Raw genomic sequence first — 132,538 nt, 5'->3', positions numbered from 1 at the left:
ATATAGTTTATGTAGTGTCTCTGACAATATATAGTTTATGTAGTGTCCATTAGGAGTGTCTCTGACAGTATGTAGTCTATGTAGTGTCCATTAGGAGTGTCTCTGACAGTATATAGCTTATGTAGTGTCCATTAGTGTCTCTGACAGTATATAGTTTATGTAGTGTCTCTGACAGTATGTAGTCTATGTAGTGTCCATTAGGAGTGTCTCTGACAGTATGTAGTCTATGTAGTGTCCAATTGGAGTGTCTCTGACAGTATATAGTTTATGTAGTGTCCATTAGGAGTGTCTCTGACAGTATGTAGTCTATGTAGTGTCCATTAGGAGTGTCTCTGACAGTATATAGTTTATGTAGTGTCTCTGACAGTATATAGTCTATGTAGTGTCCATTAGGAGTGTCTTTGACAGTATGTAGTTTATGTAGTGTCTCTGACAGTATATAGTTTATGTAGTGTCCATTAGGAGTGTCTCTGACAGTATATAGTTTATGTAGTGTCTCTGACAGTATATAGTTTATGTAGTGTCTTTGACAGTATGTAGTCTATGTAGTGTCCATTAGGAGTGTCTCTGACAGTATGTAGTCTATGTAGTGTCCATTAGGAGTGTCTCTGACAGTATATAGTTTATGTAGTGTCCATTAGGAGTGTCTCTGACATTATATAGTTTATGTAGTGTCTCTGACAGTATATAGTTTATGTAGTGTCTTTGACAGTATGTAGTCTATGTAGTGTCCATTAGGGGTGTCTCTGACAGTATATCGTTTATGTAGTGTCCATTATGAGTGTCTCTGAAAGTATATAGTTTATGTAGTGTCCATTAGGAGTGTCTCTGACAGTATATAGTTTATGTAGTGTCTCTGACAGTATATAGTTTATGTAGTGTCCATTAGGAGTGTCTCTGACAGTATGTAGTTTATGTAGTGTCTCTGACTGTATATAGTTTATGTAGTGTCTCTGACAGTATGTAGTTTATGTAGTGTCTCTGACAGTATGTAGTTTATGTAGTGTCTCTGACAGTATATAGTTTATGTAGTGTCTCTGACAGTATGTCGTTTATGTAGTGTCCATTGGGAGTGTCTCTGACAGTATATGGTTTATGTAGTGTCTCTGACAGTATATAGTTTATGTAGTGTCTCTGACAGTATATAGTTTATGTAGTGTCTCTGACAGTATATAGTTTATGTAGTGTCTCTGACAGTATGTAGTTTATGTAGTGTCCATTGGGAGTGTCTCTGACAGTATATAGTTTATGTTGTGTCCATTAGGAGTGTCTCTGACAGTATATAGATTATGTAGTGTCCATTGGGAGTGTCTCTGACAGTATGTAGTCTATGTAGTGTCCATTAGGAGTGTCTCTGACAGTATATAATTTATGTAGTGTCCATTAGGAGTGTCTCTGACAGTATGTAATCTATGTAGTGTCCATTAGGAGTGTCTCTGACAGTATATAGTTTATGTAGTGTCCATTAGGAGTGTCTCTGACAGTATATAGTTTATGTAGTGTCTCTGACATTATATAGTTTATGTAGTGTCTCTGACAGTATATAGTTTATGTAGTGTCTTTGACAGTATGTAGTCTATGTAGTGTCCATTAGGAGTGTCTCTGACAGTATGTAGTCTATGTAGTGTCCATTAGGAGTGTCTCTGACAGTATATAGTCTATGTAGTGTCCATTAGGAGTGTCTCTGACAGTATGTAGTTTATGTAGTGTCCATTAGGAGTGTCTCTGACAGTATATAGTTTATGTAGTGTCCATTAGGAGTGTCTCTGACAGTATGTAGTCTATGTAGTGTCTCTGACATTATATAGTTTATGTAGTGTCTCTGACATTATATAGTTTATGTAGTGTCTTTGACAGTATATAGTGTATGTAGTGTCTTTGACAGTATGTAGTCTATGTAGTGTCCATTAGGAGTGTCTCTGACAGTATATAGTTTATGTAGTGTCCATTAGGAGTGTCTCTGACAGTATGTAGTCTATGTAGTGTCTTTGACAGTATATAGTTTATGTAGTGTCCATTGGGAGTGTCTCTGACAGTATATCGTTTATGTAGTGTCCATTAGGAGTGTCTCTGACAGTATGTAGTCTATGTAGTGTCCATTAGGAGTGTCTCTGGCAGTATATAGTTTATGTCGTGTCTCTGACAGTATATAGTTTATGTAGTGTCTTTGACAGTATGTAGTCTATGTAGTGTCCATTAGGAGTGTCTCTGACAGTATATCGTTTATGTAGTGTCCATTAGGAGTGTCTCTGACAGTATATAGTTTATGTAGTGTCTCTGACAGCATATAGTTTAGGTAGTGTCTCTGACAGTATATAGTTTATGTAGTGTCCATTAGGAGTGTCTCTGACAGTATGTAGTTTATGTAGTGTCCATTAGGAGTGTCTCTGACAGTATGTAGTCTATGTAGTGTCTCTGACATTATATAGTTTATGTAGTGTCTCTGACATTATATAGTTTGTAGTGTCTTTGACAGTATATAGTGTATGTAGTGTCTTTGACAGTATGTAGTCTATGTAGTGTCCATTAGGAGTGTCTCTGACAGTATATAGTTTATGTAGTGTCCATTAGGAGTGTCTCTGACAGTATGTAGTCTATGTAGTGTCTTTGACAGTATATAGTTTATGTAGTGTCCATTAGGAGTGTCTCTGACAGTATATCGTTTATGTAGTGTCCATTAGGAGTGTCTCTGACAGTATATAGTTTATGTAGTGTCTTTGACAGTATATAGTTCATGTAGTGTCTCTGACAGTATATAGTTTATGTAGTGTCTCTGACAGTATATAGTTCATGTAGTGTCTCTGACAGTATATAGTTTATGTAGTGTCCATTAGGAGTGTCTCTGACAGTATGTAGTCTATGTAGTGTCTCTGACAGTATATAGTTTATGTAGAGTCTCTGACAGTATATCGTTTATGTAGTGTCTCTGACAGTATATAGTTTATGTAGTGTCCATTAGGAGTGTCTCTGACAGTATGTAGTCTATGTAGTGTCTTTGACAGTATATAGTTTATGTAGTGTCCATTGTGAGTGTCTCTGACAGTATATAGTTTATGTAGTGTCCATTAGGAGTGTCTCTGACAGTATATAGTTTATGTAATGTCCATTAGGAGTGTCTCTGACAGTATATACTTTATGTAGTGTCCATTAGGAGTGTCTCTGACAGTATGTAGTTTATGTAGTGTCCATTAGGAGTGTCTCTGACAGTATGTAGTCTATGTAGTGTCTCTGACAGTATATAGTTTATGTAGAGTCTCTGACAGTATATCCTTTATGTAGTGTCTCTGACAGTATATAGTTTATGTAGTGTCCATTAGGAGTGTCTCTGACAGTATGTAGTCTATGTTGTGTCTTTGACAGTATATAGTTTATGTAGTGTCCATTGTGAGTGTCTCTGACAGTGTATAGTTTATGTAGTGTCCATTAGGAGTGTCTCTGACAGTATATAGTTTATGTAATGTCCATTAGGAGTGTCTCTGACAGTATATACTTTATGTAGTGTCCATTAGGAGTGTCTCTGACAGTATATAGTTTATGTAGTGTCCATTAGGAGTGTATCTGACTGTATGAAGTTTATGTAGTGTCTCTGACAGTATATAGTTTATGTAGTGTCTCTGACAGTATATTGTTTATGTAGTGTCTCTGGCAGTATATAGTTTATGTAGTGTCCATTAGGAGTGTCTCTGACAGTATGTAGTTTATGTAGTGTCCATTAGGAGTGTCTCTGACAGCATATAGTCTATGTAGTGTCCATTAGGAGTGTCTCTGACAGTATATAGTTTATGTAGTGTCTCTGACAGCATATAGTTTAGGTAGTGTCTCTGACAGTATATAGTTTATGTAGTGTCCATTAGGAGTGTCTCTGACAGTATGTAGTTTATGTAGTGTCCATTAGGAGTGTCTCTGACAGTATGTAGTCTATGTAGTGTCTCTGACATTATATAGTTTATGTAGTGTCTCTGACATTATATAGTTTGTAGTGTCTTTGACAGTATATAGTGTATGTAGTGTCTTTGACAGTATGTAGTCTATGTAGTGTCCATTAGGAGTGTCTCTGACAGTATATAGTTTATGTAGTGTCCATTAGGAGTGTCTCTGACAGTATGTAGTCTATGTAGTGTCTTTGACAGTATATAGTTTATGTAGTGTCCATTGGGAGTGTCTCTGACAGTATATCGTTTATGTAGTGTCCATTAGGAGTGTCTCTGACAGTATATCGTTTATGTAGTGTCCATTAGGAGTGTCTCTGACAGTATATAGTTTATGTAGTGTCTTTGACAGTATATAGTTCATGTAGTGTCTCTGACAGTATATAGTTTATGTAGTGTCTCTGACAGTATATAGTTTATGTAGTGTCTTTGACAGTATGTAGTCTATGTAGTGTCCATTAGGAGTGTCTCTGACAGTATGTAGTCTATGTAGTGTCCATTAGGAGTGTCTCTGACAGTATATAGTTTATGTAGTGTCCATTAGGAGTGTCTCTGACATTATATAGTTTATGTAGTGTCTCTGACATTATATAGTTTATGTAGTGTCTTTGACAGTATGTAGTCTATGTAGTGTCCATTAGGGGTGTCTCTGACAGTATATCGTTTATGTAGTGTCCATTATGAGTGTCTCTGAAAGTATATAGTTTATGTAGTGTCCATTAGGAGTGTCTCTGACAGTATATAGTTTATGTAGTGTCTCTGACAGTATATAGTTTATGTAGTGTCCATTAGGAGTGTCTCTGACAGTATGTAGTTTATGTAGTGTCTCTGACTGTATATAGTTTATGTAGTGTCTCTGACAGTATGTAGTTTATGTAGTGTCTCTGACAGTATGTAGTTTATGTAGTGTCTCTGACAGTATATAGTTTATGTAGTGTCTCTGACAGTATGTCGTTTATGTAGTGTCCATTGGGAGTGTCTCTGACAGTATATGGTTTATGTAGTGTCTCTGACAGTATATAGTTTATGTAGTGTCTCTGACAGTATATAGTTTATGTAGTGTCTCTGACAGTATATAGTTTATGTAGTGTCTCTGACAGTATGTAGTTTATGTAGTGTCCATTGGGAGTGTCTCTGACAGTATATAGTTTATGTTGTGTCCATTAGGAGTGTCTCTGACAGTATATAGATTATGTAGTGTCCATTGGGAGTGTCTCTGACAGTATGTAGTCTATGTAGTGTCCATTAGGAGTGTCTCTGACAGTATATAATTTATGTAGTGTCCATTAGGAGTGTCTCTGACAGTATGTAATCTATGTAGTGTCCATTAGGAGTGTCTCTGACAGTATATAGTTTATGTAGTGTCCATTAGGAGTGTCTCTGACAGTATATAGTTTATGTAGTGTCTCTGACATTATATAGTTTATGTAGTGTCTCTGACAGTATATAGTTTATGTAGTGTCTTTGACAGTATGTAGTCTATGTAGTGTCCATTAGGAGTGTCTCTGACAGTATGTAGTCTATGTAGTGTCCATTAGGAGTGTCTCTGACAGTATATAGTCTATGTAGTGTCCATTAGGAGTGTCTCTGACAGTATGTAGTTTATGTAGTATCCATTAGGAGTGTCTCTGACAGTATATAGTTTATGTAGTGTCCATTAGGAGTGTCTCTGACAGTATGTAGTCTATGTAGTGTCTCTGACATTATATAGTTTATGTAGTGTCTCTGACATTATATAGTTTATGTAGTGTCTTTGACAGTATATAGTGTATGTAGTGTCTTTGACAGTATGTAGTCTATGTAGTGTCCATTAGGAGTGTCTCTGACAGTATATAGTTTATGTAGTGTCCATTAGGAGTGTCTCTGACAGTATGTAGTCTATGTAGTGTCTTTGACAGTATATAGTTTATGTAGTGTCCATTGGGAGTGTCTCTGACAGTATATCGTTTATGTAGTGTCCATTAGGAGTGTCTCTGACAGTATGTAGTCTATGTAGTGTCCATTAGGAGTGTCTCTGGCAGTATATAGTTTATGTCGTGTCTCTGACAGTATATAGTTTATGTAGTGTCTTTGACAGTATGTAGTCTATGTAGTGTCCATTAGGAGTGTCTCTGACAGTATATCGTTTATGTAGTGTCCATTAGGAGTGTCTCTGACAGTATATAGTTTATGTAGTGTCTCTGACAGCATATAGTTTAGGTAGTGTCTCTGACAGTATATAGTTTATGTAGTGTCCATTAGGAGTGTCTCTGACAGTATGTAGTTTATGTAGTGTCCATTAGGAGTGTCTCTGACAGTATGTAGTCTATGTAGTGTCTCTGACATTATATAGTTTATGTAGTGTCTCTGACATTATATAGTTTGTAGTGTCTTTGACAGTATATAGTGTATGTAGTGTCTTTGACAGTATGTAGTCTATGTAGTGTCCATTAGGAGTGTCTCTGACAGTATATAGTTTATGTAGTGTCCATTAGGAGTGTCTCTGACAGTATGTAGTCTATGTAGTGTCTTTGACAGTATATAGTTTATGTAGTGTCCATTGGGAGTGTCTCTGACAGTATATCGTTTATGTAGTGTCCATTAGGAGTGTCTCTGACAATATATCGTTTATGTAGTGTCCATTAGGAGTGTCTCTGACAGTATATAGTTTATGTAGTGTCTTTGACAGTATATAGTTCATGTAGTGTCTCTGACAGTATATAGTTTATGTAGTGTCTCTGACAGTATATAGTTCATGTAGTGTCTCTGACAGTATATAGTTTATGTAGTGTCCATTAGGAGTGTCTCTGACAGTATGTAGTCTATGTAGTGTCTCTGACAGTATATAGTTTATGTAGAGTCTCTGACAGTATATCGTTTATGTAGTGTCTCTGACAGTATATAGTTTATGTAGTGTCCATTAGGAGTGTCTCTGACAGTATGTAGTCTATGTAGTGTCTTTGACAGTATATAGTTTATGTAGTGTCCATTGTGAGTGTCTCTGACAGTATATAGTTTATGTAGTGTCCATTAGGAGTGTCTCTGACAGTATATAGTTTATGTAATGTCCATTAGGAGTGTCTCTGACAGTATATACTTTATGTAGTGTCCATTAGGAGTGTCTCTGACAGTATGTAGTTTATGTAGTGTCCATTAGGAGTGTCTCTGACAGTATGTAGTCTATGTAGTGTCTCTGACAGTATATAGTTTATGTAGAGTCTCTGACAGTATATCCTTTATGTAGTGTCTCTGACAGTATATAGTTTATGTAGTGTCCATTAGGAGTGTCTCTGACAGTATGTAGTCTATGTTGTGTCTTTGACAGTATATAGTTTATGTAGTGTCCATTGTGAGTGTCTCTGACAGTGTATAGTTTATGTAGTGTCCATTAGGAGTGTCTCTGACAGTATATAGTTTATGTAATGTCCATTAGGAGTGTCTCTGACAGTATATACTTTATGTAGTGTCCATTAGGAGTGTCTCTGACAGTATATAGTTTATGTAGTGTCCATTAGGAGTGTATCTGACTGTATGAAGTTTATGTAGTGTCTCTGACAGTATATAGTTTATGTAGTGTCTCTGACAGTATATTGTTTATGTAGTGTCTCTGGCAGTATATAGTTTATGTAGTGTCCATTAGGAGTGTCTCTGACAGTATGTAGTTTATGTAGTGTCCATTAGGAGTGTCTCTGACAGTATATAGTCTATGTAGTGTCCATTAGGAGTGTCTCTGACAGTATATAGTTTATGTAGTGTCTCTGACAGCATATAGTTTAGGTAGTGTCTCTGACAGTATATAGTTTATGTAGTGTCCATTAGGAGTGTCTCTGACAGTATGTAGTTTATGTAGTGTCCATTAGGAGTGTCTCTGACAGTATGTAGTCTATGTAGTGTCTCTGACATTATATAGTTTATGTAGTGTCTCTGACATTATATAATTTGTAGTGTCTTTGACAGTATATAGTGTATGTAGTGTCTTTGACAGTATGTAGTCTATGTAGTGTCCATTAGGAGTGTCTCTGACAGTATATAGTTTATGTAGTGTCCATTAGGAGTGTCTCTGACAGTATGTAGTCTATGTAGTGTCTTTGACAGTATATAGTTTATGTAGTGTCCATTGGGAGTGTCTCTGACAGTATATCGTTTATGTAGTGTCCATTAGGAGTGTCTCTGACAGTATATCGTTTATGTAGTGTCCATTAGGAGTGTCTCTGACAGTATATAGTTTATGTAGTGTCTTTGACAGTATATAGTTCATGTAGTGTCTCTGACAGTATATAGTTTATGTAGTGTCTCTGACAGTATATAGTTCATGTAGTGTCTCTGACAGTATATAGTTTATGTAGTGTCCATTAGGAGTGTCTCTGACAGTATGTAGTCTATGTAGTGTCTCTGACAGTATATAGTTTATGTAGAGTCTCTGACAGTATATCGTTTATGTAGTGTCTCTGACAGTATATAGTTTATGTAGTGTCCATTAGGAGTGTCTCTGACAGTATGTAGTCTATGTAGTGTCTTTGACAGTATATAGTTTATGTAGTGTCCATTGTGAGTGTCTCTGACAGTATATAGTTTATGTAGTGTCCATTAGGAGTGTCTCTGACAGTATATAGTTTATGTAATGTCCATTAGGAGTGTCTCTGACAGTATATACTTTATGTAGTGTCCATTAGGAGTGTCTCTGACAGTATGTAGTTTATGTAGTGTCCATTAGGAGTGTCTCTGACAGTATGTAGTCTATGTAGTGTCTCTGACAGTATATAGTTTATGTAGAGTCTCTGACAGTATATCCTTTATGTAGTGTCTCTGACAGTATATAGTTTATGTAGTGTCCATTAGGAGTGTCTCTGACAGTATGTAGTCTATGTTGTGTCTTTGACAGTATATAGTTTATGTAGTGTCCATTGTGAGTGTCTCTGACAGTGTATAGTTTATGTAGTGTCCATTAGGAGTGTCTCTGACAGTATATAGTTTATGTAATGTCCATTAGGAGTGTCTCTGACAGTATATACTTTATGTAGTGTCCATTAGGAGTGTCTCTGACAGTATATAGTTTATGTAGTGTCCATTAGGAGTGTATCTGACTGTATGAAGTTTATGTAGTGTCTCTGACAGTATATAGTTTATGTAGTGTCTCTGACAGTATATTGTTTATGTAGTGTCTCTGGCAGTATATAGTTTATGTAGTGTCCATTAGGAGTGTCTCTGACAGTATGTAGTTTATGTAGTGTACATTAGGAGTGTCTCTGACAGTATGTAGTTTATGTAGTGTCTCTGACAGTATATAGTTTATGTAGTGTCTCTGACAGTATGTAGTTTATGTAGAGTCTCTGACAGTATATCGTTTATGTAGTGTCTCTGACAGTATATAGTTTACGTAGTGTCTCTGACAGTATGTAGTCTATGTAGTGTCTTTGACAATATATAGTGTATGTAGTGTCTTTGAGAGTATGTAGTCTATGTAGTGTCCATTAGGAGTGTCTCTGACAGTATATAGTTTATGTAGTGTCCATTAGGAGTGTCTCTGACAGTACATAGTTTATGTAGTGTCCATTGGGAGTGTCTCTGACAGTATATAGTTTATGTAGTGTCCATTAGGAGTGTCTCTGACAGTATATAGTTTATGTAATGTCTCTGACAGTTTCTAGTTTATGTAGTGTCCATTAGGAGTGTCTCTGACAGTATTTAGTTTATGTAGTGTCCATTAGGAGTGTCTCTGACAGTATATAGTTTATGTAGTGTCCATTAGGAGTGTCTCTGACAGTATATAGTTTATGTAGTGTCTCTGAAAGTATATAGTTTATGTAGTGTCTCTGACAGTATATAGTTTATGTAGTGTCTCTGACAGTATGTAGTTTTTGTAGTGTCTCTGACAGTATATAGTCTATGTACTGTCTCTGACAGTATATAGTTTATGTAGTGTCCATTAGGACTGTCTCTGACAGTATATAGTTTATGTAGTGTCCATTAGGAGTGTCTCTGACAGTATATAGTTTATGTAGTGTCTCTGACAGTATATAGTTTATGTAGTGTCTCTGACAGTATATAGTTTATGTAGTGTCCATTGGGAGTGTCTCTGACAGTATATAGTTTACGTAGTGTCTCTGACAGTATATAGTTTATGTAGTGTCTCTGACAGTATATAGTTTATGTAGTGTCTCTGACAGTATATAGTTTATGTAGTGTCTCTGACAGTATATAGTTCATGTTGTGTCTCTGACAGTATATAGTTTATGTAGTGTCTCTGACAGTATATAGTTTATGTAGTGTCTCTGACATTATATAGTTTGTAGTGTCTTTGACAGTATATAGTGTATGTAGTGTCTTTGACAGTATGTAGTCTATGTAGTGTCCATTAGGAGTGTCTCTGACAGTATGTAGTCTATGTAGTGTCCATTAGGAGTGTCTCTTACAGTATATAGTCTATATAGTGTCCATTAGGAGTGTCTCTGACAGTATGTAGTTCATGTAGTGTCCATTAGGAGTGTCTCTGACAGTATATAGTTTATGTAGTGTCCATTAGGAGTGTCTCTGACTATGTAGTCTATGTAGTGTCTCTGACATTATATAGTTTATGTAGTGTCTCTGACATTATATAGTTTATGTAGTGTCTTTGACAGTATATAGTGTATGTAGTGTCTTTGACAGTATGTAGTCTATGTAGTGTCCATTAGGAGTGTCTCTGACAGTATATAGTTTATGTAGTGTCCATTAGGAGTGTCTCTGACAGTATGTAGTCTATGTAGTGTCTTTGACAGTATATAGTTTATGTAGTGTCCATTGGGAGTGTCTCTGACAGTATATCGTTTATGTAGTGTCCATTAGGAGTGTCTCTGACAGTATGTAGTCTATGTAGTGTCCATTAGGAGTGTCTCTGGCAGTATATAGTTTATGTAGTGTCTCTGACAGTATATAGTTTATGTAGTGTCTTTGACAGTATGTAGTCTATGTAGTGTCCATTAGGAGTGTCTCTGACAGTATATCGTTTATGTAGTGTCCATTAGGAGTGTCTCTGACAGTATATAGTTTATGTAGTGTCTCTGACAGTATATAGTTTAGGTAGTGTCTCTGACAGTATATAGTTTATGTAGTGTCCATTAGGAGTGTCTCTGACAGTATGTAGTTTATGTAGTGTCCATTAGGAGTGTCTCTGACAGTATGTAGTCTATGTAGTGTCTCTGACATTATATAGTTTATGTAGTGTCTCTGACATTATATAGTTTGTAGTGTCTTTGACAGTATATAGTGTATGTAGTGTCTTTGACAGTATGTAGTCTATGTAGTGTCCATTAGGAGTGTCTCTGACAGTATATAGTTTATGTAGTGTCCATTAGGAGTGTCTCTGATAGTATGTAGTCTATGTAGTGTCTTTGACAGTATATAGTTTATGTAGTGTCCATTGGGAGTGTCTCTGACAGTATATCGTTTATGTAGTGTCCATTAGGAGTGTCTCTGACAGTATGTAGTCTATGTAGTGTCCATTAGGAGTGTCTCTGGCAGTATATAGTTTATGTAGTGTCTCTGACAGTATATAGTTTATGTAGTGTCTTTGACAGTATGTAGTCTATGTAGTGTCCATTAGGAGTGTCTCTGACAGTATATCGTTTATGTAGTGTCCATTAGGAGTGTCTCTGACAGTATATAGTTTATGTAGTGTCTCTGACAGTATATAGTTTAGGTAGTGTCTCTGACAGTATATAGTTTATGTAGTGTCCATTAGGAGTGTCTCTGACAGTATGTAGTTTATGTAGTGTCCATTAGGAGTGTCTCTGACAGTATGTAGTCTATGTAGTGTCTCTGACATTATATAGTTCATGTAGTGTCTCTGACATTATATAGTTTGTAGTGTCTTTGACAGTATATAGTGTATGTAGTGTCTTTGACAGTATGTAGTCTATGTAGTGTCCATTAGGAGTGTCTCTGACAGTATGTAGTCTATGTAGTGTCTTTGACAGTATATAGTTTATGTAGTGTCCATTGGGAGTGTCTCTGACAGTATATCGTTTATGTAGTGTCCATTAGGAGTGTCTCTGACAGTATATCGTTTATGTAGTGTCCATTAGGAGTGTCTCTGACAGTATATAGTTTATGTAGTGTCTCTGACAGTATATAGTTCATGTAGTGTCTCTGACAGTATATAGTTTATGTAGTGTCCATTAGGAGTGTCTCTGACAGTATGTAGTTTATGTAGTGTCCATTAGGAGTGTCTCTGACAGTATGTAGTCTATGTAGTGTCTCTGACAGTATATAGTTTATGTAGAGTCTCTGACAGTATATCCTTTATGTAGTGTCTCTGACAGTATATAGTTTATGTAGTGTCCATTAGGAGTGTTTCTGACAGTATGTAGTCTATGTTGTGTCTTTGACAGTATATAGTTTATGTAGTGTCCATTGTGAGTGTCTCTGACAGTTTATAGTTTATGTAGTGTCCATTAGGAGTGTCTCTGACAGTATATACTTTATGTAATGTCCATTAGGAGTGTCTCTGACAGTATATACTTTATGTAGTGTCCATTAGGAGTGTCTCTGACAGTATATAGTTTATGTAGTGTCCATTAGGAGTGTCTCTGACTGTATGTAGTTTATGTAGTGTCTCTGACAGTATATAGTTTATGTAGTGTCTCTGACAGTATATTGTTTATGTAGTGTCTCTGACAGTATATAGTTTATGTAGTGTCCATTAGGAGTGTCTCTGACAGTATGTAATTTATGTAGTGTCCATTAGGAGTGTCTCTGACAGTATGTAGGTTATGTAGTGTCTCTGACAGTATATAGTTTATGTAGTGTCTCTGACAGTATGTAGTTTATGTAGAGTCTCTGACAGTATATCGTTTATGTAGTGTCTCTGACAGTATATAGTGTATGTAGTGTCTTTGAGAGTATGTAGTCTATGTAGTGTCCATTAGGAGTGTCTCTGACAGTATATAGTTTATGTAGTGTCCATTAGGAGTGTCTCTGACAGTACATAGTTTATGTAGTGTCCATTGGGAGTGTCTCTGACAGTATATAGTTTATGTAGTGTCCATTAGGAGTGTCTCTGACAGTATATAGTTTATGTAATGTCTCTGACAGTTTATAGTTTATGTAGTGTCCATTAGGAGTGTCTCTGACAGTATGTAGTTTATGTAGTGTCCATTAGGAGTGTCTCTGACAGTATGTAGGTTATGTAGTGTCTCTGACAGTATATAGTTTATGTAGTGTCTCTGACAGTATGTAGTTTATGTAGAGTCTCTGACAGTATATCGTTTATGTAGTGTCTCTGACAGTATATAGTTTATGTAGTGTCTCTGACAGTATGTAGTCTATGTAGTGTCTTTGACAATATATAGTGTATGTAGTGTCTTTGAGAGTATGTAGTCTATGTAGTGTCCATTGGGAGTGTCTCTGACAGTATATCGTTTATGTAGTGTCCATTAGGAGTGTCTCTGACAGTATGTAGTCTATGTAGTGTCCATTAGGAGTGTCTCTGGCAGTATATAGTTTATGTAGTGTCTCTGACAGTATATAGTTTATGTAGTGTCTTTGACAGTATGTAGTCTATGTAGTGTCCATTAGGAGTGTCTCTGACAGTATATCGTTTATGTAGTGTCCATTAGGAGTGTCTCTGACAGTATATAGTTTATGTAGTGTCTCTGACAGTATATAGTTTAGGTAGTGTCTCTGACAGTATATAGTTTATGTAGTGTCCATTAGGAGTGTCTCTGACAGTATGTAGTTTATGTAGTGTCCATTAGGAGTGTCTCTGACAGTATGTAGTCTATGTAGTGTCTCTGACATTATATAGTTTATGTAGTGTCTCTGACATTATATAGTTTGTAGTGTCTTTGACAGTATATAGTGTATGTAGTGTCTTTGACAGTATGTAGTCTATGTAGTGTCCATTAGGAGTGTCTCTGACAGTATATAGTTTATGTAGTGTCCATTAGGAGTGTCTCTGACAGTATGTAGTCTATGTAGTGTCTTTGACAGTATATAGTTTATGTAGTGTCCATTGGGAGTGTCTCTGACAGTATATCGTTTATGTAGTGTCCATTAGGAGTGTCTCTGACAGTATGTAGTCTATGTAGTGTCCATTAGGAGTGTCTCTGGCAGTATATAGTTTATGTAGTGTCTCTGACAGTATATAGTTTATGTAGTGTCTTTGACAGTATGTAGTCTATGTAGTGTCCATTAGGAGTGTCTCTGACAGTATATCGTTTATGTAGTGTCCATTAGGAGTGTCTCTGACAGTATATAGTTTATGTAGTGTCTCTGACAGTATATAGTTTAGGTAGTGTCTCTGACAGTATATAGTTTATGTAGTGTCCATTAGGAGTGTCTCTGACAGTATGTAGTTTATGTAGTGTCCATTAGGAGTGTCTCTGACAGTATGTAGTCTATGTAGTGTCTCTGACATTATATAGTTTATGTAGTGTCTCTGACATTATATAGTTTGTAGTGTCTTTGACAGTATATAGTGTATGTAGTGTCTTTGACAGTATGTAGTCTATGTAGTGTCCATTAGGAGTGTCTCTGACAGTATGTAGTCTATGTAGTGTCTTTGACAGTATATAGTTTATGTAGTGTCCATTGGGAGTGTCTCTGACAGTATATCGTTTATGTAGTGTCCATTAGGAGTGTCTCTGACAGTATATCATTTATGTAGTGTCCATTAGGAGTGTCTCTGACAGTATATAGTTTATGTAGTGTCTCTGACAGTATATAGTTCATGTAGTGTCTCTGACAGTATATAGTTTATGTAGTGTCCATTAGGAGTGTCTCTGACAGTATGTAGTTTATGTAGTGTCCATTAGGAGTGTCTCTGACAGTATGTAGTCTATGTAGTGTCTCTGACAGTATATAGTTTATGTAGAGTCTCTGACAGTATATCCTTTATGTAGTGTCTCTGACAGTATATAGTTTATGTAGTGTCCATTAGGAGTGTTTCTGACAGTATGTAGTCTATGTTGTGTCTTTGACAGTATATAGTTTATGTAGTGTCCATTGTGAGTGTCTCTGACAGTTTATAGTTTATGTAGTGTCCATTAGGAGTGTCTCTGACAGTATATAGTTTATGTAATGTCCATTAGGAGTGTCTCTGACAGTATATACTTTATGTAGTGTCCATTAGGAGTGTCTCTGACAGTATATAGTTTATGTAGTGTCCATTAGGAGTGTCTCTGACTGTATGTAGTTTATGTAGTGTCTCTGACAGTATATAGTTTATGTAGTGTCTCTGACAGTATATTGTTTATGTAGTGTCTCTGACAGTATATAGTTTATGTAGTGTCCATTAGGAGTGTCTCTGACAGTATGTAGTTTATGTAGTGTCCATTAGGAGTGTCTCTGACAGTATGTAGGTTATGTAGTGTCTCTGACAGTATATAGTTTATGTAGTGTCTCTGACAGTATGTAGTTTATGTAGAGTCTCTGACAGTATATCGTTTATGTAGTGTCTCTGACAGTATATAGTGTATGTAGTGTCTTTGAGAGTATGTAGTCTATGTAGTGTCCATTAGGAGTGTCTCTGACAGTATATAGTTTATGTAGTGTCCATTAGGAGTGTCTCTGACAGTACATAGTTTATGTAGTGTCCATTGGGAGTGTCTCTGACAGTATATAGTTTATGTAGTGTCCATTAGGAGTGTCTCTGACAGTATATAGTTTATGTAATGTCTCTGACAGTTTATAGTTTATGTAGTGTCCATTAGGAGTGTCTCTGACAGTATGTAGTTTATGTAGTGTCCATTAGGAGTGTCTCTGACAGTATGTAGGTTATGTAGTGTCTCTGACAGTATATAGTTTATGTAGTGTCTCTGACAGTATGTAGTTTATGTAGAGTCTCTGACAGTATATCGTTTATGTAGTGTCTCTGACATTATATAGTTTATGTAGTGTCTCTGACAGTATGTAGTCTATGTAGTGTCTTTGACAATATATAGTGTATGTAGTGTCTTTGAGAGTATGTAGTCTATGTAGTGTCCATTAGGAGTGTCTCTGACAGTATATAGTTTATGTAGTGTCCATTAGGAGTGTCTCTGACAGTACATAATTTATGTAGTGTCCATTGGGAGTGTCTCTGACAGTATATAGTTTATGTAGTGTCCATTAGGAGTGTCTCTGACAGTATATAGTTTATGTAATGTCTTTGACAGTTTATAGTTTATGTAGTGTCCATTAGGAGTGTCTCTGACAGTATATAGTTTATGTAGTGTCCATTAGGAGTGTCTCTGACAGTATATAGTTTATGTAGTGTCCATTAGGAGTGTCTCTGACAGTATATAGTTTATGTAGTGTCCATTAGGAGTGTCTCTGACAGTATATAGTTTATGTAGTGTCCATTATGAGTGTCTCTGACAGTATATAGTTTATGTAGTGTCTCTGACAGTATATAGTTTATGTAGTGTCTCTGACAGTATGTCGTTTTTGTAGTGTCTCTGACAGTATATAGTCTATGTAGTGTCTCTGACAGTATATAGTTTATGTAGTGTCCATTAGGAGTGTCTCTGACAGTATATAGTTTATGTAGTGTCCATTAGGAGTGTCTCTGACAGTATATAGTTTATGTAGTGTCTCTGACAGTATATAGTTTATGTAGTGTCTCTGACAGTATATAGTTTATGTAGTGTCCATTGGGAGTGTCTCTGACAGTATATAGTTTACGTAGTGTCTCTGACAGTATATAGTTTATGTAGTGTCTCTGACAGTATATAGTTTATGTAGTGTCTCTGACAGTATATAGTTTATGTAGTGTCTCTGACAGTATATAGTTTATGTAGTGTCCATTGGGAGTGTCTCTGACAGTATATAGTTTACGTAGTGTCTCTGACAGTATATAGTTTATGTAGTGTCTCTGACAGTATATAGTTTATGTAGTGTCTCTGACAGTATATAGTTTATGTAGTGTCTCTGACAGTATATAGTTCATGTTGTGTCTCTGACAGTATGTAGTTTATGTAGTGTCTCTGACAGTATATAGTTTATGTAGTGTCTCTGAAAGTATATAGTTTATGTAGTGTCTCTGACAGTATGTAGTTTATGTAGTGTCTCTGACAGTATATAGTTTATGTAGTGTCTCTGAAAGTATATAGTTTATGTAGTGTGTCTGACAGTATATAGTTTATGTAGTGTCTCTGACAGTATATAGTTTATGTAGTGTCCATTGGGAGTGTCTCTGACAGTATGTATTCTATGTAGAGTCCATTAGGAGTGTCTCTGACAGTATATAGTTCATGTATTGTCCATTAGGCGTGTCTCTGACAGTATGTAATCTATGTAGTGTCCATTAGGAGTGTCTCTGACAGTATATAGTTTATGTAGTGTCCATTAGGAGTGTCTCTGACAGTATATAGTTTATGTAGTGTCTCTGACAGTATATAGTTTATGTAGTGTCTTTGACAGTATGTAGTCTATGTAGTGTCCATTAGGAGTGTCTCTGACAGTATATCGTTTATGTAGTGTCCATTAGGAGTGTCTCTGACAGTATATAGTTTATGTAGTGTCTCTGACAGTATATAGTTTAGGTAGTGTCTCTGACAGTATATAGTTTATGTAGTGTCCATTAGGAGTGTCTCTGACAGTATGTAGTTTATGTAGTGTCCATTAGGAGTGTCTCTGACAGTATGTAGTCTATGTAGTGTCTCTGACATTATATAGTTTATGTAGTGTCTCTGACATTATATAGTTTGTAGTGTCTTTGACAGTATATAGTGTATGTAGTGTCTTTGACAGTATGTAGTCTATGTAGTGTCCATTAGGAGTGTCTCTGACAGTATATAGTTTATGTAGTGTCCATTAGGAGTGTCTCTGACAGTATGTAGTCTATGTAGTGTCTTTGACAGTATATAGTTTATGTAGTGTCCATTGGGAGTGTCTCTGACAGTATATCGTTTATGTAGTGTCCATTCGGAGTGTCTCTGACAGTATATCGTTTATGTAGTGTCCATTAGGAGTGTCTCTGACAGTATATAGTTTATGTAGTGTCTCTGACAGTATATAGTTCATGTAGTGTCTCTGACAGTATATAGTTTATGTAGTGTCCATTAGGAGTGTCTCTGACAGTATGTAGTTTATGTAGTGTCCATTAGGAGTGTCTCTGACAGTATGTAGTCTATGTAGTGTCTCTGACAGTATATAGTTTATGTAGAGTCTCTGACAGTATATCCTTTATGTAGTGTCTCTGACAGTATATAGTTTATGTAGTGTCCATTAGGAGTGTCTCTGACAGTATGTAGTCTATGTTGTGTCTTTGACAGTATATAGTTTATGTAGTGTCCATTGTGAGTGTCTCTGACAGTTTATAGTTTATGTAGTGTCCATTAGGAGTGTCTCTGACAGTATATAGTTTATGTAATGTCCATTAGGAGTGTCTCTGACAGTATATATTTTATGTAGTGTCCATTAGGAGTGTCTCTGACAGTATATAGTTTATGTAGTGTCCATTAGGAGTGTCTCTGACTGTATGTAGTTTATGAAGTGTCTCTGACAGTATATAGTTTATGTAGTGTCTCTGACAGTATATTGTTTATGTAGTGTCTCTGACAGTATATAGTTTATGTAGTGTCCATTAGGAGTGTCTCTGACAGTATGTAGTTTATGTAGTGTCCATTAGGAGTGTCTCTGACAGTATGTAGGTTATGTAGTGTCTCTGACAGTATATAGTTTATGTAGTGTCTCTGACAGTATGTAGTTTATGTAGAGTCTCTGACAGTATATAGTTTATGTAGTGTCTCTGACAGTATGTAGTCTATGTAGTGTCTTTGACAATATATAGTGTATGTAGTGTCTTTGAGAGTATGTAGTCTATGTAGTGTCCATTAGGAGTGTCTCTGACAGTATATAGTTTATGTAGTGTCCATTAGGAGTGTCTCTGACAGTACATAATTTATGTAGTGTCCATTAGGAGTGTCTCTGACAGTATATAATTTATGTAGTGTCCATTAGGAGTGTCTCTGACAGTATATAGTTTATGTAGTGTCCATTAGGAGTGTCTCTGACTGTATGTAGTTTATGTAGTGTCTCTGACAGTATATAGTTTATGTAGTGTCTCTGACAGTATATTGTTTATGTAGTGTCTCTGACAGTATATAGTTTATGTAGTGTCCATTAGGAGTGTCTCTGACAGTATGTAGTTTATGTAGTGTCCATTAGGAGTGTCTCTGACAGTATGTAGGTTATGTAGTGTCTCTGACAGTATATAGTTTATGTAGTGTCTCTGACAGTATGTAGTTTATGTAGAGTCTCTGACAGTATATCGTTTATGTAGTGTCTCTGACAGTATATAGTTTATGTAGTGTCTCTGACAGTATGTAGTCTATGTAGTGTCTTTGACAATATATAGTGTATGTAGTGTCTTTGAGAGTATGTAGTCTATGTAGTGTCCATTAGGAGTGTCTCTGACAGTATATAGTTTATGTAGTGTCCATTAGGAGTGTCTCTGACAGTACATAATTTATGTAGTGTCCATTGGGAGTGTCTCTGACAGTATATAGTTTATGTAGTGTCCATTAGGAGTGTCTCTGACAGTATATAGTTTATGTAATGTCTCTGACAGTTTATAGTTTATGTAGTGTCCATTAGGAGTGTCTCTGACAGTATATAGTTTATGTAGTGTCCATTAGGAGTGTCTCTGACAGTATATAGTTTATGTAGTGTCCATTAGGAGTGTCTCTGACAGTATATAGTTTATGTAGTGTCCATTAGGAGTGTCTCTGACAGTATATAGTTTATGTAGTGTCTCTGACAGTATATAGTTTATGTAGTGTCTCTGACAGTATGTCGTTTTTGTAGTGTCTCTGACAGTATATAGTCTATGTAGTGTCTCTGACAGTATATAGTTTATGTAGTCTCCATTAGGAGTGTCTCTGACAGTATATAGTTTATGTAGTGTCCATTAGGAGTGTCTCTGACAGTATATAGTTTATGTAGTGTCTCTGACAGTATATAGTTTATGTAGTGTCTCTGACAGTATATAGTTTATGTAGTGTCCATTGGGAGTGTCTCTGACAGTATATAGTTTACGTAGTGTCTCTGACAGTATATAGTTTATGTAGTGTCTCTGACAGTATATAGTTTATGTAGTGTCTCTGACAGTATATAGTTTATGTAGTGTCTCTGACAGTATATAGTTTATGTAGTGTCCATTGGGAGTGTCTCTGACAGTATATAGTTTACGTAGTGTCTCTGACAGTATATAGTTTATGTAGTGTCTCTGACAGTATATAGTTTATGTAGTGTCTCTGACAGTATATAGTTTATGTAGTGTCTCTGACAGTATATAGTTCATGTTGTGTCTCTGACAGTATGTAGTTTATGTAGTGTCTCTGACAGTATATAGTTTATGTAGTGTCTCTGAAAGTATATAGTTTATGTAGTGTCTCTGACAGTATGTAGTTTATGTAGTGTCTCTGACAGTATATAGTTTATGTAGTGTCTCTGAAAGTATATAGTTTATGTAGTGTGTCTGACAGTATATAGTTTATGTAGTGTCTCTGACAGTATATAGTTTATGTAGTGTCCATTGGGAGTGTCTCTGACAGTATGTATTCTATGTAGTGTCCATTAGGAGTGTCTCTGACAGTATATAGTTTATGTATTGTCCATTAGGCGTGTCTCTGACAGTATGTAATCTATGTAGTGTCCATTAGGAGTGTCTCTGACAGTATATAGTTTATGTAGTGTCCATTAGGAGTGTCTCTGACAGTATATAGTTTATGTAGTTTCTCTGACATTATATAGTTTATGTAGTGTCTCTGACAGTATATAGTTTATGTAGTGTCTTTGACAGTATGTAGTCTATGTAGTGTCCATTAGGAGTGTCTCTGACAGTATGTAGTCTATGTAGTGTCCATTAGGAGTGTCTCTGACAGTATATAGTTTATGTAGTGTCCATTAGGAGTGTCTCTGACAGTGTGTAGTTTATGTAGTGTCCATTAGGAGTGTCTCTGACAGTATATAGTTTATGTAGTGTCCATTAGGAGTGTCTCTGACAGTATGTAGTCTATGTAGTGTCTCTGATGTTATATAGTTTATGTAGTGTCTCTGACATTATATAGTTTATGTAGTGACTTTGACAGTATATAGTGTATGTAGTGTCTTTGACAGTATGTAGTCTATGTAGTGTCCATTAGGAGTGTCTCTGACAGTATATAGTTTATGTAGTGTCCATTAGGAGTGTCTCTGACAGTTTGTAGTCTATGTAGTGTCTTTGACAGTATATAGTTTATGTAGTGTCCATTGGGAGTGTCTCTGACAGTATATAGTTTATGTAGTGTCCATTAGGCGTGTCTCTGACAGTATATAGTTTATGTAGTGTCCATTAGGAGTGTCTCTGACAGTATATAGTTTATGTAGTGTCCATTAGGAGTGTCTCTGACAGTATGTAGTCTATGTAGTGTCTCTGACAGTATATAGTTTATGTAGTGTCTCTGAAAGTATATAGTTTATGTAGTGTCTCTGACAGTATGTAGTTTATGTAGTGTCTCTGACAGTATATAGTTTATGTAGTGTCTCTGAAAGTATATAGTTTATGTAGTGTGTCTGACAGTATATAGTTTATGTAGTGTCTCTGACAGTATATAGTTTATGTAGTGTCCATTGGGAGTGTATCTGACAGTATGTATTCTATGTAGTGTCCATTAGGAGTGTCTCTGACAGTATATAGTTTATGTATTGTCCATTAGGCGTGTCTCTGACAGTATGTAATCTATGTAGTGTCCATTAGGAGGGTCTCTGACAGTATATAGTTTATGTAGTGTCCATTAGGAGTGTCTCTGACAGTATATAGTTTATGTAGTTTCTCTGACATTATATAGTTTATGTAGTGTCTCTGACAGTATATAGTTTATGTAGTGTCTTTGACAGTATGTAGTCTATGTAGTGTCCATTAGGAGTGTCTCTGACAGTATGTAGTCTATGTAGTGTCCATTAGGAGTGTCTCTGACAGTATATAGTTTATGTAGTGTCCATTAGGAGTGTGTCTGACAGTGTGTAGTTTATGTAGTGTCCATTAGGAGTGTCTCTGACAGTATATAGTTTATGTAGTGTCCATTAGGAGTGTCTCTGACAGTATATAGTTTATGTAGTGTCTCTGACAGTATATAGTTCATGTAGTGTCTCTGACAGTATATAGTTTATGTAGTGTCCATTAGGAGTGTCTCTGACAGTATGTAGTTTATGTAGTGTCCATTAGGAGTGTCTCTGACAGTATGTAGTCTATGTAGTGTCTCTGACAGTATATAGTTTATGTAGAGTCTCTGACAGTATATCATTTATGTAGTGTCTCTGACAGTATATAGTTTATATAGTGTCCATTAGCAGTGTCTCTTACAGTATGTAGTCTATGTAGTGTCTTTGACAGTATATAGTTTATGTAGTGTCCATTGTGAGTGTCTCTGACAGTATATAGTTTATTTAGTGTCCATTAGGAGTGTCTCTGACAGTATATAGTTTATGTAGTGTCCATTAGGAGTGTCTCTGACAGTATATAGTTTATGTAGTGTCCGTTAGGAGTGTCTCTGACAGTATATAGTTTATGTAGTGTCCATTAGGAGTGTCTCTGACAGTATGTAGTCTATGTAGTGTCGCTGACAGTAAATAGTTTATGTAGTGTCTCTGACAGTATATAGTTTATGTAGTGTCTCTGACAGTATATAGTTTATGTAGTGTCCATTAGGAGTGTCTCTGACAGTATGTAGTTTATGTAGTGTCCATTAGGAGTGTCTCTGACAGTATGTAGTTTATGTAGTGTCTCTGACAGTGTATAGTGTATGTAGTGTCTCTGACAGTATGTAGTTTATGTAGTGTCTCTGACAGTATATAGTTTATGTAGAGTCTCTGACAGTATATCGTTTATGTAGTGTCTCTGACAGTATATAGTTTATGTAGTGTCTCTGACAGTATGTAGTCTATGTAGTGTCTTTGACAGTATATAGTGTATGTAGTGTCTTTGACAGTATGTGGTCTATGTAGTGTCCATTAGGAGTGTCTCTGACAGTATATAGTTTATGTAGTGTCCATTGGGAGTGTCTCTGACAGTATGTAGTTTATGTAGTGTCTCTGACAGTATATAGTTTATGTAGTGTCTCTGACAGTATATAGTTTATGTAGTGTCTCTGACAGTATGTAGTCTATGTAGTGTCCATTAGGAGTGTCTCTGACAGTATATAGTTTATGTAGTGTCCATTAGGAGTGTCTCTGACAGTATATAGTTTATGTAGTGTCCATTGGGAGTGTCTCTGACAGTATATAGTTTATGTAGTGTCCATTAGGAGTGTCTCTGACAGTATATAGTTTATGTAATGTCTCTGACAGTGTATAGTTTATGTAGTGTCCATTAAGAGTGTCTCTGACAGTATATAGTTGATGTAGTGTCCATTAGGAGTGTCTCTGACAGTATATAGTTTATGTAGTGTCCATTAGGAGTGTCTCTGACAGTATATAGTTTATGTAGTGTCCATTAGGAGTGTCTCTGACAGTATATCGTTTATGTAGTGTCTCTGACAGTATATAGTTTATGTAGTGTCTCTGACAGTATATAGTTTATGTAGTGTCTCTGACAGTATGTAGTTTATGTAGTGTCTCTGACAGTATATAGTCTATGTAGTGTCTCTGACAGTATATAGTTTATGTAGTGTCCATTAGGAGTGTCTCTGACAGTATATAGTTTATGTAGTGTCCATTAGGAGTGTCTCTGACAGTAAATAGTTTATGTAGTGTCCATTAGGAGTGTCTCTGACAGTATATAGTTTATGTAGTGTCTCTGACAGTATATAGTTTATGTAGTGTCTCTGACAGTATATAGTTTATGTAGTGTCTCTGACAGTATATTGTTTATGTAGTGTCTCTGACAGTATATAGTTTATGTAGTGTCTCTGACAGTATATAGTTAATGTAGTGTCTCTGACAGTGTGTAGTTTATGTAGTGTCTCTGACAGTATATAGTTTATGTAGTGTCTCTGACAGTATATAGTTTATGTAGTGTCTCTGACAGTATATAGTTTATGTAGTGTCTCTGACAGTATATAGTTTATGTAGTGTCTTTGACAGTATGTAGTTTATGTAGTGTCTCTGACAGTATATAGTTTATGTAGTGTCTCTGACAGTATATAGTTTATGTAGTGTCTCTGACAGTATGTAGTTTATGTAGTGTCTCTGACAGTATATAGTTTATGTAGTGTCTCTGACAGTATATAGTTTATGTAGTGTCTCTGACAGTATATAGTTTATGTAGTGTCCATTAGGAGTGTCTCTGACAGTATGTAGTTGATGTAGTGTCTCTGACAGTATATAGTTTATGTAGTGTCTCTGACAGTATGTAGTTTATGTAGTGTCTCTGACAGTATGTAGTTTATGTAGTGTCTCTGACAGTATGTATTTTATGTAGTGTCTCTGACAGTATGTAGTTTATGTAGTGTCTCTGACAGTATATCGTTTATGTAGTGTCTCTGACAGTATATAGTTTATGTAGTGTCCATTAGGAGTGTCTCTGACAGTATGTAGTTGATGTAGTGTCTCTGACAGTATATAGTTTATGTAGTGTCTCTGACAGTATGTAGTTTATGTAGTGTCTCTGACAGTATGTAGTTTATGTTGTGTCTCTGACAGTATATAGTTTATGTAGTGTCTCTGACAGTATGTAGTTTATGTAGTGTCTCTGACAGTATATAGTTTATGTAGTGTCTCTGACAGTATATAGTTTATGTAGTGTCTCTGACAGTATGTAGTTTATGTAGTGTCCATTAGGAGTGTCTCTGACAGTATGTAGTTTATGTAGTGTCTCTGACAGTATATAGTTTATGTGGTGTCCATTAGAAGTGTCTCTGACAGTATATAGTTTATGTAGTGTCCATTAGGAGTGTCTCTGACAGTATGTAGTTTATGTAGTGTCTCTGACAGTATATAGTTTATGTAGTGTCTCTGACAGTATGTAGTTTATGTAGTGTCTCTGACAGTATGTAGTCTATGTAGTGTCTCTGACAGTATATAGTTTATGTAGTGTCTCTGACAGTTTATAGTTTATGTAGTGTCCATTAGGAGTGTCTCTGACAGTATGTAGTTTATGTTGTGTCTCTGACAGTATATAGTTTATGTAGTGTCTCTGACAGTATGTAGTTTATGTAGTGTCTCTGACAGTATATAGTTTATGTAGTGTCTCTGACAGTATATAGTTTATGTAGTGTCTCTGACAGTATGTAGTTTATGTAGTGTCCATTAGGAGTGTCTCTGACAGTATGTAGTTTATGTAGTGTCTCTGACAGTATATAGTTTATGTGGTGTCCATTAGAAGTGTCTCTGACAGTATATAGTTTATGTGGTATCCATTAGTAGTGTCTCTGACAGTATGTAGTTTATGTAGTGTCTCTGACAGTATATAGTTTATGTAGTGTCTCTGACAGTATGTAGTTTATGTAGTGTCTCTGACAGTATGTAGTCTATATAGTGTCTCTGACAGTATATAGTTTATGTAGTGTCTCTGACAGTATATAGTTTATGTAGTGTCTCTGCCAGTATGTAGTTTATGTAGTGTCTCTGACAGTATATAGTTTATGTAGTGTCTCTGACAGTATATAGTTTATGTAGTGTCTCTGCCAGTATGTAATTTATGTAGTGTCTCTGACAGTATATAGTTTATGTAGTGTCTCTGACAGTATATAGTTTATGTAGTGTCTCTGACAGTATATAGTTTATGTAGTGTCTCTGACAGTATGTAGTTTATGTAGTGTCTCTGACAGTATATAGTCTATGTAGTGTCTCTGACAGTATGTAGTTTATGTAGTGTCTCTAACAGTATATAGTTTATGTAGTCTCTGACAGTATATAGTCTATGTAGTGTCTCTGACAGTATGTAGTTTATGTAGTGTCTCTGACAGTATATAGTCTATGTAGTGTCTCTGACAGTATGTAGTTTACGTAGTGTCTCTGACAGTATGTAGTTTATGTAGTGTCTCTGACAGTATATAGTTTATGTAGTGTCTCTGACAGTATATCGTTTATGTAGTGTCTCTGACAGTATGTAGTTTATGTAGTGTCTCTGACAGTATATAGTTTATGTAGTGTCTCTGACAGTATGTAGTTTATGTAGTGTCTCTGACAGTATGTAGTTTATGTAGTGTCTCTGACGGTATGAGGTTGTGTGTCCTGGTATAGGGGCAGTAGGAGCATCTTAAGTGGAATGAGAGAGTTGTTACTGAACTAACAAAATTATGCTCCATAAAACATCTGCTCTACATACCAGTTCAATCTACAGGTCATCATTAGGTCCATAAAACATCTGCTCTACCTGCCAGTTCAATCTACAGGTCATCATTAGGTCCATAAAACATCTGCTCTACATACCAGTTCAATCTACAGGTCATCATTAGGTCCATAAAACATCTGCTCTACATACCAGTTCAATCTACAGGTCATCATTAGGTCCATAAACATCTGCTCTACATACCAGTTCAATCTACAGGTCATCATTAGGTCCATAAAACATCTGCTCTACATACCAGTTCAATCTACAGGTCATCATTAGGTCCATAAAACATCTGCTCTACATACCAGTTCAATCTACAGGTCATAATTAGGTCCATAAAACATCTGCTCTACCTGCCAGTTCAATCTACAGGTCATCATTAGGTCCATAAAACATCTGCTCTACCTGCCAGTTCAATCTACAGGTCATCATTAGGTCCATAAAACATCTGCTATACATACCAGTTCAATCTACAGGTCATCATTAGGTCCATAAAACATCTGCTCTACATACCAGTTCAATCTACAGGTCATCATTAGGTCCATAAAACATCTGCTCTACCTGCCAGTTCAATCTACAGGTCATCATTAGGTCCATAAAACATCTGCTCTACATACCAGTTCAATCTACAGGTCATCATTAGGTCCATAAAACATCTGCTCTATCTGCCAGTTCAATCTACAGGTCATCATTAGGTCCATAAAACATCTGCTCTACATACCAGTTCAATCTACAGGTCATCATTAGGTCTTGGCCTACAGATGGAAATGTTACAACGTTCTATTCAGTATAGTATCAACACTGCTTGAATCAGAGGGTGTGACAGTCTTATCAATACCAAGGGAATACTTCCTCTCCTCTCCTCTCCTCTCCTCTCCTCTCCTCTCCTCTCCCTCTCCTCTCCTCTCCTCTCCTCTCCTCTCCTCTCCTCTCCTCTCCTCTCCTCTCCTCTCCTCTCCTCTCCTCCTCTCCACCCTGTTGACCACAGAGTCAGACATGGCAGTTGGAGTGGTGTGTCTGTGTGTTCCAGCCTAGTTCCAGCAGCTCATCCCTGCAGGCGTGACCGGCGAGAAGGCTGCATCCCAGATGGCACCCTATTCCATTTATAGTGCACTGCTTTTGACCAGGCCACATAGGGAATAGGGTGCTCCCTCCCTCTCAGTGATCAACCACAAACCCCTGTTTCCCCTCGAGACATTCTCTCATAATTGCGACCACCTCATTTGACACCATGTGATGAAAAATGCATAGATTACAGTGGGGTTTGGAGGAGTGGAATTCCCTCTGAGAGGAAAAGCTGTCTGCCCTGAACCACATGTCTTGGCTAGAGCCGTTTCCTCATAGATTTGTGTTTCCTCCAGTACTTTTAGCTCTTCATCAATATGAACCCAGTTGTGGAGTTGGCCCTCCTAATCTTTAAAGGGGAGGACAGAGCCCGGGGGCCTCTAAGCTTTAAAGGGGAGGAGAGAGGCCAGGGGCATCTAATCTTTAAAGGGGAAGTGGGAGGGAGCATCTTTTCTTTCCAGGGGCCTCTAATCTTTAAAGGGGAGGAGGCGGGGGAGCACATTTTCTTTCCAAGAGACTCTAATCTGTAGAAAGACATAATGTAGAAAGACACTGTTGGAGCTAGGAACACAAGCATTTCGCAATAACATCTGCTAAATATGTGTGTGACCAATACATTTTGATTTGATTTGATGAAACCCTAATCAGGGTACGACACGCTTGTTCTCTCTTCCGTACTCTTTTTTTTCTCTGTCTCCGTCTCACCCTCTCACCCTCTCTCCCTCCTTTACTCTCTCCCTCCTTCACTCTCTCCCTCTCTCTCTCCGTCTCACCCTCTCTCCCTCCTTCACTCTCTCCCTCCTTCACTCTCTCCCTCTCTCTCTCCGTCTCACCCTCTCTCCCTCCTTCACTCTCTCCCTCCTTCACTCTCTCCCTCTCTCTCTCTCTCCGTCTCAGCCTCTCTCCCTCCTTCACTCTCTCCCTCCTTCACTCTCTCCCTCTCTCTCTCTCTCCGTCTCACCCTCTCTCCCTCCTTCACCCTCTCCCTCCCGCTCTCCCTCTCTCTCTCTCTCTCTCTCTCTCCGTCTCAGCCTCTCTCCCTCTCTCTCTCTCTCTCTCTCTCTCTCTGTCTCACCCTCTCTCCCTCCTTCACTCTCTCCCTCTCTCTCTCCCTCCCTCTCTTCCTCTCTCCCTCCTTCACTCTTTCCCTCTCTCTCTCTCTCTCTCTCTCTCTCTCTCTCTCCCTCCTTCTATCTCACCCTCTCTCCCTCCTTCACTCTCTCCCTCTCAATTCAATTTTCAATTGCAATTTAAGGGCTTTATTGGCATGGGAAACATGTTTACATTGCCAAAGCAAATCCTTCTCTCCCTCTCTCTCTCTCTCCCTTCCTATCTCTCTCCCTCTCTCTCTCCCTCCCTATCTTCCTCTCTCTCTCCCTTCCTCTCTCCCTCTCTCTCCCTCCCTCTCTCCCTCTCTTGCTCTCTGCTCTCTCTCAATTCAATGTATGTTTGTATATGGACTCAATGTATATGGACTCTTTCTCTTTCTCGCTCTCTTAAAAGATTTTCTCTCTGGGGCCTGAGAAAGTGCTCTTCCCTCCTCTTCCCCCATCATCCATCCTGCTACATCAGTATAAATAGTACTGACAGGCATATTACTATAAGGGCTTATTGTTGACATATGGGTGAATGGAACCCCTTTATTTAGTGTGATTCACACTTCTGGACCAAGGAGGTTTACGTTGTTGGTGAGCAATGCTGTACCACAGATTATTCACAGGAACAATGACTGACCGACTGCTTTGCAAGGTTGGTTTTCATAATGACTGTTTTGGGAAATCCATGCAACTGATCTGTCAGCTATTGGAGAGCTGAGAGGCTTACAGCATGACGACGACCACATTCACACTGTTACTGGTCGTCTGGTTTTAGGATTTCACTTTCAGAGAAATGTTTCTCTGTCAAGAAGAGTTTGGATATTAGAGAAACATGTAATATTGTGGTTAGACTTCTTGTTAGTGTGTGTGTGTGTATGGAATATAGCATCTCAATGACATCATATTCCAAATTATTACATGGGATTCATTTAACCTTTATTTAACTAGGCAAGTCAGTTAAGAACAAATTCTTATTTAGAAATGACGGCCTACCCCGGCCAAACCCTAACCAGGACGACACTGGGCCAATTGTGCGCTGCCCTATGGAACCCCCAAATACGTCCGGTTGTGATACAGCCTGGAATCGAACCAGGGTCTGTAGTGACGCCTCTAGCACTGAGATGCAGTGTCTTAGACAGCTGCGACACTCGGGAGCTACAAATTCATTCCGTGAGTCCTGTAAACAAATGTTACCCTCTTTGTTTTTTATGCAGATGTTCCGGTGAGCTAAATGTCAATATCATCAAAGAGTAACCAGCTATTCAAATGAGCAGAGATAACATGTCTTTGTGGCTGTGTTGTCAATGGGTGGTGGTTACATGGCACTACTCTACTATGTCCATTAACCATGTATCATAAAGCTGTCATAAACATGACATAATAGATCCCAGCCAGTCATAACAGCTGATGTCAAGTTAGGACAATTTAGCTACTCCACACCATTATGACATGCTGTACCATGTCACGTGTACTGTTGGAGCTATGATGACTTGACTGCTTTTCAGCAGGGCTTGTTTTGGGCCGCTGAACATGCCACTGTGTTTTAATGACCAATGATATGGATCAAGAGGGATTCTGTGTGTTGTCTTTGCCCTGATTGTTAGACCAGCATTGTAGCTATTCTCAGTTATGTCAGTCTGATTGTTAGACCAGCATTGTAGCTATTCTCCGTTGTGTCAGTCTGATTGTTAGACCAGCATTGTAGCTATTCTCCGTTGTGTCAGTCTGATTGTTAGACCAGCATTGTAGCTATTCTCAGTTATGTCAGTCTGATTGTTAGACCAGCATTGTAGCTATTCTCAGTTGTGTCAGTCTGATTGTTAGACCAGCATTGTAGCTATCCTCAGGTGTGTCAGTCTGATTGTTAGACCAGCATTGTAGCTATCCTCAGGTGTGTCCGTCTGATTGTTAGAACAGCATTGTAGCTATCCTCAGTTGTGTCAGTCTGATTGTTAGACCAGCATTGTAGCTATCCTCAGGTGTGTCAGTCTGATTGTTAGACCAGCATTGTAGCTATCCTCAGGTGTGTCAGTCTGATTGTTAGACCAGCATTGTAGCTATCCTCAGGTGTATCAGTCTGATTGTTAGACCAGCATTGTAGCTATCCTCAGGTGTGTCAGTCTGATTGTTAGACCAGCATTGTAGCTATCCTCAGGTGTGTCAGTCTGATTGTTAGACCAGCATTGTAGCTATCCTCAGGTGTATCAGTCTGATTGTTAGACCAGCATTGTAGCTATCCTCAGGTGTGTCAGTCTGATTGTTAGACCAGCATTGTAGCTATCCTCAGGTGTGTCAGTCTGATTGTTAGACCAGCATTGTAGCTATCCTCAGGTGTGTCAGTCTGATTGTTAGACCAGTATTGTAGCTATCCTCAGTTGTGTCAGTCGGTTTGGAGCAAACGTCACTCCATTTTCCCTATATAGAGCACTACTTTTGAACAGAGTCCTATGGGTCCAGGTCAACAGTACTTTATAGGGACTAGGGTGCCATTTGGGATGCAGCCTTGCTGTGTGTCTAAATATAGGACTTCCTGTCCCAATTTGGTTATAATCTGATCTATCACCTCTCTGGACGTTGGTGTTGATGACATCACTGCTGAAACACGACTGTCTTTTTCCAGTCTCCACCAGAAACTCATATTCTGGGGAACAGTTTATACCAACTGTGATGTGTGGGGTATGTTGCTTCCTGTAGGTCTACCTCAGGTCTAGTCAACTGTGATGTGTGGGGTATGTTGCTTCCTGTAGGTCTACCTCAGGTCTAGTCAACTGTGATGTGTGGGGTATGTTGCTTCCTGTAGGTCTACCTCAGGTCTAGTCAACTGTGATGTGTGGGGTATGTTGCTTCCTGTAGGTCTACCTCAGGTCTAGTCAACTGTGATGTGTGGGGTATGTTGCTTCCTGTAGGTCTACCTCAGGTCTAGTCAACTGTGATGTGTGGGGTATGTTGCTTCCTGTAGGTCTACCTCAGGTCTAGTCAACTGTGATGTGTGGCTATATGTTGCTTCCTGTAGGTCTACCTCAGGTCTAGTCAACTGTGATGTGTGGGGTATGTTGCTTCCTGTAGGTCTACCTCAGGTCTAGTCAACTGTGATGTGTGGGGTATGTTGCTTCCTGTAGGTCTACCTCAGGTCTAGTCAACTGTGATGTGTGGGGTATGTTGCTTCCTGTAGGTCTACCTCAGGTCTAGTCAACTGTGATGTGTGGCTATATGTTGCTTCCTGTAGGTCTACCTCAGGTCTAGTCAACTGTGATGTGTGGCTATATGTTGCTTCCTGTAGGTCTACCTCAGGTCTAGTCAACTGTGATGTGTGGCTATATGTTGCTTCTTTACTCCAGATTTTCATATGGTGGCATTTGATCAAAATCTACATTGGAAAGTTTTGTTTGCCTCCAGTGACCTTCCATTGATATGCCCTGAATGACCAACTTGTAAACAGCTGAATGCCTTGTCATGTTGATCTTTGTAAGGCCAATTGGAAATCATTACAGCATCCTGTCCTGTGCTGTGCTGATACAATGACATATTTTGATACATAACCAAACTTCCCTCAAAGGCCCTTCCTGTCTCTCCTGACAGAAAAATTGAAGGTTTTCACTCCTGAAATGGACATAATGTCACATTCGTTTCAACTTATTAATATTCTATGCAGCTCATTGATTTCAGGCATAGTTATACAGTTGATCTGACTAGGGAAAGCTCAGAGCTGTGCGTTTCCCACATTATGGCCTTCGGAAGAACCGAGGAGGAAGATGGCAGGAGGCATTAGTACTCCATGGAAACTCAGACAGTCTGTCTGTCTCTCCCAGGCCTCACTGGACCATCCTCACAGCAGGACCTGGCAGTACAGAGCTCAGACTGAGACTCACTCAACCATCTGACAGCAACACTCAAAGGCTTTGACTGAGATATGCAAGCCTTTCACTCAGAAGCTGTGCAGTTGTTTGCTTGTAGCTGAGGTGAAATGAAGTGTTTTTGAATGTTTAGTCCTGTTTTAGGAGGACTAGGGTTAGGGTTTGACATAGCGGCACTCAATTGTTTCACTGAGAGGCTGTCCTTATACACTGGTATGCCAGCACTTACTACTTCACTATGCAAAGACTGGGTTATTAATCGTTTCTGTTGTTGCCAAAATCCTAAATTAAGCAATATAATAAAAAATGTAAAAAGGATTTCACTGACACAGAATGATTTTATTTGGAGATGTGGTAATATTTTCACTGGCCTCTGACACAGACAATATCTGATGATGTGCCAGTGTTAACTCCCAAGCTTTAGGATTTTAGGCTTGCCCACCATTAAGTCTTTTCCTCACTGTCGATGAAATGTGGGATTAGCAGAACTACTTCAGAAGCAACAGCCAAGCAATATGACTCAGGAGGGTGTCAAAAGCACAGATCTCTTCAAACGTCATGGTGAAGACTGAAGAGTAGGCCTGGTCTAGCTCTGTTTATCAGGACTCCACCTAAAACTCTCCGTTACGAAAACAAAGGTGTTTTTTCTGACAAAGCATTTATGTTCCTTCCAGTCAGACAATTTAGTTTTAGTGCAGTTATGGGCATGGTGGCCTTGATTTAGCAGTGTACGTAAGTGTGGTCCAAGGGAATTGACAAAGAACAGAGCATTTGCTAAAAATATATATATATAATGTTTTTGAGAGGCCTCTCGAGTGGCGTAGTGGTCTAAGGCACTGCATCGCAGTGTTGCGGCGTCACTACAGCCTGGGGTTTGATCCCAGGCTGTGTCACAACCGGCTGTGACCGGGAGTCCCATCCAGTGTTGTCCGGGTTATGGGAGGGTTTGGCCAGGTGGCTTTACTTGGCTCATTGCGTTCTAGCGACTCCTTGTTGCGGGCTGGGCGCCTACAGGCTGACTTTGGTCGTCAGTTGAACGGTGTTTCCTCCAACACATTGGTGCTTCTGGGTTAAGCGGGCAGGTCATTGGAGGACGCACGACTCGACCTTCGCCTCTCCCGAGCCCGTTGGGGAGTTGCAGTGATGAGACAAGATTGTAATCACGAAATTGGGGTGAAAAATAAATAAATACAAATATACAATTGTTTTCGCTTTGTCATTATGGGGTATTGTGTGTAGATTGATGAGGGGAAAGAACAATTTAATCAATTTTAGAATAAGGCTGTAATGTAACAAAATGTGGAAAAATTCAAAGGGTCTGAATACTTTCCGAAGGCACTATATCTGCTCTGTACAGTTTATTCTCTATTCCAGTCAAGCCATTTAGAGTGCAGTCATGTCGGCCTTGCTTAGTAGGACATATGTGTGGTCCAAAGGAATTGACTGAGAATAAAAGCCAGGGAGGGGAAACCTGTAATGGTCTTTTTACGAAGATCCGTCATCGTGACCAACCGAAATAAGCTAAAAAAAATCCCCACCTACCCTGGAACGCATTGTGAAACACCAGTTCTTCCCCGTATAGTTCCCGCTTCCCTCTGTTTCTGTCTGGCAGTTAAGGGCTGTTTGTAGCAAGCTGTGCCCATGGAGAGTGACTGCTACATTCCACCACGCACAGCCCATCAAGTTATTGAGTGGTAGGACTCTTGAAGCCGTCTGTGACCCAAATGGCACCCTAATCCCCATTTAGTGCACTACATTTGACCAAGGACCACATAGCTCTGGTCAAAAGTAGTAAACTAGGGTATAGGGAATAGGGTGACATTTGGGACACAAACCTAAGACTGAGGGCCTTTGACAGCAGGGGGTTAGATTTAGCGTGAAAGCAACATTAACGAATGAGTAGACGTCATTCACCCATTTTTTTGTCCAGGACTCACCTTTGTGTAAACTCACTGTAGAAAAACCCATCACAGTCAATGGCCGTATCCCAATACCCATACTTGCGTCCTAAATTGTAGGCCGTTTGAGTATGCGGGGAGAATTTATTTTTAATAGTATGCAACATTTTCTAAAACAACGAATAGCGGGAAACAACGCAACGCGCATGGCGCATTCTCATTGTGCCAAAATGGAATGTTTTATAGTGGGTGAATAAAAAAAATGGAGTATGGTTTAAATGCCAGGATGTTCTACTCATCTCAGCTCTTCATCTAGTAGAATTAGATGCACAGTCTTCAATGCATTGGAAGAGGTGCACAGGAGGTTGGTGACACCTTCATTGGGGACAACGGGCTTGTGGTACTGCCTGGAGCGAATTGGTGGAATGGTATGAAATCCATCATACACATGCTTTCCAGGTGTTTGATGTCATTCCGTTAGCTCCGTTCCGGGTGTTATTATGAGCCGTCCTCCCCTCAGCAGCCTCATGTGGCTGTGAGTGAATAAGCCCTAGTTCTCAAACAAACAACAAGACAAGGTTACTTCATTGGGAAGATGCCGAATAACAAAGCTTCTGCAGTGGTGTTCAAATGTAGGCTAAGTCGGGGGGGGGGGGGGGGGGGGGTTCTCCTTAAAACGAGTATTGTGTCTTAGAAAACAGTTGTCATTTAAAAAATATTTTACCCAAAAGTGGATTTCTGTTTTCTCATTGAAAAGTGTTTCTTGTTCTCGTGGCCTTCGTCACAGCTTTTAAACTAAATACTAAACCATTTTGGGGATTTCTGAATGTGTCGGCACAGGGGACTCAGGATGTGGCTTTGTTAATGATGTCATGTTAATCAGGCCTTTTGATTGGATTGATATGGATTGTTTTAGTTTTATAGGCTAGGCTACCTATTTCATTATTTCATTTATGGATCAAGCCTTAGCATTCATTCTGATAAGTAAGATAAGTATTTTGAGAGTGTTGAGAATCAGAGTTGTAATAAACATTAACTGATGTTATCGCAGGGTTCACTAAAATAGTTTTTGAAGAAAAAGGGTCTGAAGAAAAGTGGTTCTGAAAGTACTCGTCTGGTTGAATAACTGTTAAGAACGTTGCTTTAAGTCAAATATTCAAGACAGAGATTTGTACTTTCATGCTTTTGCCTAGAGGCATAAATCACACACAATATTTCATTTGTGGTTTTTGATTTATTAAATGACTACAGACTCTTGGAGCTGCTTTGATGGATTCAGACAGAAGTTGGAGATGCTAGTGTTGTTTTAGGCAAACTGGTCCAGAGTCAGGAAGAGCCTGACTTTATGAAACAAACTATATCTTGACTTGTGGTTTCATGACCTTTTATTAAACCCTACCTTGATGTGTGGTTTCAGGGCCTTTATTAAACCCTACCTTGATGTGTGGTTTCAGGGCCTTTATTAAACCATACCTTGATGTGTGGTTTCAGGGCCTTTATTAAACCATACCTTGATGAGTGGTTTCAGGGCCTTTATTAAACCATACCTTGATGTGTGGTTTCAGGGCCTTTATTAAACCCTACCTTGATGTGTGGTTTCAGGGCCTTTATTAAACCATACCTTGATGTGTGGTTTCAGGGCCTTTATTAAACCATACCTTGATGTGTGGTTTCAGGGCCTTTATTAAACCCTACCTTGATGTGTGGTTTCAGGGCCTTTATTAAACCCTACCTTGATGTGTGGTTTCAGGGCCTTTATTAAACCATACCTTGATGTGTGGTTTCAGGGCCTTTATTAAACCATACCTTGATGTGTGGTTTCAGGGCCTTTATTAAACCCTACCTTGATGTGTGGTTTCAGGGCCTTTATTAAACCCTACCTTGATGTGTGGTTTCAGGGCCTTTATTAAACCATACCTTGATATGTGGTTTCAGGGCCTTTATTAAACCCTACCTTGATATGTGGTTTCAGGGCCTTTATTAAACCCTACCTTGATGTGTTGTTTCAGGGCCTTTATTAAACCATACCTTGATGTGTGGTTTCAGGGACTTCATTAAACCATACCTTGATGTGTGGTTTCAGGGCCTTTATTAAACCCTACCTTGATGTGTGGTTTCAGGGACTTTATTAAACCCTACCTTGATGTGTGGTTTCAGGGCCTTTATTAAACCCTACCTTGATGTGTTGTTTCAGGGCCTTTATTAAACCCTACCTTGATGTGTGGTTTCAGGGCCTTTATTAAACCCTACCTTGATGTGTGGTTTCAGGGCCTTTATTAAACCATACCTTGATGTGTGGTTTCAGGGCCTTTATTAAACCATACCTTGATGAGTGGTTTCAGGGCCTTTATTAAACCATACCTTGATGTGTGGTTTCAGGGCCTTTATTAAACCCTACCTTGATATGTGGTTTCAGGGCCTTTATTAAACCCTACCTTGATGTGTTGTTTCAGGGCCTTTATTAAACCATACCTTGATGTGTGGTTTCAGGGCCTTTATTAAACCATACCTTGATGTGTGGTTTCAGGGACTTTATTAAACCCTACCTTGATGTGTGGTTTCAGGGCCTTTATTAAACCATACCTTGATGTGTGGTTTCAGGGCCTTTATTAAACCATACCTTGATGTGTGGTTTCAGGGCCTTTATTAAACCCTACCTTGATGTGTGGTTTCAGGGCCTTTATTAAACCATACCTTGATGTGTGGTTTCAGGGACTTTATTAAACCATACCTTGATGAGTGGTTTCAGGGCCTTTATTAAACCCTACCTTGATGTGTGGTTTCAGGGCCTTTATTAAACCCTACCTTGATGTGTGGTTTCAGGGCCTTTATTAAACCATACCTTGATGTGTGGTTTCAGGGCCTTTATTAAACCATAACTTGATGAGTGGTTTCAGGGCCTTTATTAAACCCTACCTTGATGTGTGGTTTCAGGGACTTTATTAAACCATACCTTGATATGTGGTTTCAGGGCCTTTATTAAACCCTACCTTGATGTGTGGTTTCAGGGCCTTTATTAAACCATACCTTGATGTGTGGTTTCAGGGCCTTTATTAAACCATACCTTGATGTGTGGTTTCAGGGCCTTTATTAAACCATACCTTGATGAGTGGTTTCAGGGCCTATATGAATATATGATTTCCAACCCGTAGTAGAACAAATTAATCTCCTAATCAATTCTCCTTCATATGTTAGATAGGTGGGAAAACGTTCCCAACCCGCAGTAGAACAAATTAATCTCCTAATCAATTCTCCTTCATATGTTAGATAGGTGGGAAAACATTTCCAACCCGTAGTAGAACAAATTAATCTCCTAATCAATTCTCCTTCATATGTTAGATAGGTGGGAAAACGTTCCCAACCCGCAGTAGAACAAATTAATCTCCTAATCAATTCTCCTTCATATGTTAGATAGGTGGGAAAACATTTCCAACCCGTATTAGAAAACATTCATCTCCTATACAGTTCTCCTTCATACAGTATGCTAGTTAGCTAGGAGGTAAAACTTTCTCCAAATTCTAAATTAAATAAATCAGTGTTAAACTGTGCCATATGGCTCTGGTTGTAACCTGATGCCTGAAAGAGTTGGCTGTCATGCTTGGAGATTAGAGATGAATGATCAGCCTATATGGATTGATTGCAGGGCGGAGAGCAGTAACAGCATACTGCTAACAGATTCCTACTAGGTGAAACCACAGCATCACATGATCTGGGTTACGTCCCAAATGGCACCCTATTCTCTTTATAGTGCACTACTTTTGACCAGGACCCATATATAGAGAATAGGGTGCCATTTGGGACAAACCCTTGGTGAATCGAACTCAACACCACAGCAGGTGATTGATAGGGATTTTGCAGCTATCGTAGAGGAGCGGTTGACTTCACTGGTTTGTGTCAAAACCATGTTGTGTCAAAACACGGTTGGTTTCCGTGCTGTCAACAAAGTCAGATCCCGGATGTTCTTCTCATGATTATATAAGTGCCGTAACATCATTGAACTTTAGGGATCTTTGCGTTTGCGCACTTCAGGGAAAGGAAAACACTGGTTACATCCCATTTAAAAACATGACAAAAATATGGTTGAAAGGATGTAGTTATAGGTGGAATATAACCATGGTAATCAGGCTTGGTTACAGATTCCTTCAGAAAGTATCCATACCTCTTGACTTATTCCAAATGTGTTGTGTTACCGCCTGAATACATTCTCACCCAATCTACACACACTACCCCATAATGACAAAGTGAAAACATGTTTTTAGAAATGTTTGCAAATGTATTGAAAATGAAATACAGAAATATCTAATTTACATAAGTGTTCACACCCCTGAGTCAATACTTTGCAGAAGCACTTTTGGTGGTGATTACAGCTTTGACTCGTCTTGCGTATGTCTATATCAGCTTTGGGGACTCTTTCTAAAAGATTTTCTTTGTATTTTGGTAATTTTTTTACCCCTTTTTTCTCCCAATTTGAAATACAATCTTGTCTCATCGCTGCAACTCCCAAATGGGCTCGTGAGAGGTGAAGGTCGAGTCATGCGTTCTCCAAAACATGACCTGCCAAACCGCGCTCCTTAACACCCGCCCACTTAACCCTGAAGTCAGCTGCACCAATGTGTCGGAGGAAACACTTCAACTGACGACCGAAATCAGCCTGCAGGCGCCCGGCCCGCCACAAGGAGTTGCTAGAGCGCGATGAGACAATTAAAGTCCCCCCCCGGCCAAACCCTCCCCTATCCCAGACAACGCTGGGCCAATTGTGCGCCACCCTATGGGACTCCCGGTCACGGCCAGTTGTGGGCCACTCAAAGACTTTTACATTCTTGTTCTGAAGATTCCAGCATTGCTTTGGCTGTATGCTTGGGGTCATTGTTCTGTTGGAAGGTAAATCTTCGTCCCCCCAGTCTAAGGTCGTTTGCACTCAGAAGCAGGTTTTCATCAAGGATTTGCCTGTATTTGGCTCCATTCAATGTTCCCTCTATCCTTACCAGTCTCCCTGTCCCTGCCACTGAAAAGCATCCCATAGCATGATGCTGCCACTACCATGCTTCACGGTAGGGATGGTGTTAGACGGGTGATGAGCTTTGCCTGGTTTTCTCCAGACATAGCGCTTTGCATACAGGCCAAAGAGTTACATTTTTGTAAAAAAAAGAATAATAATTTAAGTTGACATTTTCAGACCACAGAATCTTTTGCCTTATGCTCTCAGAGTATTTCACATGCCTTTTTGCAAACTCCAGGCGTGCTGTCATGTGCTTTTTTTCTCAGGAGTGGCTTCCGTCTGGCCACTCTCCCGTAAAGGCTAGATTGGTGAAGTGCTGTCAAGACTGTTGTTATTCTGGCAGGTTCCCCCAATCTCAGCTAAGGAACTCTGTAGCTCTGCCATATTGGTCATTGGGTTCTTGTGGTCACCTACCTCCCTGACCAAGGTTCTTCTTACCCGGTTGCTCAGTTAAGTTGGACGGCCAGCTCTAGGCAGAGTCTGGGGTAGTTAAATATTTTTTCAATTTTCAACTGTGCTCTTGGAAACGTCCAGCACTCTACAAATTGTTATATACCTTTCCCCAGATATGCTTTATCACAATTATATCTCTGAGCTCTATGGACAGTTCCTTGGACTTTATGGTATAGTTTTTGCTCTGACATCCACTGTCAACTGTGGGACCTTATATAGACAGGTGTGTTTCTTTATAAATCATGTCCAAACAATTCAATTGGCCACAGGTGGACTCCAATCAAGTTGTAGAAATATCTCAAGGATGATCAATGGAAACAGGATGCACCTGAGCTCAAGTTGGAGTATCATAGCAAAGGGATGTGAATACAAAAGTTTGGACACACTTACTCATTCAAGGGTTTTTATTTATTTTGACTATTTTCTACATTGTAGAAATAATCATGTAGTAACAAGAAAAAGTCTTAAAACAATCAAAATATATTTTGTATTTGAGATTCTTCAATGTAGCCACCCTTTGCCTTGATGACAGCTTTGCACACTCTTGGCATTCTCTCAACCAGCTTCATGAGGTAGTCACCTGTAATGCATTTCAATGAACAGGTGTGCCTGGAATTCCTTTCCTTCTTGATGCGTTTGAGCCAATCAGTTGTGTTGTGACAAGGTATGGGGGGTATACAGAAGATAGCCTTATTTGGTAAAAGACCAAGTCCATATTATGGCAAGAACAGCTCAAATAAGCAAAGTGAAATGACAGTCCATCATTACTTTAACCTTTCTGGCGCAGGCGTTCCGCTAGCGACCCACCTCGACAACATCCGGTGAAATTGCAGAGTGCCAAATTCAAAATACAGAAATAGTCATAATAAACATTCATACATTACGGCGAAAGCATACCATGCGATTATCAGAGGACAGCGCCCCGTAGAAGAGTCACAAAAGTCAGAAATAGCGATACAATTAATCACTTACCTTTGAAGATCTTCATCTGGTTGCAGTAACAAGAGTCCCAGCTACACAATAAATGTTTGTTTTGTTCGATAAAGTCCCTCTTTATATCCCAAAAACTCAATTTTGTTGGTGCGTTTTGTTCAGTAATCCACTGGCTCAAAGGTGGTCAAAACATGCAGACGAATACATCCTAATAGTACCGTTAAAGTTTGTCGAAACATGTGAAACAATGTTTATAATTAATCCTCAGGTTGTTAATTGTCTAAATAATCGATAATATTTCAACCGGACAATAGCGTATTCAATAGAAAGGAAAAACAACGAAGGGCGGCACTTGGTCACGCGCGCAAACCAGCACTGCATGATTCTACAGTCCACAGACAGAAAGGTCTCATTCTTCTTAATTTTTCAGAAAACAAGCCTGAAACAATGTCTAAAGACTGTTGACATCTAGTGTAAACCATAGGAACTGCAATCTGGGTCCTAACCCATTAGATACTCTATAGGCATTCATTTGCAAACTACCCACATCAAGAAAATCCCACTTCCTGGATGGATTTTCCTTAGGTTTTCGCCTGCCATATCAGTTCTGTTATACTCACAGACATTATTTTAACAGTTTTGGAAACTTTAGAGTGTTTTCTATCCACATCTACCAATTATATGCATATCCTAGCTTCTGGGCCTGAGTAACAGGCAGTTTACTTTGGGCACCTTATTCATCCAGACATCGAAATACTGCCCCCAAGCCATAAGAAGTTTTAAGACATGAAGGTCAGTCAATCTGGAACATTTCTAGAACTTTGTGCAGTCGCAAAAACCATCAAGCGCTATGATGAAACTGGCTCTCATGAGTACCGCCACAGGAAAGGAAGACCCAGAGTTACCTCTGCTGCAGAGGATAAGTTCATTAGAGTTACCAGCCTCAGAAATTGCAGCCCAAATAAATGCTTCACAGAGTTCAAGTGAATCAGGCCTTCATACATCTCCAACATCAACTGTTCAGAGGAGATTGCGTGAATCAGGCCTTCATGGTCGAATTGTACCTATAATTATGTGGTTATAGGTGAAATATAACCATTGCAATCAGATTCTAAATGATGTGGTTACAGGTGAAATATAACCATGGTAATCAGGTTGAAATGATGTAGTTACAGGTGAAATATAACCATGGTAATCAGGTTGAAATGATGTGGTTACAGTTGAAATATAACCATGGTAATCCGGTTGAAATGATGTAGTTACAGGTGAAATATAACCATGGTAATCAGGATCGTTTGTAATGTCCCAGGATGTTATTCTGTACGGGACCTCTTACACGCCCGTTAACATTGTCCAACAAGAAACAGATGATGTCATCCAAAGTTGCCTGCCAGTGAGTTCTTCATGTTTTATTCATTTAGGCTACATTTCATTGCTCAACAGAGCCGTTATTCATGTTGTTAGTTTGTTTAAGATTCAAGGTTCAGGGTCATTTAGATCATCACCATGGTAATGACAGCCCCCGCCTTGGAAGGCTTCATGTGGAGAGAGACACTCTGGCATCCAGACCTGAACAAAGACCAAAAGCTGTCGCTTTGGACAGAGTTGGTTCTATTCTGGTCTTGGCCATCTGTTGAGAGAACCAGACGTGATATTGGCACCAGGCAGCCCCAGTGTCTAGATTTGGACCACTGAAAAACATTGGTCGCCATGCAGAGTAGACCATAGGGTCAGACACGCTCTCTGAAGACTATTCCTCTTGACCCTAATGACAAACGGCCCTCTGCTTCAGAGAAGAAGTGTGCCTAATTCCAGTCGCTTTTGTGCATCCCAAATGGCACCCATATTGAATAGGGCTCTGGTCAAAGGTAGTGCACTACAGCCCACAGTTCCGGACTGTGGGCCGTCTCTGCAGGCTCCGGACTGTGGGCCGTCTCTGCAGGTTCCGGACTGTGGGCCGTCTCTGCAGGCTCCGGACTGTGGGCCGTCTCTGCCGGTTCCGGACTGTGGGCCGTCTCTGTCGGTTCCGGACTGTGGGCCGTCTCTGTCGGTTCTGGACTGTAGGACGTCGCCGGAAGCACTGGACGGGGCACTGTTGCCGGAAGCTCTAGACGGGGCACTGTCGCCGGAAGCTCTAGACGGGGCACTGTCGCCGGAAGCTCTAGACGGGGCACTGTCGCCGGAAGCTCTAGACGGGGCACTGTCCCCGGAAGCTCTAGACGGGGCACTGTCGCTGGAAGCTCTGGACGGGGAACTGTCTCCGGAAGCTCTGGACTGGACAGGCGCACTACAGGCCTGGTGCGTGGGGCTGGCTTTGGAGGCGCCAGACTGGTAACACGCACCTCAAGGCCAGTCCGAGGAGCAGGAGCAGGACGAACTGGACTGGGCTGACGCACTGGAGGCCTAGTGCGTGGGGCTGGTACTGGAGGTACCAGACTGGAGACACGCACCTCAAGGCTAGTGCGAGGAGCAGGAACAGGACGTACTGGACTGGGCTGACGCACTGGAGGCCTGGTGCGTGGTGCTGGTTTGAAGGCGCCAGACTAGAGACAAGCACCTCAGGGCTAGTGCGAGGAGCAGGAACTGGATACACCGGGCCATGAACAAGCACTGGAGGTCTGGAGCGCACAGCCTGCATAGACCGGCGCTCTCATGATCCGCTGCTCCCCATAATAAGCACGGGGAGTTGGCTTAGGTCTACCACCTGACCTAGCCAATCTTCCCGTGTGCCCCCCCAAAAAAATGTATTCAATCTGCGCGTATAATGCCTCGTAATGACGCCGCTCCACCTTGGCTGCCTCCAGCTCCTCCTTAGGTCGCCGGTACTCCCCAGCCTGGTGCCAAGGTCCTGCCCCGTCCAAAATTTCCTCCCATGTCCATGACTCTAGATAGCTCTGCTGCTCCTTCCTCCGCTGCTTGGTCCGTTGGTGGTGGGTAGTCCTGTCACATTCGTCGTGAAGATGGGACCAAGGCGCAGCGGGAATGTGTGAACTCATCTTCTTTTATTAATGAAGAAATACCAAAACAAACACTTAATCAAAACAACGACGAGAAAACAGTCCTGTGAGGCACACAGCTACACTTACGGAACAACTACACACAAAAACCCATAGAAAAAACACCCCTACTAAATAGGACCTTCAATTAGAGGCAACGAGGAACAGCTGCCTCCAATTGAAGGTCAACCCAACAAACTAAGCATAGAAATATAAAAACTAGACACAGACAAAGAAATAGACTAACATAGAACATTACCCCCCAAAAAACGAAACACATAAAACAAACACCCCCTGCCACGCCCTGACCAACCTACAATAACAAACAACCCCTTTTACTGGTCAGGACGGGACAGTATTGTTGTGAATTGTTAGATATTACTGCACTGTTGGAGCTAGGAGCACAAGCATTTCACTACACCCACAATAACATCTGCTAAATATGTGTATGTGACCAATAACAATTTGATTTGATTGTGATTGATTGTAAATTCACAGCTGTATATTTAGACTCAGAAGAACATATTGGAGTAATGATCTTTCAGGTCAAACTGACATAGCCACATTCAGTTGAATTCCAATTGATATTGAGTTACGTTCTTGTGTCTTGGGAGAAGCATGTGGTCAGAAGTTGTATGGCCTAAGTCAGAGGAGTTGATCTGTAGTACATGACACACAACAGAAAATATGTCCCTGACAAGAAAGGACATGGATGGTCCCCCTTAGAAAAGCTCCAACAATATAGTTAAAGTATATGCCTCATATTGACAAAAGCTTTACTTTCTGCTCAGAATATATCTAATAGCATTAGTCATGTTTCTATTTGGGTTTTACGAAACAGCAACTGGTCTTAATGCAACATGAGGCATTGACTGACCACACCCGCTGTGTAACGCATCACACCTGTTATGACCCCGATTAACATCTACACCCAGAGAAGTGAGTGATATTTTGCATTGAAGATAGATAAAAAGGGTGGGCAAACGTTAATGCAGACCCACAGTACACAAGTAAGCTATTCATCTGGTGCTGACTGTGGAAGCTCTGGAAACTCCCCAGTTACAGCCAGAGCTCAGGCTTGGCTTTGTGTTGCTGTCATAACTAACTGTCTAAAACGTGGAAAAACAGATGGACTGCTAAAGCACCCGTAACATTCCATATACTTAAAGAAATTCATAACAATAATAAATCTTGTCTATTTTCACTTCTCTTGGAAGACTTGGTCGGTCACTCAGCTCCATTTAATACTAGAGAGTTGTTTTCCCGCCCACTGTAATCATCAAAGCATGGATTTAGTTAACTAGCTTAACTAGATTGCACGATTTGTTTTTAGTCATCGATGGAATCATCCATGGGCGTGGTGGGCACCGTAAAACAGGATGTTGCTAAAAAAAATAAGTGAAGTGAAGTACTTTACCAAGGAGACCAGCAGTACAGTAGTGTTTGAATCTCAGATCCCAGTCCTTACCCTGGCGGCGTCACCTGCCTGACCCCCCCATCCTTCTCACATAGTTGACAGAACGTGTCACTACACTGCAGCTCCAGCTGTGCGTCTCCTCGGAGATGAATGGAGGAAGGTGAATGTTTCCTTGGCTCTGTTGCTTCTGGCTGGATAGGATTCCCCCCCAGTCACAGGAGGCTTCATCATTCATCATCGCTGATTTCAGGGGTTTTATTACCTCAGTAATTCCTCTCACTGATACTTTACACTTTCTATTTTATTATTATTTTGGGGGATTTATTATAATTTTTGGGGATTCCTGGATATCTGGCATATCCACACCTTGATGTGTGTCTGACGGACCTTCCTCCTCCGTTTAAATGCTCTCATTGAAGCATGGTATCACATTTCCTTCAATTTCCCATAAATGCCTGCCTCCATCCTTCCATGGAATATCTTCCAGTATGAACTAGCAATAGTGATTAAACTCAGACTTCAGACAGTTAATTTGGCAGCTCCTTGATGCAGAAGTAAAAAAAAAAGGGAAATTGGAACAATGTGTGACCACAGAACGGCCCATGGGTTTTAATCCAGAGCCATAGTAAAAAGGCAGAAAAACAATGGGCTGGGCAGCCACCACTTGATGAAGCATCTCTTTCACAATGGCCCAGGACAGCTGCAGGCTGGTGCAGGGTTGGGGTGTGTCTGTGGCTGCAGTGACATGAGCTCTCTCTGAACAAACCCATTCCTACGCTGGAGGAAGCCCTCTACAGCCTAACGGCTTCAGGCAGCTGGAGTTCTTGAAAGCAGGCGTCCTTTGGTTCAGAGGCAGCGGCCCCGGCCACACCAACACCAAGGCACATGCCTGGGTTTGGAAATGGGTGGTCCATTATGGGTGAAGATCATGAAAGCCCCGATGGCAATTCAGATGTCCTGTTGACTTGGTGAACTACACATATCTGAAGAGATGGAGTGGAAGGGGGGTTTCTTTTTGTGGATGGATTCCTACCAATGTTCTGTGTTTAAATCATTAAACCACACTGGTGGATGTGAAGGATAGGCAGTGATGTCCTCCTTACCATCCTCATCCTAGACCACTGTAGCAGCAGAGAGAACAGCCCTCATCCTAGACCACTGTAACAGCAGAGAGAACAGCCCTTGTCCTAGACCACTGTAGCAGCAGAGAGAATAGCCCTCATCCTAGACCACTGTAGCAGCAGAGAGGACAGCCCTCATCCTAGACCACTGTAGCAGCAGAGAGAACAGCCCTCATCCTAGACCACTGTAGCAGCGGAGAGAACAGCCCTCATCCTAGACCACTGTAGCAGCAGAGAGAACAGCCCTCATCCTAGACCACTGTAGCAGCAGAGAGGACAGCCCTCATCCTAGACCACTGTAGCAGCGGAGAGAACAGCCCTCATCCTAGACCACTGTAGCAGCAGAGAGAACAGCCCTCATCCTAGACCACTGTAGCAGCAGAGAGAACAGCCCTCATCCTAGACCACTGTAGCAGCAGAGAGAACAGCCCTCATCCTAGACCACTGTAGCAGCAGAGAGAACAGCCCTCATCCTAGACCACTGTAGCAGCAGAGAGAACAGCCCTCATCCTAGACCACTGTAGCAGCAGAGAGAACAGCCCTCATCCTAGACCACTGTAGCAGCGGAGAGAACAGCCCTCATCCTAGACCACTGTAGCAGCAGAGAGAACAGCCCTCATCCTAGACCACTGTAGCAGCAGAGAGAACAGCCCTCATCCTAGACCACTGTAGCAGCAGAGAGAACAGCCCTCATCCTAGACCACTGTAGCAGCAGAGAGAATAGCCCTCATCCTAGACCACTGTAGCAGCAGAGAGAACAGCCCTCATCCTAGACCACTGTAGCAGCAGAGAGAATAGCCCTCATCCTAGACCACTGTAGCAGCAGAGAGAACAGCCCTCATCCTATACCACTGTAGCAGCAGAGAGAACAGCCCTCATCCTAGACCACTGTAGCAGCAGAGAGAACAGCCCTCATCCTAGACCACTGTAGCAGCAGAGAGAACAGCCCTCATCCTAGACCACTGTAACAGCAGAGAGAATAGCCCTCATCCTAGACCACTGTAGCAGCAGAGAGAACAGCCCTCATCCTAGACCACTGTAGCAGCAGAGAGAACAGCCCTCATCCTAGACCACTGTAGCAGCAGAGAGAATAACCCTCATCCTAGACCACTGTAGCAGCAGAGAGAATAGCCATCATCCTAGACCACTGTAACAGCAGAGAGAATAGCCCTCATCCTAGACCACTGTAGCAGCAGAGAGAACAGCCCTCATCCTAGACCACTGTAGCAGCAGAGAGAACAGCCCTAAGACCTCAAAGGAACTAACGAATGATCCCAAACTCAGTTCATCCATTCACAAAATACAGCATGGTACAACCTTATAGAGAGGGACAGATTTGAAATGATGATGACTTAAACAGAGGTCAGTGCGCTTGGAAAGAAAATACCCTCTGGAGGATCATGGTCAGTCAGGACATTAAAGTCACGTTTTGGTAAGGACACTGGCTGAATGCATGGCATTAACTTTTGGAGACTGATGAGTTGTTTAGCAGAAACCAAATTGATATCAGGAAGTACTGTATAATTGTAAAGGACACTGAGATGAATATAGCCTGGACTAAGATCTGTTTAAGAGGAAAGGTCATGAAAAGAACAGGGAGGAGTCCTTCGTTACCACAGAGTTCTTTTCTTCTCCTTTGAAGAGATGAGAGGGACCAAAACGTACGCCATAGCGTTGCAAAGTTCAACAGGTCTGAGTTAGGATCAATATGGCAGGAATAACCTTGGCCTTATCTTGGTGACCTGATCACCATAGAGGAAGAACATTGTACATTATATATGTGTCTTCTCAAGTATTCAGTCTAACTAAGAGACCTTTTGAACCTGCCTTGTATCTCCTATGGCCGTACCCATATTATAAGCAGTTGGTAGGCCCACATCCATTCCTCGCGGACCACAGTTCTCAACAAATGGTAAAAAGACTGATGAAGCGGCATTCCCTCTAAACCTTTGGGAGTCTTTGAAACTCGGTAGGTTTAGAGAACCTTTCGAGTTCCATTCATGCTCTGGTTAGCCACGGCCAACCACACACTGAGCTCTGATGTTGCCTTCAAGGGCCAGATGTTGATCTCTCCGCTAGTCTTTGTAGTGTGGCAGGTTCCAATAACTGGGGGACTCTGTAAGGAACAACCAAAGAAATCGTTGATTTACTCCACTGCTATTTGGGCCTTGTTTTCATGATACAGTAAGGATATCCTGCCTCGATTCCTTTTCCCTGATAGCGGACCTTTTTTACTTCAGTTAGTTTTGTGAGTCTGAGTCATGTTTGTGGAAATACTTTTACTGTACAGTTCAAGACCGCTGAATCACACCCTTATAAAAGTAGAACTGTACCACACTGTACAGTAGCATTCACATGCCTACACCTCCAGGTTTCCAGATAAATATTAGCCCAGTACGTAACTCACCTTCTGCCTGCCGCAGCCCAGCCTACGATGCCCTCAGCCTTTTAGACAAACCAGGAGAACTTTTGACTCATCACACCGCACGATTCACTCAAGATCTACTGTACGACGCAACGCTCTGACAAGTGTGAATTTAAGACTTGCTGTGGTTTCTGGGTTCTCCTAGGGGTTTCTGCCAGCCCGCATTTACATGGAATAGCAGCAGTGGTGGTGTCATTGAGCTGCCTTCGACAGGGCAGACTGGAGCGCTGAAGCATGGGAGCGTAGAAGAGACAGATTTCAGAACCTATCCAAACCGACCTCCACCCCACTCCCCCGATGGGCCTACTGTACCACGGCACACCTCCATCCATCTGGCAAAGTCCCACCGACATCACGCCCTGCCTCAAACCCAGACTTTCACGACACATCTTGGCTGCCTCCGCCGACTCTACCAAGCCTTACACTGACCGACTGTGTTTCCAGTAGTTACATGATATTATGTTCTCTAATGCCCTCCATGTGGAAATAAATTGTTTCTGAACTGGAAGGAATTGCAACACTTTAGTTCAGTTCTTGATTTTCCACATCACCTGGGTTACTGGTTTTAGTCTCCTATAAACTGACTTCACACACGCAAGTCATTTGGTCATGCAAGGGTTTATGTACTTATATCCTGCGGTGTAACTGCACAATTAAAATGTTATTCGTTTTCAGAGGCTGATTCTTGCTACAGAGATGGTACCGCTGGATAGTTTGACAGACTGGTAGGATTAGTGGCTTAAAACCAGGAATGTTTGGATTGTCTTCCTTTTTTCGATTTGACTGAATGGAATAACTGTCAAATATCGCATGAATGAAGAAGATTTCATTTCAACAGTTTTACATATTGATTACATTTCAAACTGAAACAATAAAGCATATTCCGTAAAAAAATCCCACCAATCCAAGGCCATAGTTGTAGAACCAGACTGTAGTAAGTAACACCTGTTTAGTTGGCCCAGGTTCCGAGCTTCTGATAATTTCCTCTCTGTGAATCCCAAGAGAACTGTGGTCAATCCCAAATGGCATTTACATAGTGCATAACTTTTGATCAGAGTCAATAGGGTTTTGGTCAAAAGTAGTGCACTATATATATGAAACAGGGTGCAATTTAGAACACTGCCTTACTCTTACACCAAAACATTCCCCCCCTGATTTCCAGGAAACTCTCGTACTGGTTTCCATATAACCTCACTTGATGAAGAGGTCATTCATGCTAGTCTGCAGTGTCTGGGATGCCCAGGTTATCCCCCTATAGACGAGTCATCGTCATCGGAGCCCTTTTCAAACGGCGGGCAGAACACTTGGCTTCCCTGAAGTCATTCATGTGGTCATCTCGTGCTTCCAAGAAAGAAGAACTGGTCCATAATGCCGCCGCAGAGTGACCGTCAACGTACCACCACTGTGGTTTCAGGGCATGCGTCCCAAATGACCCCCTATTCCCTATATAGTGCACTACTTTTGACCAGAGCCCTATGAGCCCTGATCAGAAGTAGTGCACTATATAGGGAATAGGGTGGGTCATTTGGGACGCAGGCAGGGAGATCTCTCTGAACACTCCTCTGGAGGGAGCAGCTTAAGGAAATTCTCTTGACAACCCCTTAAACAAATATGGTTAAAAAACCAAGGAGCACATTGACTGATATTTCTTTCTTTCCCCTTCGGAACGAGATCTCTTTCTGAATGAGAGACTTATTTCCATTCTGCACCTATCAATTTCTACTGAAGGATTAAACAGTTTCTTCTGTTCTCTTTCCAGTCACCAAACCTCGGCAGATAAATATAGTTTTCAACGCCCTTTTACTGGCAATGAATTCATTTTATTTAGCTCTCCTTGTTTGGCATTTTACAGTAGTCAAAGCATCTGTCTGTCTGTCTGTCTGACCCGGAGTATGGAATAATCTGCATTCTGTGTATCCTATGGTTCATTGCAGTAAATTTTGCCCGGGCCTGAGAGTCATCAGAAAAACAAACATGGATAATTGAAAGAAAAGACCTTAAGAAGATTTATAGCTAATTACATTTCCTCTGGGGTGGCATCATGTCTATTTACGATGACTGGCCTGCAAAATGTATGAATAATGATCTATCTGCACCTGAATGTTTAGGGTGTATAAAGGTACAACATACGAGGGTTTAGGGTGTATAAAGGTACAATATACGACGGTTTAGGGTGTATAAAGGTACAATATACGTGGTTAGTACACACTGAATAGACAAAAAACTCACCGGTTTCGAGCAATACTGTATAGCCATTTCTGCTAATACTGTATAGCCATTTCTGCTAATACTGTATAGCCATTTCTGCTAATACTGTATAGCCATGTCTGCTAATACTGTATAGCCATTTCTGCTAATACTGTATAGCCATGTCTGCTAATACTGTATAGCCATGTCTGCTAATACTGTATAGCCATGTCTGCTAATACTGTATAGCCATTTCTGCTAATACTGTATAGCCATGTCTGCTAATACTGTATAGCCATTTCTGCTAATACTGTATAGCCATGTCTGCTAATACTGTATAGCCATTCATTGTAGAAAGTCAAGTACTTTTCCAGGAAGGTTTTATTTGAGTGAGTCATGACTGAGGACCATTCCCGGCTTGTTTGCTGCTGTGAATTCTTTGACATTATTACACCTCTTTTCCCATGAAAAGCTTGTCTTTATGATGGGTCTGTCTGACTATTGTAATAAGGCTGGGTGGTGTAATGATAGGAAACTGTCTGACCATTGTAATAAGGCTGGGTGGTGTAATGATAGGAAACTGTCTGACTATTGTAATAAGGCTGGGTGGTGTAATGATAGGAAACTGTTTGACTATTGTAATAAGGCTGGGTGGTGTAATGATAGGAAACTGTCTGACCATTGTAATAAGGCTGGGTGGTGTAATGATAGGAAACTGTCTGACCATTGTAATAAGGCTGGGTGGTGTAAGGATAGGAAACTGTCTGACCATTGTAATAAGGCTGGGTGGTGTAATGATAGGAAACTGTCTCACTATTGTAATAAGGCTGGGTGGTGTAATGATAGGAAACTGTCTGACCATTGTAATAAGGCTGGGTGGTGTAAGGATAGGAAACTGTCTGACCATTGTAATAAGAAGTCTGGCTGGAGTGATGATAGGAAATCTGAAACATGAATACTAAAAATCCTTTTGCCATGGAACAAAAATGGTGCAGAAAGGAAGGTCAATCAAAACTTAGTGAAAATAACAGTGAATGTGTCTACACTGAGACAAACAGTCTAATTTACTGTGGGAGAATATCATTAGCTATGTAGGTACGGTTACCCAGCCCCCTCATCCCACACAGCCCTCAGTAATGTCTCTCCTAGCTGTATCTAAAGCTGTTCATTGCACTGTGTTGACCTCATTCTCAAGGATCCTGAAACATAGACTAGGGTTGTGTCCCAAATGGCACCCTATTCCGTGTACAGTATAGTCCACTGCTGTTGACCAGAGCCCTATGGCACTACATGGAGAATGGGATGCTATTTGGGATGCACGCCTTGTCTTCAGGGACCCTTTGCTAGTCTTAGGAAAGCCCTTGGGGTATAAGTGACCCCCTGTTGACGTTGCTGGAAAACCCAGTCATTTATTAGACATCTACTCATAGACTGTTTGTCATGTTCTCCAAGGTAACCAGATAACTGTGGAGGTGTACTGTATGGAACATGCTTACACAGATAGTGTTGGGAAAAAACTAAATCAGGAAGACCCACATGTGGAAATGGAATACACCATTAGGCTTGATTTAGAGGTAGATAATGTTCTGTCTGTAAATGTTGGACCTCACTTTTATCGTATGAAGGGTAGTACACTGCCTCCAGCTTCACTAAAATATCAGATTATCACCTTTATCGTATGAAGGTGTCACGTCCTGACCAGTAAAGGGGTTATTTGTTATTGTAGTTTGGTCAGGACGTGGCAGGGCGGTGTTTGTTTAGAGTGTTTCGGGGTTTGTGGTTTATGTTCTATGTTAGTATATTTCTATGGTCTAGTCTAGTCTTTCTATTTCTATGTTTAGGGTTGTTGATTGGCCTTCAATTGGAGGCAGCTGTTCCTCGTTGCCTCTGATTGAAGGTCCTATGTATAGGGGTGTTTTGTTATGGGGATTTGTGGGTAGTTGTCTCCTGTTTAGTGTCTGAGCACCTGATAGGATTGTTAGTGTCGTTCGTTTGTTTTGTATACGTGATTTGTTTGTTTTTCCTTCTTCACATTAAAAAGAAGATGAGTTTACACGTTCCCGCTGCGTTTTGGTCAGATCCTTACGACACCCGTTACAGAACTACCCACCACCAACGGACCAAGCAGCGGAGGAAGGAGCAGCAGGTGGACTACAAGGAGTTTTGGACTTGGGAGCAAATATTAGCGGGAGAAGGACCATGGAGGAAGACTGGAGAGGTCCGGGAACGCTATACAGGAACACAGGGATTGGAGCACCGGGGTGAAGGATGGACATGGGAGGACAAACAAAGGAAGCTAGAGGAGACCAGGAGGCAGCGTCAAGAGAATTTTGGGAAGGAGCTCACGGGAAGGTCGGCGGAGCCGAGGGTGGAACCAGAGCCAGTCGGAGTGAAGTTGGAGGTGAGCGAAGGGAGCGAAGCATAGACAGTGAAGGAATTAATGGGGAAATTGGAGGAGAGAGCAATGAAAGAGCTGCTGTGTTGGTGCATGAGGCACGACATTCTCCCTACGGAACGTGTCCTCGAATTGTTGTCACCTGAGTTAGCTCTCCATACTTGTCCTGAGGTGCATGCTAGCCGTCTGGTGAAGACAGTACCAGCACCACGCAGCAGGCCTCCAGTGCGTCAGCCCAGTCCAGTATGTCCTGTTCCTACCCCTTGCACTAGCCCTGTGGTGCGTGTTGCTAGTGTGGTACCTCTGGTACCAGCCCCACGCAGCAGGCCTCCAGTGCTTCAGCCCAGTCCAGTATGTCCTGTTCCTTTCCCTCGCACTAGCCCTGTGGCGCGTGTTGCTAGTGTGGTACCTCTGGTACCAGCCCCATGCAGCAGGTCTCCAGTGCGTCAGCCCAGTCCAGTACATCCTGTTCCTGCTCCTCGCACTAGCCCTGGGGTGCGTGTCCCTAGTCTGGCGCCTCTAAAGCCAGCCCCACGCATCAGGCCTTCAGTGCGCAGTCCCCGTCCAGAGCTTCCGATGACAGTGCCTAGTCCAGAGTGTCCGGCAACAGTGCCTAGTCCAGAGTGTCCGGCAACAGTGCCCCGTCCAGAGTGTCCGGCAACAGTGCCCCGTCCAGAGTGTCCGGCAACAGTGCCCCGTCCAGAGTGTCCGGCAACAGTGCCCCGTCCAGAGTGTCCGGCAACTGTGCCCCGTCCAGAGTGTCCGGCAACAGTGCCCCGTCCAGAGTGTCCGGCAACAGTGCCCCGTCTAGAGTGTCCGGCAACAGTGCCCCGTCTAGAGTGTCCGGCAACAGTGCCCCGTCTAGAGTGTCCGGCAACAGTGCCCCGTCTAGAGTGTCCGGCAACAGTGCCCCGTCCAGAGTGTCCGGCGATAGGTTACAGTCCGCAACCGACAGAGACGGCCCACAGTCCGGAACCGAGAGAGACGGCCCATAGTCTGGAACCGAGAGCGACGCGCCTCGGCCCGAGGTGTCCAGCGACGCGCCTTTGCCCGAGGTGTCCAGCGAAGCGCTTCGCCCCGAGGTCTTCAGCGTCGCGCCTAGGTCCGAGGTCTCCAGCGACGCGCCTTAACCCTGAGTCTTCAGCGGGGGAGGACAGGTTAGGTTGGGGACTAAGACCGGGGCCTGAGCCACCTCCATTGTTGGAGGATTAGGGAGGGGGGGTGTAGCACGGGAGCCGTCGGTGACGGTAGCCACCCTCCTTTCCTTCCCTTTAGTTGGGGATTTATTTTTGTTTATTTTTTGGGGGGTTTTTGGATTAGGTTTTGTTTTGTTGTTTTAGGTGCATCCGGGGTCTGCACCTTTGGGGGGGGGTACTGTCACGTCCTGACCAGTAAAGGGGTTATTTGTTATTGTAGTTTGGTCAGGATGTGGCAGGGGGGTGTTTGTTTAGAGTGTTTTGGGGTTTTTGGTTTATGTTCTATGTTAGTATATTTCTATGGTCTAGTCTTTCTATTTCTATGTTTAGGGTTGTTGATTGGCCTTCAATTGGAGGCAGCTGTTCCTCGTTGCCTCTGATTGAAGGTCCTATGTATAGGGGTGTTTTGTTATGGGGGTTTGTGGGTAGTTGTCTCCTGTTTAGTGTCTGAGCACCTGATAGGACTGTTAGTGTCGTTCGTTTGTTTTGTATACGTGATTTGTTTGTTTTTCCTTCTTCACATTAAAAAGAAGAAGAGTTTACACGTTCCCGCTGCGTTTTGGTCTGATCCTTACGACACCCGTTACAGAAGGGTAGTACACTGCCTCCACTATCACTAAAATATCAGATTATCCCGGCTCAAAGATCCCAATTTATTTTAGTGACTCAGCGTTTCTTAGTGAGAAACCAAAATACTGGACACCTCCAAATGTGTGGCATCCTGGAGACTGAGGCAACGAGCTCCATTTCCGATGACTACATTTAGCTTTCAAAGTAATTATTTCATTAGTGAGGGCCTGCAGTGCCCAGGGGTGAAACCTTCCAGTACCCGTACAGTACGTTGCTTTTTATTTTAGTCCGACTCCACAGGAGATTGTGGCCCCAGTGAAGGAACTGCTCAACCAGACTCTAGTTTTGGATTGCAAACATTATGCACAAAACATACATTCATTTTGCTTCCCATCAAACCAATTAAACCAACAAACAACATGCAGTGGCCTTCGTTTGTTTACTTTCCTCAAACATCACTTTTACTCCTGGAGAGAAGCTCACTTACTTCCATTTCAAATTGGTTTGAAATACATATTGGCGAATTCCCGGCAAGAATTGTCTGTTAAACGGCTCATTCAGTCCTGTGTTAGACATATAATCCATGGTGTGGTGCAGATCACTGTGTTTATCATGGCTGATGACTCAGCTCAGGAGGACAATTTCTTATGCAAAACAATAAACTGATTGTCTCTACGGCAACTCATTCAGTCAGCCAGTATAGCATAGTCTTACTTAACCACAAGCTGGACCCTTGAAGCAGACCCGTTACTTCCTCTGACAAACTGATTTTATAGAACTAACACTGCCTATTAGATATGAAGCAGGGTGTGAGCTGGTTTTGATACGGCTGGAGGACATAGCAGGGTGTTAGCTGGTTTTGATATGGCTGGAGGACATAGCAGGATGTTAGCTGGTTTTGATATGGCTGGAGGACATAGCAGGGTGTTAGCTGGTTTTGATATGGCTGGAGGACATAGCAGGATGTTAGCTGGTTTTGATATGACTGGAGGACATAGCAGGATGTTAGCTGGTTTTGATATGGCTGGAGGACATAGCAGGATGTTAGCTGGTTTTGATATGGCTGGAGGACATAGCAGGATGTTAGCTGGTTTTGATATGGCTGGAGGACATAGCAGGATGTGAGCTGGTTTTGATATGGCTGGAGGACATAGCAGGATGTTAGCTGGTTTTGATATGGCTGGAGGACATAGCAGGATGTTAGCTGGTTTTGATATGGCTGGAGGACATAGCAGGATGTTAGCTGGTTTTGATATGACTGGAGGACATAGCAGGATGTTAGCTGGTTTTGATATGGCTGGAGGACATAGCAGGATGTTAGCTGGTTTTGATATGGCTGGAGGACATAGCAGGATGTTAGCTGGTTTTGATATGGCTGGAGGACATAGCAGGATGTTAGCTGGTTTTGATATGGCTGGAGGACATAGCAGGATGTTAGCTGGTTTTGATATGGCTGGAGGACATAGCAGGGTGTTAGCTGGTTTTGATATGGCTGGAGGACATAGCAGGGTGTTAGCTGGTTTTGATATGGCTGTAGGACATAGCAGGATGTTAGCTGGTTTTGATATGGCTGGAGGACATAGCAGGATGTTAGCTGGTTTTGATATGGCTGGAGGACATAGCAGGGTGTTAGCTGGTGTTGATATGGCTGGAGGACATAGCAGGATGTTAGCTGGTTTTGATATGGCTGGAGGACATAGCAGGATGTTAGCTGGTTTTGATATGGCTGGAGGACATAGCAGGGTGTTAGCTGGTTTTGATATGGCTGTATAAAGAATAATAAAGAATTGAAAGCATTTGGTGTTCAGAGAGTTAATAAAGGACAGTATAGTTATGTCTAGGAATCTCAGGGTTGTTCCATTGGCTCACGGATAACTATGGTCTCTATAGTTCATGCTGGCCTCTCCTGGCCTGGTTCCACCTGGACATGTTCTGGTTACTTCATTAACTCTCTTGGGCCATACTTTTGGTATTAATCATGCTTATAAATCACATTTCAACTCATTCCCAAACATTTATCCCATTTGAAATGTAATCATTGACAACGTCATTGACAACCAAACAAACAGTTGAACTAGCAAACAACCCAACAGCAGATAAAAGGTACTTCCGTTCCTCCTCAATGCGTGCATCACTGCTAAGTCTACGGTTTCCCCTCAGTTATTTCAAAAACACCACAGCAAGAGAAAAGGCAACCACCACATCAGCTGCCTACTTTTCAGATGGAGTTCCAGTGTTATTTCTTCCCAAGATGTCATGTGACTCACTGCTTTAACTGGCACAGGCGCTTGACGTCTGGAAGCCTCGTCAGAAGACATGCCCCATATTGGTCCCTCATTTCAATTGCCTTTGTGACGTTACGCATCCGAGTGGCGAAGCGGTCTAAGGCACAGTATCTCAGTGCAAGAGGCATCACTACAGTCCCTGGTTTGTATCCAAGCTGTATCACATTCGGCTGTGATTGGGAGTCCCAAAGGGTGGTGCACAATTGGCCCAGCGTTGTTCAGGTTTGGCCGAGTTAGGCCGTCATTGTAAATAAGAATTTGTTCTTAACTGACTTGCTTAGTTAAATAAAGGTTAAATAAAAAATGTAAAAGTTACGTCCCAAATTGCACCCAAATTGCATTCCCTATATAGTACACTAGTTTTGATGAGGGCTCATGATCAAAAGTAGGGGACTATATAGGGAATATGGTGCCATTTGGGACGCAGGCATAAAGTGTTGTCCAGTTGATTTATGTTGGAGAGGCATGGAAACAGAGAGATGAAAAACATAACGAAATCAGAACTCTGAGGAAGACCGCAAGGCTCCGGCGAAGGAGAACACGAGAAGGTCACAGAGCTCACAGGGATCCTCTACGCTGTGTCCAGCCGGCCCGAGGTCTGGTCTAGTCACCCCGCCGCAGGCCAGGGATTGGTTGGTAATACCTCCAGTCCTCCACCAAACCTACTGTAGCCCTGGGTCTGGCCAATATCATCCCCGCCTGAGTCGGCCACGTATGCAACTGACTGGCCAGAGAGACTTCAACTTGACCTATCTGGCATAGGACTGTCAGACTCTCCATCCACTCACTGTCTGAAAACGGATTTCTCTCTCATGTACGCAGAAGAAAAGATGAACACATTTACAAATAGACCTTTGTGTAATATGTCATTATGATCTTTGTGTAATATGTCATTATGATCTTTGTGTAATATGTCATTATGATCTTTGTGTAGTATGTCATTATGATCTTTGTGTAATATGTCATTATGATCTTTGTGTAATATGTCATTATGATCTTTGTGTAGTATGTCATTATGATCTTTGTGTAATATGTCATTATGATCTTTGTGTAATATGGTATTATGATCTTTGTGTAATATGGTATTATGATGTTTGTGTAATATGTCATTATGATCTTTGTGTAATATGTCATTATGATCTTTGTGTAATATGTCATTATGATCTTTGTGTAATATGTCATTATGATCTTTGTGTAATATGGTATTATGATCTTTGTGTAATATGGTATTATGATATTTGTGTAATATGGTATTATGATCTTTGTGTAATATGTCATTATGATCTTTGTGTAATATGTCATTATGATCTTTGTGTAATATGGTATTATGATCTTTGTGTAATATGTCATTATGATCTTTGTGTAATATGTCATTATGATCTTTGTGTAATATGTCATTATGATCTTTGTGTAATATGGTATTATGATGTTTGTGTAATATGGTATTATGATCTTTGTGTAATATGTCATTATGATCTTTGTGTAATGTGTCATTATGATCTTTGTGTAATATGTCATTATGATCTTTGTGTAATATGGTATTATGATGTTTGTGTAATATGTCATTATGATCTTTGTGTAATATGGTATTATGATCTTTGTGTAATATGTCATTATGATCTTTGTGTAATATGTCATTATGATCTTTGTGTAATATGTCATTATGATCTTTGTGTAATATGTCATTATGATCTTTGTGTAATATGGTATTATGATCTTTGTGTAATATGGAATTATGATCTTTGAAGGTTGTGTAAGTAGTTTGATCTTTGTGCATTTCTATTATTAGACTGTGGGATAAATTATATTTATCCAGTGTTTTCGAGTTTGATTTAATACGTATCGTACTGCACAGTGAGGGATGCTGCTTATAGTGTTCAGGTTGTACCAGGCTCTCTCTCTCATAACAGACTGTTGTTCAGGTTGTACCAGGCTCTCTCTCTCTCTCATAACAGACTGTTGTTCAGGTTGTACCAGGCCCTCTCTCTCATAACAGACTGTTGTTCAGGTTGTACCAGGCTCTCTCTCTCTCATAACAGACTGTTGTTCAGGTTGTACCAGGCTCTCTCTCTCTCATAACAGACTGTTGTTCAGGTTGTACCAGGCTCTCTCTCTCATAACAGACTGTTGTTCAGGTTGTACCTGGCTCTCTCTCTCTCTCATAACAGATTGTTGTTCAGGTTGTACCAGGCTCTCTCTCTCATAACAGACTGTTGTTCAGGTTGTACCAGGCTCTCTCTCTCATAACAGACTGTTGTTCAGGTTGTACCAGGCTCTCTCTCTCATAACAGACTGTTGTTCAGGTTGTACCAGGCTCTCTCTCTCTCTCATAACAGACTGTTGTTCAGGTTGTACCAGGCTCTCTCTCTCATAACAGACTGTTGTTCAGGTTGTACCAGGCTCTCTCTCTCTCTCATAACAGACTGTTGTTCAGGTTGTACCAGGCTCTCTCTCTCTCTCATAACAGACTGTTGTTCAGGTTGTACCAGGCTCTCTCTCTCATAACAGACTGTTGTTCAGGTTGTACCAGGCTCTCTCTCTCTCTCATAACAGACTGTTGTTCAGGTTGTACCTGGCTCTCTCTCTCTCTCATAACAGACTGTTGTTCAGGTTGTACCTGGCTCTCTCTCTCTCTCATAACAGATTGTTGTTCAGGTTGTACCAGGCTCTCTCTCTCTCTCATAACAGACTGTTGTTCAGGTTGTACCAGGCTCTCTCTCTCATAACAGACTGTTGTTCAGGTTGTACCAGGCTCTCTCTCTCTCATAACAGACTGTTGTTCAGGTTGTACCAGGCTCTCTCTCTCATAACAGACTGTTGTTCAGGTTGTACCAGGCTCTCTCTCTCTCTCATAACAGACTGTTGTTCAGGTTGTACCAGGCTCTCTCTCTCATAACAGACTGTTGTTCAGGTTGTACCAGGCTCTCTCTCTCTCTCATAACAGACTGTTGTTCAGGTTGTACCAGGCTCTCTCTCTCTCTCATAACAGATTGTTGTTCAGGTTGTACCAGGCTCTCTCTCTCATAACAGACTGTTGTTCAGGTTGTACCAGGCTCTCTCTCTCTCTCATAACAGACTGTTGTTCAGGTTGTACCAGGCTCTCTCTCTCTCTCATAACAGACTGTTGTTCAGGTTGTACCAGGCCTCTCTCTCTCTCATAACAGACTGTTGTTCAGGTTGTACCAGGCTCTCTCTCTCTCATAACAGACTGTTGTTCAGGTTGTACCAGGCTCTCTCTCTCTCATAACAGACTGTTGTTCAGGTTGTACCAGGCTCTCTCTCTCTCATAACAGACTGTTGTTCAGGTTGTACCAGGCTCTCTCTCTCTCTCATAACAGACTGTTGTTCAGGTTGTACCAGGCTCTCTCTCTCTCTCATAACAGACTGTTGTTCAGGTTGTACCAGGCTCTCTCTCTCATAACAGACTGTTGTTCAGGTTGTACCAGGCTCTCTCTCTCTCATAACAGACTGTTGTTCAGGTTGTACCAGGCTCTCTCTCTCTCTCATAACAGACTGTTGTTCAGGTTGTACCAGGCTCTCTCTCTCATAACAGACTGTTGTTCAGGTTGTACCAGGCTCTCTCTCTCATAACAGACTGTTGTTCAGGTTGTACCAGGCTCTCTCTCTCTCTCATAACAGACTGTTGTTCAGGTTGTACCAGGCTCTCTCTCTCTCTCATAACAGACTGTTGTTCAGGTTGTACCAGGCTCTCTCTCTCTCATAACAGACTGTTGTTCAGGTTGTACCAGGCTCTCTCTCTCATAACAGACTGTTGTTCAGGTTGTACCAGGCTCTCTCTCTCTCTCATAACAGACTGTTGTTCAGGTTGTACCAGGCTCTCTCTCTCTCATAACAGACTGTTGTTCAGGTTGTACCAGGCTCTCTCTCTCATAACAGACTGTTGTTCAGGTTGTACCAGGCTCTCTCTCTCATAACAGACTGTTGTTCAGGTTGTACCAGGCTCTCTCTCTCTCTCATAACAGACTGTTGTTCAGGTTGTACCAGGCTCTCTCTCTCTCTCATAACAGACTGTTGTTCAGGTTGTACCAGGCTCTCTCTCTCTCTCATAACAGATTGTTGTTCAGGTTGTACCAGGCTCTCTCTCTCTCTCATAACAGATTGTTGTTCAGGTTGTACCAGGCTCTCTCTCTCTCTCATAACAGACTGTTGTTCAGGTTGTACCAGGCTCTCTCTCTCTCTCATAACAGACTGTTGTTCAGGTTGTACCAGGCTCTCTCTCTCTCTCATAACAGACTGTTGTTCAGGTTGTACCAGGCTCTCTCTCTCATAACAGACTGTTGTTCAGGTTGTACCAGGCTCTCTCTCTCATAACAGACTGTTGTTCAGGTTGTACCAGGCTCTCTCTCTCATAACAGACTGTTGTTCAGGTTGTACCAGGCTCTCTCTCTCATAACAGACTGTTGTTCAGGTTGTACCAGGCTCTCTCTCTCATAACAGATTGTTGTTCAGGTTGTACCAGGCTCTCTCTCTCTCTCATAACAGACTGTTGTTCAGGTTGTACCAGGCTCTCTCTCTCTCATAACAGACTGTTGTTCAGGTTGTACCAGGCTCTCTCTCTCTCATAACAGACTGTTGTTCAGGTTGTACCAGGCTCTCTCTCTCATAACAGATTGTTGTTCAGGTTGTACCAGGCTCTCTCTCTCTCATAACAGACTGTTGTTCAGGTTGTACCAGGCTCTCTCTCTCTCTCTCATAACAGACTGTTGTTCAGGTTGTACCAGGCTCTCTCTTCTCTCTCATAACAGACTGTTGTTCAGGTTGTACCAGGCCCTCTCTCTCTCATAACAGACTGTTGTTCAGGTTGTACCAGGCTCTCTCTCTCTCTCATAACAGACTGTTGTTCAGGTTGTACCAGGCTCTCTCTCTCTCATAACAGACTGTTGTTCAGGTTGTACCAGGCTCTCTCTCTCTCTCATAACAGACTGTTGTTCAGGTTGTACCAGGCTCTCTCTCTCTCTCTCATAAAAGACTGTTGTTCAGGTTGTACCAGGCTCTCTCTCTCATAACAGACTGTTGTTCAGGTTGTACCAGGCTCTCTCTCTCTCATAACAGACTGTTGTTCAGGTTGTACCAGGCTCTCTCTCTCTCATAACAGACTGTTGTTCAGGTTGTACCAGGCTCTCTCTCTCTCTCTCATAACAGACTGTTGTTCAGGTTGTACCAGGCTCTCTCTCTCTCTCATAACAGACTGTTGTTCAGGTTGTACCAGGCTCTCTCTCTCTCTCATAACAGACTGTTGTTCAGGTTGTACCAGGCTCTCTCTCTCTCTCTCTCTCATAACAGACTGTTGTTCAGGTTGTACCAGGCTCTCTCTCTCATAACAGACTGTTGTTCAGGTTGTACCAGGCTCTCTCTCTCTCATAACAGACTGTTGTTCAGGTTGTACCAGGCTCTCTCTCTCATAACAGACTGTTGTTCAGGTTGTACCAGGCTCTCTCTCTCTCTCATAACAGACTGTTGTTCAGGTTGTACCAGGCTCTCTCTCTCTCATAACAGACTGTTGTTCAGGTTGTACCAGGCTCTCTCTCTCATAACAGACTGTTGTTCAGGTTGTACCAGGCTCTCTCTCTCTCTCATAACAGACTGTTGTTCAGGTTGTACCAGGCTCTCTCTCTCTCTCATAAAAGACTGTTGTTCAGGTTGTACCAGGCTCTCTCTCTCTCTCATAACAGACTGTTGTTCAGGTTGTACCAGGCTCTCTCTCTCATAACAGACTGTTGTTCAGGTTGTACCAGGCTCTCTCTCTCTCTCATAACAGACTGTTGTTCAGGTTGTACCAGGCTCTCTCTCTCATAACAGACTGTTGTTCAGGTTGTACCAGGCTCTCTCTCTCATAACAGACTGTTGTTCAGGTTGTACCAGGCTCTCTCTCTCATAACAGACTGTTGTTCAGGTTGTACCAGGCTCTCTCTCTCATAACAGACTGTTGTTCAGGTTGTACCAGGCTCTCTCTCTCTCTCATAACAGACTGTTGTTCAGGTTGTACCAGGCTCTCTCTCTCATAACAGACTGTTGTTCAGGTTGTACCAGGCTCTCTCTCTCTCATAACAGACTGTTGTTCAGGTTGTACCAGGCTCTCTCTCTCTCTCATAACAGACTGTTGTTCAGGTTGTACCAGGCTCTCTCTCTCTCTCATAACAGACTGTTGTTCAGGTTGTACCAGGCTCTCTCTCTCTCTCATAACAGACTGTTGTTCAGGTTGTACCAGGCTCTCTCTCTCTCTCATAACAGACTGTTGTTCAGGTTGTACCAGGCTCTCTCTCTCTCATAACAGACTGTTGTTCAGGTTGTACCAGGCTCTCTCTCTCTCTCATAACAGACTGTTGTTCAGGTTGTACCAGGCTCTCTCTCTCTCATAACAGACTGTTGTTCAGGTTGTACCAGGCTCTCTCTCTCTCTCATAACAGACTGTTGTTCAGGTTGTACCAGGCTCTCTCTCTCATAACAGACTGTTGTTCAGGTTGTACCAGGCTCTCTCTCTCTCTCATAACAGACTGTTGTTCAGGTTGTACCTGGCTCTCTCTCTCTCTCATAACAGACTGTTGTTCAGGTTGTACCAGGCTCTCTCTCTCTCATAACAGACTGTTGTTCAGGTTGTACCAGGCTCTCTCTCTCTCTCATAACAGACTGTTGTTCAGGTTGTACCTGGCTCTCTCTCTCTCTCATAACAAACTGTTGTTCAGGTTGTACCAGGCTCTCTCTCTCATAACAGACTGTTGTTCAGGTTGTACCAGGCTCTCTCTCTCTCTCATAACAGACTGTTGTTCAGGTTGTACCTGGCTCTCTCTCTCTCTCATAACAAACTGTTGTTCAGGTTGTACCAGGCTCTCTCTCTCATAACAAACTGTTGTTCAGGGCTAGAGACCAGCTATCAGTTAAGGTTCCTTTTTTCCATTCATTTATGAGATCTGTTATGGAAATGAATTGTGTTTGGTTAGCTTTGCAGGCTGACAGGAACACATGGGAACAAATGGCTAAACAAAGGGAAAAGAGTGAAACCTCTGATATCAGCCTGCAGAGGATGCAAATGAGATTGCATGAGATTCCTTGGTATGTCCCCAAATGGCACCCTATTCCCTATATAGTGCACTACATTTGACCAGAGCCCTATTGGCCTTGGTCAAAAATAGTGCACTAAACAGGGAAGAGGGTTCCATTTGGCCTCTTAACCCTCTATGCTACATTATGCAGGAAACATAATCTTTTAATCTTTCCGCTTGTTTTGTATTTAAATCAGAGATTGCTGTGTTCTGCAGAATCTAAACAAAGATTTAACCAACGAACGCATGTGACATGAACATTTTGCATATGACAAATTGTAAATTACGGCAAACATGACTAAAATCTCAGATTTAAAGGTCTGCCATCGGCCGCTTCCAAAAGTAGTAAAGATAAATCACAAACTCATAGTAGTTGTTGGGATGTGTCCCAAATGGCATCCTATTCCCTCTATAGTGCACTACTTTTGACAAGAGCCCTATGGAACCTGGTGAAATATGTAGTGCACTATATAGGGAATATGGTGCCATTTGGCACGTTATTTATGGGCCAAGGCCAGCAGTCTAGTCTGTGAAAACTGTTCTGCTAGGCTAGCCACCAAAGGGTGCAGCATTGTGATATGTAATTGGTGTGTGGGTAAGGGTTTTGACTTGGTCAGAGGGACAGGGCTAAGCTGTGTAGTAGATGGTTTCCCTCCTCTCACCACGTCTCCTTTGTGATTCCGTTGGTGTCAGGAGAGAGACCTCACCAGACCTCACCACAGGACAGCCGACCAGGCCTCCACGCCTCGTCCACGCCTCGTCCACACGTCACTGATGCCGTGTGTGTGTAGGATGTCCAGCTACCGTTACACTGGGGTTGTGGTGTGACTGTCGTGTGTGTGTAGGATGTCTCCAGCTATCGTTGTGTTGTCGTTGTGGTGTTGTGACTTCACAGCCGAGGTTTCCCTCCCTGCCTACGAGGATGAGGCTAGTGTCTAACTACGTAGACTGTAGGTCTGGTACGTATTGTTATAGGTTTTCTACGTCATCTGTCTGGTACGTCACCCAGTAGGTGAGTCACGATCGTCTGCTGATCCCTGTGACCGAGGAGCAAAGAACCAACTTTTACAATACAACTTTAGGATAGAACTTTAGAATAGAACTTTAGAATAGAACTTTAGAATAGAACTTTAGAATATAACTTTTAGAATATAACTTTTATGATAAAACCTTAGAACAGAACTTTTAGAATAGAACTTTAGAATAGAACTTTTAGAATAGAACTTTTAGAATAGAACTTTAGAACTCTTAGTGCAGCTCTGGAGAGACTGACACACACACACACACACACACACACACACACACACACACACACACACACACACACACACACACGCGCACACACACACACACACACACACACACAGCACCCCTGGAGCCATATACAGTCAGGTATTTAATAACACCCTTGATACAGATTAGCAATAATAACTATAAAAGAAATAGTACCAAGCTATATTGTATGCTCCACAAATGTGGTAAAATTATATTATTTTATAATAATTCAATTGTAAAGAGAATGAGATTTTGTTTAGTAAAATAAGTCCTGTTTTTAATACCTTTCATTGCCTCACCTTTCCAAGATAACAACACAGCCTTTTCTAAAATGTTTGATGAGATTGGAGAATACATTGGGAGGGATCTTAGACCATTCCTCCATTCAGAATCTTTCCAGATCATTGATATCCTTCACCTGCACTATTTTCAGAACTCAATTTTCATGCCATTTGAACACAGCACCGATTCCAATCCAAGTGCCGTTTATCAAACTCCAGGCGTTTACATTTGTTGGATGACATGAAAATAGAGGTCTTTGGCCATGCCTACCGGCGGTTTGGCGTCTAAAGAAAGATTCATAAGCAGAAAATAACAACATACCTGTAAAATATGGTGGTGGATCTGTGATGTTATGAGGTTATTTAGCTTCCACTGGTCCTGGGGTCCTTGTTAAGGTCATACTATCACGCCCTGACCTGAGAGAGACGGTTTATTTCTCTATTTTGTTAGGTCAGGGTGTGGGCATTCTATGTTTTGTATTTCTTTGTTTTGGGCCGAGTATGGTTCCTAATCAGAGGCAGCTGTCTATCATTGTCTCTGATTAGGAATCATACTTAGGCAGCCTTTTCCCACCTGTGTTTGTGGGTAGTTGTTTTCTGTTTTGTGTTTCTGTACCTGACAGAACTGTGCGCTTTCGTTTCCCTTTGTTATTTTTGTTTGAGTGTTTGTTTGATTTAAATAAATAATCATGAACACGTGCCACGCTGCATCTTGGTCACCTCTCTACGATGATCGTTACACATACCTGTAAAATATGGTGGTGGATCTGTGATGTTATTTAGCTTCCGCTGGTCCTGGGGTCCTTGTTAAGGTCATACCTGTAAAATATGGTGGTGGATCTGTGATGTTATGGGGCTATTTAGCTTCCGCTGGTCCTGGGGTCCTTGTTAAGGTCATACCTGTAAAATATGGTGGTGGATCTGTGATGTTATGGGGCTATTTAGCTTCCGCTGGTCCTGGGGTCCTTGTTAAGGTCATACCTGTAAAATATCATGGTGGATCTGTGATGTTATAAGGTATTGAAAACACGGGTGCAAATAATTTTGAACCTGACAATATGTTGGAGAGGGTCCTCTGTGGCTCAGTTGGTTGTCTATGGTGCTGGCAACATCAGGATTGTGTTTTCGATTCCCACTGGGGCCACCCATACGAATTTGGATAAAGTGTCTAAATTCCGTATATTATGATAAATTATGATATATTATTTTGACAGCATGGCTACAAGACATGCTAAATAATGATGGTGAATGCTAGGTCAAATAAACTCATGTCAGTCAATACATAAATATTTCTGTAACGATCGTCTGAAAGAGGGGACCAAGATGTAGCGTGGTAAGTGGTCATAATTTATTATAAATGACGAACCACTTAAACAAAGAAACAAAAACGAAAGCCAACAGTTCTGTCAGGTGAAAAACACAAGACAGAAAACAACTACCCACAAAACCCCAAAGGAAAACAGGCTGCCTAAGTATGGCTCCCAATCAGTGACAACAATGTACAGCTGTCCCTGATTGAGAGCAATACCAGGCCAAAACAAAGAAATACAAAGCATAGAAAAAAGGACATAGAATGCCCACCCAAATCACACCCTGACCAAACCTAAATAGAGACATAAAAAGGCACTCTCAGGTCAGGGCGTGACAATTCCAGCTAAAAGTCTGACAAAATTAGTTTCCTGTTTTATATATTTATTTTTTATTTTTTATCCTGGACCATTTTCATTTTATTCGTACCAATGCTATAGTAAGTTATGGCTATGGACTCAACATTATTGTCCAGACAGAAGAACTGTATTTATTATGAAAATAAATTATACATGAACTATTATAGGGGCGGCAGGTAGCTGGTTAGAGCGTTGGGCCAGTAACCGAAAGGTTGCTGGATCAAATCCCGAAGCTGACAAGGTAAAAATCTGTCGTTATACCCCTGAACAAGGCAGTTAACCCACTGTTCCCCGGTAGGCCGTCATTGTAAATAAGAATTTGTTCTTAACTGACTTGCCTAGTTAAAAAGAATTACTTTTGATCTAAATTGGTTGAGTTACAAGTGTAGGTCAATAAATATTTGAACTCCACAGCACACTAAATGTCAATCGGATAAAGGTGTAGTATGGAAATAGGGAGGAACTATTGGGGTGCAGGAATATGTTAATATCTTTAGGAATATGTTAATATCTTTAGGAATATGTTAATATCTTTAGAAATATATTAATATCTTTAGGAATAAGTTAATATCTTTAGGAATATGTTAATATATACTGCTCAAAAAAATAAAGGGAACACTTAAACAACACAATGTAACTCCAAGTCAATCACACTTCTGTGAAATCAAACTGTCCACTTAGGAAGCAACACTGATTGACAATAAATGTCACATGCGGTTGTGCAAATGGAATAGACAACAGGTGGAAATTATAGGCAATTAGCAAGACACCCCCAATAAAGGAGTGGTTCTGCAGGTGGGGACCACAGACCACTTCTCAGTTCCTATGCTTCCTGGCTGATGTTTTGGTCACTTTTAAATGCTGGCGGTGCTTTCACTCTAGTGGTAGCATGAGACGGAGTCTACAACCCACACAAGTGGCTCAGGTAGTGCAGCTCATCCAGGAAGGCACATCAATGCGAGCTGTGGCAAGAAGGTTTGCTGTGTCTGTCAGCGTAGTGTCCAGAGCATGGAGGCGCTACCAGGAGACAGGCCAGTACATCAGGAGACGTGGAGGAGGCCGTAGGAGGGCAACCACCCAGCTGCAGGACCGCTACCTCTGCCTTTGTGCAAGGAGGAGCAGGAGGAGCACTGCCAGAGCCCTGCAAAATGACCTCCAGCAGGCCACAAATGTGCATGTGTCTGCTCAAACGGTCAGAAACAGACTTCATGAGGGTGGTATGAGGGCCCGACATCCACAGGTGGGGGTTGTGCTTACAGGATGTTTGGCATTTGCCAGAGAACACCAAGATTGGCAAATTCGCCACTGGCGCCCTGTGCTCTTCACAGATGAAAGCAGGTTCACACTGAGCACATGTGACAGACGTGACAGAGTCTGGAGACGCCGTGGAGAACGTTCGGCTGCCTGCAACATCCTCCAGCATGACCGGTTTGGCGGTGGGTCAGTCATGGTGTGGGGTGGCATTTCTTTGGGGGGCCGCACAGCCCTCCATGTGCTCGCCAGAGGTAGCCTGACTGCCATTAGGTACCGAGATGAGATCCTCAGACCCCTTGTGAGACCATATGCTGGTGCGGTTGGCCCTGGGTTCCTCCTAATGCAAGACAATGCTAGACCTCATGTCGCTGGAGTGTGTCAGCAGTTCCTGCAAGAGGAAGGCATTGATGCTATGGACTGGCCCGCCCGTTCCCCAGACCTGAATCCAATTGAGCACATCTGGGACATCATGTCTCGCTCCATCCACCAACGCCACGTTGCACCACAGACTGTCCAGGAGTTGGCGGATGCTTTAGTCCAGGTCTGGGAGGAGATCCCTCAGGACACCATCCGTCACCTCATCAGGAGCATGCCCAGGCGTTGTAGGGAGGTCATACAGGCACGTGGAGGCCACACACACTACTGAGCCTCATTTTGACTTGTTTTAAGGACATTACATCAAAGTTGGATCAGCCTGTAGTGTGTTTTTCCACTTTAATTTTGAGTGTGACTCCAAATCCAGACATCCATGGGTTGATAAATTGGATTTCCATTGATTATTTTTGTGTGATTTTGTTGTCAGCACATTCAACTAGGTAAAGAAAAAAGTATTTAATAAGATTATTTCATTCATTCAGATCTAGGATGTGTTATTTTAGTGTTCCCTTTATTTTTTTGAGCAGTATATTTAAACATATATTAATATCTTTTAATATCTTAATATCTTTAGGAATATGTTAATATCTTTAGGAATATGTTAATATCTTTAGGAATATGTTAATATCTTTAGAAATATATGAATATCTTTAGGTGGAAGTGGACACTCAAGACTGGAATGAATAATAAACAACCACATTGACAACTATACTTTACAAACTATACAAATGATCACTTCCCAGATTTCCACCTCATAAATACCAGTCCTACTTTTCCTAATACCTGTACATAGTATTTGCATAGTCAATAATTCTAGGGTGGTAGGAGGTTTAGCCATAATTCATTTGAATTTGATTACAAATTCCAGACATACAGTACAGTGCCTTAAAGTATTCACACCCCTTGACTTTTGACATATTTTGTTGTGTTGCAGCCTGAATTTAAAATAGATTGAATTGAGATGTTGTTTTACTGGCCAACACACCAGACACCATAATGTCAAAGTGGAGTCATGTTGTTCTACTTTTTGACATTTTTATAATAAACAATGAAAAGCTGAAATGTCTTGAGTCAATAAGTATTTAACTCCTTTGTTATGGCAAGCCTAAATAAGTTCAGGAGTAAAGATGTGCTTAACAAGTCACATAATAAGTTGCATGGACTCACTCTGTGTGCAATAATAGTGTTTACCATGATTTTTGAATGACTACCTCATCTCTGTACCCCACACATACAATTATCTGTAAGGTCCCTCAGTCGAGCAGTGAATTTAAAAATAGATTCAACCACAAAGACCAGGGAGGTTTTTCCAATGCCTCGCAAAGAAGGGCACCTATTGGTAGATGGGTAAAAAAGCAGACATTGAATATCCCTTTGAGCATGGTGAAGTTATTAATTACACTTTGGATGGTGTATCAATACTAAGTCACTACAAAGATACAGGCGTCCTTCCTAACTCACTTACCAGAGAGGAAGGAAACCACTCATGGATTTCACCATGAGGCCAGTGGTCACTTTAAAACAGTTACAGAGTTTAATGGCTGTGATAGGAGAAAACTGAGGATGGATCAACAACATTGTAGTTACTCCACAATACTAACCAACATGACAGAGTGAAAAGAAGGAAGCTTGTACAGAATAAAACATATTCCAAAACATACATCCTGTTTGCAGTAGGCACTAAAATAAAACTGCTAAAAATGTGGCGAAGAAATATACTTTATGTCCTGAATACAAAGCGTTATGTTTGGGGCAAATCCAATACAACACATTACCACATTACCATATTTTCAAGCATGGTGGTGGCTGGATCATGTTATGGGTATGCTTGTCATAGGCAAGGACTAGGGACTTTTTTTAGGATAAAAAGAAACGGAATAGAGCTAAGCACAGGCAAAATCTTAGAGGAAAACCTGATTCAGTCTGCTTTCCAATAGACACTGGGAGACTGGCAGCTTCATTAAATAGTACCCACAAAACAACAGTCTCAATGTCAACAGTGAAGAGGCGACTCCGGGATGCTGGCCTTCTAGGCAGAGTTCCTCTATCCAGTGTCTCTGTAATTTTGCCCATCTTAATCTTTTCTTTTTATTGGCCAGTCTGAGATATGTATTTTTCTTTGCAACTCTGCCTAGAAGGCCAGCATCCCGGAGTCGCCTCTTCACTGTTGACGTTGAGACTGGTGTTTTGTGGGTACTATTTAATGAAGCTGCCAATTGAGGACTTGTGAGGCGTCTGTTTCTCAAACTAGACACTCTAATGTACTTGTCCTCTTGCTCAGTTGTGCACCGGGGCCTCCCACTCCTCTTTCTATTCTGGTTAGAGCCAGTTTGCGCTGTTCTGTGAAGGGAGAAGTACACAGCATTGTATGACATCTTCAGTTTCTTGGCAATTTCTCGCATGGAATAGCCTTCATTTCTCAGAACAAGAATAGACTGACGAGTTTCAGCAGAAAGGTCTTTGTTTCTGGCCATTTTGAGCCTGTTATCGAACCCACAAATGCTGACACTCCAGATACTCAACAAGTCTAAAGAAGGCCAGTTTTATTGTTGCTTTAATCAGAAACAAGTTTTCAGCTGTGCTAACATAATTGCAAAAGGGTTTTCTAATGATCAATTAGGCTTTTAAAATGATAAACTTGGATTAGCTAACACAACGGGCCATTGGAACACAGGAGTGAGGGTTACTCATAATGGGCCTCTGTACACCTACGTTGATATTCCATTAAAAAGCAGCCGTTTCCAGATACAATAGTCATTTACAACAATAACAATGTCTACACTGTATTTCTGATCAATTTGATGTCATTTTAAATGGACAAAAAATTAGCTTTTCTTTCAAAAACAAGGACATTTCTAAGTGACCCCAAACCTTTGAACGGTAGTGTATGTAAATGAGATATTTCTGTATTTCCTTTTCAATACATTTGGAGAGAAAGAAAAATCTAAAAACCCGTCTTTTCACTTTGTCAATATGAGATATTATTATACATAAATACATTTTGAATTCAGGCTGTAACACAACAAAATGTGGAACAAGTAAAGGGGTATGAATACTTTCTGAAGGCACTCACTGTAAGGTATATGACAGTTCTGTCTGTAATAAACCAGGAAATATGGTAGGTATTTTTGATGGATATGGTTAATCTTCTGTGAGGTTGTTGTCTTGTCAAAATGAGCTCGACACAAGTCACCCAACCTCTCTCTGGACCAATACCTGGTCACCCAACCTCTCTCTGGACCAATACCTGGTCACCCAACCTCTCTCTGGACCAATACCTGGTCACCCAACCTCTCTCTGGACCAATACCTGGTCACCCAACCTCTCTCTGGACCAATACCTCATCACCCAACCTCTCTCTGGACCAATACCTGGTCACCCAACCTCTCTCTGGACCAATACCTGGTCACCCAACCTCTCTCTGGACCAATACCTGGTCACCCAACCTCACTCTGGACCAATACCTGGTCACCCAACCTCTCTCTGGACCAATACCTGGTCACCCAACCTCTCTCTGGACCAATACCTGGTCACCCAACCTCTCTCTGGACCAATACCTAGTCACCCAACCTCTCTCTGGACCAATACCTGGTCACCCAACCTCTCTCTGGACCAATACCTGGTCACCCAACCTCTCTCTGGACCCAATACCTGGTCACCCAACCTCTCTCTGGACCAATACCTGGTCACCCAACCTCTCTCTGGACCAATACCTGGTCACCCAACCTCTCTCTGGACCAATACCTGGTCACGCAACCTCTCTCTGGACCAATACCTGGTCACCCAACCTCTCTCTGGACCAATACCTGGTCACCCAACCTCTCTCTGGACCAATACCTGGTCACCCAACCTCTCTCTGGACCAATACCTCGTCTTCCCTATCCAGGAAGGAGACAATAATAACCTAAATATTCGGCATTATAGACATTAGGCAAGAACGATCAATGCCCTCCTTTGTTCATTTCATTATTTTAACAACTATTTTTTTTTAAATAAATTAATAGGCTATTGTTCATATGAGTTAACGGCGTGATACATCAAATTGTAAATATTAATTTCATTTCCAGTGCTAAACCATAAGTGGATTAAAAAAAACTGCCTCTATAGTCTATGTAAGTGATGACGCAATCATAGCAAGTATGCATTTATTTTAAGGAGAAACCTTGTAAGAAAGCAAAGCGAAGAAGACCGCTAGTCGTAATGCCATCAAAGTGGGTGGGCACACTTCCTAAGTATAAGTATGGAAACAACCTCGTCTCGTCCTAACGGATTTCTACTACAGAGGAGACGGAGATGAGCGGTAACATTATGAGAACACAGCACGCAATGAAATTAAATGTGGTGAGTATTTTACCTTCACGTTGTTTATATTCTCCGTGGACTATGTTTGGCGAGGGGGTTTATTCTAACGATTGAATAGATTATTCCAACGAGTGAATTGTGAGATTAGAACAGTGTGCAGATGAACGACACATCCCGGTTATATTCGATGCGATGCGCTTCTTCATCAAAACGCTGCACAGGTAGGTAGCCTATTCTGTGTTTAAATCATCTCTGTTGATAGAAATTGTAGCTCTTGGTCTTTGGTGAAGGGGAGACTAATATTAGTAGAAATTAGACGTTTCTAACTGTGATTATTTTGAAACCTCGTTGTACGGACGAAAGTTTGGATCAAATTGCTATTACATATTTCATATTTTGTATTTTAATGTAAACCAAGTCGATTATGTTTATTATGAGGGATGCGTCAATGACTATTATAAATAGTACCGGCTTCCTAGGGCCTAAACGCCAACATGCTGCGGTATTTCTCGACCACATGACTCTTCTGACATAGGTGTGTATTGTATTTTCAACTCTCTCCGTCATGACTCAATTTGTTTCAGGATGAATTTGCATAACGTGTTGGTTAAAGATGGTTCCCACCCCTACTCATACCATGTTTAATTTTCCTAAACCAATCCTAAAAAGGAACCATAAACTGCATTAGTATTTATTTTATTTGTGCGACATGCATGAAACGTGACCATGTCAATAAGTCAATTTTGTATTTATTTATTTTTACTTTTATTTAACTAGGCAAGTCAGTTAAGAACAAATTCTTATTTACAATGACAGCCTAGGAACAGTGGGTTAACTGTCTTGTTCAGGGGCAGAACGACAGATGTTTTACCTTGTCAGCTCGGGGATTCAATCTTGCAACCTTTCGGTTACTAGTCCAACGCTCTGACCACTAGGCTACCTGCCGCTCTGACCACTAGGTTACCTGCCGCTCTGACCACTAGGTTACCTGCCGCTCTGACCACTAGGCTACCTGCCGCTCTAACCACTAGGTTACCTGCCACCCCAATATGCTAATGGTGTTGAGATGTAGGTTATGTTTTTATTTCCTGTAGGACCAATTTGAAGTGAACCAAGATTCCATTGATAGTGAGTGACTGCTGTGAGAATTTGTCCTAAAAGTGCTTGCTTCTGGCCCAACGGTGTGTTAGTTGTCAGGGGATGATGTGCCAAAGTAATGCTAGGTTATTACACTGGTAGTAGTGTAGTTCTCACCTCTCTGTTTTGGTACAGAAAGCACAGTTGTTTCCTTTGATGTGTTTTGCATGGTGTCCTTCCTATCTGGGCCTCATAAAGTGGTTTGCATATGTCCATGTTGAGATCTGTATCAGATAACAACCAGTAGAGAACTTTTATGAAAATAACCTTATTCTATTTTCATTGAACTCTTTATATTGTGTGTGTGTGTGTGTGTGTGTGTATGTGCGCGCGTGCGCGTGTGTGTGTGTGTGTGTGTTAAATGATTGAAACACAGATACACATTGTGTCTGATATGATAGGCTACACTTGCCTTCTGTGTAAATGAATGCAGGTGATATTAATTTGTAAGCAGAGCCAGGGAGCTATTCTTCTATGTGGATAGTTCTACATGTGGCTTGTTATCTTTGAACTCTTTATCTTTATGCTCTGCCCTTGGTGGTGTCTGCACTCGGTGGTGTCTGCACTCGGTGGCGTCTGTTTGAGACAACTTCCCCAAAATGAGCCGTTCACGAGGTGACAGAGAGACAGAGAGAAATGTGTCAAAAGGTCACCCTATAACGCCCTGCAGAATAAACACGAATCTTTTTTTTGTTGTCAAATACTGAGGCTTTACACACACAGACATACACACACACGCACACACCACCTAACATTTATTAAGAAAGGAACAAATAATCCTGAAGGGAAGCTTCCTGACAGCGACGACAGTAACTTCCTCTTTTACATCAACAGTAGTAGTGATGCAGTCAGTAGAGTGTTGTGTTTCTGTCATACCGGTCTACTCTATTAACATTGAAACAGTGAGCGACAGCGTCTCTATCCTTGTCTCTACTCTTTATGTTGTTGTCACATACTGTGGAAACAGCAGGACTGATGCCATTTCCATTATTACAGGAACACGTTTCCATTTAGGATTTCACCCTAGTTCTCAGCTGAGTTAGGTGGTATGTGTAAACATCCTTTAAAATCACTCGGAAATTGGTGGAAATTTCCATTGAAAGAATCCTTAAAAACAAACGGAATATATATATATATATATATATATATATGTATATATCAGACTCAGTTTCACCAGAAATGTTTATATTATCTTTAGTTAATCATTAACAAATACCCACACGACTGTGCCAAACTCTTGCTACAGCCTCCCACTCATAATTGATAATCTGTTAGTTGTAACGCTGCATAAATCAGAGGCAGTGGAACACAGCCTGGGACTAAATGATATGGAGATCAATGACATACTCTGCCATGGTTACACATACAGTATGAATCTCTGATATGGCTGCTACTGTTTTGCTTTAATACTTGGCTACCTGCGTGTACTGTTACAGGTTTCTAGAAGTTAGTTGGTGGGCTGATTGACCCAAATATTGATTGTGACTTTTATTTATTATTCTTATTTTTTTAAATTTATTTTTAAACTGCATTGTTGGTTAAGGGCTTGTAAGTAAGCATTTCACTGTAACCTGTTGTATTCGGGCGCAGGTGACTAATAACATTTGATTTGATTGTAAGAGTTGAACGTGCCAGATTTGTCATTCGCCTAGGTTTATTAAGTTGTAATGTCTCACGGTATGTGTTTGTTATATAATCTGTATAATAACATTTCATTTGTTATGGGTATTATGGGTACCGACTAGAGGTCGACCGATTAATCAGAATGGCCGATTAATTAGGGCCGATTTCAAGTTTTCATAACAATCGGTAACCGGCATTTTTGGCCACCGATTTGCAGATGTTTATTTAAATGTTTGTTTTTTTCACCTTTATTTAACGAGGCAAGTCAGATTAAGAACACATTGTTATTTTCAATGACGGCCTAGGAACGGTGGGTTAACTGCCTTGTTCAGGGGCAGAACGACAGATTTTTACCTTGTCAGCTCGGGATTCGTTTTTGCAACCTTCCGGTTACTAGTCCAACGCTCTAACCACCTGCCTTACATTGCACTCCACGAGGAGCCTGCGTGGCAGGCTGACTACCTGTTACGCGAGGGCAGCAAGAAGCCAAGGTAAGTTGCTAGCTAGCATTAAACTCATCTTATAAAAAACAATCAATCTTAACATAATCACTAGTTAACTACACATGGTTGATGATATTACTAGTTTATCTAACGTGTCCTGCGTTGCATATAATCGATGCGGTGCCTGTTAATTTTCATTGAATCACAGTCTACTTCGACAAACGGGTGATGATTTAACAAGCGCATTTGCGAAAAAAGTACTGTCGTTGCACCAATGTACCTAACCATAAACATCAATGCCTTTCTTTAAAATCAATACACAAGTATATATTTTTAAACCTGCATATTTAATTAATATTGCCTGCTAACATGAATTTCTTATAACTAGGGAAGTTGTGTCACTTCTCTTGCGTTCCGTGCAAGCAGTCAGGGTATATACAGCAGTTTGGGCCGCCTGGCTCATTGCGAACTGTGTGAAGTCCATTTATTCCTAACAAAGGCCGTAATTAATTAGCCAGAATTGTACATAATTATGACATAACATTGAAGGTTGTGCAATGTAACAGGAATATTTAGACTTAGGGATGCCACCCGTATTTCACTGAAATAATAAACGTTTCGTTTTCGAAATGATAGTTTCCGACCATATTAATGACCAAAGGCTCGTATTTCTGTGTGTTATTATGTTATAATTAAGTCTATGATTTGATATTTGATAGAGCAGTCTGACTGAGCGATGGTAAGCAGCAGCAGGCTCGTAAGCATTCATTCAAACAGCACCTTCGTGCGTTTGCCAGCAGCTCTTCGCAATTCTTCAAGCATTGTGCTGTTTATGACTTCAAGCCAATTAACCCCCGAGATTAGGCTGGTGTAACCAATGTGAAATGTAACCCCCGAGATTAGGCTGGTGTAACCAATGTGAAATGTAACCCCCGAGATTAGGCTGGTGTAACCAATGTGAAATGGCTAGCTAGTTAGCGGGGTGTGCGCTAATAGCGTTTCAAACGTCATTCGCTCTGAGACTTGGGAGTGGTTGTTCCCCTTGCTCTACATGGGTAACGCTGCTTCGAGGGTGGCTGTTGTCGATGTGTTCCTAGTTCGAGCCCAGGTAGGAGCGAGGAGAGGGACGGAAGCTATACTGTTACACTGGCAATACTAAAGTGCCTATAAGAACATCCAATAGTCAAAGGTATATGAAATACAAATCGTATAGAGAGAAATAGTCCTATAATATCTACAACCTAAAACTTCTTACCTGGAAATATTGAAGACTCATGTTAAAAGGAACCACCAGCTTTCATATGTTCTCATGTTCTGAGCAAGGAACTTGAACGGTAGCTTTTTTATATGGCACATATTGCACTTTTACTTTCTTCTCCAACACTTTGTTTTTGCATTATTGAAACCAAATTGAACATGTTTCCTTATTTATTTGAGGCTAAATTTATAGTATTTATGTATTATATTAAGTTAAAATAAGTGTTCATTCAGTATTGTTGTAATTGTCATTATTACAAATAAATAAATAAAAAATCGTCCGATTAATCGGTATTGCCTTTTTGGTCCTCCAATAATCGGTATCGGTGTTAAAAAATCATAATCGGTCGACCTCTAGTACCGACCCATCGCATCTGTTCATAGCTGGGGTCGTTGATGGTTTTATGATTTCATCAAGAGAGCTGTTTGATGCCAGGCCTCCCACTAGTAGGGTGCTCTGTGTGTGTCCCAAATAGTACCCTAATCCCTATTTAGTAAACTCTTTTGACCATGACCCATAGGGCTTTGGTCTAAAGTAGTGCACTATGTAGGGAATAGGGTGCTATTTGGGATGTAGCCTCTGAAGCCTTTAATGGGGGATTTTACAGCAGTCAGTTTAGTTAGAGGCAGAGGGCTGGGTCAGTATGTCTGTGTGTTTTATGTCTCTAAAGAGCTGAAATCCCCAGGCAGACCACCTGTATAGCATTACTGACTCCATCCATCGATCCCTCAGCTCTCCAGCCTTCTGATCCTCCATTGTAATAGGCCTAAGCGACTTACCGCTGTGTGTGCATACATTTGGTCCTCCATAGTCTTGTTGCTTGACATTTGTTACCGAATTTAGAACGTCTGGAGGCGAGTCTACTTTCTACTGAAGTGTGCATTCGTTCACTACTTCCCACAAATCTAAAAGCATTGGATTGGTGCAGGGATGGGCTCGTGGGAATTTCCACCATATTTCTTATACCAGTCGTCTCCTTTCAAATTAGTTAAAAGGGCAGTGCAGTGATTTTCCAGTTTTATTAATGTTATTTCCACACTATGAGGTCGAAATAACACTCTCAAATTGTGAAAATTATGATAATGTCCTTTTAGTATAAGAGCTTTTTAAAAAGAAAAAGCCTGTTCAGGTGGGATGGAGTTTTTGGCCACAGCATGACATCACAATATGATTTGATTATTCTGACCAATGACCAGTTATATTTGAAGGGTTTAACGGGGTAGACTCTTCAGCAGGGTTCTCCAACCTTTTCTAGCATGAGAGCTACTTTAAAAAAACATGTCACGAGCTACTCATTTTTTTCTAACTTTCAAATAGGTACATTCTTCTCTTCTCCTCTCCCCTGCAACTCTTCCCCTGGTCCTTAGTGTACAACAGAAAGTAGTGTACTATGCTGTCAACTCTTCCCCTGGTCCTTAGTGTACAACAGAAAGTAGTGTACTATGCTGTCAACTCTTTCCCTGGTCCTTAGTGTACAACAGAAAGTAGTGTACTATGCTGTCAACGCTTCCCCTGGTCCTTAGTGTACAACAGAAAGTAACACACTATGTTGTCAACTCTTCCCCTGGTCCTTAGTGTACAACAGAAAGTAGTGTACTATGCTGTCAACTCTTCCCCTGGTCCTTAGTGTACAACAGAAAGTAGTGTACTATGCTGTCAACTCTTCCCCTGGTCCTTAGTGTACAACAGAAAGTAGTGTACTATGCTGTCAACGCTTCCCCTGGTCCTTAGTGTACAACAGGAAGTAGTGTACTATGCTGTCAACTCTTCCCCTGGTCCTTTGTGTACAACAGGAAGTAGTGTACTATGCTGTCAACACTTCCCCTGGTCCTTAGTGTACAACAGAAAGTAGTGTACTATGCTGTCAACGCTTCCCCTGGTCCTTAGTGTACAACAGGAAGTAGTGTACTATGCTGTCAACACTTCCCCTGGTCCTTAGTGTACAACAGGAAGTAGTGTACTATGCTGTCAACACTTCCCCTGGTCCTTAGTGTACAACAGGAAGTAGTGTACTATGCTGTCAACACTTCCCCTGGTCCTTAGTGTACAACAGGAAGTAGTGTACTATGCTGTCAACACTTCCCCTGGTCCTTAGTGTACAACAGGAAGTAGTGTACTATGCTGTCAACACTTCCCCTGGTCCTTAGTGTACAACAGAAAGTAGTTCACTATGTTTTCTGACAATATGTCTGGTAAAATAATGGTTAATAAACAACTCTAAGGTGGTCCTTATAAAATCTGAGATTTTTACCCCATAATCTGTTTGTTTTCCCATTTTATTTAGTTTTTCACTCTCAAAATTACAACTGTTCATAGAGAAACAACAACATTGGATGTTCTGAGTTCATGTTAATGATGACATCACATCAGAAGACCATTGTTTGGGGGGGATGTCTGGAAGAAAACAAAACAAATTGTTTTGTGTAATTCCTCTTTAATCAGGCATCTGTCCCTTTAATATGTAGCGAGTGAGGAATGTGCCGTCTAACATGCCGGTCTAGTGATGGTTTTGTACTGCTGCTGCTCATTCTATAGGTAGGTAGGCTGTGAGTTACTGGTAGGTAGGCTGTGAGTTACTGGTAGGTAGACTGTGAGCTACTGGTAGTTAGGCTGTGAGTTACTGGTAGGTAGGCTGTGAGTTACTGGTAGGTAGGCTGTGAGTTACTGGTAGGTAGGCTGTGAGTTACTGGTAGGTAGGCTGTGAGTTACTGGTAGGTAGACTGTGAGTTACTGGTAGGTAGACTGTGAGTTACTGGTAGGTAGGCTGTGAGTTACTGGTAGGTAGACTGTGAGTTACTGGTAGGTAGACTGTGAGTTACTGGTAGGTAGACTGTGAGTTACTGGTAGGTAGACTGTGAGTTACTGGTAGGTAGACTGTGAGTTACTGGTAGGTAGACTGTGAGTTACTGGTAGGTAGACTGTGAGTTACTGGTAGGTAGGCTGTGAGTTACTGGTAGGTAGACTGTGAGTTACTGGTAGGTAGACTGTGAGTTACTGGTAGGTAGACTGTGAGTTACTGGTAGGTAGGCTGTGAGTTACTGGTAGGTAGACTGTGAGTTACTGGTAGGTAGACTGTGAGTTACTGGTAGGTAGGCTGTGAGTTACTGGTAGGTAGACTGTGAGCTACTGGTAGTTAGGCTGTGAGTTACTGGTAGGTAGACTGTGAGTTACTGGTAGGTAGGCTGCGAGTTACTGGTAGGTAGGCTGTGAGTTACTGGTAGGTAGGCTGTGAGTTACTGGTAGGTAGGCTGTGAGTTACTGGTAGGTAGGCTGTGAGTTACTGGTAGGTAGACTGTGAGTTACTGGTAGGTAGGCTGTGAGTTACTGGTAGGTAGACTGTGAGTTACTAGTAGGTAGGCTGTGAGTTACTGGTAGGTAGGCTGTGAGTTACTGGTAGGTAGGCTGTGAGTTACTGGTAGGTAGACTGTGAGTTACTGGTAGGTAGACTGTGAGTTACTGGTAGGTAGACTGTGAGTTACTGTGAGTTACTGGTAGGTAGACTGTGAGTTACTGGTAGGTAGGCTGTGAGTTACTGGTAGGTAGACTGTGAGTTACTGGTAGGTAGACTGTGAGTTACTGGTAGGTAGACTGTGAGTTACTGGTAGGTAGGCTGTGAGTTACTGGTAGGTAGACTGTGAGCTACTGGTAGTTAGGCTGTGAGTTACTGGTAGTTAGGCTGTGAGTTACTGGTAGGTAGGCTGTGAGCTACTGGTAGGTAGGCTGTGAGTTACTGGTAGGTAGGCTGTGAGTTACTGGTAGGTAGACTGTGAGTTACTGGTAGGTAGGCTGTGAGCTACTGGTAGGTAGGCTGTGAGTTACTGGTAGGTAGGCTGTGAGTTACTGGTAGGTAGGCTGTGAGTTACTGGTAGGTAGGCTGTGAGTTACTGGTAGCTCGTGATCAACCTGTTGGAGACCCCTTCTGGAGTCTAGACGATCCTATCCGCCAATCAGGGCCGTGTATGTAAACATATAAAAATGTGTATCGACACGCCTACACGATCGGACTGAGCATTTCAATGGCAAAAGGAGGCTCAGGGAAATAAATGATAAAAAATATATTATGAGTTATTTTCATGAAATAAACACACACAGTGATGGTTTAAAAATACAATTAAAAAGACTGCATCGGGGCTTTAAGGGAAGTGAACAAGTGCACACTTAGGAGGAAGGAGAGATAGTTGGGACATTGCCTAGGGCTGCACCTTAAATGGCACCCTATTCCCTATATAGTACACTACTGTTGACCAGATTCCTATGGGACCCTATTCCCTATGTAGTGCACTACTGTTGACCAGATTCCTATGGGACCCTATTCCCTATATATATAGTGCACTACTGTTGACCAGAGCCCTATGGGAACCCTATTCCCTATGTAGTGCACTACTTTTGACCAGAGCCCTACTGCACTACATGGGGGGCCATTTGGGACGTAGCCTAGGTCCTCCAATGCGTTCCTCTCAGCCAGCTGCTGGGTGTGTTCCTCCTCACTGCTTAATGCAGGGAAATGATACACATGGAACTGAGTGTCTGTCATACCTCCGGGTAGATGGTGGTTTAGGTTGAATATGGAACTGAGTGTCTGTCATACCTCCGGGTAGATGGTGGTTTAGGTTGAATATGGAACTGAGTGTCTGTCATACCTCCGGGTAGATGGTGGTTTAGGTTGAACATGGAACTGAGTGTCTGTCATACCTCCGGGTAGATGGTGGTTTAGGTTGAACATGGAACTGAGTGTCTGTCATACCTCCGGGTAGATGGTGGTTTAGGTTGAATATGGAACTGAGTGTCTGTCATACCTCCGGGTAGATGGTGGTTTAGGTTGAACATGGAACTGAGTGTCTGTCATACCTCCGGGTAGATGGTGGTTTAGGTTGAACATGGAACTGAGTGTCTGTCATACCTCCGGGTAGATGGTGGTTTAGGTTGAATATGGAACTGAGTGTCTGTCATACCTCCGGGTAGATGGTGGTTTAGGTTGAATATGGAACTGAGTGTCTGTCATACCTCCGGGTAGATGGTGGTTTAGGTTGAATATGGAACTGAGTGTCTGTCATACCTCCGGGTAGATGGTGGTTTAGGTTGAATATGGAACTGAGTGTCTGTCATACCTCCGGGTAGATGGTGGTTTAGGTTGAATATGGAACTGAGTGTCTGTCATACCTCCGGGTAGATGGTGGTTTAGGTTGAATATGGAACTGAGTGTCTGTCATACCTCCGGGTAGATGGTGGTTTAGGTTGAATATGGAACTGAGTGTCTGTCATACCTCCGGGTAGATTGTGGTTTAGGTTGAATATGGAACTGAGTGTCTGTCATACCTCCGGGTAGATGGTGGTTTAGGTTGAATATGGAACTGAGTGTCTGTCATACCTCCGGGTACATGGTGGTTTAGGTTGAATATGGAACTGAGTGTCTGTCATACCTCCGGGTAGATGGTGGTTTAGGTTGAATATGGAACTGAGTGTCTGTCATACCTCCGGGTAGATGGTGGTTTAGGTTGAATATGGAACTGAGTGTCTGTCATACCTCCGGGTAGATGGTGGTTTAGGTTGAATATGGAACTGAGTGTCTGTCATACCTCCGGGTAGATGGTGGTTTAGGTTGAATATGGAACTGAGTGTCTGTCATACCTCCGGGTAGATGGTGGTTTAGGTTGAATATGGAACTGAGTGTCTGTCATACCTCCGGGTAGATGGTGGTTTAGGTTGAATATGGAACTGAGTGTCTGTCATACCTCCGGGTAGATGGTGGTTTAGGTTGAATATGGAACTGAGTGTCTGTCATACCTCCGGGTAGATGGTGGTTTAGGTTGAATATGGAACTGAGTGTCTGTCATACCTCCGGGTAGATGGTGGTTTAGGTTGAACATGGAACTGAGTGTCTGTCATACCTCCGGGTAGATGGTGGTTTAGGTTGAATATGGAACTGAGTGTCTGTCATACCTCCGGGTAGATGGTGGTTTAGGTTGAATATGGAACTGAGTGTCTGTCATACCTCCGGGTAGATGGTGGTTTAGGTTGAATATGGAACTGAGTGTCTGTCATACCTCCGGGTAGATGGTGGTTTAGGTTGAATATGGAACTGAGTGTCTGTCATACCTCCGGGTAGATGGTGGTTTAGGTTGAATATGGAACTGAGTGTCTGTCATACCTCCGGGTAGATGGTGGTTTAGGTTGAATATGGAACTGAGTGTCTGTCATACCTCCGGGTAGATGGTGGTTTAGGTTGAATATGGAACTGAGTGTCTGTCATACCTCCGGGTAGATGGTGGTTTAGGTTGAATATGGAACTGAGTGTCTGTCATACCTCCGGGTAGATGGTGGTTTAGGTTGAATATGGAACTGAGTGTCTGTCATACCTCCGGGTAGATGGTGGTTTAGGTTGAATATGGAACTGAGTGTCTGTCATACCTCCGGGTAGATGGTGGTTTAGGTTGAATATGGAACTGAGTGTCTGTCATACCTCCAGGTAGATGGTGGTTTAGGTTGAACATGGAACTGAGTGTCTGTCATACCTCCGGGTAGATGGTGGTTTAGGTTGAATATGGAACTGAGTGTCTGTCATACCTCCGGGTAGATGGTGGTTTAGGTTGAACATGGAACTGAGTGTCTGTCATACCTCCGGGTAGATGGTGGTTTAGGTTGAATATGGAACTGAGTGTCTGTCATACCTCCGGGTAGATGGTGGTTTAGGTTGAATATGGAACTGAGTGTCTGTCATACCTCCGGGTAGATGGTGGTTTAGGTTGAATATGGAACTGAGTGTCTGTCATACCTCCGGGTAGATGGTGGTTTAGGTTGAATATGGAACTGAGTGTCTGTCATACCTCCGGGTAGATGGTGGTTTAGGTTGAATATGGAAAGCCATTTAGGCTACAGCACTTTAGTCAGGGGAAGTCATACTTTGACTTGAAATCCCGCTCCATAGCCTGCGTTAGTCAGAGGAAGTCATATTTAGATTTTTAAATCCCGCTCCATAGCCTGCGTTAGTCAGAGGAAGTCATATTTAGATTTTTAAATCCCGCTCCATAGCCTGCGTTAGTCAGAGGAAGTCATATTTAGATTTTTAAATCCCGCTCCATAGCCTGCGTTAGTCAGAGGAAGTCATATTTAGATTTTTAAATCCCGCTCCTACCCTGATTTCAATGCTCGTGTCATTCAGCGGTTTGGACACTGATGAGCAGAATAACATCTCCTTGACTGACTACTGTGTAATACACTAGTAAACTCTTTATGCGTCCCAAATGGCACCCTATTCCCTATATAGCCCCTGGTCAAAAGTAGTGCACTACATAGGGAGCCATATTTTTATTTAACTAGGCAAGTCAGTTAAAAACAAATTCTTATTTACAATGATGGCCTACCCCGGCCAAACCTGGATGATGCTGGGCCAATTGTGCGCCGCCCTATGGGACTCCCAATCACGGCCGGTTGTGATACAGCCTGGAATCGAACCAGGGTCTGTAGTGACGCCTCTAGCACTGAGATGCAGTGCCTTAGACCGCTGAACCAGGGTCTGTAGTGACGCCTCTAGCACTGAGATGCAGTGCCTTAGACCGCTGAGCCAGGGTCTGTAGTGACGCCTCTAGCACTGAGATGCAGTGCCTTAGACCGCTGAGCCAGGGTCTGTAGTGACGCCTCTAGCACTGAGATGCAGTGCCTTAGACCGCTGAGCCAGGGTCTGTAGTGACGCCTCTAGCACTGAGATGCAGTGCCTTAGACCGCTGAGCCACTAAGCCTCTGTCTGATTGAGGGGATGTACACACTCCAGCTGTATTCCCTCTCAGCTGGCGAACGGCCACAGGAGTCATCCAATGTGACTTCCCTTCAGATGATCAGAACATTGTAATTATGGGTGACAGAGCAGCGTGTAATTTTGGTCTAGAGTGCTGTAGCAGAATGTCATTGAATGGTGACTTCCAACTGAATGCTGAAAGGTTAAAAGTTCAAAAACGTCTTTATTCCAGAACTTCCATATACAGAATGCACAGGGGCATTCCCCGGGAGTAAAACAAGCAACTTGCATGGGTCTTAACAGTTTACAGTAAGGATTTAGTTCACAGTTTACAGTAAGGATATAGCTGACAGTTTACAGTAAGGATATAGCTGACAGTTTACAGTAAGGATTTAGCTGACAGACGACAGTCAGGATTTAGCTAACAGTTTACAGTCAGGATTTAGATAACAGTTTACAGTAAGGATTTTGATGGATTTGGTCTAGAGACTGAAGGGAAGGGAGAGAAGAGAAGGGAGGAGAAGGGAAGGGAAAGACAGAAGGGAAAAGGGGCTTGGGAAATCAGTCTACTCCCTACTTTTTCAGTCTCCATGCTCCATGTTTATTTGGCCTGCAGCCAGTATAGGTCCCCCCAGGCCAATATAGGTCCCCCCAGGCCAATATAGGTCCCCCCAGGCCAATATAGGTCCCCCCAGGCCAATATAGGTCCCCCCAGGCCAATATAGGTCCCCCCAGGCCAATATAGGTCCCCCCAGGCCAATATAGGTCCCCCAGGCCAAAATAGGTCGCCCCAGGCCAGGCCAGTATAGGTCACCCCAGGCCAATATATGTCCCCCCAGCCCAGTATAGGTCCCCCCAGGCCAGTGTAGGTCACCCCAGGCCACCCCAGGCCATTATAGGTCACCCCAGGCCAGTATAGGTATCCCCAGGCCAATATAGGTCTCCCCAGGCCAGGCCAGTATAGGTCATCCCAGGCCAGGACAGTGTAGGTCACCCCAGGCCAGGACAGTATATGTCACCCCAGGCCAGTATAGGCCACCCCAGGCCGGGTCAGTAATAGGTCCCTCCAGGCCAGTATAGGCCACCCCAGGCCGGGTCAGTATAGGTCCCTCCCAGGCCAGTATAGACCACCCCAGGCCAGTATAGGTCCCTCCAGGCCAGTATAGTTCACCCCAGGCCGGGTCAGTATAGGCCACCCCAGGCCAGTATAGGTCCCCCGCAGGCCCGGCCAATATAGGTCCCTCCAGGCCAGTAATAGGTCACCCACAGATCAGTATAGGTCACCACAGGCCAGTGTAGGTCACCCCAGGCCAGGACGGTATAGGTCACCCCAGGCCAGGACGGTATAGGTCACCCCAGGCAAAGTAAAGGTCCCCCCCAGGCCAGTGTAGGTCACCCCAAGCCAGTATAGGTCATCCCAGGCCAGTATAGGTCACCCCAGGCCACCCCAGGCCAGTATAGGTCACCCCAGGCCACCACAGTCCAGTATAGGTCTCCCCAGGCCAGTATTGGCCACCCCAGGTCAGTATAGGTCACCCCAGGCCAGGCCAGTTTACATCACCCCAGGCCAGTATAGGTCCCCCCAGGCCAGGTCAGTATAGGTCCCCCCAGGTCAGGTCAGTATAGGTCCCCCCAGGCCAGGTCAGTATAGGCCCATCCAGGCCAGTTTACATCCCCCCAGGCCAGGCCAGTATAGGCCACCCCAGGCCAGTATAGGGCACCCCAGGCCAGTATTGGCCACCCCAGGTCAGTATAGGTCACCCCAGGCCAGGCCAGTTTAAGTCACCCCAGTTGATAGGTCACGCAAGGCCAGTTTAGGTCACCCCAGGCCAGTATAGGTCACCCCCGGCCAGTATAGGTCACCCCAGGCCAGTATAGGTCACCCCAGGCCAGTATAGGTCACCCCAGGCCAGTATAGGTCACCCCAGGCCAAGGCCTATACAGTGCTGCAGGAGATGCTGAGGGACATTGCTGACTGGATACAGTGTTTTTCATGACAGTGGCGTAGGGGAGGTAGGGGAAGTCCACGGAGGGAGAATTGACATTGGGCCACAGCGGTGAAGGCTGCTGCCTTGCTTACTGCTGCTTTACACTGTCAATCACAGACACGCTTCTATTTAGTACTGCCTGGTTTCTGGCTTCATATAGCACTTAGTCTCTCAGTCAATCACTCCAGGCTTGGGTTACACCCGGTCAATCACAAAAGCCTGAACGCTTAGTGTCTCTGGCATCAGATAGGCTGTAAACATTCACTCTGTCTAATCTGGTGGTTCTCCTCTCTGTTCTCTCTCCCTTTCTGTCTCTCTTTTTCACCTCTCTCTCTCTCTCTCTCTCTCTTTTCACCTCTCTCTCTCTCTCTCTCTCTCTCATCTCTCTCTCTCTCTCTCTCTCTCTCTCTCTCCATTTCACCCTCTCTCTCTCTCTCTCTCTCTCCATTTCACCCTCTCTCCCTCTCGCTCTCTCTCTCTCTCCCTTTCTGTCTCTCTTTTTCACCTCTCTCTCGCTCTCCCTCTTCTCTCTCTGTTCTCTCTTTCACCAGCACTACGACCCCTTGACCTCTGAACTCCTCCTGTGTGACCAGTGTCCGCCCGGCACGGCCGTCCTGACCCACTGTACCGCCGACACCCCCACCGCCTGCTCGCCGTGCCCCGACCGGTCCTTCTCAGAACACTGGCACTGGGGCGACAGCTGCCAGTACTGCACGACGGTCTGCAAGGAGAGGCAGCTGGTGAGTCAAGAGTGTAACAGCACCCACGACCAGCTGTGTGAGTGTATCCCAGGCTACCACCTGGTGGTGGAGTTCTGCATCAAACACACTTCCTGTCCACCTGGCCTCGGCGTGACTGCTATAGGTAGGTCATCTATCTGTTATTACAATCAACCAATGACTGAATGAATTGATTGACTGAAATGTTTTTTTGGTTTTATGATGCAAATGAAGCTGTGGTGCTGAAGGTTCTTTTTCATTCTTTAACTGCTGTTGGTTTATTTAACTTGGCTGAAGATCCACCCTCTCTTTTGATTGGTACTTCCAGTTATATAGTCATGCATAATGGTTTGTAAATGTTATTCCTAGTCAGCCCATGTCCTCAGAGGGGGAAGTGTTTACTCAGCCTGTGGTAGGTCTAATCAGTCTCCAATATAATAGTACTGTATTGTACATTACCCAGAATCCACTGCAGCATGGTCCTGACCTGCTCTGTTCTCTATGAGAGCCCACTCATAGTACTGAGTGTGTTGGCAGAGGACCAGACAGAGCCAGAGCTGTGAGTGGCAGGCCTTTTCATCAGACAGAATAACTCTGCTGCCTGGCTGTTATCATCACCAGGATCTCTCCTCTCCTGTCAGCTCACTCAGAGAGGTTATGTCCCACATGTCCCTATATAGTGCACTACTTTTGACCAGAGCCCTATGTGCCCTCGTCTAAAATAGTGCACTATATAGGGAATAGGGTCGCATTTGGGACGCAGCCAAAGCTAAGCAGGATCAAGATCACGCCAGACACTAAACTACGCCTTTGTCATTTGTACGTTGTTCTCGTTGGCCTCCTTCCCTCCTTTTAATTATAACGTTCCTCAGACTTCAGTCCTGGTTGTGGATTCAGACGTAATCCAGGCCAGATGAGGAGAGGGGAGAAGAGAGAGGAGATGAGAAGAGGAGGGGAGAGGCTGCGAGAGAGGGGAGAGAAGAGGGGTGAGGAGAGGGAAAGGAAAGAAGAGAGGCGGAGGAAAGAAGAGGAGAGGGGAGGAGAGAGGAGAAGAGTGGGGAGAGGAGAGGAGAGGAGGGGAGAAGAGGGGAGGAGAGAGGAGAAGAGTGGGGAGAGGAGAGGAGAGGAGGGGAGAAGAGGGGAGGAGAGAGGAGAAGAGTGGGGAGAGGAGAGGAGGGGAGAAGAGGAGAGGGGAGGAGAGAGGAGAAGAGTGGGGAGAGGAGAGGAGGGGAGAAGAGGGGAGGAGAGAGGAGAAGAGTGGGGAGAGGAGAGGAGGGGAGAAGAGGAGAGGGGAGGAGAGAGGAGAAGAGTGGGGAGAGGAGAGGAGAGGAGGGGAGAAGAGGGGAGGAGAGAGGAGAAGAGTGGGGAGAGGAGAGGAGGGGAGAAGAGGAGAGGGGAGGAGAGAGGAGAAGAGTGGGGAGAGGAGAGGAGAGGAGGGGAGAAGAGGGGAGGAGAGAGGAGAAGAGTGGGGAGAGGAGAGGAGGGGAGAAGAGGAGAGGGGAGGAGAGAGGAGAAGAGTGGGGAGAGGAGAGGAGAGGAGGGGAGAAGAGGGGAGGAGAGAGGAGAAGAGTGGGGAGAGGAGAGGAGGGGAGAAGAGGAGAGGAGAGGAGAGAGGAGAAGAGTGGGGAGAGGAGAGGAGAGGAGGGGAGAAGAGGGGAGGAGAGAGGAGAAGAGTGGGGAGAGGAGAGGAGGGGAGAAGAGGAGAGGAGAGGAGAGAGGAGAAGAGTGGGGAGAGGAGAGGAGAGGAGGGGAGGAGAGAGGAGAAGAGTGGGGAGAGGAGAGGAGGGGAGAAGAGGAGAGGAGAGAGGAGAAGAGTGGGGAGAGGAGAGGAGAGGAGGGGAGAGGAGGGGAGGAGAGAGGAGAAGAGTGGGGAGAGGAGAGGAGAGGAGAAGAGTGGGGAGAGGAGAGGAGAAGAGTGGGGAGAGGAGAGGAGAGAGGAGAAGAGTGGGGAGAGGAGAGGAGAGGAGGGGAGAGGAGGGGAGGAGAGAGGAGAAGAGTGGAGGGTTTTGTTTCTAGACAGAGTTTTAGTTTCAATATTCTGTTGAACGTCTCTGTTAGAGATAATGAATAGAGACATGTCAGATTCTATTGGAGACAGTTAGACTGGATCAGCTCCATCTTTCCTCTCTGTCTCTGTATCAGACAGTTAGACTGGATCAGCTCCATCTTTCCTCTGTCTCTGTATCAGACAGTTAGACTGGATCAGCTCCATCTTTCCTCTCTGTCTCTGTATCAGACAGTTAGACTGGATCAGCTCCATCTTTCCTCTCTGTCTCTGTATCAGACAGTTAGACTGGATCAGCTCCATCTTTCCTCTCTGTCTCTGTATCAGACAGTTAGACTGGATCAGCTCCATCTTTCCTCTGTCTCTGTATCAGACAGTTAGACTGGATCAGCTCCATCTTTCCTCTGTCTCTCTATCAGACAGTTAGACTGGATCAGCTCCATCTTTCCTCTCTGTCTCTGTATCAGACAGTTAGACTGGTTCAGCTCCATCTTTCCTCTCTGTCTCTGTATCAGACAGTTAGACTGGATCAGCTCCATCTTTCCTCTCTGTCTCTGTATCAGACAGTTAGACTGGATCAGCTCCATCTTTCCTCTGTCTCTGTATCAGACAGTTAGACTGGATCAGCTCCATCTTTCCTCTCTGTCTCTGTATCAGACAGTTAGACTGGATCAGCTCCATCTTTCCTCTCTGTCTCTGTATCAGACAGTTAGACTGGATCAGCTCCATCTTTCCTCTGTCTCTCTATCAGACAGTTAGACTGGATCAGCTCCATCTTTCCTCTCTGTCTCTGTATCAGACAGTTAGACTGGTTCAGCTCCATCTTTCCTCTCTGTCTCTGTATCAGACAGTTAGACTGGATCAGCTCCATCTTTCCTCTCTGTCTCTGTATCAGACAATTAGACAGGATCAGCTCCATCTTTCCTCTCTGTCTCTGTATCAGACAGTTAGACTGGATCAGCTCCATCTTACCTCTCTGTCTCTGTATCAGACAGTTAGACTGGATCAGCTCCATCTTTCCTCTCTGTCTCTGTATCAGACAGTTAGACTGGATCAGCTCCATCTTTCCTCTCTGTCTCTGTATCAGACAGTTAGACTGGATCAGCTCCATCTTCGCTCTCTGTCTCTGTATCAGACTAACTGGATCAGCTCCATCTTTCCTCTATCAGACAGTTAGACTGGATCAGCTCCATCTTCCCTCTGAGTCTGTATCAGACAGTTAGACTGGGGCTGGAAGATGTTTCCTACCTGAGTCTGTATCAGACTGATAGACTGGGGCTGGAAGATGTTTCCTACCTGAGTCTGTATCAGACAGTTAGACTGGGGCTGGAAGATGTTTCCTACCTGAGTCTGTATCAGACAGTTAGACTGGGGTTGGAAGATGTTTCCTACCCGAGTCTGTATCAGACAGTTAGACTGGGGCTGGAAGATGTTTCCTACCTGAGTCTGTATCAGACAGTTAGACTGGAGCTGGAAGATGTTTCCTACCTGAGTCTGTATCAGACAGTTAGACTGGGGCTGGAAGATGTTTCCTACCTGAGTCTGTATCAGACTGATAGACTGGGGCTGGAAGATGTTTCCTACCTGAGTCTGTATCAGACAGTTAGACTGGGGCTGGAAGATGTTTCCTACCTGAGTCTGTATCAGACAGTTAGACTGGGGCTGGAAGATGTTTCCTACCCGAGTCTGTATCAGACAGTTAGACTGGGGCTGGAAGATGTTTCCTCTCTGTCTCAGTGGGTATCAGACAGTGAAAGACGGTACATGTCTCAATCTAACATGGATGAAATCCAAATGTGGTTTTGATACATTTTGTCTCGATTTTACAAAACGTGATTCATGGTGAAAACAAATAAACAGTGTGGGCTTCCTCAAAACCTCTGAAAGACTGTATAGGTTATATTCTCTAGTCAGACATGTTATAGGCTGTATAGGTTATATTGTTTATACAGACATGTTATAGGCTGTATAGGTTATATTGTCTAGTCAGACATGTTATAGACTGTATAGGTTATATTGTCTAGTCAGACATGTTATAGGCTGTATAGGTTATATTGTCTAGTCAGACATGTTATAGACTGTATAGGTTATATTGTTTATACAGACATGTTATAGACTGTATAGGTTATATTGTCTAGTCAGACATGTTATATACTGTATAGGTTATATTGTTTATACAGACATGTTATAGGCTGTATAGGTTATATTGTTTATACAGACATGTTATAGACTGTATAGGTTATATTGTTTACACAGACATGTTATAGACTGTATAGGTTATATTGTCTAGTCAGACATGTTATATACTGTATAGGTTATATTGTTTATACAGACATGTTATAGACTGTATAGGTTATATTGTTTATACAGACATGTTATAGACTGTATAGGTTATATTGTCTAGTCAGACATGTTATAGACTGTATAGGTTATATTGTTTATACAGACATGTTATAGACTGTATAGCTTATATTGTTTATACAGACATGTTATAGACTGTATAGGTTATATTGTTTATACAGACATGTTATAGGCTGTATAGGTTATATTGTCTAGTCAGACATGTTATAGGCTGTATAGGTTATATTGTTTATACAGACATGTTACAGACTGTATAGGTTATATTCTCTAGTCAGACATGTTATAGACTGTATAGGTTATATTGTTTATACAGACATGTTATAGACTGTATAGGTTATATTGTCTAGTCAGACATGTTATATACTGTATAGGTTATATTGTTTATACAGACATGTTATAGGCTGTATAGGTTATATTGTTTATACAGACATGTTATATACTGTATAGGTTATATTGTCTAGTCAGACATGTTATAGACTGTATAGGTTATATTGTCTAGTCAGACATGTTATAGACTGTATAGGTTATATTGTTTATACAGACATGTTATAGGCTGTATAGGTTATATTGTTTATACAGACATGTTATAGACTGTATAGGTTATATTGTTTATACAGACATGTTATAGACTGTATAGGTTATATTGTTTATACAGACATGTTATAGGCTGTATAGGTTATATTGTTTATACAGACATGTTATAGACTGTATAGGTTATATTGTCTAGTCAGACATGTTATAGGCTGTATAGGTTATATTGTCTAGTCAGACATGTTATAGACTGTATAGGTTATATTGTTTATACAGACATGTTATAGACTGTATAGGTTATATTGTTTATACAGACATGTTATAGACTGTATAGGTTATATTGTCTAGTCAGACATGTTATAGGCTGTATAGGTTATATTGTCTAGTCAGACATGTTATAGACTGTATAGGTTATATTGTTTATACAGACATGTTATAGACTGTATAGGTTATATTGTTTATACAGACATGTTATATACTGTATAGGTTATATTGTTTATACAGACATGTTATAGACTGTATAGGTTATATTGTTTATACAGACATGTTATAGACTGTATAGGTTATATTGTTTATACAGACATGTTATAGACTGTATAGGTTATATTGTTTATACAGACATGTTATAGGCTGTATAGGTTATATTGTTTATACAGACATGTTATAGGCTGTATAGGTTATATTGTTTATACAGACATGTTATAGGCTGTATAGGTTATATTGTCTAGTCAGACATGTTATAGACTGTATAGGTTATATTGTTTATACAGACATGTTATAGGCTGTATAGGTTATATTGTCTAGTCAGACATGTTATAGACTGTATAGGTTATATTGTTTATACAGACATGTTATATACTGTATAGGTTATATTGTTTATACAGACATGTTATAGGCTGTATAGGTTATATTGTTTATACAGACATGTTATAGACTGTATAGGTTACATTGTTTATACAGACATGTTATAGACTGTATAGGTTATATTGTTTATACAGACATGTTATAGGCTGTATAGGTTATATTGTCTAGTCAGACATGTTATAGGCTGTATAGGTTATATTGTTTATACAGACATGTTATAGACTGTATAGGTTATATTGTTTATACAGACATGTTATAGACTGTATAGGCTATATTGTCTAGTCAGACATGTTATATACTGTATAGGTTATATTGTTTATACAGACATGTTATAGACTGTATAGGTTATATTGTCTAGTCAGACATGTTATAGACTGTATAGGTTATATTGTTTATACAGACATGTTATAGACTGTATAGGTTATATTGTTTATACAGACATGTTATAGACTGTATAGGTTATATTGTTTATACAGACATGTTATAGGCTGTATAGGTTATATTGTCTAGTCAGACATGTTATATACTGTATAGGTTATATTGTCTAGTCAGACATGTTATAGACTGTATAGGTTATATTGTTTATACAGACATGTTATATACTGTATAGGTTATATTGTCTAGTCAGACATGTTATAGACTGTATAGGTTATATTGTTTATACAGACATGTTATATACTGTATAGGTTATATTGTTTATACAGACATGTTATAGGCTGTATAGGTTATATTGTCTAGTCAGACATGTTATATACTGTATAGGTTATATTGTCCATTGATGATGTACAGTATGTCTATAATTCCAACAGCCATAACTACAGACAGACAGATCCAACCATTGATGTATTCACACCTCTTGAATTTTTCTACATTTTGTTTTCTTTCAAATTGGGATTAACATTGATTTAATTGTAATTTTTGTCAATGAACTTCACAAAATACTCTGTAATGTCAAAGTGGAAGACCAATTCAAGGAGTTAAAAAAAAAATCATGTAAAATTAAACACTAATATATCTTGATTAATGAAGTATTCAACCCGCTGAGTCAATACATGTTAGAATAACCTTTGGCAGCGATTACAGCTGTGAGTCTTTTCTGGATAAGTCTCCAAGAGTTTTACACACCTGGATTGTTTATTTGTCCTTGTCCTGCTGAAAGGTGAATTTGTCTCCCAGTGTCTGATGGAAAGCAGACTGAACCACGTTTTGCTTAGCTGTATTCTGTTTCTTCTTCCCCAAAAAAACTCCCTAGTCCTTGCCGATGACAAGCATACCCATAACATGATGCCGCCACCATCTTGCTTGAAAATATGAAGATTGAATAACGCTTTGTATTCAGGACTAGAAGTTAATTGCTTGGCCACATTCTTTGCAGTATTTTATGGTGCCAATTTGCAAACAGGATGCATGTTTTGGAATATTTTTTATTCTGTAAAGGCTTCTTTATTTTCACTCAGTCCTATATGTTAGTATTTCTGGAGTGACTACTGTGTTGTTGATCCATCCTCAGTTATCTCCTATCTCAGCCATTAAACTCTGTAACTGTTTTAAAATCACCATTGGTGAAATCCCTGAGCGGTTTCCTTCCTCTCTGGCAACTGAGTTAGGAAGGGTTCCCGTATCTTTGTAGTGACTGGGTGTATTGATACACCATCCAAAGTGTAATGAATAACTGCACCATGCTCAAAGGGATATTTTTACCCATCTACCAATAGGTTCCCTTCTTTTTACGAAAACATTGGAAAACCTCCCTGGTCTTTGTGGTTGAATCTGTGCTTGAAATTCACTGCTCGACTGAGGGACCTTACAGATAATTGAATGTGCGGGGTACAGAGATGAGGTCGTCAACAAAAAAAATATTTTGAACGCTATTATGGCACACAGAGTGAGTCAATTCAACATATTATGTGACTTGTTAAGCACATCTTTACTTCTGAACTTATTTAGGCTTTCCATAACAAAAGGGTTGAATATTTTATTGACCTCAAATCTGATTTATTCATCATACAGCTAGATCTATTATAACGATCTCAGATGGTTATTGTGAGACAGGTGTAGGCCTACTTGAGGTCTGACCGCAGCTCTTAAATGCAGCTCTTAAATGCGTTGTTGACAATATGCATCCGTAAAGTCTTCAGACCCCTTCCCCTTTTCCACATTTTGTTACGTTACAGCCTTATTCTTAAACTGATTAAATTAACTGTTTTCCTCATCAATCTACACACAATACCCCATAATGACATCACAATACCCCATAATGACATCACAATACCCCATAATGACAAAGCGAAAACAGGTTTCTAGAATGTTTTGCAGATAATAAACAGAAATACCTTATTTGCATAAGTATTCAGACCCTTTTGCTATGAGACTCGAAATTGAGCCCAGGTGCATCCTGTTTCCATTGATCATCCTTGAGATGTTTTTACAACTTGATTGGAGTCCACCTGTGGTAAATTCAATTGATTGGACATGATTTGGAAAGGCACATATCTGTCTATATAAGGTCCCACAGTTGACAGTGCATGTCAGAGCAAAAACCAAGCCATGAGGTCGAAGGAATTGTCCGTAGAGCTCCGAGACAGGATTGTGTCGAGGCACAGATCTGGGGAAGGGTACCAAAACTGCCGCATTGAAGGTCCCCAAGAACAAAGTGGCCTCCATCATTCTTAAATGTAAGAAGTTTGGAACCACCAAGACTCTTCCTAGAGCTGGCCGCCCGGCCAAACTGAACAATCGGGGGAGAAGGGCCTTGATCAGGGAGGTAACCAAGAACCCGATGGTCACTCTGACAGAGCTCCAGAGTTCCTCTGTGGAGATGGGAGAAACTTTCAGAAGGACAACGATCTCTGCAGCACTCCACCAATCAGGCCTTTCTGGTAGTGGCCAGACGGAAGCCTTTCCTCAGTAAAAGGCACATGGCAGCCTTGAGTTTGCCGAAAGGCACCTAAAGGCTCTCAAACCATGAGAAACAAGATTCTCTGGTCTGATGAAACCAAGATTGAACTATTTGGCCTGAATGCCAAGCGTCACATCTGGAGGAAACCTGGCACCATCCCTACGGTGAAGCATGGTGGTGGCAGCATCATGCTGTGGGGATGTTTTTCAGTGGCAGGGACTGGGAGACTAGTCAGTATTGAGGGAAAGATGAACGGAGCAAAGTACAGAGAGATCCTTAATGAAAACCTGCTCCAGAGCACTCAGGACCTCAGACTGGGGCGAAGGGTCATTCCAACAGGACAACGACCCTAAGCACACAGCCAAGACAATGCAGGAGTGGCTTCGGGACAAGTCTTTGAATGTCCTTGAGGGGCCCAGCCAAAACCTGGACATCTCTGGAGAGACCTGAAAATATCTGTGCAGCGACGTTCCCCATCCAACCTGACAGATCTTGAGAGGACCTGCAGGGAAGAATGGGAGAAACTCCCCAAATACAGGTGTGCCAAGATTGTAGCGTCATACCCAAGAAGACTCCAGGCTGTAATCACTGCCAAAGGTGCTTCAACAAAGTACTGAGTAAAGGGTCTGAGTACTTATGTAAATGTGATATTTCAGTTTTTTGTATTTTTATAAATTTGCAAAAAAAAATCTAAAAACCTGTTTTTTACTTTGTCATTATGGGGTATTGTGTGTAGATTGATGAGAAAATAATAAGTCTGTAATGCAACAAAATGTGGAAGAAGTTAAGTGGTCTGAATACTTTCCAAATAGCCTGTATGGCTTGTCAACCTGAGCATCCATGACCGCTGTATGGCTTGTCAACCTGAGGATCCATGACCGCTGTATGGCTTGTCAACCTGAGGATCCATGACCGCTGTATGGCTTGTCAACCTGAGCATCCATGACCGCTGTATGGCTTGTCAACCTGAGGATCCATGACCGCTGTATGGCTTGTCAACCTGAGCATCCATGACCGCTGTATGGCTTGTCAACCTGAGGATCCATGACCGCTGTATGGCTTGTCAACCTGAGGATCCATGACCGCTGTATGGCTTGTTAACCTGAGGATCCATGACCGCTGTATGGCTTGTTAACCTGAGGATCCATGACCGCTGTATGGCTTGTCAACCTGAGGATCCATGACCGCTGTATGGCTTGTCAACCTGAGGATCCATGACCGCTGTATGGCTTGTCAACCTGAGGATCCATGACCGCTGTATGGCTTGTCAACCTGAGGATCCATGACCGCTGTATGGCTTGTCAACCTGAGGATCCATGACCGCTGTATGGCTTGTCAACCTGAGGATCCATGACCGCTGTATGGCTTGTCAACCTGAGGATCCATGACCGCTGTATGGCTTGTCAACCTGAGGATCCATGACCGCTGTATGGCTTGTCAACATGAGCATCCATGACCGCTGTATGGCTTGTCAACCTGAGGATCCATGACCTAGTAAAGATGCTCTGCTGGTCACTTGTAGTAATAACTAGTTATTTCATATAGACCTATGAGTTAATGTTTTCACACGAATATGCCTTGTCATCTCTGTCAAATATCATCATACTGGATGCATGAAGGACTTTATACAGTCTCTGACTCTCACTTCTTCTCTGTTGTAAAACAGGATGTGGTAGATACCGTTAGTAGCTTACTCCTCTCTAAACAATGCCACAGAAACTCCACACTTCCACTCACAAAAAGTCTGCTGCTTTATGACAAGCACTACGTATCACAACTTGTAACTTGACATATTGGAAATGTATAACCTGAAGATGCTTGATGTGAAAAGAGCAATTTCTCTCAGATTGGGATAAAACATGATCCCACCTGTAAAAATGATCTTGGTCAGGTGTGATAAATTGAAGTTTGTTTTGTGTTCTCTCCTAGGTACACCAGAGATAGACACAGTGTGTGAGGCGTGTCCGCAAGGCCTGTTCTCCAGCCGGATGTCTGCCAGCGAGCCGTGTGTGCCTCACAGGAACTGCTCTGAGCTGGGCTTGAAGACCCTCCGACCGGGGACCCCCACCCAGGACACACTGTGTGAGAACGAGGCTAAAGGAACTGTCCTGGAGTGCTCCCATCACCAAACACAGTGTCACACTGGTGAGAATATACAGAACAATGGTGATATATGCCAGACTCTCTTAAATAAAGCGATTTAAAGTCATACATAGTTTTTTGTATGGGTGGACCCAGCGGGAATCCTTTGGCGTTTTGAACACCACGCTCTACCTACTGAGCCACACATGACCACTGCACACACACCACGTAATCTTTATTAAAAAAGGAATGAGCATTCCTAATCCACAGCACTGCACGACAACCCGCTCAGCTTCACACTGACTAAATGACCACAGTGTCTGAGTCCTGTACTTTTACTAAGTATGTGAGTCTGAACGGGACAGATGTGCAACAGAGGTTAATGAGTAACTTTACCTGAAACTGAAAGACTTGTTTTCCCTCCCCAAGAAAATACCTAGGCTTCATCTCAGCAGGTAAACTCTTGCAGCAGCAGGCAACACTGGTTGAAACCCAGTTAATCACAGCTGCCTACAGCGTTTCACTTGAACAGCAGGTCAACATCATCCCACTAACTCCAGTAACTCCAGACATCATCCCACTAACTCCAGTAACTCCAGACATCATCCCACTAACTCCAGTAACTCCAGACATCATCCCACTAACTCCAGTAACTCCAGACATCATCCCACTAACTCCAGTAACTCCAGACATCATCCCACTAACTCCAGTAACTCCAGACGTCATCCCACTAACTCCAGTAACTCCAGACATCATCCCACTAACTCCAGTAACTCCAGACATCATCCCATTAACTCCAGTAACTCCAGACATCATCCCACTAACTCCAGTAACTCCAGACATCATCCCAGTAACTCCAGACGTCATCCCATTAACTCCAGTAACTCCAGACATCATCCCACTAACTCCACTAACTCCAGACATCATCCCACTAACTCCAGTAACTCCAGACATCATCCCACTAACTCCAGTAACTCCAGACATCATCCCACTAACTCCAGTAACTCCAGACATCATCCCACTAACTCCAGTAACTCCAGACGTCATCCCACTAACTCCAGTAACTCCAGACATCATCCCATTAACTCCAGTAACTCCAGACATCATCCCACTAACTCCAGTAACTCCAGACATCATCCCATTAACTCCACTAACTCCAGACATCATCCCACTAACTCCAGTAACTCCAGACATCATCCCACTAACTCCAGTAACTCCAGACGTCATCCCATTAACTCCAGTAACTCCAGACATCATCCCACTAACTCCAGTAACTCCAGACGTCATCCCATTAACTCCAGTAACTCCAGACATCATCCCACTAACTCCAGTAACTCCAGACATCATCCCACTAACTCCAGTAACTCCAGACATCATCCCACTAACTCCAGTAACTCCAGACATCATCCCATTAACTCCACTAACTCCAGACATCATCCCACTAACTCCAGTAACTCCAGACATCATCCCACTAACTCCAGTAACTCCAGACATCATCCCACTAACTCCAGTAACTCCAGACATCATCCCACTAACTCCAGTAACTCCAGACATCATCCCACTAACTCCAGTAACTCCAGACATCATCCCACTAACTCCAGTAACTCCAGACATCATCCCATTAACTCCAGTAACTCCAGACATCATCCCACTAACTCCAGTAACTCCAGACATCATCCCATTAACTCCACTAACTCCAGACATCATCCCACTAACTCCAGTAACTCCAGACATCATCCCACTAACTCCAGTAACTCCAGACGTCATCCCATTAACTCCAGTAACTCCAGACATCATCCCACTAACTCCAGTAACTCCAGACGTCATCCCATTAACTCCAGTAACTCCAGACATCATCCCACTAACTCCAGTAACTCCAGACATCATCCCACTAACTCCAGTAACTCCAGACATCATCCCACTAACTCCAGTAACTCCAGACATCATCCCATTAACTCCACTAACTCCAGACATCATCCCACTAACTCCAGTAACTCCAGACATCATCCCACTAACTCCAGTAACTCCAGACATCATCCCACTAACTCCAGTAACTCCAGACATCATCCCACTAACTCCAGTAACTCCAGACATCATCCCACTAACTCCAGTAACTCCAGACATCATCCCACTAACTCCAGTAACTCCAGACATCATCCCACTAACTCCAGTAACTCCAGACATCATCCCACTAACTCCAGTAACTCCAGACATCATCCCACTAACTCCAGTAACTCCAGACATCATCCCACTAACTCCAGCAACTCCAGACGTCATCCCATTAACTCCACTAACTCCAGACATCATCCCACTAACTCCAGTAACTCCAGACGTCATCCCACTAACTCCACTAACTCCAGACATCATCCCACTAACTCCAGTAACTCCAGACATCATCCCACTAACTCCACTAACTCCAGACATCATCCCACTAACTCCAGTAACTCCAGACGTCATCCCATTAACTCCACTAACTCCAGACATCATCCCACTAACTCCAGTAACTCCAGACGTCATCCCATTAACTCCACTAACTCCAGACATCATCCCACTAACTCCAGTAACTCCAGACATCATCCCACTAACTCCAGTAACTCCAGACATCATCCCACTAACTCCAGTAACTCCAGACATCATCCCACTAACTCCAGTAACTCCAGACATCATCCCACTAACTCCAGTAACTCCAGACGTCATCCCATTAACTCCAGTAACTCCAGACGTCATCCCACTAACTCCAGTAACTCCAGACATCATCCCACTAACTCCAGGAACTCCAGACATCATCCCACTAACTCCAGTAACTCCAGACATCATCCCACTAACTCCAGTAACTCCAGACGTCATCCCACTAACTCCAGTAACTCCAGACATCATCCCACTAACTCCAGTAACTCCAGACATCATCCCACTAACTCCAGTAACTCCAGACATCATCCCATTAACTCCAGTAACTCCAGACATCATCCCACTAACTCCAGTAACTCCAGACATCATCCCACTATCTCCAGTAACTCCAGACATCATCCCACTAACTCCAGTAACTCCAGACATCATCCCATTAACTCCAGTAACTCCAGACATCATCCCACTAACTCCAGTAACTCCAGACATCATCCCACTAACTCCAGTAACTCCAGACATCATCCCACTAACTCCAGTAACTCCAGACGTCATCCCACTAACTCCAGTAAGTTCTTTCTTGAGCAGATGGTCTGGGGGCCGGAACATAATTATAGATCATTTGTAGACTGTAAATTGACCGCAAGAAGCCCAAACAGATATAATTTGTATAGGGCGCCTCACATCCCATAGGGCGCCTCACATCCCATAGGGCACCTCACATCCCATAGGGCGCCTCACATCCCATAGGGCGGCTCACATCCCATAGGGCGCCTCACATCCCATAGGGCACCTCACATCCCATAGGGCGGCTCACATCCCATAGGGCACCTCACATCCCATAGGGCACCTCACATCCCATAGAGCGCCTCACATCCCATAGGGCACCTCACATCCCATAGGGCGGCTCACATCCCATAGGGCGGCTCACATCCCATAGGGCAGCTCACATCCCATAGGGCGGCTCACATCCCATAAGGCACCTCACATCCCATAGGGCGGCTCACATCCCATAGGGCACCTCACATCCCATAAGGCATCTCACATCCCATAGGGCATCTCACATCCCATAGGGCGGCTCACATCCCATAAGGCACCTCACATTCCATAGGGCGGCTCACATCCCATAGGGCATCTCACATCCCATAGGGCGGCTCACATCCCATAAGGCACCTCACATCCCATAGGGCGGCTCACATCCCATAAGGCATCTCACATCCCATAGGGCATCTCACATCCCATAGGGCGGCTCACATCCCATAAGGCACCTCACATCCCATAGGGCGGCTCACATCCCATAGGGCACCTCACATCCCATAGGGCGGCTCACATCCCATAGGGCACCTCACATCCCATAAGGCACCTCACATCCCATAGGGCGGCTCACATCCCATAGGGCGGCTCAGATCCCATAGGGCGGCTCACATCCCATAGGGCACCTCACATCCCATAGGGCACCTCACATCCCATAGGGCACCTCACATCCCATAGGGCACCTCACATCCCATAGGGCGGCTCACATCCCATAAGGCACCTCACATCCCATAGGGCACCTCACATCCCATAGGGCGCCTCACATCCCATAGGGCGGCTCACATCCCATAGGGCGGCTCACATCCCATAGGGCACCTCACATCCCATAGGGCACCTCACATCCCATAGGGCGGCTCACATCCCATAGGGCGGCTCACATCCCATAAGGCACCTCACATCCCATAGGGCACCTCACATCCCATAGGGCACCTCACCTCCCATAGGGCGGCTCATATCCCATAGGGCACCTCACATCCCATAGGGCGGCTCACATCCCATAGGGCACCTCACATCCCATAGGGCGGCTCACATCCCATAGGGCGGCTCACATCCCATAAGGCACCTCACATCCCATAAGGCACCTCACATCCCATAGGGCACCTCACATCCCATAAGGCTCCTCACATCCCATAGGGCGGCGCACAAATGGCCCATCGTCGTCCTGGTTAGGGTTTGGCCGGGGTAGGCCGTCATTGTAAATAAGAATTTGTTCTTAACTGACTTGGCTAGTTAAATAAAGGTTACATAAAATAATAAGTGTATGATCACGTGTCTTTCTATTATGCGTGGGAATACATTGGAACAGATTTCCTAAATTAAAATCACTTGGAGCTGATTTCCTGGTGTTTTTACAGTATTTTATGCCCAACCATGAAAAACATGTTCGTTTTTTTGCTCACAGGCCGCCAGTTTGGGTCTCACTCACGCTGAAACCATGAAGAATGCTGCTGAGAACACACACACACATACACACACCACAGAACCACAACACATCAGACTGAGCCTGATGAGCCTCCCAGGAGACCAAACACAGTACTGAGTTCTCATTCGAGAACCTGAACGATGCACACGAACACAGAACACCTGTCTTCCATCACACCAGCTCTGCTGTGTGACGTATCACAATGAGTCGTGTCAGTGGGAGGTTGACTTCCATGAGAATCAACTCTTCACATGAAACTGAGTTCCTACAGGATGACTAACATCAAGCAGAGTAGAACACCCTGAACTGTTACTTTCCCAGGGGAGTGATGCTCTCCTTAACAATTCATTCAGGATTTGTTTTAGTAGGATACGACACACATTCAATTACAATGATTCAGTCGTTCTATTTCTATGGTGACACCGCAGATTGTTTGCAAAGAATTAGAAAATAGTTTGAAGTAAAAATGTCAAATTGAGGGGAAATATGTCTAAGCCAATGGTGGATTCAAATCCAAGCCAATGTTCAGTTAGTTTAGATGTGAGAAAATGCTGTACGTTGTTGGGTGGTCCTTTACATGGGGTGATGTACGTTTCCTTTAACAATCAGTCTTCCAGTGGACACAGACACAGGAACCTTGGTATTAAACTCTTTAGTAATAAAATGGAATTGCAAACAGAGATTCACATACAGAGTACCTCAGTAGTCTATAGTAAAGATCTGTGTGGTGAAACAGGAAACAACACTCTTTATACAACCTACCGTCAATCATATCATAACATTGTTGCATTGGATTAGATACAGAGTATCTAAGATGAGAAAAACATCTCTAGACTGTGGTTTCTCAGCTCTACTATCTCGGTCTTGAGCCTGTGTGACTATCAGCAGGTGCAGACAATTCTCAGCCTGAGAACTAAAGCACTACATCTTCATTTACCAAGTACTTTTCCATCATTGCGCATTGCAAGTATACAAAGGTTATCACATATATACAGTAATCATGGCACTGGTGTTCAATAGAATAAATGAATGTTTATTTGATAGAACCTGACACAGAAAGGCTGTTTCTGGAATATGATACACTTATTGTCCCAATAGAGCAAACCTAACACATCTGGCCCTTCACACAGAATCAATCAAGATCTCAATGTATCGGAAAGAAAACATGTACCTAAGTACCAGGATGTAACGTCAGTGTCCTCTCTCTCTCCCTCTCTGTCTCAGACGTCTCGCTGTGTGAGGAGGCCATCTTCCAGTCTCTGGCGTCCCTCCGTCTGTCCTCCGTCCCCCTGGAGCGTCTCCTGGAGAGCCTGCCTGGGAAGAGGGTGGACAGGAAGAGTCTGGAGAGGCTTAAGAAGACCTGCTCCCCCCAGCAGCAGATCCTACTCCTGTTGAGACTCTGGAGAGAACAGAACAAAGACCAGGTTAAACTCCACGGCATCATTCAAGGTCAGTAGGATCCGTTTAGTAGAGCTCTGCTATTGGCTGCTGCATATGAGTTCTAAAGACTTTTACCAATGAGAGGGTCCTGTTATGTCCTGGGCTCATCATATCTATTGTCCAGTGAGAGGATCCTGTTATGTCCTGGGCTCATCATATCTATTATCCAGTGAGAGGATCCTGTTATGTCCTGGGCTCATCATATCTATTATCCAGTGAGAGGATCCTGTTATGTCCTGGGCTCATCATATCTATTATCCAGTGAGAGGATCCTGTTATGTCCTGGGCTCATCATATCTATTATCCAGTGAGAGGATCCTGTTATGTCCTGGGCTCATCATATCTATTATCCAGTGAGAGGATCCTGTTATGTCCTGGGCTCATCATATCTATTATCCAGTGAGAGGATCCTGTTATGTCCTGGGCTCATATCTATTATCCAGTGAGAGGATCCTGTTATGTCCTGGGCTCATCATATCTATTATCCAGTGAGAGGATCCTGTTATGTCCTGGGCTCATCATATCTATTATCCAGTGAGAGGATCCTGTTATGTCCTGGGCTCATCATATCTATTATCCAGTGAGAGGATCCTGTTATGTCCTGGGCTCATCATATCTATTATCCAGTGAGAGGATCCTGTTATGTCCTGGGCTCATATCTATTATCCAGTGAGAGGATCCTGTTATGTCCTGGGCTCATCATATCTATTATCCAGTGAACCACTGTGAGTGGAAGGTGTCCAGGTTAGGGGTGTCCAGGTTAGGGCTGGTATTTTAGATGATGGTTATTGGTCAGCCAAATGACCGCAGTCACTGTAATAACTGTTGGAATAGCAACAACAACAACAAGGAAAATACAAATGTTTTCTGCTCCTGGCTGCATTTGCTGCTGCTGCTTGTTTCAGGAGCCAGGAGCAACAACGTTTCATCACATTGTAGAGTCTCTGTTATAGCAGAAACTGACTCAACCACACGAGTGGTTCTCAGGTGTGAACCAGTGTGAGCGGAAGGTGTCCAGGTGTCTTACAGTAGTATCAGTTTAACCTGAGTTCCTCCTCTACCCTGTTATCTCAGGTGTGAACCAGTGTGAGCGGAAGGTGTCCAGGTGTCTTACAGTAGTATCAGTTTAACCTGAGTTCCTCCTCTACCCTGTTATCTCAGGTGTGAACCACTGTGAGCGGAAGGTGTCCAGGTGTCTTACAGTAGTATCAGTTTAACCTGAGTTCCTCCTCTACCCTGTTATCTCAGGTGTGAACCAGTGTGAGCGGAAGGTGTCCAGGTGTCTTACAGTAGTATCAGTTTAACCTGAGTTCCTCCTCTACCCTGTTATCTCAGGTGTGAACCACTGTGAGCGGAAGGTGTCCAGGTGTCTTACAGTAGTATCAGTTTAACCTGAGTTCCTCCTCTACCCTGTTATCTCAGGTGTGAACCACTGTGAGCGGAAGGTGTCCAGGTGTCTTACAGTAGTATCAGTTTAACCTGAGTTCCTCCTCTACCCTGTTATCTCAGGTGTGAACCACTGTGAGCGGAAGGTGTCCAGGTGTCTTACAGTAGTATCAGTTTAACCTGAGTTCCTCCTCTACCCTGTTATCTCAGGTGTGAACCAGTGTGAGCGGAAGGTGTCCAGGTGTCTTACAGTAGTATCAGTTTAACCTGAGTTCCTCCTCTACCCTGTTATCTCAGGTGTGAACCACTGTGAGCGGAAGGTGTCCAGGTGTCTTACAGTAGTATCAGTTTAACCTGAGTTCCTCCTCTACCCTGTTATCTCAGGTGTGAACCAGTGTGAGCGGAAGGTGTCCAGGTGTCTTACAGTAGTATCAGTTTAACCTGAGTTCCTCCTCTACCCTGTTATCTCAGGTGTGAACCAGTGTGAGCGGAAGGTGTCCAGGTGTCTTACAGTAGTATCAGTTTAACCTGAGTTCCTCCTCTACCCTGTTATCTCAGGTGTGAACCACTGTGAGTGGAAGGTGTCCAGGTGTGCGGGTTTGAAGAACCTGACCCTGGGTGACCTGCTGATGGTGATGAAGAGTCTTCCAGGGGTCCGGGCTCACGAGGAAGACATCAGGGCCGTGGTCTCCTCATGCCGCTCCCAGCAGTACCTCCTGCAGCTCCTACACCTTTGGAAGAACCAGAACAAGGACCTGGACATCAATAAGGTATTGCTCCGCCACCACCATGCACATTGACACGCCTGCCTTAATCTAGACAAATTATGACTGTGGACATTCCTCATGTTTCCTTTTCATAACGGATTATTTTCTGGTCTCCGTACCAACAACAAGATAAGAGTCTCCAATTAGAAGTGTGCTGGGTTTCCCATTTTTAATTGCCTTAGTTTTGGTGAAAGGACCACAATGGAGAAGAAGGAGTAACTTACTTTATCGCTTTGTGTTCTCCTTGGTAGTTAAAACAATATCGTTTGTATATGTATTCGTTTAAATGGTCAAATAAACCTAATCTATGAATCAATCAATTCTAGGGTCTGGCTCACAGCCTGAGCAGGCTCCGGCAACAGGGGGCTCCACGCCCGCTCCTCAGGAGCATCAAGAAGATCAACCGGATCATCTCCACCTCCTCCATACACAAGATGTACGAGAAGATGTTCCTCAACATGATCGAGGACGGGACCTGCTTCAACACCTAACCCTACAACCAATAGGAGAAAGGGGGCGGTTCTAAGGGGGGCAGATCTGGGTTTCAAACACTTAAAGAATCTATCATTTGTTAGAGTCTGCCTGGAGGGTCAGATGGATGGGGTTTGCCGTTTTGAGATGTTTCTATTGGTTTATTGATCCAGACAAGCTCAAACAGGGTCAGATAAAGGTTGTAAATTCATGTTTAAAGTATTTGCAACCCAGGTCTGATGGGGTGGATCCTAACGTCCACTTAACGTCAAATTTTCACTTGGTCTCCTATTGATATCAATGCATGACTAAGTGAAAATTCTATTTAAATGGAAATTAGGATTAGTCCTAACTGTGTGAAAAGCAGGGTTGGGGTCAATTTAGTTGAAATTCAATTCATGAGGATATTTTTTGCTTCTGTTTGTGAATTGAATTTGAATTCACTTGCTGAATTGACTGAATTAAAATTGGAATTGATTCCAACCTTAGCGAAAAGAGAAAACTATTTAAAATGTGTATATAGTCTGATGTTTTCAAGGTGAGGTAGAGGGGTGATAGGGAAGGGGGGTTGTCTTGCTTTTTCACTGTTTTAAAAGGAGGAGATTTATTTCATAATGAAATGTTTCCTCCTGTGTGCATTCCAAATGGAACCCTACTACTTATATAGTGCACTACTTTTGACCAGGACCCATTGGGTTGTAGTGCACTACTTTTGACCAGGGCCCATTGGGTAGTAGTGCACTATATAGGGAAAAGGGTGCCATTTGGGATTCCTCCCCCCTGCTGTTATGTGTGGACTGCTGACATGCAAAGCTCTATTGAAACTGTCAAAACATTTTAAACATTGTCAGCTTTTATGAATGTACAAAGGAGTGCAATTTGTTTTATTTAAATGTCATTTTTCTTACCAAATTTGTTGTAAAAGCTTATTTTTATCTCTATATTAAAAAACTGGATTCTGAATGCTGCAGGTTTGAATGTTGTTAGCTGAAGGGATGTTTTTGTAAATCGTTTTTGTATAAAAAGGTATGGATCTTTATCTGGGATTTTTTTGGTTTGACCGGCCCTTTTCAAGCCCTTACATTTGTGAACATTATGTCGAATTATCTGATTAAAATCCATTTGATAAAATTGTTGTATGGCTTTTCAAATGATAAGTGTTGTATTTTGATTTCCCCTCACATGAGTGTGAATGTTGAGGCCTGGTGTCGTTACTGTCCTGCAGTAACCTGTGCCTGACGGAATGTCCATGGTTTCTGATACATACCACTCCTCCTATTGACTCAGTCTTGTTACGGGCATTTCAGCCTCCTAAAAATGAGCTTATTAAGAAACAGGAAATTGCTTCCTCAGTACACTTACTCTGTAAGGACGTGGTGTTCCTTTCTTGGAAATATAATGTTATGTGAAGGTTCAGTGTAAAGCTGACATGTCCACACTGTCCTGTTCTATGAAATTACTTGACTCATCTTTACTCTCCTGCAAAATGAGTATGTGAAAGTTATTCATCCTGTCTCCTGGAAGGTTATTCACTGTGTCATTCTGTCTCCTGGAAGGTTATCCACTGTGTCATTCTGTCTCCTGGAAGGTTATTCACTGTGTCATTCTGTCTCCTGGAAGGTTATTCACTGTGTCATTCTGTCTCCTGGAAGGTTATTCACTGTGTCATTCTGTCTCCTGGAAGGTTATTCACTGTGTCATTGGAAGGTGTCTCCTGGAAGGTTATTCACTGTGTCATTCTGTCTCCTGGAAGGTTATTCACTGTGTCATTCTGTCTCCTGGAAGGTTATTCACTGTGTCATTCTGTCTCCTGGAAGGTTATTCACTGTGTCATCCTGTCTCCTGGAAGGTTATTCACTGTGTCATTCTGTCTCCTGGAAGGTTATTCACTGTGTCATTCTGTCTCCTGGAAGGTTATTCACTGTGTCATTCTGTCCCCCTTGGAAGGTTATTCACTGTGTCATTCTGTCTCCTGGAAGGTTATTCACTGTGTCATTCTGTCTCCTGGAAGGTTATTCACTGTGTCATTCTGTCTCCTGGAAGGTTATTCACTGTGTCATCCTGTCTCCTGGAAGGTTATTCACTGTGTCATTCTGTCTCCTGGAAGGTTATTCACTGTGTCATCCTGTCTCCTGGAAGGTTATTCACTGTGTCATTCTGTCTCCTGGAAGGTTATTCACTGTGTCATCCTGTCTCCTGGAAGGTTATTCACTGTGTCATTCTGTCTCCTGGAAGGTTATTCACTGCGTCATTCTGTCTCCTGGAAGGTTATTCACTGTGTCATTCTGTCTCCTGGAAGGTTATTCACTGTGTCATTCTGTCTCCTGGAAGGTTATTCACTGTGTCATTGTCTCCTGGAAAGTTATTCACTGTGTCATTCTGTCTCCCTTGGAAGGTTATTCACTGTGTCATTCTGTCTCCTGGAAGGTTATTCACTGTGTCATTCAGTCTCCTGGAAGGTTATTCACTGTGTCATTCTGTCTCCCTTGGAAGGTTATTCACTGTGTCATTCTGTCTCCTGGAAGGTTATTCACTGTGTCATTCTGTCTCCTGGAAGGTTATTCACTGCGTCATTCTGTCTCCTGGAAGGTTATTCACTGTGTCATTCTGTCTCCTGGAAGGTTATTCACTGTGTCATTCTGTCTCCTGGAAGGTTATTCACTGTGTCATTCTGTCTCCCCTGGAAGGTTATTCACTGTGTCATTCTGTCTCCCTTGGAAGGTTATTCACTGTGTCATTCTGTCTCCTGGAAGGTTATTCACTGTGTCATTCTGTCTCCCTTGGAAGGTTATTCACTGTGTCATTCTGTCTCCTGGAAGGTTATTCACTGTGTCATTCTGTCTCCTGGAAGGTTATTCACTGTGTCATTCTGTCTCCTGGAAGGTTATTCACTGTGTCATTCTGTCTCCTGGAAGGTTATTCACTGTGTCATTCTGTCTCCTGGAAGGTTATTCACTGTGTCATTCTGTCTTCCTTCGAAGGCTATTCACTGTGTCATTCTGTCTCCTGGAAGGTTATTCACTGTGTCATTCTGTCTCCTGGAAGGTTATTCACTGTGTCATTCTGTCTCCTGGAAGGTTATTCACTGTGTCATTGTCTCCTGGAAGGTTATTCACTGTGTCATTCTGTCTCCTGGAAGGTTATTCACTGTGTCATTCTGTCTCCTGGAAGGTTATTCACTGTGTCATTCTGTCTCCTGGAAGGTTATTCACTGTGTCATTCTGTCTCCTGGAAGGTTATTCACTGTGTCATTCTGTCTCCTGGAAGGTTATTCACTGTCTCACCTCCACTAGTGTGGTCCCAGATCTGTTTGTGATGTCTTCTAGGGTCATTGTCTCATTTTCAGGCCATTTTTTTCTCACCTTGCTCCTCTGTACCAGATGAGACTACATTTAACATTTACATTTAAGTCATTTAGCAGACGCTCTTATCCAGAGCGACTTACAAATTGGTGCATTCACCTATTGGTGCATTCACCAGGCCAGAGGTGGATGAGCGCAGTGCCCTCGTTTGGGTGTAGGGACTGATCAGAGCCTGAAGGTACGGAGATGCCGTTCCCCTCACAGCTCCGTAGGCAAGCACCATGGTATGGTCTTGTAGCGGATGCGAGCTTCAACTGGAAGCCAGTGGAGAGAGCGGAGGAACGGGGTGACGTGAGAGAACTTGGGAAGGTTGAACACCAGACGGGCTGCGGCGTTCTGGATGAGTTGTAGGGGTTTAATGGCACAGGCAGGGAGCCCAGCCAACAGCGAGTTGCAGTAATCCAGACGGGAGATGACAAGTTGTAACCAGATCAGACTAGTTATGACTATACTAGTCTCATCTGGTTACAACTAGTCTAATCTGGTTACAACTAGTCTAATCTGGTTACAACTAGTCAGATCTGGTTACAACTAGTTTGATATGGTTACAACTAGTCTCATCTGGTTACAACTAGTCTGATCTGGTTACAACTAGTCTGATCTGGTTACAACTAGTCTGATCTGGTTACAACTAGTCTGATCTGGTTATAACTAGTCTGATCTGGTTACAACTAGTCTGATCTGGTTACAACTAGTCTGATCTGGTTACAACTAGTCTGATCTGGTTATAACTAGTCTGATCTGGTTACAACTAGTCTGATCTGGTTACAACTAGTCTGATCTGGTTATAACTAGTCTGATCTGGTTACAACTAGTCTGATCTGGTTACAACTAGTCTGATCTGGTTACAACTAGTCTGATCTGGTTATAACTAGTCTGATCTGGTTACAACTAGTCTGATCTGGTTACAACTAGTCTGATCTGGTTACAACTAGTCTGATCTGGTTACAACTAGTCTGATCTGGTTACAACTAGTCTGATCTGGTTATAACTAGTCTGATCTGGTTACAACTAGTCTGATCTGGTTACAACTAGTCTGATCTGGTTATAACTAGTCTGATCTGGTTATAACTAGTCTGATCTGGTTACAACTAGTCTGATCTGGTTATAACTAGTCTGATCTGGTTACAACTAGTCTGGTCCTTGTTGGTTTGTGTTAGATCTAGAACTAGATCTGGGACCAGGTTAGACTCTGGTCAGCTGACCTTTAAAGACTGTTCTGCTGTGGTCTACATGAGGACCCAGCAGCCCTTCCACATTTTACCTTTAGGAAGTAGTGGTGACCTTTACAGATCTTTTTATAAACATGTTTGGTTGTCATGGGAAGTAAGAGTGAGAATGTGTGTGTGTGTGTGTGTGTGTGTGAGAGAGAGAAAATGTGGGTTTTGATATGATGTTATATGTCACATATACATGGTTAGCAGATGTTAATGCGAGTGTAGCGAAATGCTTGTGCTTCTAGTTCCGACCATGCAGTAATATCTAACAAGTAATCTAACCTAACAATTTCACAACAACTACCTACAAGTGTAAAGGAATGAATAAGAATATGTACATAAAAATATATGAATGAGTGATGGCCGAAAGGCATAGGCAAGATGCAGTAGATGGTATAGAGTACAGTATATACATATGAGATAAGTAATGTAGGGTATGTAAACATGATATAAAGTGGCTAGAGTTGAGTCAGTATGTTGGCAGCAGCCACTCAATGTTAGTGATGGCTGTTTAACAGTCTGATGGCCTTGAGATAGAAGCTGTTTTTCATTCTCTCTGTTCCAGCTTTGATGCACCTGTACTGACCTCGCCTTCTGGATGGTAGCGGGGTGAACAGGAAGTGGCTCGGGTGGTTGTTGTCCTTGATGATATTTTGATGTGGGTGTGATGATGTGTGTGTGACAGAGCCAGACAGATGGATCTAAAGTATCCTAATTTATTGTTAATTAAAGATCTTTAATAATGGCCTAGTGGGATACAAATGATATCAGCATTAGTATGAATCACCACCTCTTCTTCTATTGCCAAAGGAACAAATGCATGACTGCAAAGGTTAACACATCTCAAATCAAATGGTATTTGTCACATGCGCCGAATACAACAGGTGTAGACCTTACAGTGAAATGCGTACTTACAAGCCCTTAACCAACAATGCAGTTTTAAGAAAATAGTCCGGGTAGCCATTTGATTAGCTGTTCAGGAGTCTTATGGCTTGTGGGTAGAAGCTGTTAAGAAGCTTTTTGGACCTAGACTTGGCGCTCCGGTACCGCTTGCTGTGTGGTAGCAGAGAGAACAGTCTATGATTAGGGTGGCTGGAGTCCTTGACCATTTTTAGGGCCTTCCTCTGACACCGCCTGGTATAGATGTCCTGAATGGCAGGGAGCTCGGCCCCAGTGATGTACTGGGCCGTACACACGACCCTCTGTAGTGCCTTGCGGTCGGAGGCCGAGCAGTTGCCATACCAGGCAGTGATGCAACCAGTCAGGATGCTCTCGATGGTGCAGCTGTATAACTTTTTGAGGATCTGAGGACCCAGGCCAAATCTTTTCAGTATCCTGAGGGGGAATAGTTGTTGTCTTGCCCTCTTCACGTGTTATGACTAACTGGGGACACCAGGTGTGTTATGACTAACTGGGGACACCAGGCGTGTTATGACTAACTGGGGACACCAGGTGTGTTATGACTAACTGGGGACACCAGGTGTGTTATGACTAACTGGGGACACCAGGTGTGTTATGACTAACTGGGGACACCAGGCGTGTTATGACTAACTGGGGACACCAGGTGTGTTATGACTAACTGGGAACACCAGGCGTGTTATGACTAACTGGGGACACCAGGTGTGTTATGACTAACTGGGGACACCAGGCGTGTTATGACTAACTGGGGACACCAGGTGTGTTATGACTAACTGGGGACACCAGGTGTGTTATGACTAACTGGGGACACCAGGTGTGTTATGACTAACTGGGGACACCAGGCGTGTTATGACTAACTGGGGACACCAGGCGTGTTATGACTAACTGGGGACACCAGGCGTGTTATGACTAACTGGGGACACCAGGCGTGTTATGACTAACTGGGGACACCAGGCGTGTTATGACTAACTGGGGACACCAGGCGTGTAATGCTAACTGGGGACACCAGGCGTGTTATGACTAACTGGGGACACCAGGCGTGTTATGACTAACTGGGGACACCAGGCGTGTTATGACTAACTGGGGACACCAGGCGTGTTATGACTAACTGGGGACACCAGGCGTGTTATGACTAACTGGGGACACCAGGCGTGTTATGACTAACTGGGGACACCAGGTGTGTTATGACTAATTGGGGACACCAGGCGTGTTATGACTAATTGGGGACACCAGGCGTGTTATGACTAACTGGGGACACCAGGTGTGTTATGACTAACTGGGGACACCAGGCGTGTTATGACTAACTGGGGACACCAGGTGTGTTATGACTAACTGGGGACACCAGGTGTGTTATGACTAACTGGGGACACCAGGCGTGTTATGACTAACTGGGGACACCAGGCGTGTTATGACTAACTGGGGACACCAGGTGTGTTATGACTAACTGGGGACACCAGGCGTGTTATGACTAACTGGGGACACCAGGCGTGTTATGAAGGTGTTAAAATATGATCGAATAGAGGATATGTCTCCATCCCTGACTGACTGCTCCCCTTCCTCTTTCTAGTCCACGGTTGACGATATAGGACGATGGAAATGACTCCTCCCCTTCCTCTTTCTAGTCCAGGTTGAGGATAAAGGGCAGAGAGAAGGATACATTATCAAGTCCTTTTACAGCTGGACAAGAGACAACAACATGGTGAGTCACACTTCTGATGATGGGATAATGACACATACTGTCACAGAGTTACACTACAAGGATCTTCCTTTTTAATACATTATTTATATATTGCAACATTTTAAAGTTCAATATTTCCGTATATTGTACAATGTGAATGTGATGCTGTGACAACAATATTATGTTGCCATGACAAAAAGCTGTTTGTAATAATTAGTCAATTTTACAATAATGTTGTGTAATTAATTGGTAGTCCCTTAACCCACAGTTGAAACCTTTATATCAATCAAATGTATTTAATAAAGCCCTTTTTACATTGTCACAACGTGCTCTAAACAAAGTGCATTATTTTCTTATATTTACAGTTGTTCCCAATCCTCGTAGTGCTGGCGTCGGTTGATCTCAGCTGTAGCGCAATGAAAGAGGTTCTTCAAAGTCAGACCCCCACCACCTACCACCACCTGGATCCCACCACGGGCCAGTTACTCACCTGTAATCGCTGTCCACCTGGCCATCACATGTCTGCGCACTGCACCGCAGCCACACAGACCGTGTGTACACCATGTCCATCAAGCCACTACACTCAGTACTGGAACTACCTGCACAAGTGCCTGTACTGCGGCACGTTCTGTGGGGAGCACCAGGTGGTCAAGGAGGAATGCTCGGTTCTCAATGACAGGGTGTGTGAGTGCAAAGAAGGATATTACTGGGACTCCGATTTCTGTATCAGACACACGGAGTGTCCTTCTGGCTACGGGGTGAAACGGAGAGGTAAGAAACAGAATGGACAAATATATCACCATTTCCTTCTTTGCGCAATCGCGTTATTTTGCAGATAGATAGAATAACGGTTTATAACGGTTTATAACGGACAAATAGTAATATACATTTGTTCAAAAATGTCAAATGCCCCCACAGGTACGACGGAGACGGACACAGAGTGTGAAAAATGCCCTCACGGTTCCTTCTCCTATAGCTCTTCTTCGCGCGCGCTGTGCGTAAATCACACCGATTGCGCGTCACTGGGACAGAAGACTGTCCTCAGGGGTACGTGTTGGCATGACAACCTCTGCGCCCTTTCCTGTGAAGAACTGAAAGATGGAGGTGGGTATCACATTATCGACAAGATCTTGATATTGACTTGTGTTTTTAGTTGTGGTGTGTTTCAAACCCAAATACTGAAACAGAATTGGTGCTCTATATTTTATTTATTGCAGGTTTTTATGAAATGTAATGAAAGTAATATTAGTATATTTTTGCATTACGTTGGTATTATACATTAGTATTACGTTAGTGTTACTGACAGTCAAATCAAAATGTTTTCCTCGTTCGCAGGTGAGTTTAAACTACTCAGAACTTTCCTTCCTGACTTCTTCGCTCATCACAAGATGAGAGTGGTGAAGCTGAGGAAGCTGGTCAGGAGGTTGATGGCCAGTGAAGAGCAGCAGGAGGACCAGGTTAGAGAGACCGACCTAGATATTGTGTGTGTATGTACTGATAGATGCTACTGAATGTAATGTCATATATGAACATATAAATGATAAATGCAGACCTAGAATAGTAGGTCTCGGTCTTGTTTTCCTCCGATTTGAGTCAGTACAGACTTAGTTACATTTCTCTTGTTTTACATTGATGTAGTTCTGTCAGTAAGCTGTTCTTGTCTATTCATGTTCTGTATTAAATCATGGTTTACGTGGCCTGTGGGCCCCAGGAAGAGTCTTTGCTGCTATGGCAACAACTAATGGGGATCCTAATTAAATACCAAATGACCAACCCACACACAGTAGAGGTTTACATTTAACCTGGCCTTTAATCAATGATTTCACTATTGTGTTCTTTCATTATTCTCTTGTATTGCCTTCTGTTGTTGTATATCTCCTTCATTTTATTATTTGAAAATGTGCCTCAATTTGAAATGCAATTTAAATCAAGTTGAATTTCATTTGATTTGACCAGGAGCACCAGCAGCACCCACCCAGCAGCCTCTCCCAGTCCGCCCAGAGAGGCCTCCTGCTGGGCCAGGTGAAGGACTGGATCAGGGAGGCCTCAGAGGAAGACCTGAGGAGTCTCCCTGAAATACTGAGGAAGACCCATCAGAGTGTGATGGCAGAGAGACTAGAGAGGAAGATGAGGGAGTTACAGGAAGCCTCTGATTGTAACTCCGTTAGAAACGGGGTGACCTCATCACCTCACTGTGACGTAGAAGAGGTTTCTCAATCTGAATAACTCACGGATTGGACACAATACCATATAGCCTACAGTGATCATCAATATACTACTGTAAACCACTGTGCTGTATGCTGTATGCCTGTGTGTTCACTGGTTATCAGCTCACTGCCAAAATACTGATCAGTTATGGTTGTACAATGTGTCTGCTTTGTCCTGGTCAAATAATGAAACATTAAGGTCAGTCCTCAGGGAACCAGATGGTCCTTTTTCCTACTAAAGCCATGACACCACCTTCATACTGTCATTGTCCTCTTATCTAATACTGCACACAGTGGTTCTACCTTCATACTGTCATTGTCCTCTTATCTAATACTGCACACAGTGGTTCTAGCTTCATACTGTCATTGTCCTCTTATCTAATACTGCACACAGTGGTTCTAGCTTCATACTGTCATTGTCCTCTTATCTAATACGGCACACAGTGGTTCTACCTTCATACTGTCATTGTCCTCTTATCTAATACTGCACACAGTGGTTCTACCTTCATACTGTCAATGTCCTCTTATCTAATACTGCACACAGTGGTTCTACCTTCATACTGTCAGTCCTCTTATCTAATACTGCACACAGTGGTTCTACCTTCATACTGTCATTGTCCTCTTATCTAATACTGCACACAGTGGTTCTACCTTCATACTGTCATTGTCCTCTTATCTAATACTGCACACAGTGGTTCTACCTTCATACTGTCATTGTCCTCTTATCTAATACTGCACACAGTGGTTCTACCTTCATACTGTCATTGTCCTCTTATCTAATACGGCACACAGTGGTTCTACCTTCATACTGTCATTGTCCTCTTATCTAATACTGCACACAGTGGTTCTACCTTCATACTGTCATTGTCCTCTTATCTAATACTGCACACAGTGGTTCTACCTTCATACTGTCATTGTCCTCTTATCTAATACTGCACACAGTGGTTCTACCTTCATACTGTCATTGTCCTCTTATCTAATACGGCACACAGTGGTTCTACCTTCATACTGTCATTGTCCTCTTATCTAATACTGCACACAGTGGTTCTACCTTCATACTGTCATTGTCCTCTTATCTAATACTGCACACAGTGGTTCTACCTTCATACTGTCATTGTCCTCTTATCTAATACTGCACACAGTGGTTCTACCTTCATACTGTCATTGTCCTCTTATCTAATACGGCACACAGTGGTTCTACCTTCATACTGTCATTGTCCTCTTATCTAATACTGCACACAGTGGTTCTACCTTCATACTGTCATTGTCCTCTTATCTAATACTGCACACAGTGGTTCTACCTTCATACTGTCATTGTCCTCTTATCTAATACGGCACACAGTGGTTCTACCTTCATACTGTCATTGTCCTCTTATCTAATACTGCACACAGTGGTTCTAGCTTCATACTGTCAATGTCCTCTTATCTAATACTGCACACAGTGGTTCTACCTTCATACTGTCAGTCCTCTTATCTAATACTGCACACAGTGGTTCTACCTTCATACTGTCATTGTCCTCTTATCTAATACGGCACACAGTGGTTCTACCTTCATACTGTCATTGTCCTCTTATCTAATACTGCACACAGTGGTTCTACCTTCATACTGTCATTGTCCTCTTATCTAATACTGCACACAGTGGTTCTACCTTCATACTGTCATTGTCCTCTTATCTAATACTGCACACAGTGGTTCTACCTTCATACTGTCATTGTCCTCTTATCTAATACGGCACACAGTGGTTCTACCTTCATACTGTCATTGTCCTCTTATCTAATACTGCACACAGTGGTTCTAGCTTCATACTGTCATTGTCCTCTTATCTAATACTGCACACAGTGGTTCTACCTTCATACTGTCATTGTCCTCTTATCTAATACTGCACACAGTGGTTCTACCTTCATACTGTCATTGTCCTCTTATCTAATACTGCACACAGTGGTTCTAGCTTCATACTGTCATTGTCCTCTTATCTAATACTGCACACAGTGGTTCTACCTTCATACTGTCATTGTCCTCTTATCTAATACTGCACACAGTGGTTCTACCTTCATACTGTCATTGTCCTCTTATCTAATACTGCACACAGTGGTTCTACCTTCATACTGTCATTGTCTTCTTATCTAATACTGCACACAGTGGTTCTACCTTCATACTGTCATTGTCCTCTTATCTAATACTGCACACAGTGGTTCTTGTGTTAACAGAGAATTTTATGATTTCAACTGACAGTTATGTGAATCATTTTAGTCAACAACAAGTAGTAAACGTTTATGCACACACAACAAGGATATATATCATATATATATATATATATATATATATATATCAGAGATATAAATCAACAAGGAGTCACCTCTTATCTCTCTTCCCCCAAACCTCCCCATGCCTCCTGTCAACAGATATACTGTAAAACATGATTAGTCAACGGATATACTGTTAAACATGATTTTTATTTATTACATTTTACCTTTATTTAACTAGGCAGGTCAGTTAAGAACAAATTCTTATTTTAAATGACAGCCTAGGAACAGTGGGTTAACTGCCTTGTTTAGGAGCAGAACGACAGATTTTTACCTTGTTAGCTGATTTGAACTTGCAACCTTTCGATTACTAGTCCAACGCTCTAACCACTAGGCTACCCTGCCGTCCCAATTTGTCAACAAGTAGTCAAGTCTTTCTACACTCGTAACGAGGTGACCCCCCTTAAACATTTCTCTCCATCGAACACCCTAACCTTCACCATGCAATATGTCAGCAACAGGCTAGCTAGCGTGATTCATGTCTGTTCTTCTTCACAAGGCTCCTCTACAGTTGAGGTGCCACACCGGGGTAAAGTTAGTGTGGTGGGTTGTGTTTATGTCCAACATACTATAACCAGGGTAAAGGTGACATAGAAATGGATTTACTAGAACGGGGAAAGCCCCTCTGACCATAGCAATTTGACTGGAATTTAACTCATGGGGTCAGTCAATATGGCCGACTATTTATTTCTATAGGGGGAGATGGTGAGGTCCCAGTGTCTGACTGCTGAAGACAACCAGGTCAGGCCACCGTCATGTCTGGTTCCTGGGTCTCAAATGTTCCTCAAATGAGCTACTTTGAACCAATAAAGTGTGTGTGTGTGTGTGTGTGTGTGTGTGTGTGTGTGTGTGTGTGTGTGTGTGTGTGTGTGTGTGTGTGTGTGTGTGTGTGTGTGTGAACTAATAGGGTCCGCTGATGGAGGTGAGGTGACTACTCAACCGAACGTTTGAAACCTCAAACAGAGAAGCCACTAAACCGTGCTTTCATTCTTCACCAAGCAGCAGAACACATTAGGGATGGAAGGGGAGCAGACAAACCACAATGTAAAAAAGTTAAATGTTTTAACTGGAAATGGTGGAGAGAAAGAAAAATGATGGTAAATGAAGGTCCAGTCATCTGTCTCTTTAAAAATCAAGATTTAGGTCTTTTAGATAATTGTGTTTGTCTGTGTCCCAGACCTGCAGTCTTAAGTGATTTTCATCCTGTTTGTCATACATCTTTAGCCCAGAACTTCACAATTTCTAGTAAGTAATCAATGTAAAAACAAAATGTGGGACATAAAACAACTAAAATTGTCACAAATTGCTTCTAAATCTATTCATGAGTGTCTGAAATAGACTTCTCTGAAATAGTCCAAACAACCCCAGGCTGTCATTGACCACTGTCTGTACAATTAGAATTTCAGGGAGAGAGAACAGAACAGAACTGAAACAATTATTTTAACTTCAGGACTTTCCCCAGGAAACGAACCGATCAGAAACCCCCGGGGGATGTTGTCCAGGGATGTCTCCCAAATGGAACCCTATTCCATATATATTGCACTACTTTTGACCAGAGTCCTATAGGGCCCTGATGAAAAGTAGTGCACTATATAGGGAATATGGTTCCATTTGAGATGTAGCCCAAACCTCTACATGTTAAGGAGCATTCTGACATGGTTGTTTTGTTTTGAACATCCCACATTTGTTCTTTCTCTGGCTATTTCTGCTTCATTCCACCATGACACACAATGGGTATCCTTTCTCTCTCTCTCTCTCTCTCTCTCTCTCTCTCTCTCGTTCTTTCTTTCTTTCTTTCTTTCTTTCTTTCTTTCTTTCTTTCTTTCTTTCTTTCTTTCTTTCTTTCTTTCTTCTTTCTTTCTTTCTCTCTCTCTCTCTCTCCCCCTCTCTCGCTCTCTCTCTCTCTTTGTCCCCCTCTCTCGCTCTCTGTCTCTCTCTTTCTCCCCCTCTCTCTCTCTCTCTCTCTCTCTCCCCCCCCTCTCTCTCTCTCTCTCTCTCTCTCTCTCTCTCTCATTCTCTCTCTCTCTCTCTCTCTTCTCTCTCTCTCATTCTCTCTCTCTCTCTCTCTCCCCCTCTCTCGCTCTCTCTCTCTTTGTCCCCCCCTCTCTCGCTCTCTGTCTCTCTCTTTCTCCCCCCCTCTCGATCTCTCTCTCTCTTGTGCTCTCTCTCTCTTTCTTTCTTTCGTTCTTTCTCAGAAGCTGGAGGTTGGAACACTCTGAATGTTCCAAATCGGTCCCAAACACGGTCACCCGAATTTCCACGTTTTTTTGTTGTTGCATTTTATTTTTGTGAAAGTGTGACTGTGTTTCTGTCTGACCACAATGCCTGGAAAACACATATTTTTCCTTCTGGAATAAACACGCAGATTACATCCTAAATGACACTCTATTTCCTATATAGTACACTACTGTTGACCAAGCCCCATAAGGCTCTCATTAAAAGTAGTGCACTATATAGGGAATAGGGTGCGATGTGGGATACACAAACACAGCACACTTGGTTAAACTAGACACAATAAGCTCAGTTCCAGTTTAGCTTTAAGGGATCATACACTTCATGTCTTCTGCTGTGAGCAGATCCAATGACAGAGTAGCAGATAAATAGCACCTGCATGATTATAGCCTGTGGTATTCTGAGAAAGACAGTTAACCTGTGAGCACACAGCATGGCAGATAGTGTTACCATCTTCTGGTTCTAAGGGGTCAGTGTTGATATCAACAAAGCCAAAACAATGATTCTCAACCTTATACCGAGTGAGGTTGTCATGAGTGTTGGGTGCCCAACATAGATATCTTGGGTTTGTTATGGGTGTGCCCAGTACCCCCAGTCCACCTGTAATCTGAACCCTGCTATCAACACAACTAATGTACTGTAACCGAAATGGAACGTCTTGGAGAAAACACCAAATAGCTCCTTTCTCACTAGTTTTAAATGAGCACGACAATCTCTCACCACTCAAGAATAAGGAACCCTCCCTCATCCCAGATGATGCTGGGCACAATTAGCCCAGCGTCGTCTGGGGTTTGGCCGGGGTAGGCCCGGGGTAGGCCGTCATTGTAAATAAGAATTTGTTCTAAACCTGTCTGGGCGAGGTGGGACGCTTGCCAGTGGAATTGCGTGGCGCGAAATACAAATACCTCAAAAATGCTATAACTTCAATTTCTCAAACATATGACTATTTTACACCATTTTAAAGACAAGTCTCTCGTTAATCTAACCACATTGTCCAATTTCAAAAAGGCTTTACAGCGAAAGCAAAACATTAGATTATGTCAGGAGAGTACCCTGCCAAAAATAATCACACAGCCATTTTCAAAGCAAGCATATGTCACAAAAACCAAAACCACAGCTAAATGCAGCACTAACCTTTGATGATCTTCATCAGATGACACTCCTAGGACATTATGTTATACAATACATGCATGTTTTGTTCAATCAAGTTCATATTTATATCAAAAAACAGCTTTTTACATTAGCATGTGATGTTCAGAACTAGCATACCCACCGAAAACTTCCGGTGAATTTACTAAATTACTCATGATAAACGTTCACAAAAAACATAACAATTATTTTAAGAATTATAGATACAGAACTCCTTCACGCAATCGTGGTGTCAGATTTTAAAATAGCTTTTCGGCGAAAGCACATTTTGCAATATTCTGAGTACATAGCTCGGCCATCACGGCTAGCTATTTTGACACCCACCAAGTTTGGGGCTCAACAAATTCAGAATTACTATTAGAAAAATTGGATTACCTTTGCTATTCTTCGTCAGAATGCACTCCCAGGACTTCTACTACAACAACAAATGTTGTTTTGGTTCCAAATAATCCATAGTTATATTCAAATAGCTCCGTTTTGTTCGTGCGTTCAGGTCACTAGCCGAAGGCTGACGCGCGAGCGCATTTCGTGACAAAAAAATTCAAAATATTCCATTACCGTACTTCGAAGCATGTCAAACGCTGTTTAAAATCAATTTTTATGCGATTTTTCTCGTAAAATAGCGATAATATTCCAACCAGGCGACGTTGTATTCATTCAAAGGCTGAAAGAAAAAATGGAGAAATCTCGTGAACGCGCCTCTCAGTCTCACTGTCCCCAGGCTGACCACTGACAAATTCTCCTGCTGTTCTTCGCCCAGAGACAGCAGACACCCCATTCCACTTTCTGGCGCCTTCTGAGAGCCAATGGAAGCCTTAGAATATGTCACGTTACAGCACAGATGCTGTATTTTCGATAGAGATGCAACAGAAGGACAACAAATTGTCAGACAGGGCACTTCCTGTATGGAATCTTTTCAGGTTTTGGCCTACCATATGAGTTCTGTTATACTCACAGACACCATTCAAACAGTTTTAGAAACTTTAGAGTGTTTTCTATCCAAATCTACTAATTATATGCATATTCTCATTTCTGGGCAAGAGTAGTAACCAGTTTAAATCAGGTACGTTTTTTATCCGGCCGTGTAAATACTGCCACCTAGCCCCAACAGGTTAACTGACTTGCCTATTTTTAAAAATCTGCTCAAAGATTCTGATGTGGGACTCCTGATCAAAATCAAATCAAATCAAATCAAATTGATTTTTATATAGCCCTTCGTACATCAGCTGATATCTCAAAGTGCTGTACAGAAACCCAGCCTAAAACCCCAAACAGCAAGCAAAGCATGTGAAAGAAGCACGGTGGCTAGGAAAAACTCCCTAGGAAAAACTCCCTAGAAAGGCCAAAAACCTAGGAAGAAACCTAGAGAGGAACCAGGCTATGAGGGGTGGCCAGTCCTCTTCTGGCTGTGCAGGGTGGATATTATAACAGAACATGGTCAAGATGTTAAAATGTTAAAATGTTCATAAATGACCAGCATGGTCAAATAATAATAATCATAGTAGTTGTCGAGGGTGCAACAAGCACGTCCGGTGAACAGGTCAGGGTTCCATAGCCGCAGGCAGAACAGTTGAAACTGGAGCAGCAGCACGGCCAGGTGGACTGGGGACAGCAAGGAGTCATCATACCAGGTAGTCCTGAGGCATGGTTCTAGGGCTCAGGTCCTCCGAGAGAAAGACAGAAAGAGAGAAAGAGAGAATTAGAGAGAGCATATTTAAATTCACACAGGACACCGGATAAACCTGTCACTTTACTGCCATCTATTGGCAGGATTAAGTAATCATTTGTTATAATTTCCCATTTATTTTCTTGACCAGACAGGGTCAACACTTTAGGGTCAATCTAACCTCATCCCAAGACTAATTGCGGATAGCAATGGGAGGAAGTGTCTGGTAAACGAGATTAGGATGAATCCATATTACAAACAACGTAAACAGGATGTGCTGACTGTCCTGTGGTAATAACTCAGTGATTTAAGATTCAAGTCAAGGTGTTGTGGTGTGATGAACTTTATGCTCCATCCTGAACACTGCATCACAAAGTCCTAATGGAGAAATGCAGTCCAGACTGTCAGTAGTGAAAGTATGTGTTTATGGTCTCTGTGCAAACTGCCTCTACACTTTATAAGAGGTTTCAATGGCTCAGGACCTATTCAACTGAGGAGAAGCACTGATCCTCAACATCACCTCTGCCTCTTCCTCATCCCCTCCTCCCCCATCTCCACCACCACCATCCTCTTCCTCCTTCTCTTCCTCCTCCACCACCAACATCCTCTTCCTCCTCCACCACCAACATCCTCTTCCTTCTCCTCTTCCTCCTCCACCACCAACATCCTCTTCCTCATCCCCTCCTCCCCCATCTCCACCACCACCATCCTCTTCCTCCTCCTCTTCCTCCTCCACCGCCAACATTATCTTCCTCATCCCCTCCTCCCCCATCTCCACCACCACCATCCTCTTCCTCCTCCACCACCACCATCCTCTTCCTCCTCCTCTTTCTCCACCACCACCACCATCCTCTTCCTCCTTCTGTTCCTCCTCCACCACCAACATCCTCTTCCTCCTCCTCTTCCTCCCCCTCCTCCACCACCATCATCCTCTTCCTCCTCCTCTTTCTCCTCCACCACCAACATCCTCTTCCTCATCCTCCTCCTTCTCCACCACCACCATCCTCTTCCTCCTCCTCCACCACCAACATCCTCTTCCTCATCCTATTCCTCCTCCACCACCATCATCCTCTTCCTCCTCCTCTTTCTCCTCCACCACCAACATCCTCTTCCTCATCCTCCTCCTTCTCCACCACCACCATCCTCTTCCTCCTCCTCCACCACCAACATCCTCTTCCTCATCCTCTTCCTCCTCCACCACCACCATCCTCTTCCTCCTCCTCTTCCTCCTCCACCACCACCATCCTCTTCCTCATCCCCTCCTCCCCCATCTCCACCACCACCATCCTCTTCCTCCTCCTCTTCCTCCCCCCTCCTCCACCACCACCATCCTCTTCCTCCTCCTCTTCCTCCCCCCTCCTCCACCACCACCATCCTCTTCCTCCTCCTCTTCCTTCTCCTCCACCACCACCATCCTCATCTTCATCCTCTTCCTCCTCCACCACCACCATCCTCTTCCTCCTCCTCTTCCTCCTCCACCACCACCATCCTCTTCCTCCTCCTCTTCCTCCTCCACCACCACCATCCTCTTCCTCCTCCTCTTCCTCCTCCACCACCAACATCCTCTTCCTCTTCCTCATCCTCTTCCTCCTCCACCACCACCATCCTCTTCCTCCTCCTCTTCCTCCTCCACCACCACCATCCTCTTCCTCATCTCCTCCTCCCCCCCATCTCCACCACCACCATCCTCTTCCTCCTCCTCTTCCTCCTCCACCACCACCATCCTCTTCCTCATCCCCTCCTCCCCCATCTCCACCACCACCATCCTCTTCCTCCTCCTCTTCCTCCCCCCTCCTCCACCACCACCATCCTCTTCCTCCTCCTCTTCCTCCCCCCTCCTCCACCACCACCATCCTCTTCCTCCTCCTCTTCCTTCTCCTCCACCACCACCATCCTCATCTTCATAATCATCAAATGCCTCCTCATCTTCCTCCTCCTCCTTCTCTTCTTCCTCATCTTCCTCCTCCTCCTCCTCATCATCATTGCTAGGCCAACCCTCCACTCCACTTCCACTTACCCCTTTATTCCTATAGCAGGTAATGTAAGGCAGGTAGCCTTGTGCTTAAGAGTGTTGGGCCAGTAACTGAAAGGTCACTGGTTCGAATCCCCGAGCCAAATATGTAAAAAAATCTGTCAATATGCCCTTGAGCAAGGCACTTCAACCTTATAATACAACAGTAATACACACTACAGCATGTAGCTTCACACAGCGCCAGCAGATGTCCTCTTCTCCTCGCTGCTGCGCTCCTTGACCCGTCTCCAGCCAGCCAGCCACAGCGGCCCGGGCATCGCAGGAGAGGAGGGGCTGGCGCATCACGGTCTGTAACGTACTACGAGGGCTCTGTGTGAGGGTGTGTGATTCTTCCGGTGGCCGTTCATTCTCGCGAGGTGAGCCCTAATGGTGTCATCTGCTAGCCGTTAATCAGTGGATTCTCTGAGGAAATCTGTTATTTTTAAATGTAGGATTTTCCTATCCTGAGTTTTAGAAGCGGACAGGAAACGGAGGGATATGCGCCTGGATCCATCTTACCGAAAAGGCGACGGGAGGGAAACATGTAACCGAGCGTTCGGAGCGGCACCTGACACCTTCTTTTATTATTTGAAGTATTGACACACAGTATTTTCGTGTTTTCCGTTGGATATTATCGTCGACCCAAGACTGCAAAAATGAGCGAGGAAGTATCAGAGGTCCCCAAAGAACTGCTCGGTAAGAAACGTGAACACCGGTTTGTTACGGTAGCGACTAACAGTTAGCTGTTAAAGGCTACCGCTGTTTCTTCCATTGTATTGTGTTCTAGAGAAACCCACGGGCTTGTAATGATGGCTTTACTGTGTGGCAAATAGTAGCTTCATTATGTTGTTACTGATATTTCAATCACAACCAGCCAACAAAGAAACGCTATATTCTGTGAATTCCGTTGTTAGACTATCATTTAACATTAACCAGACTGGCTGGGTTTAGCGACATTAAATGGTATAATAACTGAAACATCGTTTAGATAGAGAGGCATCCCAGTGTAGTCTCAGTGAGATTGTCTTTCATCCCGTTTAAATCGTGTCTTTATCCCACTAAATCATTCTCCCGTTGTATTGTGTTCCAGTATTATTAAACCCGTGAGTATATTTCTAACCGTTTGGAAACCTCAGGCATAGCCGATTGTAGCTTCAGACGGTCTTTTGGTGTTTACTTCGGTAATCACCTAGTAAAAGGTAGAATGTCTGAGCTAATGTCACCGAGGTGTAATATCAGTCAGACAACTCAAGTGGTTGAAACCTCATGGTCCACGTGTGTGTCTGTTCCCTAGCTACTACATTACATAGACCTACACCTGCTTGTTGTCTAGGAGAGGAAAGGACAAGTCATTATACAGTATAAAGCATGGTGTGTGTTCATGTTATTAGTCCCTAGCTACTACATTACATAGACCTACACCTGCTTGTTGTCTAGGAGAGGAAAGACAAGTCATTATACAGTATAAAGCATGGTGTGTGTTCATGTTATTAGTCCCTAGCTACTACATTACATAGACCTACACCTGCTTGTTGTCTAGGAGAGGAAAGACAAGTCATTATACAGTATAAAGCATGGTGTGTGTTCATGTTATTAGTCCCTAGCTACTACATTACATAGACCTACACCTGCTTGTTGTCTAGGAGAGGAAAGACAAGTCATTATACAGTATAAAGCATGGTGTGTGTTCATGTTATTAGTCCCTAGCTACTACATTACATAGACCTACACCTGCTTGTTGTCTAGGAGAGGAAAGACAAGTCATTATACAGTATAAAGCATGGTGTGTGTTCATGTTATTAGTCCCTAGCTACTACATTACATAGACCTACACCTGCTTGTTGTCTAGGAGAGGAAAGACAAGTCATTATACAGTATAAAGCATGGTGTGTGTTCATGTTATTAGTCCCTAGCTACTACATTACATAGACCTACACCTGCTTGTTGTCTAGGAGAGGAAAGACAAGTCATTATACAGTATAAAGCATGGTGTGTGTTCATGTTATTAGTCCCTAGCTACTACATTACATAGACCTACACCTGCTTGTTGTCTAGGAGAGGAAAGACAAGTCATTATACAGTATAAAGCATGGTGTGTGTTCATGTTATTAGTCCCTAGCTACTACATTACATAGACCTACACCTGCTTGTTGTCTAGGAGAGGAAAGACAAGTCATTATACAGTATAAAGCATGGTGTGTGTTCATGTTATTAGTCCCTAGCTACTACATTACATAGACCTACACCTGCTTGTTGTCTAGGAGAGGAAAGACAAGTCATTATACAGTTATAAAGCATGGTGTGTGTTTCATGTTATTAGTCCCTAGCTACTACATTACATAGACCTACACCTGCTTGTTGTCTAGGAGAGGAAAGACAAGTCATTATACAGTATAAAGCATGGTGTGTGTTCATGTTATTAGTCCTAGCTACTACATTACATAGACCTACACCTGCTTGTTGTCTAGGAGAGGAAAGACAAGTCATTATACAGTATAAAGCATGGTGTGTGTTCATGTTATTAGTCCCCTAGCTACTACATTACATAGACCTACACCTGCTTGTTGTCTAGGAGAGGAAAGACAAGTCATTATACAGTATAAAGCATGGTGTGTGTTCATGTTATTAGTCCCCTAGCTACTACATTACATAGACCTACACCTGCTTGTTGTCTAGGAGAGGAAAGACAAGTCATTATACAGTATAAAGCATGGTGTGTGTTCATGTTATTAGTCCCTAGCTACTACATTACATAGACCTACACCTGCTTGTTGTCTAGGAGAGGAAAGACAAGTCATTATACAGTATAAAGCATGGTGTGTGTTCATGTTATTAGTCCCTAGCTACTACATTACATAGACCTACACCTGCTTGTTGTCTAGGAGAGGAAAGACAAGTCATTATACAGTATAAAGCATGGTGTGTGTTCATGGTATTAGTCCCTAGCTACTACATTACATAGACCTACACCTGCTTGTTGTCTAGGAGAGGAAAGACAAGTCATTATACAGTATAAAGCATGGTGTGTGTTCATGGTATTAGTCCCTAGCTACTACATTACATAGACCTACACCTGCTTGTTGTCTAGGAGAGGAAAGACAAGTCATTATACAGTATAAAGCATGGTGTGTGTTCATGTTATTAGTCCCTAGCTACTACATTACATAGACCTACACCTGCTTGTTGTCTAGGAGAGGAAAGACAAGTCATTATACAGTATAAAGCATGGTGTGTGTTCATTGCTGATTGGGTAGCTTATTAAACACTGCATTAATTCTCCTTTATGCCATACCAGAGGAGTTAATGCAGATAGTCCGGTTAGCCATTTGATTAGCTGTTAGGAGTCTTATGGCTTGACGGTAAAAGCTGTTAAGAAGCCTCTTGGACCGAGACTTGGCTCTCCGGTAACATCTAAATAATGTAGGACTACAATGTAAATAAATACTTGATTGAATTGTATTGAAAGGAAGCTGGTCAAATCCTGAATGAAGTTACTAGTTTAGTTACATGTAAGGACACCAGATTCCACCAAACCCGTGTGATAAGATCGTGGTTAAAGACCTCTCTGTTTCACGGTGATATGATAGGATTCAGCTCGGTGACCTTTACCCTCCCGATATGACACCAGAGTGTGTACTTGACGTTAGACGTTTTATAGATTCCAGTATCATTAAGGCTGATCTACCAGCTCCTGATAAGCTCACACTCTGTCCTCATGATGTAATTGTGTTTTGAAGCAATACAGTAACACAAGCAGGTGTAAAAGCAGAACAGTATTGGGGCCAGTTCTCCCATGAGAACAATAATGCATTGTGATGGTGTGACTGAGAGAATGAGGGTTGACATAACAACATGAGCTGTGACATCACAGTAGAAGGCAATAGAATAGAACAGGTGAGTGACGGTAGAATGAGGATCTCATTTCTTCTACGAGCAGTCAGTCAGCGCGGAGCAGTCAGTCAGTCAGCGCGGAGCAGTCAGTCAGTCAGCGCGGAGCAGTCAGTCAGCGCGGAGCAGTCAGTCAGCGCGGAGCAGTCAGTCAGCGCGGAGCAGTCAGTCAGTCAGCGCGGAGCAGTCAGTCAGTCAGCGCGGAGCAGTCAGTCAGTCAGTCAGCGCGGAGCAGTCAGTCAGTCAGTCAGCGCGGAGCAGTCAGTCAGTCAGTCAGCGCGGAGAGCAGTCAGTCAGCGCGGAGAGCAGTCAGTCAGCGCGGAGAGCAGTCAGCCAGCGCGGAGAGCAGTCAGCCAGCGCGGAGAGCAGTCAGCCAGCGCGGAGAGCAGTCAGCATGAGATAGCTCTGTCAGAACACAGCAGGAAGAGAAAGTAGCTGCATTGTCTGACTGTGGCTCAGAGATGCTCATTGTTCTGTACTCACTCACTCACTCACTCACTCACTCACTCACTCACTCACTCACTCACTCACTCACTCACTCACTCACTCAACCAAGAGGATGCTCTCATAGCCCTCACCTGGATTGTGTGTGTGTGTGTGTGTGTGTGTGTGTGAGAAAGAGAGAGGGGGGATGAGAGAGAGGGGGGATGAGAGAGAGAGAGGGGGGATGAGAGAGAGAGAGGGGGGATGAGAGAGAGAGAGGGGGGATGAGAGAGAGAGGGGGGGATGAGAGAGAGAGAGAGGGGGGTGAGAGAGAGAGGGGGGGATGAGAGAGAGAGGGGGGGATGAGAGAGAGAGGGGGGGATGAGAGAGGGGGGGGGGTGAGAGAGAGAGGGGGGGGGTGAGAGGGGGGATGAGAGAGAGAGAGAGGGGGGTGAGAGAGAGAGGGGGGTGAGAGGGGGGATGAGAGAGAGATAGCAAGTGAAAGAGCAACAGCGAGAGGAGAACACTGATTTGCCTGAACAACTTTCTCTTTGTCTGACGACTCTGAGGCTTGTCAGCTTGTCACAGGCCAAGCACCAGGGTGAAAGGTCACATCTTAGGAAGTTTACAGATCATGGCTCCTAATTGATTGTTACAACAACAGAACAACACCTGTATTCCCAGAGAGGGTTTGAGCCAGACCCAGTCACAGTGAAGTAGTTAGCTAATGTTCAAGCAGTCACACAGTCACAGCCAGAACAGTTATACCAGACTCCCCCATACAGACCAGACTCCAGAATTAGGAGTGCAGTGTGAAGAGAGGGGGTAGAGACAGAGCAACAGAGAGAAATGGAGAGAGAGAGAGACAGAGAGGGAGAGACAGAAGAGAGAGAGAGACAACGAGAGAGAGAGTTTATTTCGCTTTTATTTATTATCTGTTTCACTTCCTTTGGCGATGTTAACATATGTTTCCCATGCCAATAAAGCCCTTGAATTGAATTGAAGAGAGGGAGAGAGGGGGGAGAACCAGAGAGAAAGAGAAAAAGAGAGACAGAGAGAGAGAACGAGAGAGAGAGAATATCCCATATATACAGTTGAAGTCGTAAGTTTACATACACTTAGGTTGGAGTCATTAAAACTCGTTTTTCAACCACTCCACAAATTTCTCGTTAACAAACTACAGTTTTAGCAAGTCGGTTAGGACATCTACTTTGTGCATGACACAAGTAATTTTTCCAACAATTATTTACAGATGGATTATTTCACTTATAATTCACTGTATCACAATTCCAGTGGGTCAGAAGTTTACATACACTAAGTTGACTGTGCCTTTAAACAGCTTGGAAAATTCCAGAAAATTATGTCATGGCTTTAGAAACTTCTGATAGGCTAATTGACATCATTTGAGTCAATTGGAGGTGTACCTGTGGATGTATTTCAAGGCCTACCTTCAAACTCAGTGCCTCTTTGCTTGACATCATGGGAAAATCAAAAGAAATCAGCCAAGACCTCAGAAAAAGAATTGTAGACCTCCACAAGTCTGGTTCATCCTTGGGAGCAATTTCCAAATGGCTGAAGGTTCCACGTTCATCTGTACAAACTATAGTATGCAAGTATAAACACCATGGGACCACGCAGCCGTCATACTGCTCAGGAAGGAGATGCGTTCTGTCTCCTAGAGATGAACGC

At 42.6% G+C, this 132,538-nt stretch overlaps 2 protein-coding genes across 2 annotated transcripts; both read left to right on the top strand.

Annotated features, from left to right (window-relative positions):
* The first annotated feature begins 44,758 nt into the window (after positions 1-44,758).
* Positions 44,759-108,925, top strand: LOC106606133 (tumor necrosis factor receptor superfamily member 11B). Its single transcript, XM_082968536.1, has 6 exons — positions 44,759-44,788; positions 87,963-88,275; positions 98,720-98,935; positions 104,955-105,179; positions 107,115-107,326; positions 107,650-108,925. The coding sequence occupies exons 1-6, from the start codon at positions 44,759-44,761 to the stop codon at positions 107,812-107,814; spliced, it is 1,161 nt and encodes a 386-aa protein (XP_082824662.1). The 3' UTR covers positions 107,815-108,925.
* Positions 108,926-114,918: 5,993 nt separating this feature from the next.
* On the top strand, positions 114,919-117,432 carry LOC106598140 (tumor necrosis factor receptor superfamily member 11B). Its single transcript, XM_014189272.3, has 5 exons — positions 114,919-114,990; positions 115,335-115,740; positions 115,888-116,073; positions 116,305-116,426; positions 116,926-117,432. Exons 1-5 carry the CDS (start codon positions 114,988-114,990, stop codon positions 117,193-117,195), a joined length of 987 nt encoding a protein of 328 aa, XP_014044747.2. The 5' UTR covers positions 114,919-114,987; the 3' UTR covers positions 117,196-117,432.
* The last annotated feature ends 15,106 nt before the right edge of the window (positions 117,433-132,538 follow it).

Source organism: Salmo salar, chromosome 02 (genome assembly GCF_965601325.2).
Source record: "Salmo salar chromosome 02, fSalSal1, whole genome shotgun sequence".
In the NCBI taxonomy this organism is placed as follows: domain Eukaryota; kingdom Metazoa; phylum Chordata; class Actinopteri; order Salmoniformes; family Salmonidae; genus Salmo; species Salmo salar.
This window is presented reverse-complemented; position numbering and strand designations above follow the sequence as displayed.

Excerpts from the sequence above, each read along its gene's own strand:
- LOC106606133 (XM_082968536.1), top strand. The coding sequence starts at position 44,759 with ATGGAATCATCCATGGGCGTGGTGGGCACC. Across the intron at positions 88,276-98,719 it reads CCTCGGCGTGACTGCTATAG|GTACACCAGAGATAGACACA; the intron begins GTAGGTCATCTA and ends GTTCTCTCCTAG. Across the intron at positions 105,180-107,114 it reads ACTCCACGGCATCATTCAAG|GTGTGAACCACTGTGAGTGG; the intron begins GTCAGTAGGATC and ends CTGTTATCTCAG.
- LOC106598140 (XM_014189272.3), top strand. Across the intron at positions 116,074-116,304 it reads TGAAGAACTGAAAGATGGAG|GTGAGTTTAAACTACTCAGA; the intron begins GTGGGTATCACA and ends CCTCGTTCGCAG. Across the intron at positions 116,427-116,925 it reads AAGAGCAGCAGGAGGACCAG|GAGCACCAGCAGCACCCACC; the intron begins GTTAGAGAGACC and ends TGATTTGACCAG.